We start from the raw sequence: 121896 nt of genomic DNA, 5'->3' as shown, positions 1-121896 counted from the left end.
TTGAAGGGGCTCTGAATACTTTCCGTACCCACTGTATGTCTGCACTGAAGGAGCTGCTTTTAATCTCATTGTACATGTGTATAGTGACAATAAAAGGCATTCTATTCTATTACATACTAAAAACTACAGTCATTGTAGGCGTGACTTCTTCATACAGTATAATATTTAAGGAGAAGAAACCACAGAAAACATTTCATTTTAGTAGTTTTGCAGAACGTACGTTTACTAAGTACGACGGTATGGCATTAAACGCAGCACAAAAGTGTTGTCCTCGTTTCAAAAATGTATTTTATTTTCTTTTTTTACATATCATTTTCCGTGTTTATGTTGTTTTTCCTGGTGCTCTTTAGTGTTCTCGATATTTAAAAAAGTAGTTTAAAACGCTTTGCATCAAAACAAACGGTAATATTCCCAAATAAAAAGCCACAGATGCCCACCCAATCCATGCGCCGCATCGGCCAGTTCATTATTTAAAAAATAACCGTAAATACGAATAGTGTGCAAAACATACATGTGTAGAATAAAATAATCCAGTAAATAAATTATATTTTCTACGACTAAAAAAAAATAACAAGGATAATAAATTGGTCCATCATAGGTAGTTTTAATAACATTGGATTTGACGTATTACATTTTCAAACGCCACTTAAAAGTTTCAAGCCAAACAGGAAGAGACAGACGAGCCAACTGTTTACGTCTCGAGCACGATACCGTAAACCCGCCTTACTTGTATCTGATTGGTTAATATGACTGCAGCTCCAAGTTCAGCTAAAGCAGAGTACGGTGTTTGGAAGACAATTGAAACAATTTACAATTTTTATATATTCAATAACATTTGCTAGGCGTAGTCTTATCTGATTGGTCTGTGTGGAAGCCACTTACAATCCTAAACCAAAGAAAGACGCGAGGTGGAGAATAACTCTTTACACATCTAACGATAGGAAACGCCAATCATAAAAGTAATAGGGGTTGTTATTGTTATATAAGCAGGTGTGTTGGCGTCATGGTTCAACGGTGAAATGCAAGAAATAGTAAAATAGGCTGAAAGTCAATTGCTTTTACACAACTAACGTGTCGTTATCTTGTATCGTGATAATTATTAACAGGAGCGGGGAAGATTAAAGTCACATTCTAAAATAAGCAAGGATCCTATTCGCCAAAGCTTTCTTTTATTCCGCGAACTCCCCCGACTTACGTCACATCTAGAAACAAGCGAAAACTGCGGGCCATAGAGAGGTTCTTTAAGGGTAAAGGGTTGAGAAGAACTCGAACATGTCTGTGGACGTCGGTCTGCTGCTTACCTGGTTATTGGGAGGCGCGATTATTGCTGCACTCGCAGTTTTAATTATTCCTTCACTGGCCTCTTATGTGCACAAATGGCGAGTACTTTGGCCAGTCACAGCTCCCGGTCCAACTTTTCCTATCGTAGGCAATGCACTCCAGTTTAAAAGTGGCGGAGGAGGTAAAAGAATTGTTGTCTTTGTAGGGTTTACGCTCTAAATTAGTTCTAAATTACGATTGCATGTAGCTGTTTCATAAATAAAAGAAAGTTGTAGTTTTAAATAGCGCCTATTTTATATGTGTTACTACAATGCTAAATTATTTTTATGTTTACTAGCACATTTTTAAATGTTCAGAAATATTACTAGCTAGAATTTCTTCTGTCATTGCCACTATTCTTCCTTAATATTAAAACTAAAAGTGTTTCAATAGATTATAAAGGTGTTTGCACAGCCATTCATATTTATGCATACAACTATTGAAGTTTTTCTAACAATATTAGTTTATATTATTATATTTTTCTTTTGCAGAATTTTTTAACCAGATTATTCAGTATACTAATGAATTCAGGGATGCACCTTTGCTCAGAATCTGGGTTGGAGTACTACCATTTGTTGTGTTGTATCATCCTGAAAATGTCGAGGTAGGCATCTTTCTTTGGTGCTTTGTAAACAGTATAATTTGGCATGTCTTTTTGGAAGCACATTTGAGAATATATAGCTTTCTCTGAGTTCATTACTGTAATCAAGAAGTATTGTGCCTTTTTAAAATTCATTGGGAAAATGTTTTGATCATTTTTAGCTTGCTGATAGAATATACAGTATGTTGGAGACTTACATTTTTTTCAGTTGAATCATTAATCTCTACTATTTAAACTAGCACTCAAGCCCATTTATTAACCTACCTTGTAAACTCTTTCACACATTAAACCAGGTAAATGTCTACTCATGCCAGGAATTTATTCAGATTCATTAGGTCACACTTAATGCAACAACTTTTTAATTGCCCAGGCTGATCACATTCACATCATTTCAAGTAAAGAGATGGGATAATAGAACTGCAAAGGTAAGTTAGCTGGTGAGCAGCCACTTACTGTCAAACCATTTGCATACTTCAACTCATTCCTCTGAGTCATTTATCATTACTTACTATACAATCTTATCTTATACAAGATCCTTGCTTTGCTTGACCTAGGAATTTTGCAGCAGGTTCACAAATAGAGATGTTAAATTCACAGGAGTCATACTAGGCTCCGAAGGTGAAAGTTGCAAGGGTTCCTTATTCCAGTACTATAATGGCAGATTCCTGGGAGAGACTGCCTGTCTGAAAGAGAACTTTGGTTATAACTCAGAGAAGAATGAAGTGCCTGCCTAATTTATAAAGGGGATCTTCTACTTTGCAATGAGACAATTGTATGAAAAGCAATGTGGAGGTACATAGAGGATATCACATGAGAAGAGAGATGGATGAAACTTATTTGCACAAAATTCTTAGCAAAAGATTTGAATTTAATCCACGATCAAATTATGCTCTGTATACAAGGGTAAGCAAAGAGCTAGGAGCACTAGCCTAAAGAGTTATTTTATTGTGCTGATTTTGTATGTGGCAATATGTTAAAGAAACATTTCATACCAGGAAGGATATTTGAAGAAGTCACTGTGATTCAATGTCAAAACAGTTGACACATGGTGATTGTCAAATACTGAAGAAAATCAAGATCTAATTTAATCAGATCACGTGGCACCACAGCAGCAGCAAGCCAGCAGCTGATCAAGCAAAGAGGAGGTAAAAAAAAAAAAACTATTTGTTTCCTATTGTATCACCATTTAAGAGGGGGTTTTGGAGGAGCGACTGCATCTCCTTGGGGTGCGTTCAGCCCCCCTCTTCACAACATGAGCGGCAGAGATGCGAAGTGTCTGGCGAGAAAAGCAAGCAGGGGGAACCCCCTAGTAGTCAATAAATAAATATGCCATGAAAAGAAGGTGTCTGTGTGGAGGTTAAACAGAAAATAAATATTCCTTTAAAAATGAGGTTAAAACACAGGAAGCTGTCTTTAAAAACCCGGAGCCCCGGTGCTATCCTTTAAAACCTGGCCATCTCCTTGACTTAATCCAGAACGGGTCCTTGCAGCCAAAGAGGCGTCAGTCAGGCAGTTCTGCTCACCTCTAGTGTTGCTCCTAGGCTCTTGCCCTTCTAGCCTTCTCTGGCTCCAGGCAGGACACCCCATTGTGCCTCCGACTCCCACTGCCAGGCTTGCGTCCCAGTGGTCCATGGCACTACCTGCAGAACGTCTCTCTCAGCCTCTCCTTCCTCTGCAGCCGTACTGCCTCTCTGGCGGCGAGTTGCTACAAAAGAGCAGCTTTGCAGCCACTCCAGCTACCCAGGTCACTCAGCTAGAGTGGCCATCAGCCACCGAGCACCATTGACGCACTCCGAGGGACTTCCTCTCGGCCGTTTGCCTTCTCCACCTTCCTTGCAGTCACTTGCACCAGATCTCTGCCTACTGCCTTCCCTCTCTTCATCTTTTAAATTCATTTTGTTTTCTCTAGATCTTATTCTTCTCCTCGCTGTGCCTTTTTCCTTCTCCCAGCCGTGCCGGCTTATTCTTATAAGACTCTCTGGGGGCAGCGTCTCGATCGCGTACTGCAGGAAGTCGATGAAGAAATTGGGAAAGACCACACCTTCACGTGCAAGTGTGTCTTGCCCCAATTATTCTACCAACTCCCTGTGGCCGTGTGAGCGTGCATCCACAGAGAATGAGCTGGCCAATTGATTATCGGGGTGCCACCATCAAGAGAGACATGGAGAGAGCAAACCTGATGAACAACTTCTTTAACAGATTTGACATCCTAACCCACTCTCAGCTCAGAGTACTGCACCCTCCACCCATCCTTCTGCTGATACTAGCATAGGAGATAGTTTCCCCCCACCCACAATTACAGCAGTCCAGGTAAGCAGAGAGCTGAGGAGACTTCGTGCCAGCAAAGCAGTGGGTCCAGATGGAGTATCGCCATGACTGCTGAAGGCCTGTGCATTGGAACTGGGGAGTCCTCTAAAGCATATTTTCAACCTGAGCCTGGAACAGGGGAGAGTCCCGAGGCTTTGGAAAACATCTTGCATCACCCCAGTCCCAAAGTTATCATGTCCTGGAGAGCCGAATGACTTCAGGCCTGTCGCCCTGACGTCACATGTGATGAAGACCATGGAGCGGCTGCTGCTTCACCACCTGAGGCCACAGATTCGCCATGCCCTCGACCCTCTGTAGTTCGCAAACCAGGAGAAGGTGGGAGCGGAGGATGCCATCATCTATATGCTACACCGATCACTCTCCCACGTGGACAGAGCCAGTGGTGCTGTAAGAATTATGTTTCTGGACTTCTCTAGCACCTTCAACACCATCCAACCTCTGCTCCTCAGGGACAAGCTGATAGAGATGAGAGTAGATTCATACCTGGTGGCATGGATCGTGGACTATCTTACAGACAGACTTCAGTATGTGCGTCTCGGGAACTGCAGGTCTGACATTGTGGTCAGCAGCACAGGAGCGCCGCAGGGGACTGTACTTTCTCCGGTCCTGGTTAGCCTATATACATCGGACTTCCAATACAACTCGGAGTCCTGCCAAGTGTAAAAGTTCGCTGACGACACTGCTATCGTGGGCTGCACCAGGAGTGGGCAGGAGGAGGAGTATAGGGACCTAATCAAGGACTTTTTTAAATGGTGCGACTCATACCACCTACACCTGAACACCAGCAAAACCAAGGAGTTGGTGGTGAATTTTAGGAGGCCCAGGCCCCTCATGGACCCCATGATCATCAGAGGTGACTGTGTGCAGAGGGTGCAGACCTATAAATACCTGGGAGTGCAGCTGGATGATAAATTGGACTGGACTGCCAATACTGATGCTCTGTGTAAGAAAGGACAGAGCCGACTATACTTCCTTAGAAGGCTGGCATCCTTCAACATCTGCAGTAAGATGGTGGTGTGCTGGGGAGGCAGCATAAAGAAGAGAGATGCCTCACGCCTGGACAAACTGGTGAGGAAGGCAGGCTCTATTGTAGGCACGGAGCTGGATACTTTGACATCCGTGGCAGAGCGATGGGCGCTGAGCAGGTTCCTGTCAGTCATGGAGAATCCACTGCATCCACTAAACAGTATCATCTCCAGACAGAGGAGCAGCTTCAGCGACAGACTGCTGTCTCTTTCCTGCTCCATTGACAGACTTAGGAGATCGTTCCTCCCCCACACTATCCGACTTCAATTCCACCCAGGGGGGTAAACGTTAACATTATTCAAAGTTATTGACTGTCTGTATACCTGCATTGTTATCACTCTTTAATTTAATATATTCTTTATCAGTATGCTGCTGCTGGAGTATGTGAATTTCCCCTTGGGATTAATAAATCTAAAGTTTCTATCTAACTATCTTTCTATCTGTTACTTATAAATACTATGCTTTTTAGGTAATGCCGTCAAGGTGGCTGTGATATTGTCTTCTGCACCCTGATTACCTTTTTGTAAAGCTGTTTAATATAACGTAACTATTTCTTCTGTTGACTTATTACCAGCAGTGAATTTTATTGTTCTGTTTGCACAACCAAACAATCCCTGCCTAGGCAGCTGAAATCCTAGTTCTTGCCCTTCTGAATTGCTGTTCAACTCGTACCAGTCAGTAGATGCTCTCTTTCTGTGTAGCTGTCCTAACCCATTTAAGTGCCAACTGAATTGTATCTTTGTGGTCCACTTGTGTTTCACAGGTAATGGCTGCTCTTATTGTTATTACTAGCAAAATACCCGCGCTTCGCAGCGGAGAAGTAGTGTGTTAAAGAGGTTATGAAAAAAAAAAAAGGAAACATTTTAAAAATAACGTAACATGATTGTCAATGTAATTGTGTTGTCATTGTTATGAGTGTTGCTGTCTTTTATATATATATAATATACACACACACACACATAAACATATATATACATATACATATATATATACATATCTACATATACACATATCTACATATACATACGTATATACACATATACACATCCACATAAACATATATATACATATACAAATTTACATATCTACATATATATATATATATATAAATATACTGTATGTATACATATGTACTTATTGGCTCCTGTATTTAGGATATGGCAGGTTGGATAATGGACGGATGGACATCTGTATGCATAGCCGTATTTGCCCGTTTTCGTTTTTTTTCTTTGTTCAGTAATATTTCAGTAAACCCGGAGCTTGTCAGTTCATCCTGGTACTGACACCACTGTGTGACCCTGAGGAAGTCACTTCACCTGCCTGTGCTGCAAAAAACAAAAGTAATGTAACAAATTGTACCTCAGATGTTGTAAGTTGGTGGAATAAAGGCATAAGTAAAATAGATAAATATGTATTATACACATAGGAACTATTCATTTATTTTCAGTTAAGTCATCTGCAGCAAACTTTTATAAATGAGGGTTTCTCCTTTTTAGATAGTGCAAACTGTTTCTTCTTCATTGACGTTTTGTCTTGGAGAGCTTTTTTCATTTCATTGAAAATGAAAGCAGCAGCTGCCAAAATATGTAGCTTTCTTATTAATTTTTCAACATTGTGTAAAATAAATGTATAAAGTAACATAAAAGGTTTAAATACTGGTTATCCTTTTACACTAAAATATTACTAAAGAGATACAAAAAAAGTAAAATGGATATGTTCTTTTTCTTTAAGGAGATTAAATATTACTGAAGAAAGAAAAAAAAAATTAAACAGCCAAATGGGGCTATGCATACGAACTTAAAAGGTTTAAATAAAACAGAAATATATATTTTATTTTTACTTGCTCAACTTGTGAAGGGTGTATCCTGTAGCAAAGCCCTAACTTTTTTCGTGAAAGCCCGTTTCAGTAAATAAGTCTTAAAAACAGGTGTAAAGATATTGACAATAAGCTACGCAAACCCAGGAAAACATGGAATCGTTTAAATCAAGTATCATTACATCTTCCTTTCTTAAAGAGAAGTAAGGCAGTACTTATAAGCTTACATATTTATATATACTGCGGTGGGTTGGCACCCTGCCCAGGATTGTTTCCTGCCTTGTGCCCTGTGTTGGCTGGGATTGGCTCCAGCAGACCCCCGTGACCCTGTGTTCGGATTCAGCGGGTTGGAAAATGGATGGATGGATATTTATATATAGACATACATATATATATATATATATATATCCGAAGCCGTGCAAGCACACTCTTGAGAATGCAACGTATAGTTGTACAGAAGAAAAGCAATCTTGCCTCAAATGAATGGCAACCTTTTGTAGGTCTATGAAGTTAATTTAAACTTTAGGTTTACACGGTGCTTTCTTTCCGAAGTACCTGCACTCATGAATATGTCTGTATGTGTCAGTCGGTCAAATCCACGCGCTTCGCACCGGCGAAGTACCGCTTTTAAATTTTTATTAAGAAGAAAATAAAACGTTTTTAAATTGAGGGAAAATATACTAATAACAGTTTGTTAAGGATCTGTTTTTTTGTGAAGCTGCCTTTACTCGAGTGATCACTTCGACCTGACTTGGTGGCCAAGCATAAGCGTTACCTGGTAGGTAACCACCCATACAATCAGATTGTGAATCAGACTACGAATGCCGTGAATGTAATTACACACTCACTGCACTTGCTTACGGTAATCGAACCTCGGACGTCAGCGCTAGAGGGGCTTAGCAGCGGTGAAGTATTGCTTTTAAATTTTAATTAAGAACAAAAGAAAACCTCAGAGGTTCGATTCCCGAAAGGGAGTGAAGTGAGTGTCCGGTTACCTACTAGGTAACGCTTATGGTTGGACAGCAAGTGACGTAACATCAGCCACGGTGCCTTCAGTTGTGAGAAGCAGATCATAGAATGATTGAAAATAGTTTTGCATTTACCTTTTTAGTAAAAGGCGAGCTTTTAAGCCTGAGAAATCACCCCGTAAATGCACACATTTAATTGCACGTGTTAATATGTATGGTTACACAGTATTAAAAGACAGTGAAGAACGTGATTTACCTTTGTTCCCGCGTTTGATAAAAGGCGAGCTTTTAAGCCTGAGAAATCACCCCGTAAATGCACACATTTAATTGCACGTGTTATTATGTGAATTTCCCATTGGGATTAATAAAGTATCTATCTATCTATCTATCTATCTATCTATCTATCTATCTATCTATCTATCTATCTATCTATCTATCTATCTATCTATCTATCTATCTATCTATCTATCTATCTATCTATCTATCTATCTATCTATCTATCTATCTATCTATCTATCTATCTATCTATCTATCTATCTATCTATCTATCTATCTAATAGGTATGCTTACACAGTATTAAAAGGCACTCAAAAATTAACGTCATTTACCATCAGCCACGGTGCCTTCAGTTGTGCGAAGCAGATCATAGAATGATTGAAAATAGTTTTGCATTTACCTTTTTAGTAAAAGGCGAGCTTTTAAGCCTGAGAAATCACCCCGTAAATGCACACGTTTAATTGCACATGTGTTAATATGTATGGTTACACAGTATTAAAAGACAGTGAACAACGTCAGTTACCTTTGTTCCCGCGTTTGATAAAAGGCGAGCTTTTAAGCCTGAGAAATCACCCCGTAAATGCACACGTTTAATTGCACGTGTTAATATGTATGCTTACACAGTATTAAAAGGCACTCAAAAATTAACGCCATTTACCATCAGCCACGGTGCCTTCAGTTGTGCGAAGCAGATCATAGAATGATTGAAAATAGTTTTGCATTTACCTTTTTAGTAAAAGGCGAGCTTTTAAGCCTGAGAAATCACCCCGTAAATGCACACGTTTAATTGCACGTGTTAATATGTATGCTTACACAGTGTTAAAAGACAGTCAAAAATTAATGTCATTTACCTTCGTTCCCGCGTTTGACTCGTGCTGTAAATCTCTTCCTTGTTTTTAGTTCACATGATTACGTAGGAGGCGTGATGACGCGATACGTGACTCCGCCTCCTCCATTAGAGTATATGGACAAAAAATATGTTCCAGTTATGACCATTACGCGTAGAATTTCGAAATGAAACCTGCCTAACTTTTGTAAGTAAGCTGTAAGGAATGAGCCTGCCAAATTTCAGCCTTCCACCTACACGGGAAGTTTGAGAATTAGTGATGAGTCAGTCAGTCAGTCAGTCAGTGAGTCAGTGAGGGCTTTGCCTTTTATTAATATGTATAGATTATAAAATAAAACATGCATTTGATTTGAGTCTGTAACAGCCGGTGTAAACTTACACATTATATATACACTTCACATCAACATCCATCCATTTTCCAACCCGCTGAATCCGAACACAGGGTCACAGGGGGTCTGCTGGAGCCAATCCCAGCCAACACAGGGCAGAAGGCAGGAACCAATCCCGGGCAGGGTGCCAACCCACCGCAGGACAAACACAAACACACCCACCCACACACCAAGCATACAGTAGGGCCAATTTAGAATCGCCAATCCACCTAACCAGCATGTCTTTGGACTGTGGGAGGAAACCGGAGTGCCCAGAGGAAACCAACGCAGACACAGGGAGAACATGCAAACTCCACGCAGGGAGGACCCAGGAAGCGAACCCAGGTCCCCAGGTCTCCCAACTGCGAGGCAGCAGCGCTACCCACCGTGCCGCCCTCATGTCAACATTTTGCCAATTATTAGTAGAACATGAAAAAAGTTTCTGTTTTAGTTATGTGTTCAACATTTCTTGCTTCACATTTCCTGTCATCCTACATTTATCCAGATCGTTGTAGAAATGGAACACACATGGAATGTATGTATTCCAAATAACAATATATTATTTACCCTATACAATTCAAGGCGCCTCACACCCAGATAAACAGACTTGAGCTGCTACGTGGAGAATGGGATAGCAGACTGCTTGTGCTGATTGACACATTTGCAAAACAAAAGACGCTGATGAAGATGTGCAACAGAATTTAAGGTGGCCCGGCATTACGACTTTCTTTGTAGGCTTCAGGGATTCTAGTGTTAATGGTGACCGTTGTTTTAAGAAAGTTTATTTGGCTTTGATTCTGGCATATATGTATTGAAAGTGATACTCCTTTCTATTTTTCTTTGTAATAGTATTTTTTGTCCCTCTATGTAGGACTCTACTTTTTTCTTTGATTTCGATTGATTTTTGAAAGTACTCAAGAACTTAACATAAGCAATTTTGTAATCCAGTATGCTTCTAAGAAAACAGATTGGCATTGTACCCTGCCAGTGTCCCCTTCATAAAGGTGGTTTGTGATCAGAGAAGACCTCAATTAAGGTTATATTTTTTAATCCTACATTGACTATGAAAGAGTAATAGTAATAGTGGACTGTTATTTGTGAATACAGAAAGATGGAATATAAGGTAATGGTAAATGTCAATGTGTAAAGTTGTATTAATTAAAGCATAAGACAAAAAAATCTTGAATAGTTACATAGTGATAATAAGGGTAGATGTCTTACTTTCATGAAGCATTTGCAGTAGTTTCCCAGACAAGTCCTTTTCTATGGCAGTGACAGAAGGGCCCTGTTACTCATTTAGGTACTTTTTGAATATAGTACCTCTCTACAAGACCCTCTCAGCATTCTGCATAAGTTATCAAAATAATCTACATCCTGTACAAACCCACTTAATTCAGTTTAGAGTTGTCTTAATATTGGAAGACAGAAACAAAATAATACTATGTAAAAACATCTGTCATGCAGACTTGACGAACAGATCCATTATACAGTATATTCATGCAATGAGTGTGCTAAATAGGTTGTAGACTTTTAATTTTCCCATGTTAATTTTTTATAATGTTTAGTAGTATTAATAGTGCCTTTTTTAACAAAAACTGCACCTAATTTAATTTAGAGTGTTTTAAAAAAAGACAGACACGAACAGTTCATCTGATTATATGTTCACCTGCTGCCTAAATAACTATTTTTTTTTCTTTTGGTATGATCAATGTCTAAATATATAATTTGAGGTTACTTTGCAATTTATTTTCTTTTTTTTTTTTTAGAATTTCTTTGCCATATTTGCTGTGATAGTTTGTGTCTTTGTGGTTAGAGTTGATGTTGATGATGTTTTCACGTATGGCAGAGATAATGTTTGGTTGTTTTTATCATGCTATTGTCATGGAAGTGCATATGTTACATAATGTGTGAAATTAGTGGCAATATTTTTTATAAAAGTAAGAAGGGAAATATTCACACCAGGGGCAAAATATTTTACATGTATTGGGGAAAAATGTTAATGGATAAAGAAGACCCACTCTATATTAAAATACTGTTATTAGAAATGTGGATAATATGGTGGTGCAGTGGGCACTGGTGCTGCCTATTGGACAAAAGAGTTTGAATCACATGCCTGGCCATTGTTAGTGTAGAGTTTGAATCCTAAAAGGAATGCTGTTAAGATTAATGAAAAATGAGTGGACTTGCACTCTTTTCAGACCTGTTTCCTAATTTGTGTCCAGTGCTACCAGGATAGATTGTGCCCTCAACCACCCCCCAACTATCCTAATATGGATTAAGTGGGTTTAAGAATGCAACTATGTTATATTGTTTTAGTTAGAAAGGCAAAATATTCCAAATCTAATACAAAATAAATGTCAAAGTAGGCAGTTTGTCTCTTAACACATATGATGACACAGATGAACTGAGAAAATAAGAAGGAAGAAGAAGAGAAGTATATGTAATATTTATGTGTCAATAAAATATTAATACATATGTGCAGTTTTGTTTTAAGATACAGGTATGTCATTGAAATGTATTATTATTATCAGGAATAATAAGGAAAGCACCTAAAAAAAGGACCTTGATTGTTTGTTTTGTTTTAGAGTTAATATAGAGCATGGATGCCGTGAATGTAAGAGCTGTGATAAATAAAGTCCCCCTGCATATTAAAAAAAAAAAAAAATCTCTCCATCATTTAATTTTGCACAATTTGTGAAAATAAGACATAGTGTCAGAACAGAGGACAGTCATCGATTTTGCTTGAGTTCACTCACCACAAATTGACTGGGATTCTCTTAACCTGCCGGGAAAATGAAAAAAGTTCCGACAGCATGTGGAGCTGATGTTTTCTGGCCCGCTAAACGTCAAAGATGAGAGTGAGAAATGCAGCTACCTGCTCCTGTGGACTGGGGAAAAAGGAAGAGTCAATTTCAACACATGGACTCTCACCCAGGAGGAAGCCAAGGTACTGAAAACTTATTATGACCGCTTTGAGGCGTATTTCATGCCTAAGACGAATACAATATTTGCGAGATATAGGTTTAATGAGAAGATACAGGGGATAAACAAGACTTTTGATCACTTTGTAACGAAGTTAAAATTGCTGGTGAAGGACTGTGCTTATGCAAACGAAGATGAGATGGTCAGGGATAGAATAGTGTTTGGCACAAACTCAGCGAAAGTGCGAAAGAAACTTTTAAGTGCCGGATCTGAGCTAACATTAAACAAAGCCGTGGACATCATAAGATCGCACGAGATAGTGCAAGCACAGCTGAGAACCTTCGATGCAGGCACCCCAAGCGGCTCACGTGAACTAACTGTGAACGCAGTACGCAAACAACAAGCAAGAGCTCCAAAGAGTGCTGCACAAAAAACACATTACACAATTGAGAAGGCAGCGAAAGACTATGAAGCGAGTGACGCATACAAGCATATTCAGAAGTGCAGGTACTGTGGAAACAAAGCACACGGTGGAAAAAGTCAATGTCCAGCTAAAGGAAGACAGTGTAAAAAATGTGGTAAATTGAACCACTTCGCTAAAGTTTGCAGGACTGGGAAAGGTAAATCCATGCATGCAGTGTGTGATGTCTCTGATGAGGAAGACGAGCTGTTTATTGATGCAGTAAGAAAGGAACAACCCTCTGAAGCTGAACAAGCCTTTGCAGACATAGCAATAGGAAAGCAAGGTGTAAAACTTAATTTGTGCACTGGTGTCTAATTTAAATTTAATGTAATTTCCTGTGAGTTAGTACAATAGTCTACTGAATGAATGCAAGCTACAGGCCACTGTGCGCAAACTGACCAGTTATGGAGGAGGACAGCTTATAGTAAGAGGTACATGTACGCTGCATTATAAATACAAGGAGCGCAGCATGGTTTTGGATTTCTATGATATAGAGACACAGTCACCTCCAGTGTTAGGGCTAAAGGCTTGTCTAGATTTAGATTTGATTAAGCTAGTCCTAGCAGTGACCTCACCAGCTGACATACAGTCAATAAAAGAACAGTTTGCTGATGTTTTTAAGGGCATTTGTCTGTTCCCTGGGGAGTGTAGTATTTACCTTGACCCCGCAGTAGTCCCAGTAGTGTATCCGCCAAGAAGGATTCCCCTTGCCTTGCGAAGTCGACTAAAGGAAATGCTGCCGAATATGGAGAAATCAGGAATCATTTGCAAGGTGACAGAACCAACTGCATGGGTGAATGCATTGGTGGTCGTTGAAAAACCAAGAACAGGCAAGCTCAGAGTTTGTCTTGACCCTAGAGACTTAAACAAGGCTATTAAATGGCGCCACTACCCTTTGCCAACACTAGAGGACATCACGCCTCAGCTGACAGGAGCACACTACTTTAGCATAGTAGATGCCCGTTCAGGATATTGGGCTATAAAGCTCATGAAAGAATCTTCTATGCTGATAACATTTCACACCCCGTTTGGACACTATTGTTTCCTGCATTTGCCGTTTGGCCTCATCTCTGCCTAGGATAAATTTCAGAGGAAAACAGATGAGATATATTAAAGCCTCAACGGAGTGGTTTCCATCATGGACGACATCCTCATCTATGGCACAACCCGCGAAGAGCATGACCAGAACCTCCATGCCATGCTACAGCGTTCATGGGAGAAAGCAGTCAGTCTCAATGCTAAGAAACTCACCATTAGAGCTACTGAGGTCAGCTACATCAAACCAGACCCAGTGAAAACCTCTGCTATCAAGATGATGAAGCCACCAAAGAATCCAGCAGAACTGGAGACAGTGCTAGGCATGGCAAATTACCTCTCCAAGTTTGTACCTAATCTGTCTGAGGTCAGTGCACCAATGCATCATTTCATGAAGCAGTCAAGCAAATTTTTATGGGATAAGCAGCATGATGCAGCATTTCAGAAAATGAAAGACATTATTACTAGAGAGCCAGGACCAGTTCTTGCCTATTTCAACCCCGAGAAAGACCTCTACTTGTAAGTAGATGCATCAAAATATTGGCTTGGTGCTGTACTGCTACAAGAAGGCAGACCCATCAGCTATGCTTCCAAGTCACTCACAGACAGTGAGATAAATTATGCCCAGATTGAAAAAGAAATGTATGCAATTCTCTTTGGGTTCAAGCGTTTTCACCAATATGCATATGGTCGTCGAGTTTGTGTGGAGTCAGACCACAAGCCATTGGAGTCAATCTTAAGAAAACCATTAGCCACAGCCCCACCAAGGCTGCAGAGAATGGTCCTTCAACTGCAGAGATATGATTTCCACATTGTTCACCGACCAGGAAAAGACGTTCCTGTTGACAACACACTCTCAAGACAGTCCATTACCTCCCATGACCACAACCTCAGTGAAGGGATGGATGTCCACGTCCACAGTTTTCAACAGCTACCAGATACCAGATTAAAGGAGATACAAGTTGAAACTGAGAAAGATGAACATATTAGTGCTCTGAGAACAGCTATTTACAATGGATGGCCTGAGGAGAGGAGAAAGTGCCCCCAGGGCATCTTGTAGTTCTGGAATCACCGAGATGAGTTTTCTGAAATCAATGGAATTGTCTTTAAGGGAGAAAAAATGGTCATTCCTACAAGTCTCCGAGAACAAATGCTAATGAAGATCCATGCAAGTCACACGGGCATGGAAAAATGCAAATAAAGAGCACGTGATATAATGTTCTGGCCTGGAATGTCAAAGCAAATAGAGGCAATTGTAGCAAAGTGTTAAATCTGTCTGGAACGTCATCCATCGAACACCAAACAACCCATGATACCTCACCGCATCCCAGACAGGCCATGGCAAGTTGTGGGTATAGACATATTCACATGGGACATTGGAAACTACTTCATAACTGTTGACTACTATAGCAGATATTTTGAATTAGACAAACATCACACCACCACATCAGCAACTGTGATACGCAAGCTCAAAGCAGCCTTCGCTAGACTTGGCATTGCAGAGACATTAATATCAGACAATGGCCCCCAATACACATCAAAGGAGTTTGAATCATTTGCCAAGTCGTGGGAATTCACACACACCACCTCAAGTCCACACTACCTACAGAGTAATGGTCTTGCTGAAAGAACTGTGCAGACAGCCAAAGCACTTTTGGACAAAGCTTATGCAGATGGAAACAACCCATATCTCAGTCTACTTGAATATCATAACACACCAGTGGACAATTTTAAGTCCCCAGCACATGTGTTGATGAGCTGACGACTTTGCTCAATTCTGCCAACAACAAGCAAGCAATTACAACCGCAAGTTTTTAGCCATAAGGAAGAATTCATAAGATGGAGCCAAAGACAACATCACCAAAAGGTTTACTGCGACAGCCACTGCCACCACTTGATGCTGGAGCAACTGTCAGACTCCAAGAACAGGGACATTGGAAACCAGCGGTTGTCATCCAACCATCTGGAACTGATCAATCATATATCCTCCGCACTTCAGATGGACAGGTGTATTGCCGCAACCGCAGGCACATCCGGAGTACTAAGGAAAAGCTTAGTTTGAATAACGTCAACATTGCAGACACAGAACCAGATGAACAGTGTGACACACAATTACAATCCACACATGTAAACACACCAGTCTCACCTGAAGCTTGCACACCTGAAAACACACCACCATTACCTGATACTTACACCACTGAATCATTGCCTGGTTCAGGATCACATTTACCCTCATATCGCACCAGGTGTGGACAAGAAGTCAAACCATGAACAGTCCTAGATCTGTGAATTGTAAAGAGTATACACTAGGTGGATTGCTGCCATATTTAAAAAATGAAAATGTTCTTGTGTTTTTAGAATGTGTTTGACATTATATAATGAGTATTTGTCCATAAGATACCGAGATTCTGTTTTGCATTGCCACATGTTCCTTTGTATTGTTATTTATATTGACAGGCAATTATTAAAATAATGGTATTTGTAGGTTGCAGTATTTGATAATATATGCTGAAGTCATAGGACATGTTACATTGATTGCGTTCTATCATTATTTTAAGGAAGGGGATGTAATATTTATGTGTCAACAAAATATTAATACATATATGTGCAGTTTTGTTTTAAGATATGTCATTGAAATGTATTATTATTATCAGGCATTGTTTAGGCACCTATGTCATAAGGAAAGCACCAAAAAAAAGGACCTCTATTGTTTGTTTTGTTTTAGAGTTTATATAGAGCATGGATGCCACGGATGCAAGAGGTGTGATAAATAAAGTTCTCCTGCATATTTAAAAAAACGTCTCCCCATCATTTCGTTTTGCACAATTTTGTGAACACAAGACAGTATATGATACTAAAATAATTTCCCCTAGGAATGTGCAGAAGCAAAATAAAATAGAAAATAAAAATAGTTCATATTACAAAACTTAAATACAAATCCAGGAACATTATGCTTAGACTGTATAATTCACTAATGAGACAACATCTAGATAACTATATGCAGTTCTAGTCACTATGCTGAGAAAACAGACATGGGGGTTATTTTTGTACGTGGATTACTTGTTTATCCGGATGTAATTGTTGACGATTTGGCATGATCCTGGATCTGTCGGTTTTTTCGAAACTCTTGCTGGATGTGTTGTCATAGCAGCACATCCAAATCCTCAAACCTCTTCGTTGCAGGTTTGTTCTATGTAAACAAGGATTAGCTCACGCACTTAATTAGTGTCAGTGTATGGAATTCATTCAGTCGTGGCTTCACTGTTCATGAATGAGCGACCAATTGATATCGGTGCACAAATTATAAGAAGAGAATTTCATATAGAGAGGGTTTTGCGCGATCTGCAAGATCCTTTATTGCTCCCAGAGGAAATTCTTTTCGAAAGATACCACTTTAGCCGAGGGGGAATATTGTACCTCAAAGATTTATTAGCACCTTATATTCGAAGTCAAACTTGGCGAAATCGGCTCTCACAACCACACAGACAGTATGCATTGCTTTGAGGTTTTTTGCAAGTAGCACTTTTTTTATATACTGTAGGCGATGCGGAAAAGTGCAGTTTGCCAGGCAATTCGTAAAGTCTGTTTGGCTGTGAAATATTTCCTTCAGGTTTTCATAGTGTTTACTGGACACCTGCATGTGCAGACAATAAAAGAGGCGTTTCATGCCATTGCAAGTAGGTAATACACAGGCAAAAACACCCACAGTTCCATAAAGAATCTCACAATCAGCCTAACATTCTCATTACCCAGGATTTCCAAATATGATTGGGACACATGGGACTGATCAGAGTGGAGTTTGATCAAACATTATTTGGAAAATGTACCAGTCCTCCTGATGAATAATCAGATACAGTGTCTTCATCAAATATTTGACCTTCGTCAATATCTCATTGATCAGACACAAATTCCAGGGATATGACATTCCCTGCAACTGACCCAACAAAAAAAGAGGGCTATATGGAACATACCTATGGCACACATTGAGGACAAATATATGCAATGACCATCCTGTACCTGAAATGAAGTGACCACTGCATCCTGCCACTGGTTCTGGGGAGGACCTTCCCCCTGGAATGCCCTCAGAAACAGGGCGATGGGCATTTTGCTGGATAGCCTACTCTTTTGCAGGGGTTAGGTCTGGACCGCGTGGGCCTACACCTATTTTTTACTTGTCTACCTTCTTATTACCTGCCAATACTGATGCGCTGTGCAAGAAAGGACAAAGCCGGTTATACTTCCTTAGAAGGCTGGCTTCCTTCAACATTTGCAATAAGATGCTGCAGATGTTCTATCAAACAGTTGTGGCGAGCGCCCTCTTCTACGCAGTGGTGTGCTGGGGAGGCAGCATTAAGAGGAAAGACGCCTCACGCCTGGACAAACTGGTGAGGAAGGCAGGCTCTATTGTTGGCATGGAGCTGGACAGTTTAACATCTGTGGCAGAGCGAAGGGCGCTCAGCAGGCTCCTATCAATTATGGAGAATCCACTGCATCCACTAAATAATGTCATCTCCAGACAGAAGAGCAGCTTCAGCGACAGACTGCTGTCAATGTCCTGCTCCACAGACAGATTGAGGAGATCGTTCCTCCCCCAAACTATGCGACTCTTTAATTCCACCAGGGGGGGTAAACGTTAATATTTAACATTATACATAGTTATTGTCTGTTTTTTCACCTGTATTATTATCATTCTTTAATTTAATATTATTTATTGTATCAGTATGCTGCTGCTGAAGAATGTGAATTTCCCATTGGGATTAATAAAGTATCTATCTATCTATCTATCTATCTATCTATCTATCTATCTATCTATCTATCTATCTATCTATCTATCTATCTATCTATCTATTAGCTTTAAAATTAATGTTTTTTATATTATATATGATTATTTATGTCAACAATTCTTTAGTTATATACCAATATTTACCAGTTTGAAGTATATTCTTGTACTTCACTTTAACCTGTTCCCATGTTCTCCTTGTGCTCACATTTGATCTGGAATTATGACATATTAAATAATAATTAATCTGACACATAGGAAATGAAACGCTGCATTCAGTAAGTACAATGCACACTACTTAGCATTTAATTTGTCAGCCACTTTTTGCCAGCCGTCTTTTCTGGTTTGGGCTGCTTTTGCAGTGTTACCCCTTGTGCATATTAAATCTTGAAATTCTTCATGTCCTTTGAATAAAAGGTCCTGCTCCGCTTATGTGAAAAAAAATGCGCCCGTTCTTTCGTCATTTTGTTACAGCCTATCAAAGCCTTGCTGATCATATTTTCTAGACTCAATGTATATGGGCTTTTCAATCAGCGCGGGCGCAGGCACGCGCATTCATCTTGGATGATTAGATACAGCTAGACTAATCTACTATACAGCTGCGTTTGAAAAACCGACTTATCCCGGATGTGTTTCACTGGCATTAACTCATCCAAGATGAGGCATCTGATCTCGGATGATTTAAACAACGTACGGAAAATACCCCCCTGGTATCTGTAGTAGATGTGTAGTGAAAAGGAACCAAATAAAGTCCTATAGGCTAAAAGGCATCCCTCACTCTGATGTCAATATGTCATGTAATGGAAATGTCAGGTATCAAGTCATATAATAAATGCATGTGTTAATGTATTTTTTTTCTTTGTGTGCAATATTATTAAGTAAACCATTTCCAAAAATTCTGCTGTGTACAATAATAAAGTGCATTCCAATGACATTAAGCTTTTTTTTATTTTATTTGGAGAAAATAACATTCCATACAATCAAGTCGAACTTAACAAAACGGAATTCAACTCCCTCCACAACATCAAGCTTTTGAATTTCTTTCCATTCATTGGTTAGGTGTCCAGCCCAGTAATAGGTTATTCATTGACCACAGACCATCAGAGGCAGCTTATTCATATTGTGCTAAAAGAAGATCCTCATGCCCCTCTAAGCAAAAGCACTTCTTGGTGTGTAACTGCAGTTGTGGTGGATTCTGCACTTATGCTGCTTGCGTATAGCTGCAGGTATTTACTTTAGAAACCATGACACTTCTCTACTTCTTTTATATTCAATCAGTATATCTGTACTGCTGTTGTGTAGTTTTGATTTTTAGTAATTAGAAATGTATTTAAATTATTTGTTCTAAACCAAATTAATCTTGTTGCTTCTAATGCGAATATTCCCTTGCATTTGCCTTAGATTTTTGAAAAGGGGAGGGGGGCATTGTTTAATGATTAGTTTCTTCAACCATTTGTAAAATACCTTAGGTTGGAGTGTTATAAGTATAGTTTTAAATACTGCTTTTAAAAGCAAATTTTCATTTATCAAAGATAACATAGAATTTCAGGAATCAAAATATTACTTGTATTCTTTGGAAGAAGAGCAGCAAGGAGAAATCATAGAATCAAAATTAGGAACATTAAGCCACTAAATTTACTTTAGTTTGTTTTTGTGTTTGTCCAATATGTTGTCTTATGAAGACAATGGACATTAAGGAAGGGTGGATGCAACCCTTGTAGCTCTGTGAAGTTGTTCTGTAACACAACCTCCTTTGTGTTTCATTTCATTGTGGGGTGACTGCTAAACTAGTAGTGCATAGCTGAGCAACATTAATTTGATTACTCATTCTATTTCTTTACTAGCAATGTTGTAACCATTGATAATTAGGATTTGTTTTTCCCTGCTATGTTGTATCCGTAATGTATGTCTTGCATATAATAAGCATTTAACATATTTTTGTAATACTTGACTGGATTATGAAGCTAAATAGTAATCCAATGTATGGTGTCTCATATCATAACCTGAATACTACCTGATCTTGACTATGTGTAGAATGTTGGGCACAGGTCAATAAACTTGAACTTGAATGTTAAATATGGGAATCAGAACACATAGCCTGAATAAATTATTGCTATTGTTAATTGCCTAAATACATTTGTAATAAGGGCAAGTTAAAAGTTCAATAGAAGAATTATAGTCTAGTTTGATGACCATAAAAATATTAAAATAAATAACATTTCCTTAAAATACATACTTTAACTAATAAAATATGAACAAAAATATGTATCCATAAAACATATGGCATAAAAGAAAAGAAAATGTTTCTCATTAATTACAAGCTGTCATATTGTTTTCTTTTTTCTGTAATGTACCTATCTAAAACAAAGCTTTAATTAAAAAATAGTAGTTTTCACCATTTCTGTAACAACAAAAGAAATTATATACTCACACAATCAATTAATTGATATTGATAATTAAACACTGCTTAAGTGTAAATATACATTCTCTTATACTAATTGTCCTACAGCTTTTTTGCTGTTAAAATATACATTTACTAGATTTATGAAGGTGTGTTTATTTTCTTCAGTGTATCAGCTAGACATTCTTAATTCTTGGAGTGTTATTATAAATATGGATTACCATTTTAATTATGTAGTACTTGTTTCTTACTAAAGCTTATGCTGTGTGACACACAGCAACAAATAATAAACACAGTATGCCTTGGATGTATCAAATGTTCATCAAGATGACACAAGACTAACATGCTTAACAGGTTTATAAGTAAAAGAGTCATTTTGCAGTTAAGCAGCAATTTCAAATTTGTCTTTATCTCTTTTTCCAATTAATAATGTTAGCTGCTGCACTTAAAACAAGCTCGCTGTCAACTCAGACAGTGTCCATTTTAATTTAAAGGACAAATTAATAAACATCTGAATTCATTAAAGTAGCTTTTCTTGCTGTTTGTCCTAATTGCACTGGACGACTTCTCTGATTACTTTTTCTCAGTTTATTACTCCACTTTCTTTAACATAAAGGGTAATATTGCAATCGCTTCTTGCTCTCTGCAATATGGAATAGTCCATACTGCTAAAACAAGCCTCAACTTGCTGCTCTTTGTTTACACTGCAGAAAGTTTACTGAAAAAAAAATATGGTGCTTCAACTAAATTACCATAAAGCTTAGAAAAGCAGGGTCTGAAGCGATCAGCTTTTGTGAACGGCCAATTTATCGATCACCAATCAAGTCTTTTGTAGTGAAAATTGGCTGACTTTGATCGTCGGATGAGCGATCAGAGCATCCCTAACATTATAACAGAGAAGCTTACTTTGTATTTCCATTGCATTGTTTTTTTGTGTTTCTTTTTATTAAATTTCTTATCAGTATTTGAAACAATTAAACTTTCTGTATATCTAATTAAGAATTATTACATAATTGTTGAAAGCTTTCTTTGTTTACAGGTGTTACTGAGCAGTTCCAAACATATTGATAAGTCCTATGCATATAAATTCCTGCATCCATGGCTAGGAAAAGGCCTTTTGACAAGGTAATGAAGCTAAGATTCTCTTTTACATTTAAATAAATGAATGCATATTTTCTGAATATAGTTGTTATGTATTTAGAACCCCATAAAAAGTTAAGTTTTAGTTTATTCTCCAATAGCATTTATATAATCTATAATGAAGTTCATTATGAATATCCTAGAGAAAATAAAATTACTTTTCTGAGTCCACTCATTCCATTTCAGGGCTGGACGACTGGAGGGTATTGTGTTTTAAATAAATTAGAAGTCAATCCTAGATATGCCATTACCACTTCAGAAGACATAAATCAACATAAAGTCTCTCACTTTATAATATCACATCAGTTTACAGTTCCCAGTCAGCAATAAAATTTTAAGAAGATCAACACAAATTAGTAACCATTGTCAAATGGGTTTATAGTGTTATATCTTTTATCTCAGGGGCCCTTGGAAGTAGGCATGTAAAACTCACTACCATTGGTGGGCTGCTTTGACTACCATACGTGCGTCAGCGGGCCGCACTGTAACAACTACTATTATACTATTATACAAAGATACTGTAGCTTTTTTTCCAATACTGAAAACCTTAAAAAATGTAACACTTAAAGTTTAAAGAAAAACAATTTATTTCTATACAATCTCCATACAACAGCATACAATTAGAGTCTTAACCTCTTAGCTAGGTCCTTATATAGGAGTCTTACAGTCTGAGAGCTATTTCTTTTGTCCCGACACTGGGCATCTCTTGTTAGTAACCAGTTAGTCAATATCAGGCTTGAAATCTTGTGCAGCTGCAACTTTTATGAGGGATGAAAGGTGCTCGACAGTAAGTCTTGAGCGATGTGGGGTTTTGGTAGCTTTCATTAATGAAAACAATTGCTCACAAAGGTAAGTGCTTCCGAACATAGACAGTACTCTAGATGCCAAACTCAGGATCTGCACATACGAGGGTGGCAGGTAAGCATACAAGCCTGGCACACCAACTTCGTTGTATTTTGCCTTCAGAATAGAATCTGACTGCAGTTCAATCAATTCCATTTGGATATTCTCAGGCGCATTCTCAACGTTGTAAGAGTATGGTGACGTAAACAGCGCAAAATCCTGTTCGTGTGAACTGAAATCACGAAAATGCTCACTGAATTCATTACTCAGTAATTCAAGTTGGAAGACAAATCGTCCAAAAATCAAATTTTACTTTACTCAGTTTACTTCAAAGTTTATATTGTAAAATAAGCCGATATGCAAAAAGCCCCCTGACCTACACAATTTTACAAACTCAAAATCACAAAAATTTGTTAATAAACAACTCACCAACTTCTCTATAAGCACAGTGGATAACATCTTCATGTCTCAATCAGGAAAAAAGCACTATTTTTCTGCACAACTCTCCAGAAAGGTGTCTCTTTAGGGAGAAAGATTATTTGACTAAGTTTAATCTTAGATTATTCAGAATTGATCTGCTGTTTTTATTAATATGTTATTTCAGAAATAATGGATTACACCTGGAAAAAATGCATTCAACCTTAAACAAAAGATTTAAGATATTACATTTCTGTCTTGCAATAAGATAACAACAATTTAAGGTGATGATGGCACTTGAGAGTAGGCCTGAGCACTTTGCTTCAAACCCAAAGGAATTTACAGTTCCTGGTAACTCAAGACATTTACTACATTAAGTAACTTGAAGCATCTGTAAAAAGTAATTTGATGAATCTGTCTTTCTCTTCAAAGGGTGCACTTCTAAAGACCCGTTTTAACCTGTCCCATATTTCTGTTTCAGTTACCAATAGGACAGCACTGTTTATTCTATTCTGAGATTATGTCCCTTGTTACTTGCCTTGCTTTGTTCTAGTATATTTTTAAGAACTGTTGTTGTTGCATAATTAATCAGTGGAGGAGAGGATTAATTGCACTAGGTACTGTTTTGCCTCATCCTATAAACCTCATCTAAGTGTTTAGTCTGGTTACATAAATTTAGTAGCAGATCTTGTTAGACGACCCATCTTTTACTCATAACTTCTGAGTTTCTTGCTTGTTTTTGTTGCTTCAGGATTGAGGTGTAGAGGGTTGGTGCAGCATATATTATGAGAGGTCATAGCAGTGCTAAAATGAATAATAGATCTCATAAAAATAATCACCTTAAGTAAAGGTTACACATTGAATTATGTTTAGTTTATTTCCCTCTATTTATGTTTAAATCTTTTGAAACTGTAAATATCCAGTGATACTCCTTAACACTAGAATTACCAGAGCCTATGAAAAAACTTGTAAATCCAGCCCACCTTAAATCCTTTCTTACCACTCCGTAAGCGTATTTTGTCCTGTAAATATGTCGATAAGCAGCAAGCAGCCTGGCATCCCATCCCCCCGCCCACCACCGAAGTTCAATTCGCAAAGAAGTTTCTCAGTACTGTGTTTATCTTCGAGTGAAGTGCTGGAGCTTTATAGGGTAAAACAGTACATCGTCATTTGGAATACTACATTTCTTGTGTGTTGTTCCGTGTCAACAACAATCTATGTAAAAACATTAACACAGAAATGTTTTTCATGTTTTAGCAATAATTGACAAAATGTAGACATGAAATGTGTAATGTGTGAAGCCTGAAATGCAAATACGAAATAAACACTTTCACAAAAGGTACAAGTATAACAAAACAAGTGCACTTTTATTCAAGAATTTAACCAAAGAAAAAAGAAAGCAGGTTACTGTAGGCAGTTGATACAACAGCTTGCGTGGTGCAATGCTAAGAACTGCTGCCTTCCAATCGATAGGTCGTGGTTTCAATATCCGCTGCTTCCCAAATTTACCATTTTGAATAGTGATCTGCTGTTACTGTTAATATCATACAATTAGAACATACATTTGATTTGTGTTTGTAAATTTATAGTACTTGTCAAAGTTAGCTTTTTTTCAGTTTTATTCTCTCACTTTTCGCCGTTTTCAGATAAAGACGTGGTATAACAAACAAACTTGTTTTGGTATAACCCTCTTTATTTGAAAACCGTGTCAGATCTTGTGCGTGAACAAGACTGGGACTGGGAAAACTGTGGATGTGAGTGGTGTGCGTGACTGAGAGTGACTGTGGATGTGAATTTTTTTTAATTCAGTTTTATTCTTGAGTGTTCCTGCTCATGCTGAATTAGTATTCACCTTCTGATCCATGATGTCAAAACTGCACTGACAAAAAAAGAGAGACTTAGGTATATATGACAATTGGAATAATTCATTTTATGACATGTATTGTACATTTGGGAAAACTTTGTTGCACTAATGCAACATTATATTCATTTGTATACCTTCATGCAGTTGTAGTCTGTGACCGCATTTTTTTTCCCTGATCTTCGCCAATGTTCTCATGTTGCTGCATGGTGGTATTTCTTTTGAACTCCAGGAGATGCAGAGGACAGAATAGTACAGAGAGGTCAGTTCCGTGCTATATACAATCATCAGATTCAAATGTAACAGTTCCCACACACACCCAAGGACTGTCCTTCCTACATTTACGACATGTGTATAAGGTGTGAAGCCTGAAGTCCAAAATAAACACTTTCACAAAAGGGACAAGTATAACAAAACAAGTGCACTTTTATTCAAGAATATAACCGAAGAAAAAAGCATGGTTAAGGTACACCACTTTTACCTGTACCAAAATGCTCCCAGGCTTGGAGCTTTACTCTGTCTTTTAATCATTAGTTTACTGTTACTTTAGTTTTACATTCTTTGCTTTTCCACTTTTGAGTCTTCCATAACCTCATATCTAAAACATATTTTCTTCTATGACTTCCTAGTAATAGACACCATGTAGATTCTATTATAGTGCAAGTTTGATATATGACCCTGATATGTTACCCTGTTTTACATTCTTAAGCTTTGAATTTCTCTTTGAGCTATTAGTGTGTGCTTACAGTACACAACTGTTTTAAATATTTTGCTTTGTTTTGTATTTTTCCAATATTGTGCAAAATGTTGTATATGCAACTTAATTTTGTTTCAGATCAGTAAGATTTCTTTTTATAAAATACTGTAAATCCATGCTTTTGACCTGAATAAGATTAAATAATTTATTCCCTTATGTATCCTGTTTTCTGGTTAAGCAATTCTGGACTCAGTTGTTCATTGATTCCTGAATCCCTGTGTACTGTAATTCAGTGCTTAGCCACTTTCCTTATTAAAGCTTTATGACAATCATTGTACTTATTATCATTTGCTCTTCCAGAAGCTAATTTTGATGGTAAACTTCTCTTGCTCTTATGCAGTCCCAGAGCAATGAGAAAATTTAACAACTCCCACATTTTTGCAATGATTACAATCTGATAAAGCAGAACAAGTGACTCTTTTACTTATTAAAATGCAGAAGTGCATCTTATTTAGCATACTGTATTGAAAATACATAATTACACATCTCTTTCTATTAGTCATAACAATCACACTTTATGTACAGTAACAAATATACTGTACATTCGTTTTTAGAAATTAAACTTTTTATGTCTGGCAGTCAGGACATTTTTTGAAGTTGATTTCTCTTTCTGCCAGAGCATGCTGGTTTCTCACATGACTTGCACTATGCAGCAGTTAAAAACAAAATTAATCTGATAATTAACTGTACCTTTGTGGATTTCAGTGGAACTTTAATTGAACTTAATAGTTAAAGGGGACATATTTTGGAAAACTGTTTCACAGTAATTGATGTATGAGATCCATTTAATTAAAATTCACATTTTTTTCAAGTCAAATATATCTGCTGAAAGGGAATAGGAACCATCATGGAAATATTTAAAGTGGTCTGTCTACTAATGGCCTGTATACTATTAAATAAAACCAACAAACTGTAAACTTGCAGCTTTCAGTAAGCCATGTGTTTCACTTACTCTCAAGTGGCTACTTCAGTGACTCTCCCAACTTACTGAAATATATGAAAATTGCTCGCAACTAGTTTCCAGTTAAGATATGCCAACAGCACTTGGTAAAAAGCAAGAAACAACTCTGATCAGGGCATCAGCCCCTCATAGGGCCCAATCACAGAGGGTCAGTTTAGAGCCACCAGGGAAAGGTAAGAATGTGCACACTGCAGATGGATGATGAACAGATATGGAATTTGAACATAGATCACTGGATTTACCGTATGAATTAGTAGCAACAGCAGCAGTGTTAATTCTTTTTCTTCCGTCTTGCCTTTTAAATATAAAAAATAATGTAAAAAAAATGCTCTGTTCTAGAACACTCACAGACCTTACCTTATGTAGTATTACAACATACCTAAACACATTTGCCATATGGATAAAGAAACAATACAAAAAATCCATCTCATTGGTTACAACATAAACAAACATGCTTATACAAGTTTCTATTAGCGTATGATATAAGATATGACCTTTCAACAATAGAAGCAAAATAAACCTTGTGATAGACGTCTGGCAGCTTATCCCGGCCGACACATCCAGGCTGCTAGATGGAGCCCTCCTTGCAGCATAGAGGTGCCCCGGATTCCTGCAGGGCATCATGGGAGATGGAGTTTGGATTCACAACCCTGCTGGGGACCGTGGGTGCCACCGTGTGACGCTGCAGGGAAATGCAGGGATTTTTATTTTCCCTATAGCCCGGAAGTACTCCCAAGTCATGGGGACAAAGAACAAAAGTACTTCTGGGCTGAAGAAAAATATTAAGTCTTCATCTGACCTGGAAGTGCTATTGAATCACATGGACTGAAGGACAACAGCACTTCCAGGCCAAGGGCTATATAAAGGACTATGGGAGACCCAGCAAGCTGAGCCGGAGTTGGGAGGTAGAGTGACAGAGCTGCTGGGAGAGGAGGATTGATTATTTGTATTGGATTATTGATTATTGTTGAATTGTGCCGTGTGGTGCTTTGTGCACTTTATTTAAGAAATTAAAATATTACTTGTTGCTTTTACTTGGTGTCTTGGACGTTTGTCTGCGTGGTTTGAGGAGCAACAGTGCCCTCAAGTGTCACAACCTGTATTCCTGGCGAAAACAAACCACTACTGGGTACATGGCTATCTGGCAGTCCTGCTACTTTCAGATATTCTACAATTTCATAAGTACATGTGGAAGTTACCAACTGTAGAAACTGGATTAGTGTAAACCAGGGGTCTCCAATACGTCGCTCGCGAGCTACTGGTAGTGCTGGGCGGTATACCGGTTCATACCAAAAACCGTTTTTTATTTTTGTTATGATATGGATTTTTCTTATACCAGAACACCGGTTTAAATAGCCTAAACAACATTTGGAACGTGGCGCAGCGGGAAACTGTTTAAGGGGGGACCTTTTTCACTGGTGCACCACAAAATATGCAACCAACAGTGTACATGTGTTAGTGGAGGTATTGAGCAGTGAGAATGGACAGAGAACATTCTGAAACTGAAGCTGTAGCAGACAATAAAGTTGAACATGATGACAGAAGAACTTTTGACGAAAAAAGGTGCCGTGTCTGTTGTCTAGAGATACTTTGGTTTTAAAATGTCGGATGTGGACCATTATGTTCAAATGTGTGAATACTGTTTCTATACTACTGGATAATACTGCAAGCCAAGTTGTACTTGTTTTATTTTTTTTTCAATACTGTGTAATGTACCTGATTACTGTGTAATACTGTAATGGTGCTGGTCCCCTACAGGCTCCCTCTTCCTACATGGGAGTCTGCTGAATCAACACTGTCGATAGTTATGAGATGAGCTGAGAAATGTCATTGAAACCAGGGGATGGTGGAAAGTGCTCAAGTGCTTTTGTTAGAAACAGTCAAAGTAAAACCAAAAGTGTCCGTTGTGCAGTGTTCAGAAAAATACAGTACAAAAATAAATAGCAAATCCATAAAGTCAGTGAAACGTGGGGATAAAATCCATAATAAATAAATCTATTAAAATGCAGTCTCTCTCCTCACCCGATCGCAGCACACCACCTTCTGTCTCCACGGCTCACCCATCACTGGCGAAACCTTTGCAGCATGAACTGTTTTCTGCCAACCCCTGTTTTGGCTGCCACCACACTGCGCAGCCAGACCCTCCGAGGTTGGCACACCTCCCATCTTCCTTCGCGCTCACTCAGTCACTCCTCAGATCCATTGGGAGGTCTTATATTTCATTCGCCCCACTCCCCACGTTTAGTTAGTGGGGTGAACCAGCCCCTAGATCTCCTCAGCCTGCGCTCCCTCACGGAGCCCCAGGTCGTGCTGCCTTCATCTTCCCTTCCTGGTGTCTGGATCGTCTCCCATGACTGCCTTTTACCTTCTTTAACCTCCTTGTGTTCTATCTTTTCTTTTTTCCTTCCCCCTGTACTGCCGGCCCATAAATATACTGTATGTCTCCGTGGGTGCAGCGCCTTATTCACATGCTGCAGTAAGCCGACGATGCAATTGAGAACAATCAGGTCCGACTTGCCACAATCACCTCATCAACTGTCATGCAATCGCACCCACGGAGACGGACACGAACTGGATTTAAAAACTCACCTTTTTTTCTTTTTTTTTTTTTTTTTGAAGCCACGGACCCACTAAACCACAAATAGCATTATAAATTCAAATTGCAGTTTTGTTATTTATGTATATAGCTTAGCTTGAAGCAAGGTCCATATTAATGCAATTTGCCTTAATGATGGTTCAGTTGGTAAAGATGTCATCACCAAGATGCACTTGTTTTATATTATTTTGGTGAATACTGTGTAATGTACCTGGACTTGAAGTTTTGAAGTAATAGTATTATTACTGGAAGTTGCACTATTATTTATTTTCCATCCATCCATCCATCCATCCATCCATCCATCCATTATACAACACGCTATATCCTAACTACAGGGTCACGGGGGTCTGCTAGAGCCAATCCCAGCCAACACAGGGCACAAGGCAGGAAACAAACCCCGGGCAGGGCGCCAGCCCACCGCAGGACGCACACACACACACACCCACATACCAAGGACAATTTAGAATCGCCAATGCACCTAACCTGCATGACTTTGGACTGTGGGAGGAAACCGGAGGAAACCCACACAGACACGGGGAGAACATGCAAACTCCACGCAGGGAGGACCCGGGAAGCGAACCTGGGATTATTTATTTTATTGTTATTATTTATTAGTTTAAATGTTATGCAGTTTAATGATGGTAAAGTTGTTTAAAAACAATATTTACCATTTATTCCTTTTCTAAGACATGTTCAGTGCAATACAACTTTTGACAAGCACCTCTGGATATTTTACTAAGTCTAAATGCCTCTTTGGATGGTTGACAATTTGTTGTCAAAATTTTAGTTTAAGCCATTTGCAAAATTTGTTCAATAAAAAGGTTCTATATTTTGACAGCAACTGTCATGCAATGTGATTCCTTCTCTTCATTAGTGTCCCCCTCCTTGAAAACTATCACTTTATGGTGCCATGCAAACCTGTATTAATACTTATGTGCACATCAAAATGTTTTTTGTAAAATGTACAATTCTCATGACAGTGGAATAGGTTATTCTTAGCCAGTCTCCTGCAGTAATTGCAGTGGAAAATGTGGTTAACTCATGCATGGGGGAAAAATACCGTCGAATACCGCGAAACCAGTACAATTTTGAAAAATACCGTGATATAGAATTTTGGTCATACGGCCCAGCACTAGCTACCGGTAGCTCACAACCCCTTTCCAAGTAGTTTGCCAAAGGGTTAATGAATCCTACATAAATTTGAAAACTTGATTAGTTAAATTAGGGGTGGGCAATCTTTCCAAAAAATCATATCACGATCCAGTAACACTTTATATTGTGTCCATAATTACATTGTAAATACTTTGTAATTACCTGTATAAGTACAGTCTATGAGTTATTACTCCGTACTTACTGTGTAATACAAAGTAACGCTATACTTAATCACTCAGTTGTCATTGTTATTCTGGTTTATATAATTACAATGTAACAATTTATCACTGATCCAGAAACAAGTGTACTTACATAGTTACGATGTATCTGTACTTTCAAAATGTAATAAAAACATCAGGTTATGTAACTGCAACTATGTAACAGATGTTCCATGGTCTGGGCAATTTTAATGGAGAATTTCAGTGATAACTACATAGGTTTTAAGGAACATGCCCCAAAGCTGGCGAGTGAGTGAGGAAGACCCCACCTCTTGGGCCGCTGCACGTTTCTTGGATTCGCGCAAATAAATTGGTACCGCAAGCGAAATATGATACATAGCGAAATGAAAGAAGTCACAAAACCAACCAGAATGTTCAAACAAATTCTAGAAAAAAAACGGATCTAAATCCGTTAAGTCGTGAAAAGCGGATGACATAGAGACAGACAGACATTGGATTGTATATATTATATATTAGTAAACCTTCAAAATGATGTGCAGGTAAAGTCTCAACAGCATTCTTAGCATTTCTGGAGCTTAGTAGAGCCAGATAACTATAAGAATCTTCACCAAGCAGCTCTGAAAATGTCTGCTTTGTTTGGGTCTACCTAGTCTGCCTTTTCTGAAATGAATGTCATGAAATCAAAGTTCAGAACAAGACTGGCAGATGAACATTTAAATGACTCCATAAGAGTGAACCTAAGTGGCTACACTCCACCATACACCTCTCTTGTTGACTCAATGCATTGCCAGTCATCTCACTAAATAAAAAACACATCACACATGCAACTGGACATTTGAATACTCCTGTGAAGTAAAACAGTGACGTAACAAAGTGACAAATGAATACATAATATATGTGTATTTGTAATTGCATTGTTTTGTTTTGACAGAATTCATGTTTTAATTCAATAGTGTGAGATACACTAGAAAATGCATACAGACATACAAAATGCACTTGCAGGTGAACTAAATATTTTTGTGATGTTTTAATGCAAAATGTGTTGAAATAAGCTATGAGAATAAACGTTAGAAAACATGAGTAGCTCTCTACCATTTTCATTTTGTAAAAGTAGCTCTTGGGGGGTGGGGTGGGGGGGGGGGTAAGGTTGAACACCCCTGCTATAGACTGATGTGGTGCTGTGTCAGCAACTTTTCACAAACAAGAAGGGGTGACTTAAAACATTACATGGTGTATGAGCACTATATTCCTGTGCGAAAAGTGGGTTTACCTAAGGTTTGTCCTAAATAATTTTTTTTTATAAAACTACGGTTTTCTAGAGGTAAAAAGAGACACACAGTATGAAGTGCATGTTTCTCTTAAGTTTGTGCTTAAAAATAATTGAGTGTTCCTGTCTTTTGGAAGAGATTACAGTTGCACCAGCCAGTAACCAGCTAGTTGCTCTTGGTAAAATGTGGGGCTAAAGCCTAGACATAATTGACCTTTTTTTTTTCTTTCATTTGAAAATAAAAGGACTGAACATGCACCTAGTATGAAAACCTGTTTTGTTGATGGGAAAAGAATTGCAGTTGTCCACCCAAAAATAGAACTATTCTATGTTTGGAAGGAATGCATGAAGAGTAAATGGAAATCTGAAAAATACCACAATAACCACAATGTTGCATACTAAATCTGAAATTAGTGGGTGGAGACTTTAGAAATTTTCATTTTTAGTTCTGAATAATAATGTAATGACTGTAATACTTGCTTAATCATATACTGTAAAAATATGAATTTGGCAGCCCTCATATATAGTGTATGTATGTTTCATGTCAAGCCCTTTCTTTCATTTCTTGACATTTAACATTAGAAAATATCTCAATCCTAAATTTAATTTAAAACAAAATCAATAAAGGTCATGTTTCCAGAAATACTAAAGTGTAATTTTTTTAATTGTCCATTACTTTTTATCAAAGTGTTGAGTAAAAAAAAAAATATTGCATTATACAGAGATGAGCATGAATAATGACAAACATCACATTTGGTGGTCCTTGAATTGAGAGAGGATCATATTACCTAGAACACCCTGCAATACACCTCTGCCTAAGTCTGGTACTTCCATTGGGTACTTCCTGATGCTTCCAGATTAGAGTGTAGCACCCTACAACCCCGAATTAGATAGAGAGAATGGTATTACTTACAGATCATAGGTGTGCTGTACAGTACGTAGATTTACTCTTCTGGCATGCAAGCCTCCACTTAAAATTATTCCATTTTTGACATAAGGAATGTACCTGCCATCAAACATTCAACAGAATACTTAATCTTTTATTATCAAGCAGACAGACTACCTAACTATATTTCCACAAAATATTTTGCACACACATATTACAGTATCAAAGATCTTTTGCTTCTGTAGTTGTTAGTGCCACTTCCTAATGGATCCAGTGTACTTCGAATTCCAGGCTCAGTAGTTTTCTGAATTGAATTTGATTTTCTTTCCAATGTTTGCATTGTTTTTCATCAGATACCCATATTTTCCTTCCATAAGCCAAAGACACATATGTTAGGTTATGTTATATGGAAATTGAGAATAAGCCCTGTGTGAATGGGCTCTGTAGTGAACTGGCATTATATCGGGGTTCCTGCCTTGGGATTAACTTTAATCAAACTAAACTCTGAATTAGCTGAAGCAGATATAGATAACGTTATGTCATTTTTATCTATTGTACATCACTTTTACTCAGTTTACTGGGACAGTGCTCATTCAACATAAAGGAGTCTTTCGGGAGAAGGAAAAACTGATTCACAGTGCAGCTTTCATCCTTGTTTAAAGTATTCAGTCTACACAACTAATGATATCTAATTTCAAAAGCCTCCCAAGGTTCAACTTTGAATAATGTCATCATATCATTTTTAATAAACCAATGGGAAAACGATTATGGCATACTACAGGGCTGACAATATGATATAAAGTATTTTATAAGGTACTCAATATCACTGTAGCTTAAGCAAGGCACTCATTCTTCCACTTCAGTATGACACATGTAATTGGAGTAACCAAGAAATATACAAATTTAATATACTGTAGAATAACTTCCATAGCAAGTATTAGCAAAAATACATTATAGTGCAGCAATAGCATAGTATATGTAAAGGCAGAATCAAAACTCGTGTTGGATGCTACTGAATAAACAAACTGCCATAACTGGTTAGTGGATTTGTTTTTACCTTTTAGAACACCTTTTATAGTGAACCTCATCCCAAAGTATTCCCCCAAAAATGTAGTAATGCAACTGAGATATAGATACAAATTGAGAATTTAGAAGTGGTAACATGAATTCTTTCAGTGTTTGTGGTGTTATATTTTGAATCTAGTTTGCTCAAATGTGTCTGATATTAAAATTACGCTTTCATAGTTTCATTTTTTAGAAACATTTTGTGTAAAACTCAGTTAGATGTAGCTTTGTATATACACTTTTTCATACAGTACAGACCCCAATCTTTAATTAATATATTAATGTAATAGATTTTTGAAATGTCTAATGGCTATATTTTTATTTTATTTTACCTGCTGGCCTAGCACTTTTGAGGTTTGCAGTATGTGTTTATGTCACATGAAACCTAAAAAATGTTATATATAATGAAGATGAATATATCTGTGTATTTTTTTTTATCACTGTCTGTGCTCATATTTATCAATGTCTTTGTTTTTTTTTTGTTTTTTTTTTTTATAAATAATAGCACTGGTGACAAATGGCGTTCACGTAGAAAGATGTTAACACCAACATTTCACTTTTCTATCTTGGCTGAGTTTCTGGAAGTCATGAATGAGCAGTCAGAAATATTAGTGGAAAAACTGAGAAAACAAGTGGGCAAAGAACCTTTTAACTGCTTCAATTACTTTACGCTTTGTGCTTTGGATATTATTTGTGGTAAGTAACTGAAAGTAAGTTTTGAATTCAGAATGCATTTTACTCTCCTTAAACAAGTATATGTTTATCACTTTTTTGGACTTCTTGCTTGCTGTAATATCAAGTTAAAAGTCCTAATTTATGCAATAAACATCTGAAAAAATCTAATTGTATGATTTTATTTCATTCTTGTTGGAGCAAAAGAGGCCCTTTGTACTGGGCATCTCCAGTCAGTGCGAGAACTGCATTCCATACAGGCAGGAAATAGGCCAGAGGCTAATTTCAATGAGATAACTTTGTCGATTTTATTACAGTGGTCCTCAAATGTGAGCTGAGCAGAACTAAAAAGGTGACGTGTGTACAATGTGATGAGTACAAGCATTAATATATGGCCTGCTCATAAGCTTTTTTACATTCTCATTGTTTTAACATAAGCTTCTTCTGGACACTCCAGTTTTGTGAAATCTGAACAAATAGCTGGCATACAAAAAACAAATCATTTAAAAAACCAGTACCAGAAATGTTTTATTGGTTCAAATAATCTCCAGGATTGTCTGGAATTCACCATTTCACCTCCTCATTATTTGCCTGTAAAGATCAGGAAACAAATCAATATTATAACAAATCTTACATAAAAGAGTTTTTTTTAACCTCTGTCCCAAGTCATACAGATATCCTCTTGTTCTGATTGAAAACTTACGTCAAATACGGCAATTTGGCTGAAGAATTTTGCTTCCCATTGTGCAAAGTTCTTCCATATAAACATTAAACATAATATTGTACTTTAATAGCCAATGTGTTTTGCCTTCCCCAGGGCAAACGGGAAAAAATATGAATGTTTTTGAATACAGTATATAATTACCGTAATTCCCAATAAGAAGGAATTATTCAAGAAGCATAAACTTATTTATTAATCAACGGAAAACCCAGTTACTGCTTATTCAAAGCAAATAACATACTGTTGTTCATGCTAAAACTGTTGTAAAATTAATCCAACTGCAAATATAGTAAATATAATTTTGGATGCCCAGGAGGATTTTTAAGATTATACTTAAAATAATGAGACAATACAGGTGCTGGTCATAAAATTAGAATATCATGACAAAGTTGATTTATTTCAGTAATTCCATTCAAAACGTGAAACTTGTATATTAAATTCATTCATTACACACAGACTGATGTATTTCAAATGTTTATTTCTTTTAATGTTGATGATTATAACTGACAACTAATGAAAGTCCCAAATTCAGTATCTCAGAAAATTAGAATATCAATTAAGACCAATGCAAAAAAAGGATTTTTAGAAATGCTGGCCAGCTGAAAGGTATGAACATGAAAAGTATGAGCATGTACACCACTCAATATTTAGTTGGGGCTCCTTTGGCCTGGATTACTGCAGCAATGCGGCGTGGCATGGAGTCGATCAGTCTGTGGCACTGCTCAGGTGTTATGAGAGCCCATGTTGCTCTGATAGTGGCCTTCAGCTCTTCTGAATTGTTGGGTCTGGCGTATTGCATCTTCCTCTTCACAATACCCCATAGATTTTCTATGGGGTTAAGGTCAGGCGAGTTTGCTGGCCAATCAAGAACAGGGATACCATGGTCCTTAAACCAGGTACTGGTAACTTTGGCACTGTGTGCAGGTGCCAGGTCCTGTTGGAAAATGAAATCTGCATCTCCATAAAGTTCATCAGCAGCAGGAAGCATGAAGTGCTCTAAAACTTCCTGGTAGACGGCTGCGTTGACCTTGGACCTCAGAAAACACAATGGACCAACACCAGCAGATGACATGGCACCCCAAACCATCACTGACTGTGGAAACTTTACACTGGACCTCACGCAACGTGGATTCTGTGCCTCTCCTCTCTTCCTCCAGACTCTGGGACCTTGATTTCCAAAGGAAATGCAAAATTCACTCAGCAGCAGTCCAGTCCTTTTTGTCTTTAGCCCAGGCGAGATGCTTCTGACGCTGTCTCTTGTTCAAGAGTGGCTTGACACAAAGAATGCGACAGCTGAAACCCATGTCTTGCATACGTCTGTGCGTGGTGGTTCTTGAAGCACTGACTCCAGCTGCAGTCCACTCTTTGTGAATCTCCCCCACATTTTTGAATGGGTTTTGTTTCACAATCCTCTCCAGGGTGCAGTTATCCCTATTGCTTGTACACTTTTTTCTACCACATCTTGTCCTTCCCTTCGCCTCTCTATTAATGTGCTTGGAAACAGAGCTCTGTGAACAGCCAGCCTCTTTAGCAATGACCTTTTGTGTCTTGCCCTCCTTGTGCAAGGTGTCAATGGTCATCTTTTGGACAACTGTCAAGTCAGCAGTCTTCCCCATGATTGTGTAGCCTACAGAACTAGACTGAGAGACCATTTAAAGGCTTTTGCAGGAGTTAATTAGCTGATTAGAGTGTGGCACCAGGTGTCTTCAATATTGAACCTTTTCACAATATTCTAATTTTCCGAGATACTGAATTTGGGACTTTCATTAGTTGTCAGTTATAATCATCAACATTAAAAGAAATAAACATTTGAAATACATCAGTCTGTGTGTAATGAATGAATGTAATATACAAGTTTCACTTTTTGAATGGAATTACTAAAATAAATCAACTTTGTCATGATATTCTAATTTTATGACCAGCACCTGTATATAATAATAATAATATAATAATTTAATACTAAAATTAAACCATAAAGCAATAAAAATTACCCAAAATTTGAGAGGTTCTATCATAGAACACTAGTCGACCCAAAAGGTACAAAATATGTGATAAATATTCACTATATTTTTTTTTTGTGTCAACATTTGATACATTCTTAATAGCATGATCAAGTCTGTGACATGTAGTGAATTTTAGCTTACTTTCAAAATGTCCATTGAGGAGAAAAATAAAAGACTCTGGGAAATGGCACAAACACTGCAAAATTTTATAATGCCTCCATATTTCAAAAAGAATGAATTTAAAAGAGAAGACGAACAGTTTTGGTAAATTTAACAGTTTAATGTGATTTTTGTTCACTGCTCTTAAACGCAAAATAAGTAAATTAAATGACTTCCTCCATAAATGTTTATGCTTTCACAGAAAAATAGCAAAGAATGTGGTGCTCCCTGACAGAAAATAGATTACTTCAGCCTTTGATAATTACTGTTTTGATAGAAATGCCTGATATTTAAAAAAAAATAAAATAAAAAACTGAGATTCCTTTTAGTGCCTTAAAGCCAAAATGCTAAAGTAGTAAAATCAAGAGTGGTCTCCTCTAGACTTTCTTTTATTCTCAGATATGGGGATGGATATTTGAGGAGTAAACCACAAGACAATGATTTTATTTTTATATTATGTACATTAAAGAACCATCAACAACAAATCAAATCAAATTAATAATATATTGAATAATTATTATAAAAATAAAATTGAGTAAATCAGACTCTGCAGCTGCATGAATAAAAAAGTTCCACTTCCGTTTAGTGGAAATAGCTCAACGGTTGATAGAAATCTGCATTTTGTTCCTAATACTTGTATGTAAAATTTGGTTGACCTAACTGAAAATGTACTCAAGTTATCATGTTTATATGCACACACACACTGACATAATTCCAAAAATGGTATTTTCAGACTCGGGTAGATTCATTAAAATCACGGAATCAAATTTTTGGTTGATTAAAATACTTTCCCTACAAGAAAGTAAATTGGACTCGGGGAGGTCTAAAACGTCAGTTTTCATCAAAATCTCAAGGTCGAATTTTTGGACAATTACAATACATTCCCTATACTTCGTATACAGATAGATAGATAGATAGATAGATAGATAGATAGAAGAAAGTAATTATAGATTGATTGCTTATTAAAAAAGTATTAAACATTTTTAGCTAGTCACTGTGGATCCACTATACCCACTGTACTTTTTCAGACAAAAACATAAAGCCATGTTTCATCTGATTCATACTAAATTGATTAGAGCTATCAAGGCCAAGACTGTTAGTTTTCACAGTAGTACTAACTGGCAGGCTGTGAGATGTATGAACTTAACATTTTGAACCAAAGGCTAAGTTTACACTGTAGATAAAGTTACTTAGTTCTATTTTCTTCTGTCATACATGATATATATTTCAAATTATAATTTTACAGAAGTGTGAGTAGCTAACAAACTACACAAATTCAGAATTTGCATTTATTTTCTTACAGAGACAGCAATGGGTAAAAGTGTATACTCACAGAGTAACTCGGATTCTGAATATGTTCATGCTATATATAGGTAAGTGAATCAAATATTGGTGTTGTTTATTCATTCAGGCTAATTTTTATTACTAATATCTGGATTATAATATGGCAACACTGAATGCCAAAAATGCAAAAAATCGGAAAGACTATACTTTCATTTGGGATGTGGCAATATAGTTAAAAATAACACAATGAAAAAATGTTGGACAGTAGATAGATAGATAGATAGATAGATAGATAGATACTTTATTAATGATAATTATCACAATATGCACTAAATCAGGGATCTCAGACTCCAGTCCTGGAGGGTCACAGTGGCTGCAGGTTTTCATTCTAACCCTTTTCTTAATTAGTGACCTATTTTTGCTGCTAATTAACTTCTTTTGAATTCATTTTAATTGACTTGTTTTTTTAAGATTTGTTCCCCGGAATGTCTTTATTGTTCCTCTGAATTGCTTCATTTCTTTCCTTAAACTGAAATGAAATGTGAAGTGAGTGAGCCAACGGAAGACCAACTAAGTCAGGTCCTCAAACTCCAACCAATTTCACTCTAACCAGTTGCTTAATTAGGCGCCAAGTCTTGTTGTTAAATAAACCCATTCTTTAATTCCATGGCTTGTTGTTGCTCTCATTGTGCAATAGCATACTTTTTTTCAAAACTGTTGATTTTTTTCTTTACTTTTCTAAGAGCACTGTTAAAATGTTTTAGGGACCCGAACAAATCAACATTCCTGAGACCTCCACCCTTTTTATTTTCAGATATTGTATGATGGTCTCAGTTTGCTGGTTATGTTTTGGTTCATTTTGTATCACATTATTGTTTGGCTGCTAATTAAGGAAAAAGAAACAATTATTGGGTCTGAACGTTCAAGAGCAAGTCAATTAAAATTAATTGAAAAGAAATTAATTAGCAGCAAAACAAGTCAATAATTAAGAAAAGGGTTAGAATGAAAACCTGTAGCCACTGCGGCCCTCCAGGACTGGAGTTTGAGATCCCTGCACTAAATGGTGTCTTATATACAGTATACTGTAAAGATGATTATCCAATTAAAATACAGTGAAAAATAACATACAAAATAATCACAATGTTCTGTCAAGGCTTGAGTTTAATAACATTATATTCTCAGAAACACATAATCCATTTCAGGGAAATCAGACCCTTCTGAGCAGCACTGGGCGCAAGACAGTTGGTAGTTAAGTAGAGGAATAATTAATCATTAAATAATATGAATTTGAACATTTAGTTGTTTCATTTATGAAACAAGCAGAGTGTCCAGTTTATGTAAAAGAGATTGGCATGGTTTTAAGCAAATGTAGTTTAAGACTACACAGTGGATAAAGTTGTATGTAGCATGGTTCACAAATCACCAACATAATCTTTGGAGTCCACTCCCCACTAATTCATTGTCAACTTACCAATAATTTAAAAGATGAAATCAAAGAAGTTACATGCTTGTGTAACCCCAATATTACACAATTCTTATTTTTATTTGTTGAAATGCTCTTTACAAAGGAACATAAAATCCATTGGAATAAACATGAACAGGGAACTATGTGGAGTAACCCAAGTTATTACTTAGCCACAGTAAAGCACCATGACTATTAGTTAAAAAAAGAGAAAAAAAAGCTGTAGTTAGTGTGTGTGTGTGTGTGTGTGTGTGTGTGTGTGTATGTGTATGCGTGTGTATATATATATATATATATATATATACTGTATATATATATATACTGTATATATATATATATATATATATATATAGAAAGAGAGACACCAAGGACACACAATGTCCAAAACACACACATTTATTGTACTGTTCCTTATTTACATAACACCATGCATAAATCAGCACAATACTCAGTCCCTTTTTACTTCTTTTCTTTATGCCATCTCCACTCCTCCAGTAGCAAGCTCCGTCCTCTGCCTCCCGACTCCGGCTCCTCTACTGGAGTGAGGTGGCTTCCTTTATACTGCACCCAGAAGTGCTCCAGGTGCTTCCCGATTAACTTCCGGCAGCACTTCCAGGTGTGGCGGAAGTGCTGCCTGTGAATCCAGCTCCTCTTCTGGTAGCACTTCCGCCACACCCGGAAGTGCAGACCATGTATCCAGAGCTGTCCAGGCTCCCCCTGGCGGTGGCAAAGGACCTCAACAGGTTTGAGCTTCTAAGCCCGAAGCCTGTGGCCCCAATGCCCTCTCATGTCCCGGGGTATGAATTGCCCTTCTCCTGGTCTCCTGCTGTTCCAGGCCTCCCAGTAGGGCACAATCCCCAGTCATCTTAATACATAATTTGCCTTCCTCCTCACTCACTCACTCACGTCCGTCCGAAGCCGAATGCGCAGTCGCCTTCTGCGCAGCTGCCCGAAAAACCTTACGAGACCGACATCCAACCCCAACATCACGGCAGGCGGCGGATTTACGGCCGCAAAAATTCAAAGAGAAAGGCGACTTTGATTAAAGCTCTAGAGGCCTGAAGGTGATTTCAACTACAGCTCGAGGCCTAATTACGCATTCTGATTCAATTACGCATTCATTCAATACACCTATATCAGGTTTGTGGTGCTTATACTTATTACTATTCCATATTGTACTGGAACATTCATCATTCAATATTATACTATAGGCCTGGAAAATTCATCAACTAACAGTACAAGCCTGTACAGTAATGAGTAAAGCGGACTACAATCATTACAAAACAACTTCTTCGTTACTTATCATTTGTTCTTCATACACTGCTGACACAAACTCATGCCCGTTTCATCTTACATTGTCGAAATGGGCTCTTTGTCTAGTCCATCATAATATATATACACATAGTACCAGTCAAAAAGAGCACCTCTGTTTTTTCAGTTTTTATGGGAATCCAGATAGTTTATTGTCTTAATATTTCATGAAATCAAGACATAGAAAAATTAACAATGGAAAATAAAAAAAATAAGTCAAGGAATCTTTAAGTGTGAAAGATTTTCTTCAGATTTTTGATTCATCAAAGCCAAACTGTGGTAACCCTTTTGGTTCAGAATGCCAGTCACTCTGTGCAAGTCATTAACTCTGCAAAAGAACCCCAGACCATCATAATTCCTCCTCCATGTTTGACAGTTGGTGTCACACACTGAAGAACCATCCTTTCACCAGCTTGACTGTGTACACACAACCCTGTATGATGAACTGAAGATTTCAAATTTTGATTTTTGATTTGGATTTTTGATCTTGCAGTCTGCAGTAGTCCACAGCCGGTATTTCAAGGCCCTTTTTTTGGCCTTTAAGGAATGGCTTTCTTACTGTCAATCGCCCTGTCAAACCTGCAGCACAAAGCCTTCTCTTCACAGTGGAAATTGAGACTTGCTTTTTTCGACCACTGTTAAGGTTTGCTTGAAGCTGTTATGCTGTGAGACACCTATCATATAAGCTGGTGACCCTGAGAAACTTGTCTTCTGATTGGGTTGTGACTTTGGGTCTACCAGACCTCTTCCTAACAGAGTTTCTTCCAGTCTTTGAATTATGTAGAACACCATTCTTACTGACACTTTGTTTTTTTTTTTTGTTTTGCAATTTCTCGAAATGAGGCCTATATATCTAAGGGTAATAATGCTCTGTCTCATTTCATTTAATTGCAATTTTCTTGCCATTATCACTGTAATTTACAAATTTGTGCAGTGTAATATTGTCCAAGTAGTACTTCAGAAGGTGTAGTAACACAGTCTGTTCCAACTCTGCTTTAAGACAGACAGAGGTTTTCAGGTAATCCATGAAAGTTGGGAAACCTGTGCAAATTGTTAGCTTCAACTTGCAAGGCTTAATTTACTTTAATTGCTGCAGAAAATCTATAGGTTGTAACCTATTAGTTGTTCCCTGAAGAAGACCTATTTGTAATTGTCGTGACTGCAGGAGCCCCAAAAGCACAAGTCTCAAAACACTTTCAAACATTGCCCACTAGAGGGGCAAAAACACAGTCAAAACCCCAACTAGACACCAAATAGGGCCATGAAAGATCTTTACAAAATTAAAGTTTTTATTTTAACAAAAGGCTATGCAAACACAAAGCTCTGAAGAGCTCAAATTAATTGCCAGAAAAGGCAAAACAATCACAGTAAGCAAAGTCCCAGTACAGAATCCAGAGGTGTAGTCAAAACTAGAGTAGTGGTTCAAAAATCATTAAACACAGTCCCAATACAAAATCCATAGATGTCGATGAGAAACGGCACAAGTTTCAAAATCCAAACTTTCAAAATCAAAAGTCAAAGCTAAACACAGGAAACACTTCACTCCCTAGCATGTTTGAAATGAACCACCAGGAACTATGGAAGGCCCTGCCATAAATAAGGTAGAGGGCTGTTATGGCAGTGATTGGTAGGTAGACCCACCCCTTGGGAAACCACAAAACACAAGGGACATAACCTAGGTCATTACCATTTACAATTGAACACAAAGAAAATAAATAAAAGAAACAAATAGTGTAAAATTAGACAAAGCAGATTAGAAACATGACTTTAAACCCCACCAGGGGGGAAATGCTAACTGAAACATTATTCTGAAACAATATTCTGATTTTTTTTTTTTTTTTTTTTTTTTTAAACCTCTGGCAGTTTACTGCTTACCGTTTCATCATTTTAGAGCATTCATTGCATTAGAACTGATTAAATTTGAAGAAAAATTGAGGTGTCCTAAAATTTTTGACATGTAGTGTATATATGTACTGTATATGTGTACAGTGATCCCTCGCTATATCACGCTTCGACTTTCGCGGCTTCACTCCATCGCAGATTTTAAATGTAAGCATATCTAAATATATATCACGGATTTTTTGCTGGTTCGCGGATTTCTGCGGACAATGGGTCTTTTAATTTATGGTACATGCTTCCTCAGTTGGTTTGCCCAGTTGATTTCATACAAGGGACGCTATTGGCAGATGGCTGAGAAGCTACCCAACCAGAGCACATATTATGTATTAAATAAAACTCCTCAGTGATATGCAATATGCTTCCCATGCAGTGCTTCGCATAATTGAAAGCCGAACAGCACGTATTGATTTTTGATTGTTTGCTTTTCTCTGTCTCTCTCTGACATTCTCTGCTCCTGACGGATGGGGTGTGAGCAGAGGGGCTGTTCACACACTGGCCTAGAGGATACGGACGCTCCTCTAAAAAATTCTGAAAGACTACCTTCACATTGCTCCCTTCCTTGCAGGTGCTTTGTCCGGCGGTGCTTCGCATATTCAAAAGCCCGAACAGCCCTATTGATTTTTGATTGTTTGCTTTTCTCTCTCTCTCTCTCTCTCTGACATTCTCTGCTCCTGACGCACACTCCTTTGAAGAGGAAGATATGTTTGCATTCTTTTAATTGTAAGACGGAACTGTCATCTCTGTCTTGTCATGGAGCACAGTTTAAACTTTCATTGAAAAAAATACCAAACTTATCCTTTAAGTTAAAATGGATTAACAATTATTGATATTTCACATTAGCTAATTTTCCATATCAGCTAAAATGTTTTTTAATGATGTTTGGAGTGCTTGACCAAATAAGAGGGTAGCTTTCCTATTGGAGAATGAAGCGAAGAACTTTTCTTTCCTTCCCTAACCTGTATATTCTGTTAGAAACCACACATAGCTTTCAGCATAATTTAAAACTTGGCTGCTATGGTGTCAGAGAGAAAAAAGAAAATCAACGATTTGCAGAACGCAACAGTGTATTGTTGTTATATTAATATATCGGTTTTGCCCAGACACAACCTGTATTAAAATCAAACCTCACCTCATAACCACATTTTGTGTGGGTAACAGATTGGTACCCACAGGAACTTGATAAGGTGCCGGATTCTACACTTCAGAGCAAGACTTACCCACCCACCTGTGTAGCCATTGTGTGTTCCAAAGCCCACTCTTCAGCCCTCTCCATCTTCTCCATAGTGTTTTCCCAACTCCAAGTCCCTCTAATGCGTCTATCACATGCATTACAAATCATTGTCAATTACATAATATCTCTTTATCCCTTTGCATCAACTGTCATAAATACTGTATACTGTATATATATGTTGTGGTATTCTTTGATTGACTGGCATTTCATCCATGCACGATAAACTTTTTGTGCTGGGAATTAAAGTCAACTCCCCACAACCCTCTATTGGACTTATCAGAAGAATTGATAAATATATTTTGGTCACAGAACCTCATCAGTAGACATACAATTGAAAGATTATATATATTTTTAAGAGTTAAAATCTTGTTATTGTCTCCTGTTCTTTTAATAGGATAAGTGATATTATACATAAAAGACAGAAAATGCCATGGTTTTGGCCTGATTTTGCCTTTTATCTGTTTGGTGAAGGAAGGGAACACGATAAATGCCTAAAAATTCTACATTCCTTCACTTTAGATGTAAGTAGTAATTTTTTTAACATGGATTTCACAAACTGCTACTGATTATTACATATTTTCTATATAAGAAGTGTCATGGTTAGCATGAATTCTTCAACTACTGGAATTTATTTTTAATTTTAATAGTCTTGTTCTACTTTTCCAGTAGCACCAGGAATCACAGGGAGGCAGGGTGGTCTGGTATCAGGTGATTAACTATTACAGACAAGCACTCACATTAAGGGATTGCTTGTATATTAGTTAAAAAATTCTCTGTTACTTGTGTATGTGATTTATATTTTGTAATTTTTTCATATTTTTGTCTTTTTCATTATTACATAAATGTAAATATTGTAACAAGTTATCTGTAATTGTAGTGCATCTATAAATACACATGCATTACATTAATTGATGAATATTCATTCTTGAGTTTCCCTTTTAATTTTGGCTTCATGGAAAATATCCTGGGATGACATAGATAAAGCAAATCCTGACAAATAATTAAGATTCAGTTCTCCTTCAGTGGTGTACAGGACAACAACATTTATTTATGTAGCATATTTTTATACAAACAACGTGGCTCAAAGTGTTTTACAAAATGAATAAAAGGAAGTTAATATAAATCATAAACAAACAAGAATAGACAATAATATTAGGCAGTATGTAGCAAAGAAAAAGGTAAAGTCAAATGGCCAGGAGGACAGAAAAAAATAAACCAAAAAAAAAATTCCAGTTAGGCTGGAGAGAAAAAAATCTACAGGGGTTCCAAGGTCAAAAGACCACCCAGTCCCCACTGAGCATTCTACCTAACATAGATGTTCTAAATCAGTCCTTGTGGTTTTTAGGCTTCACGTGGAAGAAATTGAAGATGATATTGGTCATGTGGACATCGGGAACATCTGCCATTCAATCCATAAATTCAGGGGGCAGAATGGTACTTTGATCAGATGGTGGTGGTGCAGATTGCAACCACAGAAGAACGGGAGAAAACAGCAGAGAATAGTACAGATTAGTGGGGAATTGTCGAACCCAGAGGAAAATGATAATTTAGTGGCCATTTAGACTAGTAGGGATATAATTAAAATGTAGTTATGCAAAAGCCCTTTTAAAATATTGGGTTTTTAGCAGTTTTTTAAATTGTTCTAGAATATTAGCCTGGCAAATGTCTATTGGTAAAGTGTTCCAGATTTTAGGTGCATAACCACAAAAAGCCGCCTCACCACTTCTTTTTAGGTTGGCTTTTGGAATTATAAACAGACCTTCACTTGAAGATCCGAGGTTACGACTTGGAGTATAAGGGGACAAACATTCCAAAATATAGGACTGGTTGAGATTACTTAAGGCTTTGTAAACCATTAGTAGTATTTTAAAGTCAATTCTAAGTGACACAGGTAACCAATTTATCAATACTAAGACTGGTGAAATGTGCTCAGATTTTCTTTTTCTAGTTAAGATTCATGCTGCTGCATTCTGCACTAACTGTAACCGATTGATGTCTTTCTTAGGTAATCCTGTAAGGAGTTCAATGCAGTAATCTAGTCAACTGTAAACAAAAGTATGAATTTTTCAGCATCTTATAAAGTTTTTAGAGGTGTAACTTTTGCTATATTCCTTAAGTGAAAAAATGCAGTGCTAGTAATCTGATTAATATGTGATTTAAAACTTAGCTCAGAGTCAATAGTTACCCCTAAATTCTTTACCTCCAACTTGACTTTTAAACCTAAGGGATCAATTTCATTTCTAATAGCCTCACTATATCGATTTTTGCTATTCACTAAGGTTTCTGTTTTCTCCTTATTTAGTTTGAGAAAGTTGTTGCTTATCCTTTTGGAAATACAAGTAAAACACATTTTCATAGAGCCAAGAGCATCAGGGTCATCATGGGCTATCGATAAATACAGTCATCTGCATAGCTGTGGTAGCTCTCCTTGTGCTTTGTGGTAATCTTACCTAATGGTAGCATGTAGATTGAAGTAGACCAAGAACAGATCCTTGCAGTACACCATATAAAATGTCATGAGTCTCTGAAGTTCAATCACCACAACTAACAAAGAATTTTCTACCCATTAAGTAAGACTGAAACCAATTTCTGACATTGCCGGGAGAGGCCCACCCATTGACTGACATTAACCCGCAAGTCATTTACTACTTTAACCAGTGCAGCTTCTGCAATGTGATTTATTCTAAAATCTGACTGGAATTTGTTAAGAATAGAATGTTTATTCAAGTAATCATTTAGTTGTGCAATGACTGCCTTTTCTAGAATTTTACTTTAAAAAGGCATGTTGGATATTGGTCTAAAATTGTCAAAAACACAAGAGTCGAAATTGTTATTCTTGAGCAGTGGACTGATAACTGCAGTATTAAGACTATCAGGAAAGACCCCCATATCTAATGATGAGTTCATTATGTCAAGTACACTATCAAAATTAGCGCAACAGAGACTTCCTTGAAAAAGCCTGTTGACATTGGGTCAAGGATGCAAGTGGAGGGTTTCAGTTGAGAAATTATCCTTGGTACTTTGGGTAGATCCATTCTGGTGAAATAATTTAACTTGCTTAAAATGGAATACTGTGCTTCAGTCGGATGAACTTTGGGGAGATGTATTATATTATTTTTAATGTCATAAATTTTGTGTTTAAAAAATATAGCGAAAGCCTCACAGGTTTTGCTAGTAGTTTTTAGGAGGCATTCCATTGAGTGAGCTAGGTTTAGAAGATGATCAGTAGTTGAGAATAAAACTCTTGGATTGCCAGCATCATCATTTATAATTTTAGAGAAATAGCACTGGCTCTCAAGGCAGATTACATTGTTATATTCAGTTATTTTAGCCTTCAATATTTCATAATGAACTATCAGTTTAGTTTTTCTCCATTTAGCTCAGCTTTCCAATATGTTCTCTTTAAATCCGACACTCTTTGGGTTTTCCTGCGTATACCGGTAATTTTGCTGGAGGATTTCTTAACTGTCATTTCAGAGGCGACTATGTCAATTTTAGCTCTCACCTTAGCATATAACTGTTCCACCTTGCTATTAACATTGTTAGCGTTGTTGTGGTAATTACTGTATATGGACTGATTGTTTAGAATATTAGCAAACTTTGAAGCTGCACATGTTTCAAAGTAGCATTTTTATCAATATGCTTCTCATTACTTGTAGTTATCAGTATTGCTATATTAACAATATGAAAAAGTGGTCTGATATACCAATATCCACGACCTGCCTCATTTCAACTTTTAATCCTTTAGCAATGACCAAATCCAGTGTGTGTCCTCCCTTATGTGTGGGCTGGTTGATGTGCTGTCTGAGATTAAATGAGTGCAGGAGGTTCATGAAATTTCTTGCTTTTGGGTCAAACTGGTTATCAACATTAAAGTTAAAATCACCAACAATCAGTATCTATAACAATAACTAACTATGACAGGTTCCAAAGTCTGAGAATTCCTCAATGAAGGATGCATTATATTTAAGAGGTCTACAAATGGACAATACGAGTAACTGGGACACACCTTGAATCACAATGGCAAGATATTGAAAAGACACAAATGTATCAAACTTGACATCTTTACACTTTAATTGACTCGAGGAAATATTTGCTAGATTGTTGCCTTTCTTGTTTTGAAGAACCACATGAGTAAAGCTGTAAATCAGAGGTGCAGTTTCAAATTCTCCAAAAACAGTTTTCACCAAAAGAACCTTTAACCACTTTTTGAATGATCAGTGCACATATAATAAACTTACACAGCAAATATAGTATATATTTTTTTTTTTTTTTGCATTATGTAGGACAAACAGGAGGTTCAGGGAAACAAATGTAGTGAGTGGCAGAGATCTTTTACTCTTTTCTTCAAGGAGTCAGCAACACCATAGACAAGAGGCTTTTAGTAGCGACAGTACACAATATCTACATTATTCTTTCACTACATTATGAGGACTAAGGAAGATTCAAAACTACAAAACAAAACCTGAGTCACGGCAGTTATTTTGTTTCCTAAGAAATTTTGTTTTTGTTAGTTGTTTAAGCACCAAGTGATGTGCTTAGATAGTACAGAAACCTTAATTTTGAGTAGCAGAAATAAAAGTCAAAGTAACAATCACAGACATAAAAATTGATCTCTAAAATGTTTGGATGGCCTTAATCCGACAACTACTCACAGGTACCACGATCAAGCATAAGCAAGATGTATCATAATCAGCATTGCTTTGAGAAATAAAAAATGTTGAATACAAAATGTAAGCATAAACAGTAAAATAATACAATTTAATACATGTCTCTCACTAAGATCTTTCATTTGTTTGAGTTACAATTAAAACCCTTTACTGTGCTTGCCACCTTCTTTTAAAGTGTAGTCATGCCAGTGTCCTGAGCTGCACAGGTGTATGCCAGGTCACCTGACAATATGTCATATCCACAGCAACTAAATTGCACAACAAACTGAAAAGCACAGGGAACTACAAAATATCTAAAGAATAAATACAAATTAATAATACATTGAAGCAAGTATCAACCACACATTTTTCATTTCTCATCACCATGAATATTAGAACCTGTGATCTTGTTTTGTAATATAATTCAGGTTAAATACAAATGTGTAGAATTATTGCTGCCAGAGAGAACAAAGTACAATAAAGATGAAGAAAGAAGGGAGTATTTCTGGTGTGTGGCACCAAAGATGACAATTCAGACTTCAGCTGAATTCTACGACAGATATGTTAAAATGCTTGCTCAGTGTAATTCAGCAAGTCATTGTTGGGAACTGAACAAGCCACTTCAGTTGCTAGCATAGAAATTCCTATCAAAGTTGTACCCTATTTTTTTAGTGCAAATATTGGTTTCATATTCATAATACAATCATTTAAAAGTTATATAAATAGTATTTAATTTATATTTATACAGATTAAAAATCATGCTAATATTTCTTTCAGGTCATAGCTGAGAAGGCAGGAAATATTGCATATACTGATATTGACAGCAAAGACTCCAAAAAGAAAAGGAGAGCTTTTCTTGATATGCTTCTTAATGCAACTGATGAGAATGGAGAACGACTAAGTAATGAAGACATCCGAGAGGAGGTGGACACTTTCATGTTTGAGGTGAACTGATTGGTAATCTTTATTTTGCATTTAGATGTTGGGTTTCTTGTATTTTTTCTAAACAAATGTGCAATTATCAGAGCACATTTAAGACAAAAGAAAAGCCTAATTAATTGTTAATGCTATAATTTTTTTAATCTCCATTTTTTTATTTTTTGTGCTCTCCAGTCAATATTTTGAATATTTCTCTTCTGGCCTTGTGAGCTAATGGGATGTTCCTACTAATGAATATGAGTACTCATTCTGTAGTTGTTAACGTAAGACTCAATCTTGTAGTGATTACTTATTTTTTTTCAGTTTTTATTATTTTAAATTTCTGAACTGACTATTTATTGAAGATTTTGCACTGCACTATTTGAATCACTGTTGGTTTTACTTTATTTTAATAAAAGCACCGAGCACCTTTTTACACCTACCTCTTACCATAAATGTGTGTCCTCATTTGCCCGAATCATCCCTTGGTTACGTTACAGGCGATGCAGGTTCAAGTGACTCCCAAAAACTCATGTGGAAGCCTGGAGCCAACCTGCACCGTCACAAGTCCTTCCATACTTTTTTCAAAATAAAAGATGAAAGGATAAGACACTTAAAAAACACTTCATTTTTTATTCGTTTATTTATTGAAACAATTGTTAAGAAACAAAAAAAACAGCATATCCAAAGTAAAAGATTAATGCTTGATGGCTTGATAAATTCCAAAAAGACATTTTAAATTTAAATCAAACTGATAGTTTCCACATCCTTTCCAACTGTCTATTATTTAAACATTCTTCATTTTTACCTACTCAATATAGGGTTTTCTTCAATAGTGTCTGTATTAAGAAGCATTATTTTCCTAGTACAGATCAATACTTTTTTATGTGAATATACACAAATAAAAGTATTTTATTTGGGTTAGCTAAATCTATATATAAATATAAAATTGAGAACCTATGTCTTTTAATACCATATACGAGGAGGTGCCCAAAAATAACCGCAATCGGAAAAAACATTGTTTTAATAATTTCTACTTATGAATGAATGCACTTGGCCCAGCGGTTTTCCCACTGGTGGAAATATTTTTGGAATTGCTGAAGAGGAATGTTGTCCAATACCTGCAGTGATTTTTCTTTGACTTCCTCCATGGTACAAAAACAATTTTCTTTGAGTTGTTTTTTCATATGTGGGAACAAGAAAAAGTTGCACAGAGCAAGATCAGGTGAGTAGGAAAGGTGGCAAGAACTTCAAAACACACAAGTCAATTCAAAAATCTATTCAATATCCCGACAACAATCTTTGTAAATTGCATTGCAAACTTTTTCCAAGATTTTCGTAATTCCTAATTTGTGGAAGGTCAGCCAGATCTTGGTTGGTCTACAAGTGACATTTCCCCTCGTTTGAAACACGAAAACCACTCGTAGACCTGTGTTTTACTTCAAGCTTCCTCTTTAAAAGCAGTTTCAAGAATCACTACAGTTCCAGCACCTGTTTTCCCTAAGAGAAAACAATCTTTAACGCAGGCACGCTTCTTTTTGATCACCCATCACAAAAATCACAGAACACATTTAATAAACACCAAGAAAAACCAACATGGAATGCCTCATGAATAATACACAGCAGCGCCACGTGGCAGACTGCCACAGAATACTGCAAGTGTGCTACACCTAGTGGTGAAATTTGCAACTAAGTCTAGATTGTGTGGCAGGTACAGATTCCGGTTATTTTTGGGTACCCCCTCGTATAGCATACATTATAGTGAAGCTCTGAATATTGATTGTATTTACTACATAGTTCTGTATCAAGCATTAACAGAATTTCACTTTAATACTTGTGTGCAGAATCAGCTTTTAGATCTTCTTCTCCATGTTTTTCAAATTACAATCAGAGTAGTTTGCACTTGGTATAAATATTTCTATTAAAATGTGAGAAAATTAAATTAGGCAGACCCTGTTAGAACTCTAGTGTTAAATTACTTACCAAAGTACTCTTATACATATTGTAAACAGTTATAAACACATTTTATCAGTCTTCTACATGGGTCAAGTTTGTATAATTCTGTCACTTCTTAGGTAAATAATGCAGGTCATTCTAAGATCCAATTTCAATATAGGCACAATAGGAAATGTGCTTTTAATATAATCTGTTTTCTTATTCCATCAACCCACCCATTAATTAGGTAAACCCGCTTTTCTAACATGGTCATGGGTAGCCATGGAATGCGTGGAGAGAGATTGGTTTCTTATGAAAGTTAGAAAAATTGCATGTAAACCCCTTGAATTTCTCTGTTTTAGTGATTAAAATATGGTAGTAGATTATTTTTCATGTTTAAATAACCTAAACATTCTTGCTGCATTTTATTAATCAAACAAGAATTATAGAAGAAGGTTATATGTATTTATATGCAGACAGAGAAGAACAAAGGAAAATATAAATATAAGTTGGTTTGGTTTACTCTGCTATCCTCTTTCACAAGCTGATAACTTCTATTTTCCCGTCTTCATTTTTCTTTAAAGAATTGCTCAAAAACATCACTAACTTTAAAAATGTGTTTTTGTTTTTTTTTTAAAGATTTCTTGTCAGTTGACCAGTTAATTGGCTAAAAATCTCTGTTTCTCAGTGCCTGCATACTTGCATGTATCTGGTACTTGCTCAATGTATATGGCATGTTGAAGCTGCTGTGCAGCTACAAGATTAATAAAAGTATTAGTCTCAGAGCCAAAAGTACAGAGTAGCAGTGATATTTAGTCTTTGGTCTAGTTCTTCTTGTTTTAATGAATGAAGGTGTTATTTTGCCCTGTAGTCTTCAGGGCCACTTGACAAACTGCACTGGCACATTTGGAAGAAGTGTGTAGTCTTGTTTCCTTCCAGGTTTTGGTTGCACCTTCTACTGTACTGTAGTTGCAGTCTTTGAAGTTTCTTCAGTGAGGCCAACAAGACGCTTTTACATACAGTCCCTCCTACTTTGCACCTTGCTGTCCTTTAGTGAAGCTGGACTCTATGCAGCACCCATGTCCAATTATATTACAAGCTGTATTCCACAGTGAGGTCCGGCACTAGGTTACACCCTCTTTGCCTTCCTGCACCACTTTGATTGTTTTTTTATTTATGTGAACCAGTATACAGTACATTTCTATAGCAATTGATAGGTTTCATGTGTTTTTTTATGATTGTTTTGTTATGTTATAAATTCATTATGAAAAAAACTGTAAATTACTCAAACACCCCACTATATTTATCTATGCAGTATATTTTGTATAAACCTATGACACACATGTGATCATCTGATGCAGGTATTCTCAGTATTCCAAAGGCTTTATTGTATTGTACTTGGTGAAAGCTTATTTAGACCTGTGATGTGTAGTCTGTTTATTTGTCTTTAAAGCAACTTTTCAAACCTTATCTCAGATTCCACCATTGTTTTTTTCCCTTATTTGTTTGCTCTTACTCTGCTTAAATTTAATATGTACCTGTTATTCCAGGAATACCTTGAAAACATTGATTTAAGTACTTGATGTTTCACTGGTTTTGTGGAGTTTGAATTTTAATTATAAAACATTAAGGTTTTTAGGCTGCTTGGCGACTTCCTGATACAGTAATCCCTCCTCCATCGCGGAGGTTGCGTTCCAGAGCCACCCGCGAAATAAGAAAATCCACGAAGTAACAACCATATGTTTATATGGTTATTTTTATATTGTCATGCTTGGGTCACAGATTTGCGCAGAAACACAGGAGGTTGTAGAGAGACAGGAACGTTATTCAAACACTGCAAACAAACATTTGTCTCTTTTTCAAAAGTTTAAACTGTGCTCCATGACAAGACAGAGATGACAGTTCTGTCTCACAATTAAAAGAATGCAAACATATCTTCCTCTTCAAAGGAGTGCGCATCAGGAGCACAGACTGTCAGAAACAGAGAGGAAAGCAAACAAATCAATAGGGCTGTTTGGTTTTTAAGTATGCGAAGCACCGCCGGTACAAAGCTGTTGAAGGCGGCAGCTCACACCCCCTCCGTCAGGAGCAGGGAGAGAGAGACAGAGAGAGAGACAGAGAAAAACAAACAGTCAAAAATCAATACGTGCCCTTTGAGCTTTTAAGTATGCGAAGCACCGTGCAGCATGTCGCTTCACGAAGCAGCTGCACACAGAAGGTAGCAACGTGAAGATAATCTTTCAGCATTTTTAGACGAGCGTCCGTATCGTCTAGGTGTGCGAACAGCCACCCTGCTCACACCCCCTACGTTAGGATCAGATAAAGTCAGCGCGAGAGAGAGAAAAGTAAGTAAGTAAGCTTCTCAGCCATCTGCCAATAACGTCCCTTGTATGAAATCAACTGGGCAAACCAACTGAGGAAGCATGTACTAGAAATTAAAAGACCCATTGCCCTCAGAAATCCGCGAACCAGCAAAAAATCTGCGATATATATTTAAATATGCTTACATATAAAATCCGCGATAGAGTGAAGCCGCGAAAGGCGAAGCGCGATATAGCGAGGGATCACTGTAGTTGCATCTGCTCCATAGTAAGGTATTTCACAAAGCTGACAGCCCATTGTCAGATAACAGGCTGACTGCTAAGGAATAACACCCAGCATGCTGGAAGCTGTGTTGTGTGATGGTGAATGTGCTGATAGTCACATACACCACTGTATTACAGAACCAATCATATTCAATGCCAGTACTTTGCTATGTAAAGAGTAACTTCTATAACTTGTAAGGAAACAAAGTGAAAGCGAGTCTTTTGGTGCAAGCTGCTGTATGAAGGGCTCCCTCTTCAAAGAGTAATAAACATTTCTGTAATGAAACGTCCTCCTGCCTTGTTTCTGAGGTGTCCAAAATAGGGGTTTTGGAATCACCAACTTCCACAGTTTTGGTAACTGACTGTTTTTATTGGTCTTAAATAAATTCTCATACCAAATTTTTATTTCCTAAGTGACAGCTACACACTAATATTAAGTTACAACTATGTACTTAGCTGTGATATGTGATTAATGCCAGTTTATATTGTCCATGTGTAACTATGTGCCCATGAAAGACTGATGCCTTCTACATGGTTGGATCCTAACATTTGTCCATCAGTACCAGAATAGGTACTTTTTGTGACCCTGTACTGGATAAGTAGGATAGAAGATGCACAGTTGGATGGAAGGCTTTGTTTAATCATCTTTCCTTAAAATAACTTTAATATCCTGTAGTTGTGAAAAAAATGATTGAAAATAATAAAAAATACAATTTATTTTTAATAATTTTTATATTGTTTTTGTCATTCTTTATGCCAATAGGGTCATGACACAACAGCTGCTGCCATGAATTGGGCACTGTATCTATTAGGGTGTTACCCAGAGGAACAGAAGAAAGTTCAAAATGAGCTTAATGAAGTGTTTGGTATGTTTCTATTACATTTCATGTAAATCCCTTGGGGACAAAGCTACATGTTAAGTTTAGTTATATGAAAAATATTGCTTGATTTATTGGGTTTCTTTTTTTCCAAACAAATAGATTTATATTCTCTTTGGATCCTGGGGCCTTATTTGTAAAACTTTGTATGGATTCAAGCATTAAAATATGTGTACACCTATAAACAGGAAAATGCATACCACAAAAAAATCAGATTTATGTGGTGTGTGCACATTTCTGCACAACTTACCATTTATAAATCACTGTCACCTTGTAAATATTCATATTTGAGCATGCCTCAAATGCCTCCCTGAAATATCCATATATGGACCATGCTGCTTCATACATATGCTGTCACGATGCTGCATAAGTTTATTGGCTGGTGGAGCAGCCTTCCTGACATGTCAAGACACCACCACCTACATTTAAGAATATCTGGCTGTGCTCTGCATCTAGAGTGCAAAATCATGTGCGCTATTATAGTGCCTCTAACTCTGTGTTCTGGGGGTCCAGGAAAAGTGTAAGGTGCCATCTTCTGAGTGGATAGCCACTATCTCCTGGCACATATAATGACACGATTGCTATTACAATGAATAGTACCGGCCATATGAAACACTGAGGGTTCAGCCAGTTATCTTTCCCGACAAGCCTGCCACCATATATAGCACTGTCACATCTGTCAAAGCTACTTTGTTCAAAATAAATGAATTACAGTTTAAACAGGCCACTGAGGCACCATTTTTGCCAGTCACATCTTGGATGATTTGTGCAATAATGCAATGTAACTGCGTACAGTTAACAAAAGCAGCTTTTCTCTTACTAGGTGCCCTTATTACAAGAAGAGTGCAGTAAAGTGCTCAAATTAAGTTTGGAGAACTGGACACTACTGTAAATTGCCTTTTTATGCTGTACAAAATGCATATATATAGTAGTATGTACACCCATGCCATTAGAAAACTGGATGCAGTGCCTTGACAGTCGGTTAATGGCTTCCAGAACAGCAAGCATGATGGAGTGAAGCTTGGCTTGTATACTATTGACCTGTCATCCAGTTCTCTGAGAAGTGACAAAAGATAGCCGATATAAACTGCCAAAAAACTAAAAAATGTATTCAGTGCAAATGCATAGCCTAATTAAAAGAGAACTAAAATACAGCCTGTGCATCATAATCATCGTTTTTGAGGTGTAGTATGTTTGTCACATCAATGTACATTATAATAATCTCAGTGACATTAATTATTTTGTATGTGAGTTGTCATTTAGCTGGTTTGGCTGAACTTCTCTACTTGATCAAGGGCATTGTCATTTCCTAGTTTCTCCTTAATGTTGCATATACATGGGTTAGATTTGCTGTAAATATATGCACTTTCTCCCATCAAGTTTTCTGTTATAAATACCAATATTTACATTGGAAGTTGCTTATGCACATTTCAAGCCTATTTTTCTGTGTATGCAAGCTTTATAAATGAGGCAACTGGTGCTGATACTGTGAAGGTGGTGGCATTTCTCCTTGATTCTTTAGACCAATGCCATAAGGAGTTATTTGTACACATATGAAATCAATTAGAGAGAAATGTCCATGACAGCAGAAAAATTAAGCAAGTGTGGTTTGGAACAGTAACACTGGAATTCACTCCAGAAGTTAGGTCTAAGCTTGATGTTTGCCTGGTAGTTGACTAGATCTGGCCACAGCTGAATGTCATTTTAGACCATTATTTTAATTTTTACTAGGGCTGGGAATCGATTAAAAAAATTAATTAACCACATAAATGTATATAATGAATCACAGTCGTATCTAACATTAAAAATATAATTATAAAATTAATACATAAATCAGTGTACACTACACCCTCTACAATTCCAGGCACCTCTCACCCAGATAAACACACTTGAGCTCCGAGAATCTTCTTTGCAACTTGAGCTGAGTCGGTGGGGGAGGGGATAGCAGGCTGCTTTCTGCTTGTACTGGTTGAAACATTTGCAACACAGAAGGCGCTAATGAAGGGGTGCGAAGGAATTTAAAGTGGCCTGGGATTACGAGTTTTTTCGTAAGCTTCAGGTACTAGATACTTACTTTGGTTTTAGTGCCACACAAAAATAACATTTAGCGCTTATGAGATATGACATTGAATTGATCTTCTTACAGAAACATGAAATGAAAAAAAGAGAGCATAATTTTTATCTTCACAACTTTTCTCTGTTGCACCAGGACGGCCATAAACCTCCCCTCCCCACCATCTTCCATTCACTCCCCTGCACCTATGTCAGTATGCATAAATCAAGAAAATGAACACCAGTTATATATGTTGACATGTGGCATATTTTTGTGAACCACGTAATACGGAATGTTAAACCTTTAAATGAAAATCCATCCATCCATCCATTTTCCAACCCACTGAATCCGAACACAGGGTCACGGGGGTCTGCTGGAGCCAATCCCAGCCAACACAGGGCACAAGGCAGGAACCAATCCTGGGCAGGGTGCCAACCCACCGCAGGACACACACAAACACACCCACACACCAAGCATACACTAGGGCCAATTTAGAATCGCCAATCCACCTAACCTGCATGTCTTTGGACTGTGGGAGGAAACCGGAGCGCCCGGAGGAAACCCACGCAAACACGGGGAGAACATGCGAACTCCACACAGGTAGGACCCGGGAAGCGAACCCAGATCCCCAGATCTCTCAACTGCGAGGCAGCAGCGCTACCCACTGCGCCACCGTGCCGTCTTAAATGAAAATTTAATTTAATAACATTTTTAAAGGTAGTATATAAATACTATACTGGATGTGTATACAATGTGTATATAGTAGGTACACACTTAACTTATTTGTATTGTAACACCCACAATCAGTCAGGGAGGAGCAACACCAGTACACATTTCAGGAGTTTGAAACTGATGAGCTTTTACTGATTGCTTCCCAGCTAAACTCAGTGCTCTAGCCATGGGTGACACCTCAACATTTTTACTCTCAATCGGACTCGTTTTCTTAGGGCCCCAAAGCATGCCACTCTTTGACTTTCATTTTCCTTTGAAAAATGAATTTTGTTGTATTTTTCTGTTTATGAATTGTCTGTGCATTGTGTAGTGTTTTATAGGAGGCACTGTAGAATTATTTAGTTTCTGGTTTGTTTTGTTAAAGGGAACCACTTATTTGTCAAACAAGATTGGTGTCTACTTTTTTTGGAGCTAAGTTTAACCTTCTTAAAGATTTTTGTCTTATTCCATCCCCCATTCCTAAGTTTTACACCTCAAACATCAAGAGACATTTGGCACTTGAACAATTATCAGTTTTCTAGTGCTTGCTTGTCTGTTCTTTATAGATGTTCCTTTTTAATCATCTGAACATGGTCTGCTGTGTGGAATGTATTGGTTCACACACAAGTGTAACCATGTCATAATGAGAATCATCAGCTCATTACATAGGTGTTTTAGTGAGTTAGGATATAAATTGAACAAAACAAATCTACAGTCGTAGTGACAGAGCTGCTGATATGCTGCTGGTCAGTGATGCTGAAGCAGGATGTGAGTCCTCATTAAGAAGCTCTTAATTTATTGATCAATCTATATTTCCGTCCGTGCTAATTTATTGATTAATCTACATTTCCATCCTTGTTTATGGTTACAAGCTTTAGAACATGACTAATATAATGAAATTCCATGAAAATGTTTTTGCCTGACAGTCATCTTGATGTAGATGAGCTGTGGGCATCTAGTAGAAGTACTCAATGAATGGTTCCCAAAGGATGTGTTTTTAACAGAGCCAGGGGATGCCAGAGGGATTATAGTGTGTAATTTGGTTATTTTTCGAGGTTTTGAGAATATCACAGCGTAAACTCTTATTAGGAAAAGTAAAGTCTGGATTGGTTTGCTTAGCCATTTACCACTGCAATACATCCATCCATCCATTTTCCAACCCGCTGAATCCGAACACAGGGTCACGGGGGTCTGCTGGAGCCAATCCCAGCCAACACAGGGCACAAGGCAGGGAACCAATCCTGGGCAGGGTGCCAACCCACCGCAGGACACACACAAACACACCCACACACCAAGCACACACTAGGGCCAATTTAGAATCGCCAATCCACCTAACCTGCATGTCTTTGGACAGTGGGAGGAAACCGGAGCGCCCGGAGGAAACCCACGCAGACACGGGGAGAACATGCAAACTCCACACAGGGAGGACCCGGGAAGCGAACCCAGGTCCCCAGATCACCCAACTGCGAGGCAGCAGCGCTACCCACTGCGCCACCGTGCCGCCTCACTGCAATACATATTAAGATAAAATCACAAAAAATGAAATTACATGTAATTCAGTTCTATTGTTAGTTTTGTCATAACAGATAATTATTAGGTAATAATGTGCATTTCTGTTTTTCTTTTAGGTAATTCTAGCCGCCACGTTTCCATGGATGATCTGAAAAAGTTGAAATACCTGGAATGTGTCATTAAGGAATCCCTCCGCTTGTTCCCTTCTGTTCCTATGTTTGCACGGACTATTTGTGAAGACTGTAACATTGGTTGGTAGTGATTTCTTGATCTAAACACTATTTACATATATCTGTGACCAATTAAGCTGTTGCAGCATAATGAAAAAACAACTAATAAGGAAGGAAAAATGACATGCACAAATGAATTTTGTAGCATTTAAAATTACTTTTATTAAAAGCACAAATAACTATAAAATATAGTAAGTGGGGTTTTTGCTTACATTTATTAATAAATCTGCAGGTACATTTTTTAGTTTACATTTGCTTCTTGCTTATAGCAAAAGAATACTGTTGCATTTTAATAGCTTTGGCAAACTCCAAACTTTAAGAACAATCTCATGTCAATATCAATTTAGATCTTCTAAGCAAGACAAACAAAAAAATGAATTATATCCATTTTAGTAGGCACTACAATAAAGTAACAATGTTCCTCTTTTTTTGATATTGAACTTATAACAGGCAAAAAGATTTGTGTAATCTTTGACAATTAGGGAAGGTGCTTTAATTTGATCCTAGAGAGTTATATGTTTAAGTCCTTCTGTAGGTAGAATGTTACCAGGCAAGTGGCTGTGACAAACCTCCACTTTTCTGAGGGAAGTTGCCTATATTACTTTGGTATGGTCATATATGTATAAACGTAACAAACATAAAGTGGAAATAGGGACACATTTAATAGTTATTTACATTTTTAGTGTTAATAAATGTTGTCTTTAACAAAATGTGTCTTGTGTTCAAATCCAGCAAGCTATTTCCCATCCTTTAAAACAATAAAATTAACATTTTTTTTATAGTTCTTAGTTATTGTCTCCTGCAGCAGTGATGAAAGGATTTTGAGTTGCATGTAGCAATATACGTATACTTCCAGACAAAACATGGGATGCTAATATTTAAGCATAGATTTCGTAATGATGCTCTGCTTTAATCATTTAATTTGTAGTTCATCATTTAAAGAATTATAGCCTCAGGTGAACAAATTAATTTTTCCAATGTGTTGCAATGTTGGTTCATTTACTTTAGCCTACTTTGATTTTTAATATTTATTATTTTGGTAACACTTTAGTTTAGGTACTGCACTTATTTACCTTTATTTAACAAGACCTTAACAAATACTTCTTTTGGTCTTCATAACACTTACAAAACATCAGTAGAAAGTTTATTCATCTTTGTGCAATGTCTCATATTGACATGATGGTAAAATTACTTGTTAATATGAAGGATTCACAAGTCTTATACTAAATATGTGATATCAAGAGAAATGTGTCTCAGTCAAGCCAGCTCAGACCACTCTAAAGTAAAGTTTTGTTAGTAGGTCACATTGCAGAGACAAATAAACACTTTACTGATGCTTTGTAAATGTTATAAAGACCCAAATAATTGTTTGTTAAAGTCTTGTTACACAATAGTAAATGAGTAATAGGTGCATTTTTGTAGTACCTAAAGTGTTAGTTAGTTTTGTGTTATACTTTGTGAATGAAAAATATACAGTGCATCCGGAAAGTATTCTCAGCGCATCACTTTTTCCACATTTTGTTATGTTACAGCCTTATTCCAAAATGGATTAAATTCATTTTTTTCCTCAGAATTCTACACACAACTCACCATAATGACAACGTGAGAAAAGTTTACTTGAGGTTGTTGCAAATTTATTAAAAATAAAAAAACTGAGAAATCACATGTACATAAGTATTCACAGCCTTTGCTCAATACTTTATCGATGCACCTTTGGCAGCAATTACAGCCTCAAGTCTTTTTGAATATGATGCCACAAGCTTGACACACCTATCCTTGGCCAGTTTCGCCCATTCCTCATTGCAGCACCTCTCAAGCTCCATCAGGTTGGATGGGAAGCGTCGGTGCACAGCCATTTTAAGATCTCTCCAGAGATGTTCAATCGGATTCAAGTCTGGGCTCTGGCTGGGCCACTCAAGGACATTCACAGAGTTGTCCTGAAGCCACTCCTTTGATATCTTGGCTGTGTGCTTAGGGTCGTTGTCCTGCTGAAAGATGAACCATCGCCTCAGTCTGAGGTCAAGAGCGCTCTGGAGCAGGTTTTCATCCAGGATGTCTCTGTACATTGCTGCAGTCATCTTTCCCTTTATCCTGACTAGTTTCCCAGTCCCTGCTGCTGAAAAACATCCCCACAGCATGATGCTGCCACCACCATGCTTCACTGTAGGGATGGTATTGGCCTGGTGATGAGCGGTGCCTGGTTTCCTCCAAACGTGACGCCTTTCATTCACACCAAGGAGTTCGATCTTTGTCTCATCAGACAAGAGAATTTTCTTTCTCATGGTCTGAGAGTCCTTCAGGTGCCTTTTGGCAAACTCCAGGCGGGCTGCCATGTGCCTTTTACTAAGGAGTGGCTTCCGTCTGGCCACTCTACCATACAGGCCTGATTGGTGGATTGCTGCAGAGATGGTTGCCCTTCTGGAAGGTTCTCCTCTCTCCACAGAGGACCTCTGGAGCTCTGACAGAGTGACCATCGGGTTCTTGGTCACCTCCCTGACTAAGGCCCTTCTCCCCAGATCACTCAGTTTAGATGGCCGGCCAGCTCTAGGAAGAGTCCTGGTGGTTTCGAACTTCTTCCACTTACGGATGATGGAGGCCACTGTGCTCATTGGGACCTTCAAAGCTGCAGAAATTTTTCTGTAACCTTCCCCAGATTTGTGCCTTCAAGACAATCCTGTCTCAGAGGTCTACAGACAATTCCTTTGACTTCATGCTTGGTTTGTGCTCTGACATGAACTGTCAACTGTGGGACCTTATATAGACAGGTGTGTGCCTTTCCAGATCATGTCCAATCAACTGAATTTACCACAGGTGAACTCCAATTAAGCTGCAGAAACATCTCAAGGATGATCAGGGGAAACAGGATGCACCTGAGCTCAATTTTGAGCTTCTTGGCAATAGCTGTGAATACTTATGTACATGCGCTTTCTCAATTTTTTTATTTTTAATAAATTTGCAAAAATCTCAAGTAAACTTTTTTCATGTTGTCATTATGGAGTGTTGTGTGTAGAATTCTGAGGGAAAAAATGAATTTAATCCATTTTGGAAAAGGCTGTAACATAACAAAATGTGGAAAAAGTGATGTGCTGTGAATACTTTTCGGATGCACTGTAAATGTATATTTTGAGAATTTTTTTTTGTTTGTTTTTGGGTTTTTTTTTGTGAAAGTGTCATAGAGAGAAGAGACAATGCCGTTAAAACTGTGTGTGTCTATTTTAGACTAACTCACAATCCCAAGAAAGAGGATGCAATGCTTCTCAGGGTGATGGGAGAGAACTAGATAGTACTGGACAGATTAGACTTTTGCTTTGTAAACTGCAAAGTAAACACTTTGCTTTGGTATCAATTTTCTTATTTGTAAATTAACTGTTAGTGGGTGGGCCCTGCTGTGCCATACTAGATTGTATCAGATAGTAGTGCATTTCAAGCAGAGAAATCATTGTAAGTGGAGGTGTATAGATACTATTTTTTTTTCTCAAATTTAGAAATTCTGATTTTCTTCCTTGAATATAATGTGTAGACAAAGTAAATATTTAAATATTTTCATGAAGGTTGTACTTCATGTACTTCTGCTTGTTAGGTCCAGTGATTAGAGAATTGTGGCTTCATTTTGCAAAAGTCCTATTTTCTTCACACAACCCAGAAATGTGTTTGTTAAGTTACTGGCCCAATAAATGAAAATGTGTCTGTGTGTTTGAGTGAACCGTTTCATAGAATGACACTCCATCCATAGATACCAGCATCTCAAGACCTTGAGCTGGGTATAAAATTATCTTTTTATCACATTTTAGTCATTGTACTGGCAAACATTTGATTGGCTTCATAGACCCAAGGGGTGGGAACAAATTTAATCTTGGCCAATTTATTTTTAGAAGCAAAAAGTTGATTGTTTTTTGCAGCCATGTGAGCTGCATATCCCTGTGAAGCTGACCACCTGCATTAGATATCATATCACTACATCATTCTGCCTCATGTTTTTGTTTGAAAGCATCATCATAAGCTAAGCTATGTGAGTGTCAGGTAAATGTGGAAATGTTGAAACATTCACTTGTAAACTTTATTTTGGAATAAATATGACACATAGACAATTTACCTGATCATCCTTGTAAACAAGACACAAACAGAGAAATAACATGGTTTGAAATTGAATTATGATGTTTTTCTCATCAGGGCAATGTATTTTTTCTTTTTTAATTAGTTATCAACTTGTTGTCATTTTCTTACACTAAAAGTTAAAACAGTTTTTCACTGCTGACTGACTGGTCATGTCTTCTCCGTCTCAAAACTTGCACAGAGCATGTGTTTTTATATCCAAAGTTACAGTAAAATTGGATGTATTTAGTAATAACTTTAGGGTTTTATTTCAGATTTTGGTTAAAAAGACAAGTGGAATTTTACCACTGCATAAAGTTAACTCTTTCTGAATGAGCCAGTTGGTGACATGTAGGCCACATACTTATTATCCATCCATCCATCCATTGTCTCCCGCTTATCCAAGGTCGGGTCGCGGGGGCAGCAGCTTGAGCAGAGATGCCCAGACTTCCCTCTCCCCGGCCACTTCTTCTAGCTCTTCCGGGAGAATCCCAAGGCGTTCCCAGGCCAGTCGAGAGACATAGTCCCTCCAGCGTGTCCTGGGTCTTCCCTGGGGCCTCCTCCCGGTTAGATGTGCCCGGAACACCTCACCAGGGAGGCGTCCAGGAGGCATCCTGATCAGATGCCCGAGCCACCTCATCTGACTCCTCTCGATGCGGAGGAGCAGCGGCTCTACTCTGAGCCCCTCCCGGATGACTGAGCTTCTCACCCTATCTTTAAGGGAAAGCCCAGACACCCTGCGGAGGAAACTCATTTCAGCCGCTTGTATTCGCGATCTCGTTCTTTCGGTCACTACCCATAGTTCATGACCATAGGTGAGGGTAGGAACATAGATCGACTGGTAAATTGAGAGCTTCGCCTTGCAGCTCAGCTCCTTTTTCACCACGACAGACCGATGCAGCGCCCACATTACTGCGGATGCCGCACCGATCCGCCTGTCGATCTCACGCTCCATTCTTCCCTCACTCGTGAACAAGACCCCGAGATACTTGAACTCCTCCACTTGGGGCAGGATCTTGCTACCAACCCTGAGAGGGCACTCCACCCTTTTCCGGCTGAGGACCATGGTCTCGGATTTGGAGGTGCTGATTCTCATTCCAGCCGCTTCACACACGGATGCGAACCGATCCAGAGAGAGCTGAAGATCACGGCCTGATGAAGCAAACAGGACAACATCATCTGCAAAAAGCAGTGACCCAATCCTGAGCCCACCAAACCGGACCCCCTTAACGCCCTGGCTGCGCCTAGAAATTCTGTCCATAAAAGTTATGAACAGAATCGGTGACAAAGGGCAGCCCTGGCGGTGTCCAACTCTCACTGGAAATGGGTTCGACTTACTGCCGGCAATGCGGACCAAGCTCTGGCACCGATCGTACAGGGACCGAACAGCCCTTATCAGGGGGGCCGGTACCCCATACTCTCGGAGTACCCCCCACAGGATTCCCCGAGGGACACAGTCGAATGCCTTTTCCAAGTCCACAAAACACATGTAGACTGGTTGGGCAAACTCCCATGCACCCTCCAGGACCCTGCTAAGGGTATAGAGCTGGTCCACTGTTCCGCGACCAGGACGAAAACCACACTGTTTCTCCTGAATCCGAGGCTCGACTATCCGACGGACCCTCCTCTCCAGGACCCCTTAATAGACTTTTCCAGGGAGGCTGAGGAGTGTGATCCCTCTGTAGTTGGAACACACCCTCCGATCCCCCTTCTTAAAGAGGGGGACCACCACCCCGGTCTGCCAATCCAGAGGCACTGTCCCTGATGTCCATGCGATGTTGCAGAGGCGTGTCAACCAAGACAGTCCTACAGCATCCAGAGCCCTGAGGAACTCCGGGCATATCTCATCCACCCCCGGGGCCTGCCACCAAGGAGTTTTTTGACCACCTCGGTGACCTCAGTCCCAGAGATGGGGGAGCCCACCTCTGAGTCCCCAGGCTCTGCTTCCTCATTGGAAGGCATGTTAATGGGATTGAGGAGGTCTTCGAAGTACTCCCCCCACCGACCCACAACGTCCCGAGTTGAAGTCAGCAGCGCACCATCCCCACCATATACAGTGTTGACACTGCACTGCTTCCCCTTCCTGAGACGCCGGATGGTGGACCAGAATCTCCTCGAAGCCGTCCGAAAGTCGTTCTCCATAGCCTCCCCAAACTCCTCCCAAGCCCGAGTTTTTGCCTCAGCAACCACCAAAGCCGCATTCCGCTTGGCCTGCCGGTACCTATCAGCTGCCTCCAGGGTCCCACAGGACAAAAGGGTCCTGTAGGACTCCTTCTTCAGCTTGACGGCATCCTTCACCGCCGGTGTCCACCAACGGGTTCGGGGATTGCTGCCACGACAGGCACCGACCACCTTACGGCCTCATCTCTGGTCAGCCGCCTCAACAATAGAGGCACGGAACATGGCCCATTCGGACTCAATGTCCCCTACCTCCCTCGGGATGTGGTCGAAGTTCTGCCGGAGGTGGGAGTTGAAGCTACTTCTGACAGGGGGCTCTGCCAGACGTTCCCAGCAGACTCTCACAACACGTTTGGGCCTACCACGCCTGACCGGCATCCTCCCCCACCATTGAAGCCAACTCACCACCAGATGGTGATCAGTTGACAGCTCCACCCCTCTCTTCACCCGAGTGTCCAAGACATGTGGCCGCAAGTCCGACGACACGACCACAAAGTCGATCATCGAACTGAGGCCTAGGGTGTCCTGGTGCCAAGTGCACATATGAACACCCCTATGCTTGAACATGGTGTTCGTTATGGACAATCCGTGACGAGCACAGAAGTCCAATAACAAAACACCGCTCGGGTTCAGATCGGGGGGGCCATTCCTCCCAATCACGCCCTTCCAGGTCTCACTGTCATTGCCCACGTGAGCATTGAAGTCTCCCAGCAGAACGAGGGAATCCCCAGAAGGTATGCCCTCTAGCACCCCCTCCAGGGACTCCAAAAAGGGTGGGTACTCCAAACTGCTGTTCGGTGCATATGCACAAAGAACAGTTAGGACCCGTCCCCCCACCCGAAGGCGAAGGGAGGCTACCCTCTCGTCCACCAGGGTAAACCCCAATGTACAGGCTCCAAGTCGGGGGGCAATAAGTATACCCACACCCGCTCGGCGCCTCTCACCGGGAAAATCTCCAGAGTGGTACAGAGTCCAGCCCCTCTCAAGGAGATTGGTTCCAGAGTCCAAGCTGTGCGTCGAGGTGAGTCCGACTATATCTAGCCAGAACCTCTCAACTTCGCGCACTAGCTCAGGCTCCTTCCCCTTCAGAGAGGTGACATTCCATGTCCCAAGAGCCAGCTTCTGTAGCCGAGGATCGGACCGCCAAGGTCCCCGCCTTCGGCCACCACCCAACTCACACTGCACCCGACCTCCTTGGCCCCTCCCATAGGTGGTGAGCCCATGGGAAGGGGGACCCACGTTGCCTCTTCGGGCTGTGCCCGGCCGAGCCCCATGGGTGCAGGCCCGGCCACCAGGCGCTCGCCATCGAGCCCCACCTCCAGGCCTGGCTCCAGAGTGGGGCCCCGGTAACATCCGGGCAAGGGAAAACGCTGTCCAAAATTGTTTTTCATCATAGGAGGTTTGTTTAACCGCTCTTTGTCTCATCCCTCACCTAGGACCAGTTTGCCTTGGGTGGCCCTACCAGGGGCATAAAGCCCCGGACAACAGAGCTCCTAGGATCATTGGGACACGCAAACCCCTCCACCACGATAAGGTGGCGGTTAAAGGAGGGGCATTCTTATTATACTTATTTTTATTATAGACCAGTAATGGTGCACTGCACGAAAACATATAGTGAATACACTTGACTTGAGCATTCATAGTTTTCATACTCTTTCTCTGTACGTTTATCATTCGTTTGCCGCTTCCTGAGCAGTTCTTCTTTTCTCCAACCTAGCAATCCTGGACAGACAAACGGACAGCCACTGTAGTGTATTACAGTATATGCGAAGATTGTTTCACTATTTCAGGATACTTTTCTGTGAGAACTGAAGCATATAATCAATATATTTTAATGAGTAACTCCCTTAATTCTATTGTATAGTCCTTATCCCCTAGCAATAGAATTGATTTTATATATGTTAAATTATGGCTTTATTAACTATAGTTCAGTTGAAAGTATCTGGACTTTTCAATTTTGTGAAAATAGTAAATCTGCCTTTTACAAAGACATTAAATGTTTTTCTACGTGCCTTGTCACAGACAGGGGATCTCTGTTGATATCACTGGGAACATGTTTATTATCAGCTATATTTAAATAATGATTGGCTTACTCTATACACATGACCTGGCTTGTTCTGGCATGTAATGGAACTCATTCAAAAATGCATGCTTTTATTCAAAATAATTCTGAATCATGAGCACTTATGATGTTCTCCTAGAAATTTTAATATTAATGGCATAAAAGAATGTGGACCTGAGATATAAAGTACCATATCAACGGTGTAATGAGACATTCCATTCAAGTACTTCCCTTACCGTCCATTTAATGTCTGAATGCTTCCGGATATGGACAACTAGCAGTTTAAAGGCAATCACAAATTGCAATAATCAGAGTATTTATTATTAATATAGACAAAGGCTGCTCAACTAGCATAAAATAAAGTAATACATGTAAAAATATTGGGATCAAACCCAATTTTTCACAATACAGTAAATAGATAACCAAATTCAACACTATTAAGGGCATTTTCTGCACCCTGAAATTGTAAGACCTCTCAAGACTGAATTTATGTTAAGTGAACCAAAACACTATTGTTTTAGTTAAAATTGTCATACATAAAACTTCTTAAAAGAAAAAAAAAACAAGCAGAGTTTTTATATAGGCAGCCAAAACAGACTTTATTGCACAGCATAGTAAACCATTGCAGAACACATAAAGCCTGTCTCAGTTCAATGAAGTGAGCGTCTTGCTCTGGGTGAGATTCATATTTATTATAATTCATATCTCAAAATATACCCCTTCACAGAGTTTCCCATCATTTGCTTTACAGGATTTCTCATGATAATGACCTCACTCAGTAACTTTTCTTACAATAATCACCTGGTTTTGCAGACTTTCTCATAACAATCGTCTTACCAGTAGATCTTCTCATAACAATTTTCCTTCCCAGTCCAGTTCCTCATAATAACTTATTTGGCTCGAAGGACGTATTTCCCACCTGGAGGTGAGCATCACCCAATTACCCCTCTCTGCATTCTCACATTCTTAATCTTGGGCTGTTACAGATTGATGGCCTTTGGGTTAATCAGTTCACACCAATAAGTTGGAATCAGGAGAACCCACATGTGAAATCTGGATTGCTCAATTAATGATTCAATTTATGATTACTTGTTGCCCTAGCATCCCTTAATACTAAATCATAGGAAGCTGTGCCAGTAAGCAACAGTGCACAGCATCACTGATAAGGGACAAGCTGCAGACAGCTTTGAGCAGACAAGCATGGTGTTTCCTGGCTGCTTGAAAGGAAGGAAAAATAAAAGCCTTTACAATTAATTCTTATGTAGCTTAAAAGCTTACTAGATTAATACATTCTGCAGTAACTTGATTTATTATTATAATGATTCATGAAGAAACATTGACACATAGACTTAAATGCTATCTAAAATATATGTATGCGTGCTAATGCGAAAGTCTGCGAGCACAAGCAGCTGTGCTGTTAGGTGGTGGCACATAGCCACACACTGTCTAACTTGCCAGGACAGGGGCTGAGCTGCTGGGCATGGAAGCAGACCCCGAACTCACAGGCATCTGCTTAAAAGAGAGAAAGACCCTAGCCTTCAATAATCAACTCTTAAACTCCTATATAGCTCAAACTAGCTAACACAATGCATTTTGCGTTAACTTGATCGCCTAAGGTATTAATGAGCCTTAATAAATAAATTTTAAATGCCATTTAAAATGTTTAGACAGTATGTTTATGCGCTAGCATGAGAGCTTGCTCATTGTTCTTAAGATAGAGGCCTTGAATGCTTGTGAAAGTTTGTTTCGTCCTTTGTCAGCCGAAAGCCTCAGCACCTGTGTTCCCAAAGCAAAAGTTTGCTTGCTTACTTGCTCAGTTCCTTCAGAGAACACAATGTCCTTGACTCACAGAAATTCAAAACAAAGCAAGTAAAAAGAAAGGTAGGCCAACAGCCCTTGTGCTAAAATAAATGGTTACCTTTTAAGTTGCTTCAAGCCTAAGCTTTTTATTGCCATTAGCACTAGAACTAATAATTAGGCACATTGATCCTTAATCAAAATTCTCAATTAAACTTTCACTAATATCTAAACATTATTCACAATTGAAATTAGTCTACATGATGCAGATTGTGGAAAGACTTTACTTTTCTTTGGAATAAGAGTAATTAATGCTTGGCATAATGCTTTTGCTAACATTTTATTTTCTTTAACTGCATTATCATTCAGCATTGTTCACAGTAATGCTGCTAAGTTCACAGGTGGCGCAGTGGTAGTGCTGCTGCTTTGCAGTAAGGAGATTGTGGGTTTGCTTCCCGGGTCCTCCCTGTGTGGAGAGTGCTTTGAGTAGTGAGAAAAGCACTATACAAATGTAAAGAATTATTATTATAATTATTATTATTAAGTTGAAGCCTCAGAAGATTACTGAGTATCTATATAAGAAAAGTATCAAGCTTTGGTATTTGTATTTTATCAAAGATGCCCTTGACTTGAGCCTCACCTTCTGTACACTGTACAAAATGAAATCACTTAAAATTTTCCTTAAATTACTTAAATATGTTATTTCTTGGTGGCCCCTCATTTCTAATTATGTTACAAACTTACTGTTTATGTATTTGTTCTGATACAATCTTATTGACCTTTTCTCCATTTTCATAATGATACTGACATGACTTAATGGTAAGCTGTTCTGGGATGCATTTCTCAAGAATGTTGAATCTTGGTGATAAACAAGCAACTTAATGACGCACATACTTAAAGTACAAGCTACTTTTGTGTGAGTTTCCCAAAGCCCTTCTTAAGCAACCACTTTATGAACGAGCATAAAATACTACTTAGTTAACTCCACCCCTGAAGTCACCTTCAACAAAGTATCACAAGTCGATTGGCCATAGTTTCATTATAAGGTGACACTTTAATATTTCTGTGGAATGACAAAATTAAAGTAAAAATTAATATTAGGTAACCATAACATAATATAATAACACAATAGGACATAATGTATAAAAAGAAAAATCACTTTTCTAAAAATAAACACATCAATAAGAAGACCGTTCTTTTATAAAGCGGAAGGGAAACACTGTATACTTTCCAATAGTGAGAATAAACAGTGAGATAATGCAAGGACATCCATGTGTGGAGTTTCCACAGTTCAAAGACATAGGGTTAGGTGAATTGGCTTTGTTAAATTAGCCCTGGTCTGTCTCTGTGTTTCTGGGTGTGCGTATGCGTGTGCGTGCGTGTGTGTGTGTGTGTGTGTGTGCGTGGGTGGGTGTGTGTGTGTGTGCGCAATGCGATGGACAGACTCCAGTCTAGATGTTGTTTGCACCTTGCTCCTTTTGTATGCTGGGATAGGCTGTAGCTTCTAGAAACTTTATGGATGAATGGACGAGAACAAATAGTTTGAGGTTTGTTTTGTTCATACTAATTTAAAGATAAAATTGGATACCAAATTTCACAAAGGAAACCACAGGTTTCTTAAGAGAATTCTTATTAAAGATAAAATTCTGAAATTTGTATTACTATTTAGTGTAAGGAGACCTGAGTTCGCTTCCCGGGTCCTCCCTGTGTGGAGTTTGCATGTTCTCCCGGTGTCTGTGTGGGTTTCCTCTGGGTGTTCAGGTTTCCTCCCACACTCCAAAGACATGCAGGTTAGGTGCATTGGCGATCCTAAATTGTCTCTAGTGTGTGCTTTGTGTGTGTGAGTGTGTGTGTATGTGTGTGTGCATGTTTGCGCAATGCGATGGACAGACTCCAGTCCAGATGTTGTTTGCACCTTGCTCCTTTTGTTTGCTGGGATAGGCTGTAGCTTCTAGAAACTTTGTGGATGAATGGACGAGAACAAATAGTTTGAGGTTTGTTTTGTTCATACTAATTTAAAGATAAAATTGGGTACTAAATTTCACAAAAGAAACCACAGGTTTCTTAAGAGAATTCTTATTAAAGATAAAATTCTGAAATTTTTATGTCTATTTAATGTAAGGAGGCGTGGGTTTGCTTCCCAGGTCCTCCCTGCGTGGAGTCTGCATGTTCTCCCCGTGTCTGCGTGGGTTTCCTCCGGGTGCTCTGGTTTCCTCCCACAGTCCAAAGACATGCAGGTTAGGTACATTGGCGATCCTGAATTGTCCCTAGTGTGTGCTTGGTTTGATGGGTGTGGGTGTGTGTCCGTCCTGTGGTGGGCTGGCGCCCTGCCCGGGATTTGTTCCTGCCTTGCACCTTGTGTTGGCTGGGATTGGCTCCAGCAATGACCCTGTGTTAGGATATAGCGGGTTGGAAAATGACTGACTGACTGACTATTTAGTGTAATCATTGCCCTTCTAAAATCCATCTTTACTTCAGTTAAGTACAATAAACCCAATCTGTGTTGATTTTCACTGAGCTTTTTTTTTTAAAATTGTGTATCTATTCAAATGATAAGGTTGTGAGATGATCAGTTAATTTTCTTATTCTTATCTTGTATTTTATTTTATTATTCGTCTCACTGGAGTAGGGGTGCCTCATCTACTGCTGCCGTTCATCCCAGTAGAGGAGGCACAGTGTTAAGTCATATCCACACTCAGTAGTACCACTTCAGGTTATCGTCATGACACTGACTGCAGTTATGAACTGATCAAAGGCATTTGCACGATTCATTATTCTGTAGTGCATTTCTGTAGAAAAAAAACATTGAGTAAGTGTTTAAAAACAAAATAAATGTTTTGTGTTCTCTAGGTAAAGCCTTGTACCTACTTACTATTATAAAATGTACTTTTACTTTTGGTACATGAATACTTTTGAAAGCAGATAGTTGTTTACTTTTACTAAAGTATTTTGTAATAGAAATATTTCTTACTTCAGTGAAATTTTAAAAAAGTTGACAAAGTACAAGTATCATTCCTGAGTATGTTTTACAACTCTGCTCAAAAATGAGTAGGTGGATGTATTTATTGTCTTAGGAAGAAAACATTTCATGGAAAAGACACAGTTGTTTGTACTTGCTGATAATTAATTAATTATGAATTAAAGTTAAAATGAATACTGTACAGGTATATAGCACATTTTTGCTGTAATGTTTCAAATGTCCTTTCTCTAGTGGTTAGCATTATGCCATTACTGTGAATTATTGTACAATGGTAATACTTATACTATTGTCAATTTTATGCGTGATAGTGAGTAGAACTGAATAATTAAAAAAAATAATTTTCTTGTGTTGTTTTAAAATGTCAAAATGTGGTAGGATTATTAACAGGTATCAAAAGACACACTTGTAACCCTAGCTTTAATGAGATCCTATTGACTAACTTGGTACTGTTAGTACCAAGGTTTACTGTTTCTTCCAGTGCTGCTGCCATGATCTTGGACTGTTTAACCCTGAATTAAATAAGGCATTTTCAGGGAGTGGTTAGGCAGATTTAAAATTAATCTTTTATTTAATCAGATCAAAATTTAAAATTATTCACATACTTATATCTTTAATTATAATACGTTATGGTCATTACCTTTGTAAAGCCAATACATAATATTTTCTCACTGCATAATTAATAAATTTTTTTTCTGCATTTTTTTCAGCTGGTCATGAAATCCCAAAAGGAGTCAATGCAATTATAATTCCTTATTCTCTACATCGTGATCCAAAATGGTTCCCAGACCCTGAAAAGTTTAATCCAGAGCGCTTTCTTCCAGAAAATTCTTCACAGAGACACCCCTTTGTATTTGTCCCTTTTTCTGCAGGCTTAAGAAACTGCATAGGTATGTAAAATCACTAGTGATGCATTAACTAGGATTTTTATTGATATACTAGTGATTCAGCATTGGTAGTTATAACTATTAGTTACTAATCATCGTAAAATTCTTCTAACAATTAAGATATTTGGTGTAATATTTAATGGACAGTTTTAAAAGTTTGATGAGAGAAATATTCAAGACACTTTATTCTTAAAAAACTAATACATTTTAGTGGGGTGTTTAGTGGATTGTTACTTGTAAATACACTAGAGCAATTAGAATGCTCAATTAGAAACCAATCTTTGCAAATAACAGAGCTTAATAATTTTGTGGCTTGTTAGTGTTTTTATTCTGTCTCAAGTCATTCTTATATCATAGATTTTTTCCTTTCCAAACATATCATCCAAATAATTTGAAGCCTAAAATGGATGAGTAATTCTCAGTCCTTCACTTTTTTCTCTTCAGTTTCCTTCCAAATATTTTATTAAACCAGATTGTTCATGATGAATAAACACAGATGTAAATAGAAACCAGTTAGATGGAGAATTGCTGGTTCCATTGTCATTTGCATCTTAGTGCTTATAAGGTGCAATTAAAAATAGTGAATGCAACTGTTTAAGACTAAATTAAGCAGTTAATGCTGAGAAATCAACAAGCAAAACAACTATAATGAATTAGAAAAATATGTTTCTTGAGCAATAAGTACTTCATTAGAAATAATTGACTTTTAATTAAGAAATATGTTTGGAACAAAAACCTGCAGCGACTGCATCCTTCCAGGACCAACGTTGCTTACCCCTGCAATCTTTAGCAATAAAATTGTACTTATTTATTTGGCTGATGTCTTTATCCAAGGCCACTTAAAACATTTGAAATATAGTTGGTTAAGTTTCTTTTGTTTTTCCAATTGGAACACAGACCGGTGAGGTGACTTGTTCATTGTCAAACAGTGTCAGTACTAGGATTTGAACCCATAACCTCAGGGTTTGAAATACAAAGCCTTAACCACCACACTACACTTCTTGCGGTATTACCTTCACTTAAAAAGGGAACCAAGAAGAAAAAATATTGTTGTTATAGATATTATTGTAAATGTTGTTACTAAGTATTGTGATAATAGGCAGAAGAGTAATAGTAAAGTGTAGAAAAGTTATATTAATGAAAGTAAATGACAGAATAAGTTAATAAAAATCACAAAGTATTAAGTAAAGAAAAAGAAGATAAACAGTAGAAACGCCAAGATAGAGAGTTTAAACAAAAATAAAAATAAATAGTCATAGCAACAATAGACGAGTAAACAATTGAAATAACCTACAGAGAATATTTTTATACCATATACAATGCATATTCATTAAAATGATTCTTAAACATTTACAATAGGTTACACTGTTACAGCCTCAGCTGTTTCTTACATTTTCTTTATGACAGAGTAGGTAGGTATTTATTGGTCACTTCTGTATGTTTTTATCCACAGCTCATTCAGATTTAAAAATGTTTGTAAGGAGTGTTTTTGAAATCCTGTCAATGTCCTTGTGTGAATTATAGGTGAGAATAGAACCTTCAATAACAACTTTGTTTAGCTGGATATATTAACCTTTAGTGAATGCCTGACAAACAGCATGAGTTGACATCATATGTGGACAGCTGCAAATGTCAGGAGGGCTGTTAGCACACCAAAGTATTTTGTGTCCACATTGACAGTGTATGCGCTAACTCTACAGTAACTGCTTACTATGAAATAATAACCATATGCTTTGCCTTTACATAAAAGTGCCTATCAAGCTGCATACTCCTCATTATGATGTTGGTCGAAGAGTAAACACTGACTTCAATACCACAGGGACCAAGCTGGGGCAGGTGTTAGTGCTGAAGCACCAGAAGAGATGAAAGGGCATTTCTGGAGAATTCTCCTCCACTCTAAGGGACCAATAGGAACACTTGTTAGTGTTGGTGTTACCTAATCCTTTCCTGAGGTTTCCCTTTTTCCAAAGCCTGTACAACGTTCCCCACTCTTATGTGCCTAACAGTGCTTTCAGAGTGTATTACTGACTGTTACTGCTGTTTCTAAAATACTCATTGCAAAGTACTGTAGGAAAGGGAACAGGCGCATTTTTTATCCTTCCTTCCTTCTGATAGTCAGTGCAGGTATTTAAAAGCCCTGTAGACTTAACAATTGTTTTTTATTTTCCCACAATTATGAGACACTTTTAATTTATATATTTGAATATACAGTAATTAAATGTCTGCAGAGCATTATAATTGTTACTGTTGCTAATTGTTTATTTTTTTGTATATTTGAAGTAGCTTACACATAGCAGTTGCATTGTAATAATATTAGTGCATGTAACAATAAACTTAAAATTACTGGTGTTGTAACAGTAAAAAACAAACGTAATAATAAAAGTAGCTGAGATAAATGTTGTTTTAACATAATTGTGTAAAGCCCCTGGAATAGTGAGGGGGGCATTCAAAGAAAACTTTTCACTTTTGTTAAGTGATGACATTTGGTTAAATCATGTTTTCCAGCATTACCAAATTCAGAGGGTGTAGCTAAGTGATGGTGCAGGACAAGATAAATTGTTTGGGATGCCAACTAGATAACAAAACCCAGTATAATTTAAACAAAAAACAGAAAAATAATGTAAACCAAGCACTCAATGTGCACCTTTAAACAGATGGTATTCCTCCTATCAGAATGATCAGAAACAAGAATTTAGGCTTGCGTCAGAACAAAAGCCAGGTCCACATCAAAATGAGATGCCATTCTCTTCGGTCGCTCTGATTTTATATTGTGCAGAACAGAAGGGGCTGGTCTTCTTTCGGTTCTGTGCCATCAAGGGGCGGTTTCTCAAGGCTGTGAGGGAAGAAGGATACAAGTCTGTTAGCAGAACCCCCTTCTCTCATCCTGGGGTGGTACTACTTACTTTGGGTGAGTCTGGAAGGTGACCCTCTGGCACACATGAGCAATCAAAGATACGATGTCCCGTTACCACTATCAGACTATCATGCTGCATTTGTGCTTTGACAACAAAGACAGCCGTACAGAACGTGTGAAAACCGACATGTTTGCTCCGATTTTGAACATCTGGCAACATTTTGTTGAGAGCTGTGTTTTGAGTTACAACCCTAGGATAAAGACTTTCCGAGTCTGTGGTTGTATAAAATTCCTTGCAAAGATACAAATGAAGAGCACCAAGCCGCTGTATCTGTGCACGCCGCCATAGCTAGTATTATTAAGACTCGAACCGGCAACCTTTTTAATTGGAGGGAGAAGTTCTTACCTCTGTCCTACCAAAGAAGCTGCAACAAAAAGCTACACTAACCCGATTTCTTTTTTTTTTCGGTTATAGTCTTGAATAAAAGTGCACTTGTTCCATTATATTTGTACCGTTTGTGAAAGTGCTTATTTGATATTTGGTCTTCAGTCTTCACACATTATACACTTCATGTCAAAATTTTGTCATTAGTACTGAAACATGGAAGAAGTTTGTCTTTTACTGTAGGTATCTGTTCAACATTTCTTGCATTTCCTGTCATCCTACACTTACTTAGATCTTTGCTGACACGGAACACACATGAAATGCATGTGTTCCAAATAATGATATATTTTTTAGCCTATACAGGTCTAGGTAACTGACTCCTTGATAAACCAGACTTGAGAGACTTGGGAGAGGTTTTTGGACTTTCAGCGGCGGTAGGGGGAATAGTATAGCAGGCTGCTTGCTGCTTGGGGTTATCGACACATCTACAAGACAAAAGGCAGTGAAAGAGAGGTGCGAGTGGATTTAAGGTGGGCCGGATTTACAAGTTTTTTCGTAAGCTTTGGTGAATCTAGTGGAATCAGTTCTGTATGGTTGTGGGCATGGGTGTGAGTGGTGGACATAACTGGGAATTACTGTGAATGCGAGTGGTGTTTTGAAATAATGAATAGAGCTGCAAATTACAGGGAATTCTCAGATGTGGAATGCTCTGATGTGGCGAGATAAAACCTGACACACAAACATAGGTGAATCAGTTGTGCTTGATTATTATTTTGAGCAAACAGACACCGCAATGGCCACAGCTCTGTCACGAAAGAGGAGGTTGTCACCTTCGGAGGCTTTGGCTCTGCTGCAAGAAATGGATGATTGTGACTCAGACGGTGTCGAGGAACTTATTTTTGATATTGAGGAAGACGACGAGACAGACACAGAGGAGAGCCCAGATGAGGATTCTATATCAGAGAAATAATAGCAGGCTGCTTGCTGTTTATGCTGATCGACACATTTGCGAAACACAAGATGCTGATGAGGAGAGGTACAAAGGAATATAAGGTGGCCCAGGATTAAAACTTTTTTCATAGGCTTCAGGGATTCTAGTGTTAAAGGTAATAAAAATTAAAACCTTTGGTTTAATGAGAGTGCACACTATCTAAAACTAAAACCATAAATTTGTGTAAACAGGTATCAACACAATGACAGGCTGCAGTGATTGAAATTATTTATTTTTTTAAGCCAGTGCTTACTTTTCAAAATTTAATACATGAAAATTTTAAATACTCTTGACAAATATGAAACTTTTTAATATTAGTAGCAATGGCTTATCACTCATTTTAAATCATAAAGTATATAACATCAGATTGCAGCTTCATCAGTCAGCCTAATTAAGTAGCACTGCATCATACTAGGCGCCCGCTGCACCGACCTCCTTGGTATACTCAGATTGACAGAACATGAGGCTTTGCAGTTTATTTCTAAAGTTAGCCCTACTGTCTATCATTTAGACCCTAAACTACTGAAAAACATGCTTTTAGTACTTTTACAACAGATATTGTACATAATTATTAAAATATTATTAAATAGCATTGTCCTTGATATAACAGAATAGCCATAGTTGTGTCGCTATTACAGAAATCAGATTCAGATCCAAATCGTTCTTAATTATAGACCTATTTCCGATTTATTTTAATCTTAATCTTTGCCAGATTTCAGATAAAATTGTAACCATGAACCGTGAATCTCATCTCATGAAATGATAGATAGATAGATAGATAGATAGATAGATAGATAGATAGATAGATAGATAGATAGATAGATAGATAGATAGATAGATAGATAGATAGATAGATACTTTATTAATCCCAAGGGGAAATTCATATACTCCAGCAGCAGCATACTGATAAAGAACAATATTAAATTAAAGAGTGATAACAATGCTGATAACAATGCAGGTATACAGACAGACAATAACTTTGTATAATTTTAACGTTTACCCTCCCCCGGTGGAATTGAAGAGTCGCATAGTGTGGGGGAGGAACGATCTCCTCAGTCTGTCAGTGGAGCAGGACATTGACAGCAGTCTGTCGCTGAATCTGCTCCTCTGTCTGGAGATGATACTGTTTAGTGGATGCAGTAGATTCTCCATTATTGACAGGAGCCTGCTCAGTGCTCGTCGCTTTGCCACAGATGTCAAACTGTCCAGCTCCGTGCCTACAATAGAGACTGCCTTCCTCACCAGTTTGTCCAGGCGTGAGGCGTCCCTCTTCATTATGCTGCTTCCCCAGCACACCACTGCATAGAAGAGGGTACTCGCCACAACCGTCTGATAGAACATCTGCAGCATCTTATTGCAGATGTTGAAGGACGCCAGCCTTCTAAGGAAGTATAGTCGGCTCTGTCCTTTCTTACACAGAGAATCAGTATCGGCAGTCCAGTCCAATTTATCATCCAGCTGCATTCCCAGGTATTTATAGGTTTGCACCCTCTGCACACAGTCACCTCTGATGATCACGGGGTCCATGAGGGGCCTGGTCCTCCTAAAATCCACCACCAGCTCCTTGGTTTTGCTGGTGTTCAGTTGTAGGTGGTTTGAGTTGCACCATTTAACAAAGTCCTTGATTAGGTTCCTATACTCCTCCTCCTGCCCACTCCTGATGCAGCCCATGATAGCAGTGTCGTCAGCGAACTTTTGCACGTGGCAGGACTCCGAGTTGTATTGGAAGTCCGATGTATATAGGCTGAACAGGACAGGAGAAAGTACAGTCCCCTGCAGCGCTCCTGTGTTGCTGACCACAATGTCAGACCTGCAGTTCCCGAGATGCACATGCTGAGGTCTGTCTGTAAGATAGTCCACGATCCATGCCACCAGGTATGAATCTACTCCCATCTCTGTCAGCTTGTCCCTAAGGAGCATAGGTTGGATGGTGTTGAAGGCGCTAGAGAAGTCTAGAAACATAATTCTTACAGCACCACTGCCTCTGTCCAAGTGGGAGAGGGATCAGTGCAGCATGTAGATGTTGGCATCCTCCGCTCCCACCTTCTCCTGGTATGCGAACTGCAGAGGGTCGAGGGCGTGGCAGACCTGTGGTCTTAGGTGGTGAAGCAGCAGCCGCTCCATAGTCTTCATCACATGTGACGTCAGAGCGACAAGCTGGAAGTCGTTCAGTTCACTAGGACGTGATAACTTTGGGACGGGGGTGATGCAAGATGTTTTCCAAAGCCTCGGGACTCTCCCCTGTTCCAGGCTTAGTTTGAAGATGCGCTGTAAAGGACTCCCCAGCTCCAACACACAGGCCTTCAGCAGTCGTGGCGATACTCCATCTGGACCCACTGCTTTGCTGGCACAAAGTCTCCTCAGCTCTCTGCTCACCTGCGCTGCTGTAATTGTGGGTTGGGGGAAACTCTCTCCTATGCTGGTATAAGCAGAAGGATGAGTGGAGGGTGCAGTACTCTGAGGTGAGAGTGGGTTAGGGTGGTCAAACCTGTTAAAAAAGTTGTTCATCTGGTTTGCTCTCTCCACATCTCTCTCGATGGTGGCACCCCACTTCAAGCTGCAGCCAGTGATGGTCTTCATCCCATCCCACACTTCTTTCATGCTGTTGTTCTGCAACTTCTGCTCCAGCTTTCTCCTGTACTGCTCCTGAGCTGCCCTGAGCTGGACTCGGAGTTCCTTCTGCACGTGCTTGAGCTCATGCTGATCACCGCCTTTAAAAGCCCTTCTCTTCTGGTTCAAAATGCCCTTGATGTCACTTGTAATCCATGGCTTGTTGTTAGCATAGCAGCGTACTGTTCTTACTGGAACTACAATGTCCATACAGAAATTGATGTAATCAGTAGTGCAGTCAACAACCTTCTCAATGTTCTCACTATGTGACCCCTGCAGGATATCCCAGTCCTTAGTTCCAAAGCATTCTCTCAGAGCCTGCTCTGCCTCAGGACACCACTTCCTGAATGAGCGTGTGGTTGTAGGTAGCTCTCTCACTCTTGGTTTGTAGTGAGGCTGAAGCAGAACCAGGTTATGATCTGCTTTCCCAAGCGCAGGCATCGGGGTGGCGCTGTATGCGTTTTTAACGTTTGCATACAGTAGGTCAATAGTCCTATTTCCCCGGGTGTTACAATCCACATACTGGGAGAAGGCAGATAATGTTTTGTCCAGCGTTACATGGTTAAAATCTCCAGCAATTAGCACGAGTGCCTCGGGGTGCTGCGTTTGCAGTTTAGCAACAGCTGAGTGGATGATGTCACTCGCTATCTCCACATCCGCCCGAGGAGGGATGTAAACAGTAACAACAATGACGTTTCCAAACTCTCTGGGCAAGTAATAGGGACACAAACTTACGGCCAACAGTTCTATGTCCCTGCAGCAAGAGGAGATTTTAACATTTACATGTCCAGAGTTTCACCATCTTGTATTGACATAGAGTGCGAGTCCACCTCCTTTGTGCTTCCCGCAGGTATTTGCGTCTCTGTCCGCTCTAACTGTGCTAAACCCGGGTAGCTCCACATTAGCATCTGGGATGTTAGTTGTTAGCCACGTTTCAGTAAAACAACAAACTGCATTCTCTGTAGGTCCTGACATTTTTCACCAGCGCAGCCAGTTCGTCGATCTTATTTGGTAACAAGTTCACATTTCCCAGGATCACAGAAGGCACCAAAGGTTTGTATCACCACTTTCTCTCTAGACGCTTGGCTTTTATCTTAGCGCCGGCTCTGCTGCCACGATACGACCTTCTTACCTCGTCAGGTAAATAGGGGACCACACCGGCTCGGGCATTTGTTCTCAGTGCTTGAAGTTGATTACTTGAATAGACGAGCCTCGGCGTGTAAAAATCCATTTCCAAGTAGCAAAGAGTAGTAAAAAAGTGTAAAAAGTGTCCAAGGAACTAGTCCACATAAAAGAAAGTGGTAGGAGTTGACAGTGAAATAGAGAAAAATACAGAAAAAAGGTAAAAAGATAAAGTCATACACGGAGCTGCTGGAAAGGCTGCCACTCGCGGCAGCTCCTGATATCTGTTTTAAATGCAAACTTTAAAATAAATTTCAGTCTGACCTTTTCCTTGGTCACAGCACAGAAACTCAAAAATGATAATAAATTCTAATCTAAATTCCTTCAATCAAGAATATGCTTCTTTTGTTGTTATTGATCACAGCTTTCTACTGTAAAGGCTTGAAAATTTAGGCACATTTCTTAGTTAGTTTCCTTCACAGTTTTTAGTATGTCCAGATGTCCTCCCTTAAATGTTCCTCCCTCATTCCTATCCACTGTTAGAAATAATGTCTGTCAGACGTTGGTTATGGGATGTTTTCAATTTATGTTGCCATTAGCAAGTATCATTTGGAAATAAAACATGAGCTTTCATTGGTATGTTGATGGCACTTACTATATATGTATTTATCTTTTTAATTAATGAACCTTTTTTTCATTAATTAACTACATTAGCTGATTTAAAACAGAATGAAGGAAAATAGTGTTTAAATTCAGTATTGTGTGTGTGTGCATGCATATGTGTGGATTTGTGTGCGTATCTGTAGGTATAGGCAGTAAGGAATAAAATATAGGCAACTTACGGATTTTAGACTAAAAGGAGTAATATGAATTTATATGCTTCTGCATTTTTTAAACTATATTTATCAAATGGTAAACCTTGTAAAGAGACCTGCTAATAAATTGAAAGTTTATAATTATAATTATTATTTTGTAAATCAGCTACGTAACAGTTTTAAGTAATTGTTAAATTATGTTATTCATTCCACTGTTGTCAATTTAATATTTTCCTTAAGTAATAGTTTAAATGTCTAATGACAAAGAGATATTAACATGGGGTGATGTGTACCAGCTGATTACCATTCTTACAATTGGAGTAACTCAACTAATTAACAAAATTTATTAATTTTAAGAGAGGAAACAGATTGATACTCACTCTCCAATCTACATCTTTTCCACAATATTTTTTAGGTCTTCAATCTAATATATTCTTTTTAAATGCCAATTGAACCAAACAAACTCTATCTGTTGGACTGTATAACATGAAAATATGATGGAAGAACTGACAGAGAAATTAGAAATGGTGCCGGATAAATATAGCAAGAAGCCGTGATGTTGTCCTTTTTATTTCTTACAGTAGTTTACATAACATAATATGTCATTAATACCAATTAACTTGCCAAGAAAACATTTAATATTTGAATTTAAAAGTTACTGAATGCAAAGCAAAGCCTTCCCTCTGTTACTGTATATAGCTGGATAGGCCAGTGAATGATCACTTTACAATCCCAATCACATAAAATAAAATATTTGTATTGGTTCTTGATGTCAAAGGTAAAAGCTTAATGGAGCTCTTACAGAGTGATGGGTACTTTATATATAGTTTCTGTACATTTTCAAGAAGATGGGTAACTCATGTCCAATATTAAAATAATAGTATTTAATACACCATCACTTTGTATGTTTATCTGAAAAGGGAGACATCATTTTTTTTCATGTTTGTTTGCTTTTTTGCTACAGGTCAACGCTTTGCAATAATGGAGGAAAAGGTTGTTTTATCTACCGTATTACGTCATTTTCAAGTGGAGTCTAAGCAAAGGCGGGAAGAACTGGACATTGCTGGAGAGCTCATTCTTCGTCCAGAGAATGGAATTTGGATTAAACTCATAAACAGAAAAGTCTGAACAATATAATAATAATATTTGTTACTGTAGGTCTTACATTTCAACTTATTTACCCCTCAATTTAGATCATAGTTTTTGTCATAAATTTTGCAATAGACGCAGAATAAATTAATAAGTAGTATGGTAGAGAGTAGTAGAGATCTTCAAAATTTGACTCAATGTTATTTAGAAAAATCTTGGAGAATAAGATTGGCCAGTTTGTTGGGTTGAATGGTCTGTTCTCATCACAGTTGTTCGAATGTAACAGGCTAAGTTCTTGAGCATACCCAATAGGTTATGCCCATTTTAAGCCAAACCTAAAATCCTGCGATCTCAGCTCCTCCTTACTTAGTGAATTATATTCTTTGTATAAGCAATACAATTCTATAAGTAACTGTATATAAACAATGAGAAGTCAAGCAAAATGACAAATTTTATTGGCTAACTGAAGCGATTCCAATATGCAAGCTTTCGAGGCAACTGAGGTTCAATAAGCCAATAAAAGGTCATTTTTTGCTTGACTTCTCATTGTATCCCTAATGGCTAACATGGTACAACATTACAAACCTTTAAATTAATCACAGCTTACTGGAAAAATCCAAATTTACAGGATCTATTAGTTCATGCATCATGCACCATCAAAAAGAAAAACAATAAAACTGCTTGGTCTATTCCTTTCCTAAAAAAGAAAATTTATAATAAAGCACTTAAAATTGAGATCACGATATTCCAAAGTTTTAGTTGCAGTATTTATGCAATTCGGTGTAAGTCTTTTGGAATGAGTTACATTGGGGAGACAAAGAATTATTTGAGGGCCCGGTTTATACAGCATTTACGTTTTATTGATAATCAAACCATGCGCACAGTTTTATATCAACACTTTAATAATCAGATTCATTAACCGGTAGTGTTTGGGTTAGAACAGAACATTAAATTGAATAAATCACGACACTTGCAGAAAAAGACCAATTGGATTATGGCTTTACAGACATACCACCCTAATGGGCTAAATGAAAAATAGGGTGGTTGTTTTTTAGTTTTTTATTATTTTTTTGCTTTAATTGGGTTTCATTATACTTGATTTTTTTTTTTTAATTTGGGTTTGATTCTTTTTAACTAATTTTTCCCAGATAATTAATTTGAAACAAGAATACTTAATTGTTAAATAGGAGAGCAGTGTGCCAGAGCCTTAGCAGTACAGTAATGCTATCATCCCCTACTCTAATCCCAATATTATTGTATATAAATTAAATATTGCAGAGAAAATCCAGAGAAGAGTGGCTAGACTGATTCAGGGTCTGAGAATTCTGAGTTATGAAGAAAGATTAAGAGAGCTAAACCGCTTCAATTTAACTGAACAGAGGTTATTAGATGACATAATTGACATGTTCATAATTATGAAGGGAATTAGTATGGTGGATCAAAGTTATTACTTTGAATGTAGTTCTTCAATCAGAACAAAAAAAAAAAAAAAACACTAATGGAAATTTGTTAAGGGCAAATTTCCCACATACATTAGAAAGTTATTCTTCATGCAGAGAACCATATCATTTGCAATTTATAATCCTATCTATGATAAATTTGAGATAATTTCAATTTTGAAAAATATTTTAAGCGTGTGATATACAGGTGTATTGTTGCTAAGTTGGTTGTATTGTGATTGGAAGTGATGGGTGATGTCACCATTTCTCAACTGTTTATGGAATATCACCCAAAAATATCTGAGGACTACTGATTTGCTGAGTAAGGTTTATATGCAATTTGTTACAACTAACAATTGTTAACTTACCTTAGTCATATTGCACACTGTATTACATGTATTAGAACCATATTTAAATGTTCATTTTGCTAATCAAAGATATTATTTTATTGTTTATGGTACATGAATCCAGCTTTCTTTTTTCATTTGAAAGATCTTTTTTATGACTATTTACATTCCATTGTCTTTGTCTGTGTATTCTTGTGAAGTATGTTTTCTTTTCTCAAAAACTAAAGTACATACTGGTTCAGATTTTTACCGAAAGGAATAAGTGCAGGAGCAAACTAATTTCATAACATATTCCTTTAACAGCACTGGTTAGAAATAAGACCAAAAACCACAATGAGCCTCTAGGACCAGGAGCTAAAAACCATTAGTACCAAACCCCTTTAGATTTACACACATAATTCATTTGTTTTTTTGAATGTGCATATGAATCAGAACTACATTGTACTGACATGCTCATACTTTGTATTTGGAAAGCTATCAACTTACTGTATACTTACTAATATGAAATTTTGAACAGCAAAAATGGTTATTTTGTGAACTTTTTTTTAAATTTTCTATATACAAATTCTTCAACTCTTATTTTATTAAAATAAAAATCATATTAAGGGTTGAAATAATTCTGGTATTAATGTGAATTAAACATACATAAAACATTGATATTGGTTCTTGGAGTCAGACACAGGATATACTGATCTAATAAAGTAAGAATATATCAGATTACTTGATTGCATAATATTTTTAATTATTCTAATTTTGATCTTGCAATATGAAAAGAGTATTGTTGAGTATGCTACATGCTACCTTAAAATTTAGTTAATTATGTACCATTGTTTAAAAGTTTGAACTAATTGTATGTTATAAATTAAATTTCTACTTTGCAAATAACATTTTCTGTTGAGTTTTTTTGTGTAAACAATTTGTTAGTGGATTTTTAATATTTTAAAAAATGTTTGTTAATAGTTATTAATTTTTATAAGATTTTGTAATTTTCTTTACTCTTTAAAGCAACTTAACAAGGGTCTTCATGTGAAAGCTGCTATATAAAATATACAATGATAGGAAAAAAGTTATATTTCAAATGAAACTTTGTTAATAACATTTAACAACATTTACTGCAAAATATGGTTTGTTATAAGCATTTTATTGTTTGCTAATTTTTCTTGTCAAGCTTTTTAATATAATCTTGAAGTAAGAGCTAATATATAAACAAGCAATCTATATTTAAGTTTTTGTCTGTTTAGTATCCTCAGAAGTTTTAAAAATACATTTTTGGGAGTCGTGACCTTTGGGAGTCACATGCCCTTCAATCACGGACTGACATCATGTGTAGAGGCAGCTTTCTGGAGATACTTGCCTTTCTTCAATTTATCATTCCTATCTTGCCTGAAGAAGGGGCCTGAGTTGCCTCGAAAGCTTGCATATTGTAATCTTTTTAGATAGCTAATAAAAAGTGTCATTTTGCTTGGCTTTTCTCTACATTCATAATGGCTAACACGGTACAAAACCCTACTACTACTGCCCCCATGTTACTCAATTTTTTTATACATAAATCTCCCACTTGCCTACTGAAATTGAAAGATTACATCCAGTTTGAGAATGTCTAACACTGAGGTCTCCATTCCCTAGAACAAACCTCTGCATAAAAGAACCTTAGCATGTTGACAGCCTCACCTAGTCGACCACAAATTTAAAGTAGTTTGTGGTCAACCAGCTGTCTCTCATGCGCATCTCCCCACAACAGAGCTTCCAGGCTGAGCTCAGTACTCTCTGAAATGGCATACAAGATGTCCAAATAGAGGAAAAGATCTCTTCAGAGTTAAAGCTGCTGATGTCAGCCACCATGATAAGCATATTAGTTCACTTTAAAGTCAGGTGTTATCATTAAGTGCTGCGTTCACAGAACAGGAAAAGACCAGAAATGTAGTTGCTTGTTGTTGTAGATTAATCTGATTGCAACTCTTTCGTAATAAGCTGTGGATTTATCAAGTGAAGTAACAGATCAAAAGCAAAGAGGGTATACACTTGAAAGAAGTCTACTTGGGAAGATGTTTTTTAATGGCAAGCAGTTAAATTGTTATATATCCTAGCAGTGCTCACATGAGCAAAGTCTGGCTGAAAAAATTAATCTGGGATCTGTTGACTGTTGAAATATAGAGCCAGGGACTCCTCACCATTATGTTTCAAATTGAAAGGGTTCCTACTATAAGAGGATAAAAATGCTTCCATATTGACCATGCCATATGTAACATATTTTGGCAACTGACCCAAAAATAAACTCACTTGAGTGTACATGCAAATCTCCAGAGGCATGCTTGAAAGTTTCATATTCACACTTTCAGTAGAAAATTTAGCATTGTCTGATAAGACTATACGTGCATCCCAATTTCACAACCAGTGAAACTTTTGATATTTTCACAACAAAATAAAGCACATGAAATCTGTATTTCATAATTTTAAACAGCCCTTAACTTTTAAAAAAATAATATTTGCTCCAGAACATTTTCATTTTAACTTGACAACCTCCAGTATTCGGCTTCCAGTTTTACAGGTATGTTTTTCTTTCTGATCCATGGTTTAGCATTCTACTCATCCATGACATTTTTGGTGTCTTTATAAAATACCCCATAGGAAAGCATCTCCCATCTGTTGGAATGAATTAGAGATTCCTCCAAGGTGAAATAGGTGTTGGCCTCCAAATACAGGCTACGAAGCAGACCTGACTCATACCTGGTCTGTCCAGTGAAGCAACCTTAATTTCAGATTGGGCCCAATGGCTACCTGTTGGCTTCAGCTGAAGCAGTCCCAAAAATGGAGAGCTGGCAAAATAACTATAACACACAAAGAAAAAGGAGAACGATTACTGTAAACCATTAACTTGTATGACTAGGCAAACAAAGAATCTTTATAAATTAAGGATTTATTTGCAAAAATAAAGCAAACAAAATCCCAATATGCAAACCAGAAAAAGAATCAAATAACAAAGTGAAAGATTATCATAAACCCAGTAAATCCAAACCAAACGATGTACTCACATGAAACTCTACTTTAAGGAATGATTCCCACTCCTGTAGCTTTTAAATTAGTTTAAATAGCCTGATCGATATTTGGTATTGGGTTGCTCAGAAGTGGTGACATCAGGGTGCTCCCGCCTCTTGGGGTTCTATCCACAAAGAACATGTAACATCAATACATTTAAAGAGACAGTACACTATTATCATTTCACTTATAAAACCAAATAACATAAAGAGAACATGAGAAATAATTTAAAATTAATTAAAGCAACAGTAAACTATAAAATACACAATTTCAAACAGATAGATGACAGCTGTAATTTTGCAATCTTTTGTCAACCTTTCTGTAGTGGCAGACCTTTGTGCTCAGTGAAATTAGTCCATGTGACATTAACTGGTGGAAATAAATTGGTTACGTGATAATTAATGAAGCTGCACTTAGCTGCTATTGTAATGTGTACTCTTCCAGCTTTGACAATATTTCACACTAGCTATAAAAGAATAATATTAGGATTGTAATAACACTAGGGGCTTCCCCCTTCTCGGTTTGCATGCCAACCCCCCAGCCTGCGCTACGCGCCAGCCACTTTGTGTCTCTGCTGCTCGCGTTGTGAAGAGGGAGGCTGAAAGCACCCCAAGGAGACGCGGTCACTCCTCCGAAACCCCCTCTTAAACAGTGATACAATGAGAATCAAATACAGGTTTTTTTTTACCTCCTCTTTGCTTGATCAGCTGCTGCTGCCATGCCACGTGATCTGCATCTCTCATGGCGCTTCGAACATTTAAAAGCCTGTACATCAGGTGTCCTACTCTTTGTTTTTTATTTCTGGCACCAGGCGTGGTTAAATCTTTTGGCACAAAGTCTTGTCTTGTGGGACGTGAGTTTTTGATATTTTTTAGTTTATAATTTAAAAACGGAATAAGAATCTGAAAATCTAGCAACATCACATTAACGTTCGATAAATTCTGAAAAGAATGATGCCAAATATATATACTGTATGTAGGTTTTAAAATAAGCCCTATTTAAAGCATGACAAAAAATGTGACATAAAAATGTCGCATAAAATCGTTGCACTTTTAGGCTTAGGATTTTATATACAGAGAGTAGATGTAACATTAGTAGCTATAAGAACCTATAAGTCTGTGTTGTCTCTTAAGCTGGAGGTGTTATAGTTTATCCTCTCCCTTGAAGGGTATTTTGAATACTTTTAAAGACTATTTTTTAATGTTAAAAGTGTGACCTCTGCTTCTGGAGTCTGGAGTCAGGATCCCTGAGATGAAACCTATCTCTAGTTAGGCCACTGGAGGTCCTGGTCTGGTTTGTGGATATTTTTCAGAGCCCTTTCACCTTTTTTGCCATTTTTGTGTCGCCATTTCATAACACTTACAAGCCTGAAATTTCCACTATGTCCAGTCCTGCTTTAACCATAATATCTGACTACTGGCTCCTCAGGTAATTTACTGTCTGCAGTAAATACTGTTTTTCAACATACTGTTTATCAGATGTAATAATAAATGGGATGTAATATGCATGTTATGTTATTGTCATGAGTGCATTTACACACATAAGGATTATAAATATTAATGTCTGTCAGTTATGTTTATTCTGTTTAAAATATTGTCATATGTGTTGCTTGTTTATGAGTAATGTCATTTTCTGAGGTTTCTAATAGGTACAGACATTGTTTATAGCAACAACTAACTACACAGGCTACATGTGAGTGGTTTGTGACATGTCGACAGACATATCACTTCATTATGTCATTGCTTTAAAAGATGGTGTCATGTAGCAGTCACTCTGCTAGCTTTTGGCTATATTCAAAATGATACAAATTCTTCATGTGCTATTTAAGAGGAAGGATTATTACACTGGGTTTTTAACTTTTGCCTTTGTTTTTTTAATTTGGTTTTTAATTCTGTTTTGAACTAAGATATTAAGTTTTCTAGTGCCTGTTTTTTTTATGTTTTTCATACTAACTTTTGCCTGTCTATTGATTATTCTTTTGAGTCACACCTAAACATTTACTTATTTCCCAGTCATAATTTTATTTTAAGAAATAAACATCCCTGGGGCTTACCATAACTTTTTCCATAAATGTAAGTATCCCAATCCAGTGAAAAAAACAAGATGATCAGTACTGCAATAGTAAATAGTGAATTTATTATATTTGAATACAAAGCTACAACACAAATGATGAACACACCCTTATAGACAGACAATAAACACTAACAATCCTATGTCGATAAAGAGGATTCCACAGTAATCAAAGGACTTCTGCCAACCCCCTTTTATACTTTCAGTCTAACAATGTATTTAAAATTCAAGGATAACAATGTACAAACTGTGTGGAATACAAAGTAACAAAGTGGAGTATGTAAGAAAATAAACCTTTCTGCCCCGTTGAACCTAAATGTAATACACTTTTCCCTTTCTATCTGGTCAATGACTCTTTTTTTTCCCACTTTCAATATCCCATAAATACTGTATATTTTTTCTCACATCCCATATGTATCAGTCTCTCAATCCCTGGCAACCTGGGAAAATCTAATCAGTCTTCCATCCAGCCTGCCACACTCTTACTTGCCCTGACAAGGGATACTCCTTATGTATCATCCAGAACTTACAAAGCTCCAGCAATACCCTTCTGCCCACATTTGCAACTAGATATGTTCTCTTATTACCAGTGTTAGCTTTCATTCTCTCTTCATATATTTGTGGACCAATTCTCAATTTTGTGCAGTTTTATTGTAGTATCTTTCCTACTGAAAGTCTGTTGATAGCTGGACATCCTTTCACCATTGCAAATCACTTCAGATAATTGAGCACAAATTATATACTTACAGTACTCCAAAGGCAATTAATGAAAAATATTGCAAAATGCTTGGAAAATCCCATACTATGTAAATGAAAGTAGTGGTATCTATGTTTATCTCAAAATTAGTGGAGTTTTTAAGGGTTGTAATAGTCTTCTATTAATCAGATTCTGTATTTTAAATTATCAGGTATGTCTGTAGAAATTATATATTACCAGTAATGGTGCACTGCATGATAACGTTCAGTGAATACACTTGACTTCATAGTTTTCCTCCTCTTTCTCTGTATGTTTAGCATTCATTTGCTCAGAGGTTTATACACTTGCTGCTTCCTGAGCAGCTCTCCTTTTCTCCACCCTAGAAGCCTGCTTCTTCTTTTCTTTCATTAGCATCTTTTTGCATTAAAACTGATTAAGTTAGTGTTTGTGTTGTAATTACTTAGTACGTTTTCCTTAATTTTTCACTTAAGTTGGCACTTAAGTCTTCAATCTGCCTCAAGAATGATTTAAGATATGAAGAGGTAGGGGAAGTGACAGCGAAGGTGGTAGGGATGAGAACGGTGCTCATATGCATGTGTTGCACGGCTGAGAGTTGATTCTACAATAAAATAAAAATAAAAAGAGGAATAACCTTGGATGTCAATCATCACCCCCAAAGCAGTTAGTAGATGTGACGTAGTATGTGTGTACCAAATTTCAGGTGAATAGGTGAAACGGTTTGCGAGCTACAGGTGATTTAAAATCCTGGACAGACAAACGGACAGCCATGGTAGTGTATTATAGAAGAAGAAAGGCAAGTATCAAATACCATATACCTTATAACATGTAATACTGCTCTGCTCTGTATCAATTTATTAAAATGACATTTACTGGTTATTATAATATAATGTAATTTTGATATGAAGTGTTGAAGAGTACAGTGCTTGCTTTTGCTATGTAATTGTATTATTAATCTTGAAAATGAAATAAAATTATAATTAAGTGTTTGTGACGCAGCATTTCTCTCAATTATGTTATTTGGAGAATTGTGCTCTGGTTAGGACTAGCCACGGAAAATTGATCGAAGAAGGGAGCCAGAAAAAGAGCAATGAAAAAATTACTTTCATGATAGTTGTGAATAAATCTTGTTGAACATCTCCTGGAAGGTGGATACAAGAGCCTACTCCTAGACTTCCCTCAAGTGTTACTATTCTTATCCTGTAGCCGCAGAGAAGCTTAGCCAGGAAGAATGCAAGTTAATGCACTAACTACAAGGTAAAAGGCTGTGTACAGCAACAGTTGCGTGACTGGTTTGGACAGGACAGATCCAAAAGTGCTAGGCATAGGCAAAGAAAATAACTTCTGAGATATAGAATGTAACTTTGGCAGGGAAAAAACTGGACTTCATACAAGTGGTAGTCTCAAACTTCTGGATGTAAGAATCACCTTAATGCACATTATTAACTCTGGAACTAGATTTTTCAAAGAAGAGGTGTCTCTCCTATTCTAGATATGTCCTGGGTGGATGTGTGGTTATTATTGTAAAATAAGCATTATTTTAAATAATTACAACACAAGCACATTGCTTTAAAATTAAATGTAATTAATTAATTTATTATTATTATTATTATTATTATTATTATTATTATTATTATTATAAAATGTAAAAAATAATTAAATAGGATTTTTCTTTAATTACCAGTATATGTATAAATACCATGAGAAAGTTAAGATAAGGGCTCAACTTTAAGAAATAGTTATTCTTATTTGTACAGGATATATGACTGCAAATGTACATCTTTCCAGCATTCTAAATTTATTATTGTACAGTACATCCGTCCACCAATCAAGCTATCCATTTTTAAAATGCTTTTTGTAATGCATTATAGCCATTTTAAATTTTACCTATGGGTTTTAGGCATTGTATTTTGAGCATGTCTTCTATTGTTTCCTCCCATTCTAATGACTCTTTTTTTTTTTTAACATCATGGTGTTTTTAATCTTACCAGAAGTAAGGAAGACAGGCAGGTCTTTGCACTGTTTAGTCAAGAACCTTTTCAGACCAGTGGTAAGGTCTGGTCTCATAGTGTTAGCATGTGTTTAACTAATTAGGATTATTAAATTATAAATGTGCTCTCTGACACAAGTTAAATGATCCTAACATTAGCAAACTAATCCGCCTACTTTCTGTGCAAAATGTTTAATTCTAAAAAAAAATTTTAAAAATTTAAAATTCCTCTTTCTTATAGACGCCCTTTCATTTTAATGTCAATGTATGCATGAATGTGCATAGTTAGAGAGGTAACAATTTAAATGTTTAAGTGTTTTTCTTAATATGTGTTCCAACTTAAAAACTTAAGTAATTTATCTAATTATTTTTTATCTATTCATCATATTTTATATAAATTATTATACTTTAACTCTTTGTATATATATTTAAAATATACTGTAAATACCAAAAAGAAATATATAGCTGATACCGTGCTTTATATTGCCTACTAGCTGTGTAAGCCCGTACTGTACTGTAAAAAGCACGAGGTCCTAGAAACTATTGAAATCGTTAGTAAAAAATTAAATGTCGAGATTTAGCGGGTTGGAAAATGGATGGATGGATGTCAGGTAATTGAAAGTTTCTTTGGAGGTTTCATTTTGCCGGCATGCTCGCCTTGCTTGTGTGCGGGAGGAAGAGTAAAAGGGATACCGTTTTGCCAGTGAGCTCACCTTGCTTCTTCCTGTATTAGCCGCTAAGCAATTGTCTCTTTCTTCAGAGGTTTCGCTTTGCCGATGTGCTCGCCTCGCTGGTGTATCCTCGGAGGTGGAGCCCTTACCCCGACTCCACCTTTTACTTCAAGGCCGGACAGACGCACACACTTCCACGCGTAGACGTTATACAGTATATAAGATTAGTGTTCTGCATAACTGAAGAGCTGGAAATTGCAATCAAATTAAAGAAGCTATAAATAAGACAGAATGTATACAGGCAGTACAATTTTAAAGTTTTTTTTTTATTTGTTACTTATTTAAAAGCTAAATGTATCCCAGAAGAGATTCCTAATTTATACAAAAAAGGTAGATAGTCATCACAGCGGTTTTATAGCTGATATAGCAATGGTTTGTTTTCTTGTTATTTCTATAGTGAAAGACATTCATTTGACTTTTCTCACTACTTCTCAAATTCAAACCTTGTTTCAAAGTTTGCACCCGCACATCTGTATTTAATGTTCAATAGCAACAACTTTTAATTATAATACCTGCTGAAATGTTTTCAACTTACAGACAATTAGCAATTTAGATTCATAAGACACAGAAAAGGTCAACCGAATTGCACTTCAAAGCAATGTAGTTTCCTGAAAACAAATGTTTTCATTTTCTGCATTACTATATTAGCTATTTCTAAGGTTTATTAGCTATGGTACCGATATGATATGAAGCAAGACACCATAACATGTATAGTACTAGAGTGCTGTCTTTTAATCTCAAGCTGTTTTCATTTTTGGTGCAGCTTTCGAATCAGCATATCATAGCACTTGTCTGAGTTATGAAATCGTACTGTAGTCCTCTTTATTTGCTACACGACATTGCCACCTAGTGGACTATGGGGAACAGGACATATTTTCCATTTCATCCACTTTAATTAATACAAATATTTTTTTGGTTTCTTTAAAATAAAATATATATATAGAATTCCCAAATATAAGAATGTTCAGAAATTATTCATGGTTGCATGGTGCTGCAGTCATTAGCTGGGTTGTTTCACAGGTCCGGAGTCATTCCAGGTAATCTGGCTTTATTTCCAATAATCTTTTTACAGTAACACTTTAGTTTAGGTACTTCAAAAAACACATCTATTACTCATTTACTCTTATGCAACAATTGTAACAAGACCTTAACATACACTTCTTTGGGTCTTCATAAAGCATCAGTAAAGTGTTTATTCATCTCTGCAATGTGACCTACTAACAAAACTCCACTATGGAGTGGTCTGAGGTGGCTTAACCGAGAAGCATTTTCTTGATATCACATATTTAGTATTTAGCCCTATGCTATCTGGAATAGGCACCAGCATCCCCACAACACTGTTCAGGACTAAGCAGATTAGAAAATGACTGACTGACTAAGTATAAAACCTGTGAATCCTTCATATTAACAATTAATTTTACCATCATGTCAATATGCCACAGTGCACAGAGATCAATAACCTATCTACTGATGTTTTAGAAGTGGTATGCAGATCAAAAGAAGCCTTAATTAAGGTCTTGTTACACATGAGTAATAGATGTATTTTTGCAGTACCTAAACTGAAGTGTTACCCTTTTCACAGGTGAATTGATTTTCACTCTTAAGGGGCTAGCATTTTACCACATATATCCACGCCCTCTGGTGATTAAAAAACATGTCGTTATCATAGGAAACAAATAAATCAGGGAAAGAGTTCTTTTCACAGAGCATTGTAATTTTGTAAATCATTCAAAAGTCAGCAGTATATAGGCAAATAATTGCTGTTTAAAAATCATAGTCTTTATACAATAAGATGTAGATGGTATCATTCCATTTGGAACTCAACAAACATGGGTATGGGATACAATGCAAATTAAACAATTCTTTACATATAACTACGTCGAATCATGCCTCCCTTCCTGTAAGATGATGGGGTAATAAATGCTCTTTAGATCCACTGAAAATGTTGAAGACCATTACAAGGTAAGTTACTGTCTATAAAAATAGAGTTGACAGTCTCCATGATGTCAACATATACTTTTAAAGTACAATAGAATGAATCAGAAGCACAACAAAATTGTTCTGAGTGAAAAACACAAAAGAAAATTATGATTGCTTCTTTTAAAGTGAAATGAATTTCATGAATACATGTGTTTAAGTCCAGATAATGAAAATAGATTTGTCAATTTTCTTTCAATTATTTTCTAATTATTAGGCCAATAATCTCACTGTTTACATTGCTTAGATTTGCAGTCTAGTAAGATCATCTTCTGCGCTGTTGCAGCCTTTGATGATGTAAACAGCAAGAACTCAATGTTGTTCCTCGGAGGAATCACTCCTTCAACATATAGACTCTGTGGGATGATCAGGTGATTGATGGTATCTTCTGGGACTTCAAGTGGGAACACTCTTTCCTTGATGTTTCATTGACAGACCCACAACACCACCTGAGGGTTCAGCAGTAGGTTTAACTCTACAATGAGTATGACTAACTATTTTCATCATGTCTGAGGGAGACAGACTTATTTTTCATGTAGATTTTAACATCCAAGTCTCTGGAAAGGTTCAGTCGTCAAACACTCACTAAGTCCATCACAATATTTAATCAGACAAACCTGCTTAACATCATGGCAACACCTATGATTTAATCCCTGGCACTTGGCAGACTATATGTTTCACCATACCAGAGATTAGAAAACTGTCAGTGTTACATGTTGGACCAATCATAGACTTATCCGCTTGGCATAGTCATGCCCATTAAACTCACTGCAAAATAAGTAATGTTGAGAGAAAAGCAATATGAAGGGGATGTGAGAATCCTATCAGGTGTGAACTTTTCCACCAGTGCCTCAGTGAAACTCAGACAAACAAAAGAGGGAAATGTCAGCTGTATTTTGGGAGCACTGAAGACTAATATCATGTCAGCATAAAAAGTAATACTACGTTGTTCTACAAGGAATCTTGTATGACTAGGATATCCAAGAGTTAATGACAGGCATAAGGCTTTCCATGTCTGGAGAACTGATGTCCGCTTCAGTCTAAAGAAACTGGATCAACAACAAGCCAAAGCAGAAATCCAAATCCAACCCTTGAAATCTAAGGATGGTGGTGAGCTAATTTAAAAGAGGGAGACTATAAATGCACATTGAAAGGAGCATTTTGAAGACCTTCCCTTTACGACTCTAAGGGAGGATGAGAGTATTGCGCCCTTTTAGAGATGAGCTAGAAATTCTTTCAAATCTTGATGAAATGTCACCAGCCATCAAGCAAATGAAGGCCAGTATAGCTCATAACATTGATAGTATCCTTTCAGAAATCTTCATGCATGGGAGGGAAGAATTTATGTCACATTTTCACACCTTGAGGATATGAACCTTCTAAGAAATTCCAGATTACTTAGGAATGCTACAATCGTGGCAGTCTTCAAGAAGGGACAAATCAGACTGTGGAAACTACAGAGAAACCTTGCTGTTGTCCTCAGAGGGAAAGATCATAGTGAAATTCCTTGTAAACTGTCTCCCTCCACTTACTTAAGGGCCACTGAGAATGTCAGTGTCAGTGAAGCACAACTGACATGACTTTCTCTGCTCACCAACTTCAATAGAAATGACAAGAACAACACTATTCTCTTTACGTAGCCTTCTTTGACCTCACAGAGTCCTTTGCATTTGTTAACTAATTTGGGTTATGGCAGACCCTTCTGAAGTAGAAGGGTTACATTTTGTCAACCTTTGTCACTTACTTTATGACAACATGCAAGCAATGATTCTCACTAGTCGATCTACCACAGGTCATTTTGAATTTAAGACTTGAATCAAACATGGCAGCTTCAGTACCTTAATGTTCTTATTGATTTTTCTGGCTGCAAGGTTTCATCTGATTAGCAACAAACTACCAAATGTTCCTGGAACCTACCTACGGAATTGAAAATAAGATGTTTAACCTCTGATACTTTCCAAGGCTAATACTATCCTGATGGCAGTTACTGAAGTCCAGTATGCCGATGATGCTGTTATATGTGCTTACTCAGAAGCAAATCTTCGGTAATTGTTAATGTCATTACTGAAGCACAGAAGAAAATGAGAAAGTTCGAAACAAGCAATAACCAGTTCCACTACTCCAGTACCAAGACGTAATGCTAGAAAATGCTGAGCATTTTCTGTACTAAGGAGGCCACCTGTTGCACCTCATACTGGTTTTGAGTCACCTTCCAAAACTAACCTCTCTTGTAGGTGCAATAACACACACAAAAGCCTTGTTAGTCTTGTTGGACAAGTGGGCATTGCCCACTCTGCTATGCTTTTATGGCACATCAGGCCTGTTAAGAAAGCAGATTTAACAGGAATGTGGGCATCCAGCTGCACAAAACCACCACTTTCATTCCAAACTAATTGACTGAACTCCGACTTATACCAGAATTTGCCCAGATTTCATCTGATAACAAAGGTGCAATTCAGAGATTTATACCTGTTTAGCCAGAAAGTGTGAAATGGAGTAAAGCAAGGACAATGGCCTATAATACAAGGGATGGCAACTAAGATGGACAGAAGAATCTACCTATTAGAAGACACTAATATTGTAATTGGAAGTGACTTTAGTCCAATCAGGAAGAAGGTTCAACCTTCCTTTAAAACCACATGCAAAAAGTAAGGGGGAAGAAGCAAACATAGGAGAGAATGGACACTCACTGAGGTCCCTGAGAATTCTCTCAGGGAGCGGGAACTTTCCAAATGACTGAAGACATCTGAATCCTGATCTGTGAACCTAAAAGTACTGAGCCACCATCTCCATAAGGAGTTGAAAAGGTGTAACCTGAGAGCTGAGATCCAGTCTGCCAAGTTGAGCACTGAGCCCTGTCTGCTTGGCAGCAGCCAATACTTCAAGAAGGGAACTTCAGCTTCTAAAGTCTTGTGCCAGAAAGACTAATGCCTGTTTCCCTATCAAGTGGCAAAAGACAGCAGAAGGCAAGCTGAGGAAGCAGCAGGTCAGCACTGACAAGGATCACGCAGCAAAGAGAAAGAGTGCACTCCCAACACATGAGTAATCTTTCACATGAACTCAGAGCAACAACAAAGCAACAACTCCACACAACATCTAACATTATCCATAAAGACTTGGTATCGTAAAAACTTTTCATCTGTGCTAAGATAAAGTAGAACTCTAAATACCAGTAAACAGCCTTAGAAGGCTGGCGTCCTTCAACATCTGCAATAAGATGCTGCAGATGTTCTATCAGACATTAACATTATACAAAGTTATTGTCTGTTTTTACCTGTATTATTATTAATCTTTAATTTAATATTGTTTTTTTGTATCAGTATGGTGCTGCTGTAGTATGTGAATTTCCCCTTGGGATTAATAAAGTATCTATCTATCTATCTATCTATCTATCTATCTATCTATCTATCTATCTATCTATCTATCTATCTATCTATCTATCTATCTATCTATCTATCTATCTATCTATCTATCTATCAGCCAGCCTATATGTTATATGTTTTTATATCTAGTCTGTCGGCATCCAGTTTATATATATGCAGTTATCATATTTCTATAATCCGTGTGTTTAGTGATAAATTGTATTATTCTGTTTCTGACACTGTTCACAACAAAACAGTTTAAAAAATGCTTGACTGACTGACTGTTCTGTTTCTTTAAATGAGTGTGCTTCAGTTACCTTGATATAAGTCTAAAGGCTGGAGAACTGCATCCTACATCAGAGAAAGGTAAGGTGAATAAAGTAGGAGCCTTGCTGAATTATTTGATAAATTACTGGTATTGCCAAACTCAAAACTTATAAATAATTAACCAACTTAAAATTTCATTTCAAATACCACATTATTATGACATCCTCCTGTGTTGCCGTCTTATTGATTATTAATCAATCAAAAATCCTAGTCTTTTTTGTTAAGTGAGACTGGAAACTAGTGTGCTAAAATCTTAACTTAATATTTTGTGATAGCAAATCTAATAAACCGTTAGATAATTTTAACTGAGTCTGGTACTCACTAAGTGAGCACACATAACTGCTTTTATTTTAGCTGGATTCATACTTTAACTTTGTTTGAAATGACATAATATATACTGTATAAACTGGATTGACTACTTTTTCAAATTTTACAAAAAATATATTATTTGCTAATCAGTTCTTTGACATGACTGTTGTGTTGATCTAAATCTTGGTAAAAGATTATAATTTCAATATATACAAATAAATGCTGAGTTGACATCTATCTGTATTTATTTGTGAGTGTTTATTTCGGCATCATGCACAGATCTGTTCAGCTCCATGGATACTCATGAAACTTGAAGGATCACTCAAGGATTATCCTACATGGAATATTACCTACTGTATATAGTGCATCTGTGTCCATGGCTATATCAGAGGTCGAAAGAGTGCCATAATTATGTTATGGTGATTAAATGACTTGCTTTCAACATAGACAGAGTTTGATTCTTGCTTTTTAAACTTAGCTTTTTCTTTAATCATACATTTCCCTCACTGTTTTGTCATGGCCCCATGGCACTACAGGTGGAGCCACATTGTCTCCTGAGGTATTTATTGCAATTGGGAGTCACAATTGTAATCTCTCACCATTGTGCTAGTAAAACAACCTCTGTTATTTCAAGTACTCTGCTCTCCACTTCGTAAACCGACAGCTAAATGAAATCTCATTAAGAACTGGGATCTTCTACTTTAAATTTACAGCAAAGTTTTCAAATAATTCCTGGGCAACATCAATAACATAGCTATTTAAAATAAAGATTAACCAAATTGTGATGGTGTTAACTTGAATATTGATAAATCAAAGGTTTATCCCTTTGGACGGAAAGGTAGTCACAATTAATATTTGATATACTTTCTTAATCCCAAAGGGGAAATTATCTTTTCACATGACCTTTGGAGGTCAGAGCACAAGGTCAGCCATTGTACAGCAGCTCTGGAGAAATTTTCAAGACTCAGTGAAGTAGGATTCCTTCTGGCAATAACAGGACATGAACCGCCAACCTTCCAGACACCAGTGCAGATCCTTAGCCTCAGAGTCAGTTAGTATTTACAAATACACTTAGTATTTACTCTTTCTATTGAAAAGTCATATTGGCCAGTTTCACATATGCACAAATAAATGGTATTCCATAATGTAATGTAATGTTTTTTTTCCAAGTAAATCCATATACAGGATTTTGTTAAATAAATAAATAATGTTTATGAAAGCATAGAGACATGGTGACAGAATGGGTATACTGTATATGCAATAATTCTGAGTTGGCATCTGTCTGTAAGAATGTATGTTTGCATATTTATTTAAGGATCAATCACATAAAAATGGTTGTAAAGATTTTCATGAAACTTGGAGAATAAGTCAGGGATTGTTCAGTTTGGAATATTAATTATATGTTGTTTCAATGCCCCATCCCAAATCTAGGGTGGGGGGGGTCATGCGTGTCATGAAATGTTACAAAGTGATATACAGTTTTATTTCTTTTGAATCCTATCACTGTTCCATACTATTTTGTGCATTTAATTACAGCTTAAAGATGCTGGTGGGTGAAAAAAATTAAACAAATGCGAGGATAACCAACAGGCTATTATTAGATAATCACATCATTATAAAAGGAAAATCTTTGAAACCATCTACATAACCTTTTGATAAAAGTGTTCTCAGGTGGAAATCAACACATAGATTAATGGTGAGATCTAATGTTTACTGTATAATAGAAAAATAAGATTTTAGAAGCAGAAATTGTGGTAGAAGCTCCAAGAGACTGGTAAGTGTATCAATCAGTCCTGCTTTTTAGATGTAGAAAAATAGTAAAATGAAGGAAATGAAAGAATTGTAAAATACACCAACAGTGAGAAGGGGCCCCCTGCTGTACCAAAATGGCAATGACATCAACCAGAGAAATTGAACAAAGGGGTTGGTAAGAAAAAGTAAATTAAAAGTAAGCATTTGAAGTCATAAAACTCATTAAGTCCCCTGAGACAGCAGGTGTTCAGTCTGTAAATGCATAATGTCTCCCTCTGTACAGACAAATTGCAATTATTAATACATGGACAAGTTTTTACAACTTCCATTACAGTATATTTTAAATCAGCAACATTATGTTTTAAATACAATACGTAAAATGCCTAGATATCAGAAATGTCTGGATTTTCGCATATTATTGTTATGTTCTGTAACGTGGTCTATAACTGTATGAAACATTTCAGGAATATATTGTAAGAACTTGAGGTGTGTAAGAGACAGAGAAATAGAATTTGTATTCTGATAATTCTGGTGACACTTGGCCTTTAAAGAACTGCTCTGATCTTCTGTGACTCCATGCACTCTGTATGCTGAGTATACATATACGCCACTATCTTTGCCTCACACTGTTCAACTAGGGTCAGTGGCAACATAATACCAGGAAGTACTGTCAGAAGACTATCAGGAAGCATCTGGAGCACTCTTTGCCCTTTCTAGTAGGAGCCCTCTAAAAGAACAGTTGCCCCAGAGAGAGACATCTCAATCTGGGCCCAATCTGCATGCAGACCTGTTCTGTCAAGCTACTAAGATTAAAGAAGAGAGTCACATAGATAGCTACTTCTTTCTGTTTCCTGCCTTTGGAGCTATTGAGGGTCTATCTTGTTTTTTATCACTTTGTGTTAGAATTAAAAGGGCCGACCCTGCTGGCACCCCTAAAGCTCCTTGATGTTCCCAAGTGCTCTTCCACCCATCCAAAGTACAGTATATCAGAAATGTACCTTTTTATCTGCTGCACTTTTTGAACATATTATTTGTTTTTACTTTCTATTTCCCTGGGATCTCAACTGCCATTTCTTATATCTTCTTTCGAACAGCACAGCTACTCATTGAGAACTGAGTAGGTGATAGACTTAGTCCAAGAAAAGAGAAGTTGTAAATTTTAATTTAGCCTGTGTAAAAAAGAGATGAATGTATGAATTAATGATCTTTGTTAGTATTTTTAGAAGCTTGGTTAGAATTATACATATATGTTGGTGAAAACGCAGTAAAACATTTTTTACCATTGACTACATAAAGTATGTCTGACGTTTTGCGGCCAGTTGCTGTAGTTCTTTATTTAAATGCTGATCTATGTGTATGGGAAAAAAGGAAAAGGTTTATGTAATTTAAATTACATTTGCTAAAGAGCGATACACAGATCACCTCATGTGTAACATGAAACTGCTTTAAAGCATCTGGAGAAATAAAACATTGTATGCTATGTCCTAAATAAAATATCAAAAAACATGTACCTTTTTAATCAAATTACTTATTCTAAAATGTGCTTTTTGTTTAATTTAGTCATGAGTAAATTGTTGCTGTTGATTTATCCAAAATGAAATATTTTTTTTACTTCGGTCTAAAATAAGAATAAAAAGAGAAAAAAAACAGCCTGACATCTGATACTTGACTATGGACACGAAGATTATTATGATGACCACTATAAACATGACGTCATGTTTATACAGTTGGATTGCCAAGCATAAGATAATTAAACTCAGAAGTGTTTATAGTATTTTCAGTATTTAAAACTATGAGCTAACTATCTTGACCATTGTCCCTTATCCTTTTCATTTTCTTTGAATTTTATTAAGCGCTTAATTTCCAACCCACTGTACCACAGTCCATTAGGGAGAACAGTGTATATTATAAAAGATGTCTGCATTTATATGTGTCATGGGTGTATGTTCATTTAAGACATATTTTAAAGAAGTTAAGTATAGTTAAGAAAGCCATAACTACAGCTGCATCCAAACAGTTAAAAGTCTTAGAATTTTTGTCTTTGCTAAATGCTACTATACCTAAAATACTCCAAAGTTACATATGTATACAATTTTCAATATAGCAAATTTATTTAAAAATATTTTATTCTTCATTTATTTAAAGAACTTTAAAATCAGTACAGAACTGAAAGAAAGCAGAGGTAATCCTAAGAGAATGAGTCTAACAAAATTACATGCCAGTTTGTAATGAAACATCCGTGCTCCAAAAGCCATGTTATTGTAAAGAGATTATTTCTGAACCAAAAATAAATATAAAAATGCTTAAAGCTAAACAAAATGAATAAGATTTGTATTAATAAACATCTGAAAAAATAGAATATTCATCAAGCTGTTCATTTTATTATTACAGGTGAAAGGGTCAGTTGTTTTCTGGAAAACGATGGAAAACTAGAAAGAAAATTTAAAAAAAAAGAGGAAAGGTGCAAATGAAGGAAACTTTCAAATAATGCAGTGATATCCAGTAGTGATCTGGCCAGAGAGATGGAAGAAATACTTTACTGCCTTAGATGTTTTCACATTTTATTATTATAAAACATCAAATCACAATGGATTTAATTTGGCTTTTTGACATGAATCAACAGAAAAACACTCTTCAATGTCATAGTGAAAATAGGTCCCTGCAAAATGATCTAAAATAATTTACAAATCCTGCATAAAACAAAAAATTATTGATTCACCCCTTCAGGTCAGTATTTAGAGAATGCACCTTTGGCAGCCATTCTTCTACGCAAAACTGCCCAAGGCCTGTCACATTGCATGGGGATCAAATCCTGCCAGAAATTCTTAATTGGCTTGAGATCTGGTCTCTGACTTGGCCACTCCAAGGCATTGCCATTGTTGTTTTAAGCCATTTCTTTGTAGCTTTGGCTTTATGCTTGGGGTTGGTGTCTTGCTAGAAAACTAATGTTGTCCCAAGGTAGGTTTCTTGCAGTCATCATTAGCTTTTCTCCAGAAATTTCCTGTATTTTGCTGCATTCATTTTACCCTAAACCTGCACAAAAATCCTCAGGACTTGCTGCAGAGAAGAATCCCCACTGCCTGATGCTTTCAGCACCATTCTTCATAGGGTCAATGGTGTATTTTTGATAATGTAAAGCTTTTAGTTTACTCTAAACATTGTTTTTAGTCATTGCCAAAAAACTCAGTTTTGGTCTTATCAGACATTGGAATCATATTCCAGCTAACTTTAGAATCTCCCATGTGCCTTCTGGCCAAAATGTCATTTTTGGTTTTTTTTTCAACAGTGGCTTTTTCTTGCCTGTTCCCCATAAAGTTGCGACTATAGTGAAGCATTTGGGTAACATTTATTGTATGCATATTCTATCAAGTCTCATCCTCTGTGGCTTGTATCTCCTACTGAGTTAATTATCTATCATAGGTCTTTTGGTGGCCTCCCCTATTAGTCTTCAGGCATGATCACTCTGTTTTTCTGGACACCCAACTCTAAGCAGATTTACAGCTGTGTCATACTTTTTCCAAATTCCTAATGATTAATTTAACTGGACTGCAAGAAATATTCAATAACATGACTTTTGCTTCTCAATCGCCTTTTTCATTCATTGTGTTTGTTATGCCACAATACTGACTCACCACAATATGGACCTTCCACATACAGGTGCATTTATACTACAATCAATTGAAGCCCCTTAACTACAGACAAGTGGTCTCCATTTAACTATTTTTGTGATTCTAAAACTAATAGGATCCTCCAGCGATGATTTAGGCGAGTCATATTAAAGGGAGTGAAAACTGATGTGATCAATTACTTTGTTTTATATTCATAACAATCCAAATCATATTATGTGATATCATCTACTGTTAAATTCTGCTCCATACTTGTAAACATTTTTTTAATACTGTATTGAGGATTTGTTCTGTTCTGTGTATTGTATAGGGTGGTCCAGATCTAATTATGCAATTTTCATTATGTAATAACTTATTAAGTTTATTACATAGAGAATTCCCAGCACCTGCCCTGCACATAGAGCTTCACTTGAAATTCATTTTGTTGCTGATAGATGACAGCACCTGCCCTGCATTCCAAAATGGCGGGGAGATGGTTTCCATTTTGGAATGCAGGGCAGGTGCTGCCATCTATCGGCCGGAGTACGTCCCAAGACCTAGACCCCCATTACAACCCAGAGCTTGTGCCGACGTCCCCAGAGTCGCGGGCACACAAACCGCTTGGAAGTGAGGAGAGATGCAGGTGGAGGGGGAGGAGGAGTTGGTGTTCTCTGACTAACCTGTTGGCAGTCCCACACACAGGCGTGGTGATCGTAAACAGTTACAAAACCACAGCTTTGTTCGATTCCGGCAGCAACATTTCCATTGTTGCCGGCCGATTTATGCTACCGCGACAGTACATAAAATTTAAGACCAGTATAACCTGTGTCCATGGAGAAATCCGCTGGTACAGGTCCGCCTGTCATCATCAGTTATGGGGGATCGGTTCAAAAATTAACTGTGGCGGTCCTTCCAGATCCTCTACACCCGGTGATACTAAGGCGGGACTGGTCTAAAATTAAAAGCAGTGAGACACATACCACTCCTGGCGTTAACTTGGGCCTAGTTATAGATGGGGATGAGCCATCTCAAGCTGCCTCCACGCTGTGTAACCAGCCGGCAGAGAGAGACGAAGCGGCCTCCCTGAGTGACGTGGCAACTCCCGGTCCATTGCGTGCCGATACATCATCCACCAGCGCCGAGACAGAACGGGAGGAAACCACGCCCCTTGAGGTCCGCCCAGACCCTCTCTCCCTTTTGCGGTATCAATTTAGAGAGACGCCGGCTTCTTTTAAAAGGGAGCAGTGGAATGACGATTTCCTAAAGTTTGCCAAAATTGCAGTGGTCCTAGTCAATGCCACAGGGTCCTCACTTTGTGTTAGAAAATGACCTCCTGTATCGTATAGCTGAGCATGACGGGCAGGAGAGAAGGCTACTGCTAATCCCGCGCACCTTCCGGCAGCAGGTCTGTGAGTTAGCACATGGTCACCTCCTAGGTGGCCATTTGGGCACCGAGAAAACCCAGGAGCGGCACCCTTGACTGATTTGACAAAGAAGAGGGCCCCAAACATTGTGGTATGGACTGAAAAGACAGGCGCATTTAGTGACTTGAAGCAGGCCCTTACGTCCACACCTATTTTGAAAGCACCTAACTTTTCTTTACCTTTCATCCTTCAGACGGACGCTTCGGACACAGGCTTTGGGGCGTTGCTGAACCAAAGCGTCAATGGTGTGGAACACCCCATCATGTTTCTGAGCCAGAAACTGTTGGACCAGGATACCAGGTATGCGGCGGTGGAGAGAGAGGCTTTGGCGATTAAATGGGCGATTACTCAGCTGAGGTACTACCTGTTGGGCCAGGAATTCACCCTTGTCACGGACCATGCACCTTTACAGTGGATGACCCTGCACAAGGAATCGAATCCGCGGGTCACCAGGTGGTTTCTTGACCTCCAGCCATATAAGTTTTCGCTCGTTCATCGTCGGGGCACTCTTCATGCCAACGCCAATGCTCTTTCTCGGGTTCATGACTTCTCGGTCAGGAACGCCCGACCCGACGGCTCTGGGCTGAGGGGGGGGGCTTTGTCACACACGTGCGCATGGGAGGCAGCTAAACGGCTTGAGTAAGAGCAGTTCCGAGCCATACCAGGATGTGGCAGAGTGCACTGACTCTTTTTCTCTCTTTCCTGCAGACCATTCACGGGAGATTCCACCTGGTCCTCTTGACGTCACTTCCGGGACTGAGCCTGTGGAAGGAGTCCTTGCCGGTTCCGGCTCTGGCCCCTGTGATGTCACGTCCGGGCTCGATCCTATGGCTGAAGAAATTCATGAGCCCGATCCCTTTGATCTCACTTCCTGTCTTCCCCTTTAAAAGCCTGCACCTTTTACCTATTCCCTCAGTTCTGTTTTGGACCCAGTTTTGTGCACATCAGTGCTGTGTCTAATTTACGACTTTGCAGCCAGGAAACCAATTATACGGGTGGCTGCCACAAACCTTTCTATGACTCTGAGTTGAGTTTGTGACACAGTCTAAACTGCACATCTTTGGAATGTGGGTGTAAACCCAAACAGATATAAAAAGAAAATTCAAATTCCACTGGATTCCATTAACTGTTTGGAAACAGTGTTAACATTTGCATCATTATGGTATAAGCATTAACACATTGACTGCTGGTCCATTTATTGCCAGGCCACTGTAGTATAGATCTGGGCATATATGATAAATAATGAACTCAATCAAATCTCATAAAAATGTACTGAAATGTATTAGAAAGCAAAATAAACTGTTAATACTTTATTTTCACCAGTAACATGACTAAACGTCTGCATTTGAATGACAGTCCTTAAAGCATGGCACCACACAGAGTGCAGGCGCAGAAGTACATGTGCTACAAATATAACATGTTTGTGCTGTCCACCCTTGTTGCACACAACACATTTGGTAGTCAGTGACTGTTTACACTCAGTGTCCATGTACTGCTGTCCTGACAGACATGACAAGTCAGAGCTTTATGATGAAGAAACTCCTTTGGGGCAGTGTACTACGTCAGCGCCAGAGCCTACAGGTTCCACATCATCTAGTTAATTGTCACTCTCATTATCATCAAAATATCCATCTTTCAACAAATCTAGTTGTTTCAAAATATCAGCAGCTTTATTCCTTTTCCAAGAAGATACAACTACAGACAGTCAGTTTATAACACAATTTTCCATAATCTGTTGCCTCCAAAATAAAAAAAAAATTCAATGGCTATCCAGTAGATGATAGCACTATAGTAGGTAACTAAGGTGCAGCAACAGAGCTCACCAGCAATCTAGCTGCACCTATAATGGCTGTATACTGAGATGCGAGTTCTCTCATATTTCATGTTTTGAAAGTTTCAATTACTTAGAGCTTAACTCGTACCTCGCATTCAAAGTATTAAGTACCATTCATCTGTTTATTCATTTATTTTCTCAACTTGTTTGGTTTAGTTTGAAAGTTCAGAGAGGAAGCCTGTTTAATATTCTACCCACTTTTGTATGATGGACTGCACTGAGCTCTAAGGTAAAGTATATTCAATGCCTTTGAGATAATCGTGTACCCTTCCCCAGATCTGTGTTTCTGTTTATTTATAACTCTAATGTAAGAGCCAAACTTAGAAATGTAATGCTTAAAGTTAAATTCATATAGTGTTTTCTTGACTCCTATAGAAGAATAACTAATAGAATATAATTTTCTTCCATAGCCATAGCCTGTAAGTTAATATGAGATAGAACTTTCTTGCTATATCTGAGATACAGTGTGTTAATTAAGTCAGTAGTAGTTGTTGTTTAGAATAGGTCCCATTGCTAGCAAGGACTGAAGGACCCATTTACAGCATGAAAATGGGATAAGCATACAATTTTCTGAAAATTTAATTCTCGTTTAGAAATGGTTCAACTGCAAGCAAACTTAAAGAAATGAAACAAAATGTATAAGCTTAAAACAGAATTTGTCTTAAACAAGAACTTTTCTTTTATTGCAATACAAATCTTTTCTCTATTTTTGTGTGAACTGTTTTACTTTGACTTTTTACTAAAGTTCTTCAAACAAAGATACTTTGTCTGTGGAATCATTTCAACACATCAGGTTTTTGGCCAGAATCCCACGAAGCACACTGAAGCCACAGAACTTTGGTAATTTTGGATAAATGCAGTGTAAAGACGTTAGGGGTCGCTGTTGCCCCTTTCAACACAGCAGACAGCTACATTGAACACAGGGTCAAATCACCAAGAAGGTTTTAAATTATTTTTCTTCTGTTTGTCATGCCCTGAAGTTTCTCCACCACCATAAACAGGCAAAACTATAATAATAAATACAATAAACCAACACAAATCTCTCCTCCACACCTCTCAGCAAGCTCTGTCCTACTCCTACCGACTCTGGCTGACTTGCTGGGTTTCCAACAGTCCTTTATATAGTGTCTGACCCGGAAGTGTTTCTATTCTTCTATCCAATGTGACTTTCCTGCTTTTCCGGGTCAGATGGAGAAATTGAGTTTTCTGTCAGCCCAGAAGTACTTCAGAACTTCTGTCCCCGTGATTTTATAGTACTTCCTGGCTATGGAAAAAGTACGAGTCTCCAGGTCCCCCTGCAGTGTCTCCTGGCAGCACCCAAGCTACCCAGCAGGGATGAGAAACTGAACACCAAGTCCCATGTTGCCCTGCAGGAATCTGGGGCACCGCTATGCTGTAGGGAAATCCCTATCTAGCATCTTGGGGGTGTCCCATAGTAGCTGCCTTCCCCCATCCTTGGGTTAAGTAGCCGTCCGGCCGCCACAGCAGCTACACCTAACTTGTTTTAAATGCTGTTTTTGGTTTGCTTTGTGGAAAATCTATACCATACTGTTGGACCTTAGCAAGAGATTGACCATTCATCTTCATAAATTCAGTAAATTCATTGAGAAAATGCAATCATTTCCAAAGTATAACATTGCCTAAACCCATTGCTTAAATATGACAAATTAGGTTTTCCCTTTTTAACAAATTGTTAAAAAAGTTTTCAATTTGTTTCTTTTTGTAGATCGGCTGGAAAATTTCTTGCTTTAATTTGTTGTGAAGTTTAGAATCTGAGGCAATAAAATGGAAAATTATTTTTCAAGCTGAATACTTTTTCAGGACATTGTACATAGTGATTGCATCTGCCAATAAGGAAAAATCCCTCTGACTGTTTCAAACTTGGGAGAAGTAAATCATTATTTTATATAACAATCTCCTTAAAAGAGGTGAGGCTAACAGCGAGCGCTTACCCTGTGATCTGTATGTGGATCCCAATGCCTCAGTGTAGTGATGGGGACACATTTCCATAAAAATGGCACAGACCTTCAGATGAAATGTAAAACTGAGGTCCTGACTCTCTGTGGTTATAAACTATACTAATAAACTAATAATATAAAATAAAATGTGTCTAATTATGTATCACATAAGAAACAAAAAACTGGCAAGGAGTGGCCTTTAAACACTAGTCTGGTTTTGCTTCTGGACTCAGGACTTTTCTTCTTTAAAAGTACACATTTTATAATGATACTGGTACAGAAATAGCCACACAGTTAGCAAAAGTACAGATGACATTCCAATGACATTTCCAAAACATGTTACTTCAGGAATCTGAAGTCAAGGGAAATGTACAGTATGTGGTAACTAAAAGTTTTAACCGGTGTTAAAACACATTTTGCACAGGTTAATTAAAAATGTAATTTATCCATGGCTTACCTCCATTCATTATATGAAAATGTAATTGGAAGTTTGTGTTTACAGTTGTGTCATATTGAACACATTGATTCTTGTCTCTGTATTGCATCTAGAGAGTAGGATTGTGCAGTAGAGTGTAAACATAGATTAAAATGGCATGTCAGGTTTCTTTAGGCAAAATCTCTGTCTTGAGTGTAAGAAAGGAAAACATTTGGAGAGCGGTTGTATTTGATACAAAATTTGTCAAAGTATGCATATGCAGGTCTTTAAAGGCATTCAAGCAAAGGTATATTAAGTACTGTATGATTTAGGGATCTGCGGTGGGTTGGCACCCTGCCCGGGATTGGTTCCTGCCTTGTGCCCTGTGTTGGCTGGGATTGGTTCCAGCAGAGCCCCGTGACCCTGTGTTTGGATTCAACGGGTTGGAAAATGGATGGATGGGTGATTTAGGGATGAAATGTATCTTGTCAAGTACAAGTGACAACAACATATTAACCTTTAATAGCCTCCGACAGCAGAACTATGTTGTAAATGTACGTCCAACCACTGAATTTCTATTTTGTTGATGATTGTAGTAGTATTAGTAGTAGCAAATAGTGGTTCATATCAGGAGAAAGTAGTTTTTGATTTCCTCTATATAGTGTGTCATTCAGATACAAGTTCATTGCTACTTAATATTTTTGACCATCTCAACATATAATTTACTGCCCAGTAGTAAAATTTAATGTTAAGAAATGCAATAGCTCCACACTGCTTTGGGCCTATGAAGAATTCAATTTTTTTCATTTTTGGTCAAGCTTTTAAAAACTCTTTGTTAACAGAAATTAGAATGTGCATAAAATGGTATTCATTATATTGATTTTCCATCCATCCATCCATTTTCCAACCCGCTGAATCTGAACACAGGGTCACGGGGGTCTGCTGGAGCCAATCCCAGCCAACACAGGGCACAAGGCAGGAAACAATCCCGGGCAGGGCGCCAACCCACCGCAGGACACACACAAACACACACCAAGCACACACTAGGGCCAATGTAGAATCGCCAATCCACCTAACCAGCATGTCTTTGGACTGTGGGAGGAAACCGGAGCGCCCGGAGGAAACCCACGCAGACACAGGGAGAACATGCAAACTCCACGCAGGGAGGACCCGGGAAGCGAACCCAGGTCCCCAGGTCTCCCAACTGCGAGGCAGTAGTGCTACCCACTGCACCACCATGCCGCCCATTTTATTGATTTTAATTCTTCTAATATTAACATACTGTATATACTAATGTATAAGTCAGGTCTTGAAACTCGAAAAATCGGTCATAAAATCAGACCCCAACTTATACGTCCTTTCAAAAATGCAACACTGAATTTTTTTTTATTTACGTCTTCTTGCCGCCTCCAATCTCGCAACAGTTTCTCAGACGCAAATTTTGTTGTAGCAGAGCAGTTACCAATTTCTTTGATCACTTCAACAACGTTTAATTTAAAACCAGGTTCATATTTTCTTCCGATGGAACGCTCCATCATAGATAAGGGATGCTCTTACGATATGGGTGTAAGGGGGTGTGAGATACAAAAAACACAAATCAGAGCAAACATTGCTTCGGAATAGTTCAGGTATTACCGTGTGGTCATGTATAGTAGGCACAATAGAGAGAAAGAGAGAGGTTAGGAGCACACGCTGATACCGCGCTTTGCCGCACTAACATAGAAAAAAAGGCCGTATGCTCCGTGGTTACTCTTTCAAGTGGGCGTTAGCATATCATAATCTCTTGGACCAATAGCGTGAGTTTTCTGCATTCGACTTATACGACCAACATTATAAAATACCAGAAATTACACAATAAAATCAAGTTAATCTGTTAATTTATGTTAATTTTGGTTTTGAGAATACCTTGATGTGACTGTAATTCATGAACATGGATTACTTCAAAAGGGTTGCTCTCCTGGGGTCTTATGCAAGATGAACAAAAAGAGGGTGGAAATGTACATAAGCAATTTCAAACACAAATTTTAAGATTTATAAAAGAAAACATGATGGGGGAGCATGTGTAAATGTATGGAAACTCTGACACATGTGTATTCATCTTTTTAGAGAAACTGAGAAGGGACAACACTCTTCAAGCAGTAAATGCAGCCAAACCAGCTAAATGACAACTAACGAGTATAATAATTCATATTACTAAGCCATTATTATTCCGTGAATTGATGTGACAAAAGTATTACACCTCAGAAGTATTTAATGTAATGTATAGACTGTATTTTAGGTTAAACTTGGCCAATGCTGTGTATTTTCAATAAAGAGCTTTTTTTAGTTTTTTATCAGTTCATATCGACTACCTGTTGTCACTTCTCAGGGAGCTGGCCGACAGGTCAGGAATATCTCAGCCAAGTTCAGCTCCATTGTAGGCCTACCTGCTGTGCTGGAAGCCATTAACAGTTCATCTACTAGCCAATGAAGTTCTGTAGAATCGTGATTACATATGTAAAAAAAGTTGATTAGCATGCTCCATATATGGATGTTTCAGAGCGGCATTCCCGTACACATAGTTACAAGAAGATTTATAAACAGCAAATTTCACAGAAATGTGTGTACAGCAGGTTTTATAAATGTGATTTTTTTCCTGTTTTTTTGGTGTGCTCTTATTTTCACACTCGAATTCACGCACAAAAATTTGTAAATGAGGTTCCTGGTGTCAGGTGTTCTTGCACGCTGTTTTTATCCATCATCTTAAAGATGTGCATGCTGTTATCTCTAAATCAACCCAGCATGCACAAGTTTGGATGTGGGCTGGGTGTTTTCATACATTGCACCAGTGGTTCCCAAACTGGGAATCCAACTGCAGCTCCAGGTTTTTGTTCCAGCCCAGCTTTTATTTTTAAGAGGACTCCTAGCCCAATTAAGTGAGCTGTTATTTACCAGTTTCTGTTTTTTGGTGCCAGTGAAGAAATAATAGTCCAAGTATGGTAAATGTTTACTAAAATGTATTAAGCAGTTATATGGGGATAATGTAGTTATTAAATTTTTTTTAACAATATTTTCATCCTGATTTTCATTCTGCTTTACCAGGTGTTCTGGTTATTTAATCCATTACTTACTGACTAGTGGGTCTGATGCTGAAGCAGTTGCAGCCTTTCATTATTCAGTGTTGTTTGCTTGGTGTCTGCTGTATTTTTTTTTAATTGTCATTATTAGGTTACAATAAAGGGAGTAAAATACAAACAGAACATAGCAAAATAACAGGAAAACAACAAGAGAGAGTTAAGCATTTCAAGGCATAGCAAAAATATAAATAATTTCTAAATGTCTTATAAATGTGAAAGCAATGCTGCTGTGCCTTTATGAATACAGAATAATAGAAGAGAAAAATAATAGTAACTGTCTAAATTAGATCAATTATTATCACTTAATTATGAATCTGTTTGGAACAATCAAGTTTGGGAACCACCGTCTTACATTATTCATTCCTAATCTTTATTTACTGTCCAACATTGCCACCTTGTGCCCAACGAAAAAAAAAACAACATAACAAATCTGGGTCCAATTTAGCCAACACATTAAAACAAATATAAAGAATAATGAAAAAATTATACAGGATGTCATGGTGCCACAGTGACTAACACTGTTGTCTCATTGCACCAGAATCCTGAGATTGAACACTAACTGGATGGATTCTGCACATTTCCCTTTATGACTATGTGAGGCATTCTGTATTTCCTCTGACAATCTAGAGATGTGCTAGACAGGAGAGCTGTGTAAGTCAATGTGGGTGTATGTGTTAGTGTGTCATGCTATGGACTGCTGCCCAATAAAATGTTGATTCTGGTCAGTGTTGCCAGGATAGACAACGGACTCTCTCAACCTTGACATTGATAAGGGGGTTATAAAATCGATGGCTGGAAAGTGTTAATAAAGATATTGATAAAGAATTATTTTATGTAATTTATTGTATGTATCTGTGGAAAATTTGTAAGGAAAATATAAGGAGTTGTGTGTTAGTCGTGTGGAAATCAAATTTGATGATTACTTTTGACAACCTTTTTCATGCAGAAAACTACCAGTCAACTGTTAATCCATGTGTGCTGTGATGAGTGCAGTGAGTTGACAGGGTTGCCATTATATTGGCTAAGTGATAATGTTTGCACTTTTATCTTTAGTTTGGTGGGACCTCAAACAAACCTTTACAGCATTGATAAGAAAGTTGCAGCAACTACCACATTTAGGCAGTTAGTAACAAAATATATTAGACAGACCAAGTCAGAAGGAACCTTGCATTGACGATGATTGTTTGCTGGAGAGTACAAAGCCGGCTGAAAGACACAAGGTAAAGGGAAGCTCACCAGTGGAAACTTTAGACTGCATGCAAGTGTAATTGTTGTGCATAGAGCAAGACCCTCCACTTATGTAACCCTTTAAAGTTACTTTAGCCAGGGATCATAGCAGCTACTTACCAAGAGTTGTGTTTTTAGGATAGACCTGCCCATTCAATGTCCTTTGCTGTTGTATCCTTTCTGTGAAGTGGACCTGAGGTTGGACGTTAGAGGAGAGATCATTTTTAATGTGGTCCTCAAAGTTTGTTTGTGACTATCCACTGCTGAAAACATGATAATAACATACATGTATATTTCATTTTCGCAGAAATTGCTCATCTTATGTGTTTGTTTCTGTCTAATTTAAAAAAATATTTGTGATACTGTTGGACAATAAAAAGGTAATTCAATACATATATAATAATAGACACTTAATCTGAATAATAAAATGCTGTTTGTATAAAATCTTACATATTGTGGCGGACGGATGGGACCCATGCCCAGCCGGGACGCCTGGAAGGACCGGGCGAGCAAGTATACCTTCCATGGGCTACGAGAGAGTGACCGCCCTGGTTTATATGGGGGCCACGGGAACCGAGCATAAAAGCTCAACCCTATTGGGGCCCGTGGTCACCACAAGGGGGCACCAGGAGGATTGAGGAACCCTGGATGTCAGCACTTCCGCCACACCTGGAAGTGTTGCCGGAAAGAATACCAGGGACACCCGGAGTGCTTCCGGGTGCTCATGCGGCATTCCTGCCACACCAGGAAGTGCCGCCGAAAGGTCGTCAGAGAGCATCTGGAGCACATCCGGGTGATTATAAAAGAGGCCGCCTCCCTCGATTGAGAGAGCCAGAGTTGGGAGGAAGAAGGCAACACTCGGGAGGAGTGGAGGAAAGGTGGCAGGAGAAGTCCAGAGGGAGAGAAAAGGACTCTTATAAAGGTGTTTGGTGCAAGAGCACTGTGTTGTATGCCGGACTGTTGTAAATAAACCGTGTGTGTTTTGGAACATTCTGTGTCTGTCTGTCTGTGTCCGGGGCTAACTACCACAATATATAGTTTTATTTAAAAGGACAGCTATGTATTTGTGATTATATTACCAAATAAAGATAGTAAATAAATCAATTAAATGCAAATTACCAATTTAACAAAAAATAAATATAAAGAAGTATTTGAAGGCATTGTATCAAAACACAATTAAACTTCCATGCGGAGGTGAAATAAAATTAAAGTACAAAGAAAGAATTAGCTACAGGCATGCCAAAGGCAACATTAGGGCTGCCATTTCCCATTAAAATCACTGTGCAAGTAAGTTACAAATTATCTTCGTAAGAACGAGAGCTGTTGGTAAGAATAGACATCAGCTTGCTCAATGAGAAGTGTATTTACAGTGTTTTTATTTCATATTTTCTTTGTTTGGATGTATTTTAATACTAAATTATACTGCTACACATATTGTGATTTACTGCCAGAAGAAAATAATTAAAACAGTGGCATAATTATAGTCTAGTGCATACTGCGTTAACTCATTAAAATAAAATATATGTTACTGTATTTCCATATAAAACATTTTCAAGCTAATGTTATAGATGTATTTACATGTTGTTAGTTAAAACGTAGAAGTCAGATAATACATGGTGGCACTCCACAAGAGGCACAGTAAACTTGCTTTTTCTGCATTGCATTAGAAGCCAGCATTACTGGCTTTCAATCCTACATGTAGCAACTCAGTAAAAGCTGACAAACCATATTATCCTGGTAATTCAGGAAATAGATAGAGATGCTAGCTTCAGCGTGGCTTTCAAATGCAGCACTTTCAGAAACTGACAGCCTAACAGCCTTCATATAAAATGATGCACTCCACATTATCATCAGTAAATGTGTTACGGCTATTGTATTAAAAATCAACAAGTCATAGTAATTAGGCTTAAATTCACTGTGGCAACAAGTGCATAATTGAAATATCACACAAAAAGACTGAGTCTCCATTGCACTTTTACAACTGCCTAGTCTTTATTTTGAGCAACAAGGTCCTACCAGTTCTTAGCATGATCCCTGTGCTTCTACATTTCCACTCTCAGTAGTGCATGCCATTTTGATTAGGCTCTAGAGTTCCGTTTCTGTCTTTCAAAACGTAAGGCTCCTTTGTCATGTGCTGTGTCACCTATATCTACTATCACCAGGAAGCCACAAGTAACTGGCTGGAGTTTCTTGCTATGTTCTATCACCTTCTTTATTTTGTCCCATTTGCAGTGTCTTCTATTTCTGTGGTGCTCATTCCTAATGTACCACTCAGAATGACAGAGCTTGCTGTCCTCGACTGGTCGTAATGATGTGCAGAGGGCCTCTTCATCTGCTATTGCGGGTTTCTCTCTTTTCTATTTTCCTGTCTTTACCATCCTGGTGGCACCTTTACTCCTAGCATACTCTTACTATTTTGGGTAACTGATTGCACCCTGGGATGAAATAGCATCCTGTTTGCAGTTTGTCCCTGTTTTTTGACTGATGCTGCAAGGTAGGACTTTGTCTCCTTATAATCCTGTACTGGAAAAAATGGGATCAGGAAATAAATACTATAAAAATATAGTGACAGGAATTGATCTCTGAATGTCACTCTGATCTGAAAAAAATTGTAACCCAAGCTTCTTCTGTACAAAAACAACACAAAAATCTCCATCTTACTTCTCCTAATCTGGCCTCCCAGTCAGTGAGTTTTCCAGGTCTGGTCAAGTTATACATTCAGCAATGTCAGGGAGTGAAATGCAAAAGAGGGAGAACATAAAGTGTTGGGGACTTGCCAGTTCTCTGTTTAATCAAAATAAAAAAGGCTTGGAAAAGGAAAATAAAGTTTGTTAGTCCTATAGTCTCAGGCTTTATGTGTTCTTTTTGTTTCCTTTTCCGTGTAGCTCTGTGCTCATCTTTCTCAGGTTAGTATATGAAGACCTACTTCGATCAATAGTGTTGGTTAAGTAGCCCACTAAGCAGAGGAGGTGGGTTCTTCTGGGGGCCAAGCCAGAACTGATGTCAGTGTGCAATAGGGAATCCATTCTTGGATGGGTTTATCCATTCCTGGGAATTCGGGAATCCTGCATGTCATTCCTGGGAATCCCAGGCTCCCGGGAATGACACAGTGCATGGACATCTCTCATGTGAATGGTTTTAGAGCGAGCGACACTTATTTTTAATAAAACTACTGCAATATGTTGACACCAATACAAGACTAACCTTAACTACAAGCAGTTCATGCTGTCATATAAGTACATGTATCTAGTTAGTTGCGGTAATAAGAGCATAGAAAGCACAATGTGTTGAGTGTGTGGTTGTCCAGGCGAGAGCGCACCTTCGTGCAGAGTACGCCAACCACTGAGAAAGCACGCTCTGCCTCCACTGAAGTAGGCGGCACAGTCTTCAGATACTGGTAGACTTGTTCTAAACATGCCCGCACTTGCCGTTGCTCTGAAACACCGCCATTTCAGCTTTTACAGATGCATCCAGTTTCTTGTCATCATTCTGTGATGGCAAATTTCTTGGCACAGATAATGCGGATGCAACAGACTGACGCATTGCAATTTCAAGTTGCTGTTCAAAGCTGTTGTCTGATGAAGTGCAAGCTGTGCCACTTTAATTATTTTCAACTATAACTGTTATTTCTTGATTGATTTTTACACTTTTACACGCTATATATGCAAGCTTGGCCGTTCCCATTCAGCCGGGAATTCCAGCAGTTTCATTCCCAGGAATGCGGGAATGGGAAACGTCCGGGAATCCCTAGTGTGCAACAATCTCTGAGCTGTGGACAAAAGGAGACAGGCTGTCAGCGACTATGTGAACTTGCCTCCATAGTGCTGTGTCGAAGCTCCCAACTTGCTCATGTATAACCATTACTCAGACCCTTTAGCTGCCTCCTACTCGCATGTGTGTGACAATAGTCACAATAAGAGAGTCCAGACATCGCAAGAAGGTTTGGGGCAGCCACCCATATATTATAATCCAGGCTGCAAAAGGCAGTTGTGTCAAAAATTAGCACAGGGTAGTTTACACTACTGAGTCCAAGACTGAACTGATCACCAGAGGAAGGGGAGCGGTTTTTAAGGAGAAGTGATGTCACCCTCGGGGCCGGGACCGGAAGTAACGTGACCCTCGGGGCCGGGACCGGAAGTGTCTTTTTCTGGGCTTTGGCACTTGGCGGGATTTCCCGAGAACAGTCTGCAGGGAACTGAGAAAGAGAGTCAGTGCACCCCTCTGCCCCCTGGTTGGATAAGTTGTTACAATTATATAGGCCCTTCAGCTGCCTCCTACTTGCACTTGTGTGACACTATATATATATATATTTCGTCAGGTAGTGAAAAGAGAAGAAGTAAAAAAAAAAAAGTCTCACCAAAAAATTTTTACTTGAACAATCAAGAAAAAGAACGCCGACCTCGTAACCCCAAACACACCCTTTTTTAAGCACCCTCTCCAATCCCTCCTCCAATTCTGGGTCCGGCCCAATCAATACCCTGCTGTCAGTCTTCCGTGCTGTACTCTGCCCTCCCTCAATCGGACCTAACAGTCACTCAAAAAAAAAGCTTTAACCTGGCTGGGACGCTACAATATACTGTATATTATAGTGATGGAAATAAGCCACAAGAAAAACTCAAAAAGAGTTGGGGAATGTCCCCGTATATTGTCCAACAGACAAAAATGAAAACAATGTGGTCAAAATAATCAAAAACTGATCACAGAAGACACAGTACATTCGTTTGAAGGTGTTTTTATATGCAATCAAAACTAAACGGTGGAAAGAAGTGATATGACAGAAATTACGTCATTGGCACTGGCCGGAAGTGATGTAATCGGAAATGGCCTGAAGTGACATTGTTATGGCAGCGCTGGAAGTGATGTCATAGGGGAAATGGCCAGAAGTGACACCACTGTGCAGGAACCGGAAGTGACGTCACAGAAGTTGCATGTGGTGATGTTGCAGCCATTTTGTGAACCCGGAAGCAAGATAGATGAATTCTTATTTTTCTTCTTTATTTCTTTCGGCAAAGAGAAAGAGACATCAGTGTACATAACCAACCCTCTACCTTGCGAAGTAACACTCACCTTAGGACTTGATGGCTGCTTCCAGTTCGCGTGTGTGTGACTATATATATATATATTTATATATATATATATATATATCCATCCATCCATTATCCAACCCGCTGAATCCGAACACAGGGTAACAGGGGGTCTGCTGGAGCCAATCCGAGCCAACACAGGGCACAAGGCAGGGAACCAATCCTGGGCAGGGTGCCTACACACCACAGTATATATATATATATATATATATATACAGTATATATATATATATATATATATATATATATATATATATATATATATATATATATATATATATATATAGTGAACGAAAAAGGCACTACAGATCAGACAGAAAGTACTATAGCTACCTGAGTGGTGCATCCAGAAAGTATTCACAGCGCATCACTTTTTTCCACCTTTTGTTATGTTACAGCCTTATTCCAAAATGGATTACAATACAATATAATACAGTTTATTTTTGTAAAGCCCAAAATCACACAGGAAGTGCTGCAATGGGCTTTAACAGGCCCTGCCTCTTGACAGCCCCCCAGCCTTGACTCTCTAAGAAGACAAGGAAAAACTCCCAAAAAAAACCTAGTAGGGAAAAATGGAAGAAACCTTGGGAAAGGCAGTTCAAAGAGAAACCCCTTTCCAGGTAAGTTGGGCATGCAGTGGGTGTCAAATAGAAGGGGGTCAATACAATACAGTACAATACACAGAACAGAACAAATCCTCAATAAAAAATAAAACTTTTTTTAGAAGTACGAAGCAGAATTTAACAGTAGATGATATCACATAATAAGATTTGGATAATTTTAGACTCCTGGAGACCTCATCCATCAAGCTGCCTCCCCCATTTGGCCATT

General features: G+C 37.9%; 1 protein-coding gene across 1 annotated transcript; it reads left to right on the top strand.

Annotated features, from left to right (window-relative positions):
• The first annotated feature begins 1011 nt into the window (after window positions 1–1011).
• Window positions 1012–84997, top strand: LOC114651960 (cytochrome P450 4V2). The gene is made up of 11 exons (XM_028802088.2): window positions 1012–1462; window positions 1812–1924; window positions 22191–22276; window positions 34781–34971; window positions 39134–39203; window positions 45412–45538; window positions 50444–50611; window positions 55868–55970; window positions 60375–60509; window positions 74305–74484; window positions 84223–84997. Exons 1-11 carry the CDS (start codon window positions 1273–1275, stop codon window positions 84384–84386), a joined length of 1527 nt encoding a protein of 508 aa, XP_028657921.2. The 5' UTR covers window positions 1012–1272; the 3' UTR covers window positions 84387–84997.
• Window positions 84998–121896: the final 36899 nt, after the last annotated feature.

Source organism: Erpetoichthys calabaricus, chromosome 5 (assembly GCF_900747795.2).
Source record: "Erpetoichthys calabaricus chromosome 5, fErpCal1.3, whole genome shotgun sequence".
Classification (NCBI taxonomy): Eukaryota; Metazoa; Chordata; class Cladistia; order Polypteriformes; family Polypteridae; genus Erpetoichthys; species Erpetoichthys calabaricus.
The sequence above is the reverse complement of the archived record's forward strand: the minus strand, read 5'-3'. Positions and strand labels throughout refer to the sequence as shown.

What these genes read in the sequence shown, in the direction of transcription:
- LOC114651960 (XM_028802088.2), top strand. Translation starts at nt 1,273, where the DNA reads ATGTCTGTGGACGTCGGTCTGCTGCTTACCTGGTTATTGGGAGGCGCG. An exon ending in TACATTCCTTCACTTTAGAT is followed by an intron (nt 45,539 to 50,443) that starts GTAAGTAGTAAT and finishes TATTTCTTTCAG; the next exon opens with GTCATAGCTGAGAAGGCAGG. An exon ending in TGGACACTTTCATGTTTGAG is followed by an intron (nt 50,612 to 55,867) that starts GTGAACTGATTG and finishes TTATGCCAATAG; the next exon opens with GGTCATGACACAACAGCTGC.